The 144179-nt window shown below is 38.9% G+C and overlaps 1 protein-coding gene across 2 annotated transcripts; it reads left to right on the forward strand.

The window, feature by feature from the left end:
• Positions 1-12167: 12167 nt before the first annotated feature.
• VEGFC (vascular endothelial growth factor C) lies at positions 12168-71767 on the forward strand. 2 transcript variants are annotated; one of them, XM_089527001.1, is made up of 7 exons: positions 12168-12326; positions 47050-47272; positions 52223-52413; positions 58140-58291; positions 60589-60695; positions 61010-61343; positions 71305-71767. In XM_089527001.1, exons 1-7 carry the CDS (start codon positions 12207-12209, stop codon positions 71417-71419), a joined length of 1242 nt encoding a protein of 413 aa, XP_089383127.1. In that variant the 5' UTR covers positions 12168-12206; the 3' UTR covers positions 71420-71767. The 2 variants fall into 2 exon arrangements, with proteins under 2 accessions (XP_089383127.1, XP_089383128.1); XM_089527002.1 differs by having other exon boundaries at positions 47053-47272.
• The last annotated feature ends 72412 nt before the right edge of the window (positions 71768-144179 follow it).

Below are 144179 nucleotides of genomic sequence, written 5' to 3' on the forward strand. Positions count from 1 at the left end.
TGCATTTGCTGGCGTTTCTGAACCATTTTCAGTTTACATATAGCAATGAAGTAGTCTAGATATTTATAACCATTGATAAGCCAAGTTGATGGGTGGCACTCTACTCTACAGAGGTCTCTATAAAAAGGCAAGTCTGTTCCCTCTGGGAAAGTGCAACTCCACTGAAAACTGTCTTTCCACAAAACCGCCACATTGTAAGCCTGAGGGCAGGGAACCGTCTAACTAAAAAGATTGCATCTACAGCGCTGTGTAAATTTACAGCGCTTCATAAATCAAGGTTTATAATAATAATAATGTCAGGAATACGATATTGTTATTTGGCCCTCATCTTTCTCATTATCAAACCCTGCATTAAATGCATATTCAGGGATAGCTGTACTGACTATACAGCAAAATAAAACAAAATCCACAGGAATGATACCTTTGTTGGTAGCCAAAAGGCAGAAAACACCCAATGCAAGCTTTTGAAGCTCCACTCAGTTCTTCATCAGGCAAAAGATGTTTTTAAAAATGACACAAGAGGAAGAGTAATGGTACTGGAGTTACAGGCCTACATTTTGTATAGGCGTTGTCTCTGTTGTAGTTATTGGTTTGGAAGGATCTTAATGCAGGCCAAGGCCACATCTCTCTTGGCCGTGTAGGGATAGAGACATAAAACAGTAAAAGTTTCATAGAAAAAACAAAACCATGTTAGGGGTAGAGTCTGTGTAGAAAGGGCTCCCTACCGTTGCACTGCCAGTGCCAGACCTCTAGGAGAGGGAGGGACTGGAGTGTAATATCCTGCGGGATATGGTTAGCCTTGGTGGCTGAGTTAAGAGAACGAACTGTCTAAAGAGAGACAGGAAAGTCTCTAGGCGATAGAGGGATATCTAGGGAAAAGTAAAGTGACAGTAGCCGAGTCAAATAATACAAGTGTAACTAAGTAACCTGTGCCTAAACTAGCAGTTACATAATATCATTCAGTTCAAGAAAGAGATGTTCAACCATTCTGTTTAATAAAGTTTATATTTTGGTTTACATACAAAAAAAAAAAGAAAGAAAAAACAAAACCATGCACTTCAAGAACTTTTTCAAGAACAGAATAAATGCTGTAGCTGCAATTCCCTCACAAAGTGTGATAACTTTACCTTACTATAATAACTAACCTAATTATCCTGCATTTTCTCCCATCTCCTATTTTTCCCTTTCTGTCCTGGCCACTCCAGAAGTTCCTATTGGACATGTTTCTGGAGGGACTTTATGAGTGCCACTAGGACAAAATGGACTTAAAATTGATTTTTAAAAAAATTAAAATAGAAGAGGCACCCATATACTCTTAGTGGGGCACAGCACATACTAGGTCTTCCCTCTGTCCTAACAGAAGAAACCACTTCCTAAAAATTTCACAGTGGAGTAACTAAAGGATAAAATCTAATCCAAGCAAACACTGGGGGAGGAAGAGTTACCAAACCTGTCAAACTCTATAGCAATGATTCCCAAAGTGGGTGGTATGTCTCCCCAGGTGATGGAAAGATCCAAGGGGCCAGTGGGGAAAAGGGGGCAGCAGGGCTGTTTAGGTTTTGTGAGCTTTGCTAGGACTTGGCTGGTGGGTTGAAGCTGCTCTTCTGCTCCTGTTTTCTTTCATCAGATGGGCTGAGAGAAGAGGTAGCAGAAAAAGCAATCTTTGTGTATGTGTCAGGGGGTACACTTGGAACTGTGTGGGGAAGACATGTCTCTGGTGAAGGAGAGGGGGAACTATCTGGGGTCGATTCTTGGAAAGAGTCCTTCAGCTTGGAGCAGCTTCTGTAATTAAAATCCCTCTTTTTCCTCTTCCACACCAGTCTCCAGTCCAGAGCACATGGCCTCCATAAACCCCCAAAACACTGACCAGCTGTACCCATCTCCACCCTAACAAAGATGAATTGAGAGTCCTTCCTTGCCAGGGAGAAACCTCTTTCTTTGCACCCAGTCACACTGAAACCAACTGATCAGCTGGCTGAGCAGAGACCAAGAGGTCTCTTGTCCATACTGGCCTTTGCTGGAGGGGTGGCATGGGTGAGAGGCTTTGCTGCTCCCAGGGAGACCAGATGGAAAGAGGGCAGTGACTGAGACTGGTTTTTTTCTGAATTTCAGTAGAACAGTATATCTAAAATCAGGAAATATGTCTGGGGGACACTAGGGTCATCACCTAAGAAAGGAGTCGGAAGATAGGAAAAGTTTGGGAACCACGATTCTATAGGGAGAAAATAGATTTGTAAAGCAGATAGAAGTTGCTTGTTAAAATTTAGACTCTTATAAATAAGCCATTTCTTCCCCTTTCTGCCTCAGAGGCATAACTGAGTGCCTTCACTTCTCTTACACTGTCAAGTTCCTGATCAATCTGTTGAGTTATTTGTTGAATATAAGCCATGCAACCTTCTACCTGGGGAGGCGTACAGTTTCAACTCATAATGGCATAATGCAATTCTTTCTACTCCATCCACACTAAGTGAACAACAAGCTTAAGAATGGAAAAAGGATTTAGGGAACCTTAAATGGGGTTAAATTTTTGCTCTGAGAACAAATAAATCTAACACCTGTATTAACCCATATGTTAAACAGAGAATAGCCACGCAGGTTATGACATAATCTGCTCAGTGTTCAAACTTTGGTGTAGAGTGTATTGTATTTCAAGTTTTGGTTTACAGAAGGGTTAGCCTGTTTCCTGCCATTCCTTTTGTATTTCTTTCCTGATCCTCAGCACAGAAGTGAAAGCATTACTTCATTACATCTTTATTGAAGCATAAGGTGTGGCATCATTAGTGATGTGTACAGACTTGCTTCTTTAAAAAATAATAATCTAAAACCCTGATATGAATTCTTTATATAATAGTGAGTTCTTATTTGCTTCTAGAACTGGCCTGTCTATGAATAAACAGTGCTGTAAACTGTTAGGGCAACAATATTAAAAATAAAAGTCAACACATATTATACAGAAGTGTGCTGCCACAGCACAGCACTGGACAAAAGTGGAGGCATTACTGTGTGAGATAAAACTGTAATTACTCTAAAGGCACCAGACCTTGGAAGCTAAGCAGAGTCAGCTTTGCTTAGTACTTGAATGGGAGACCGCCAACGAATACCGAGTACTGCAGGCTATGTTTCAGAAGAAAGAACTGGCAAAGCCACCTCTGAGTATTCCCTGCCTAAGAAAACCCTATGATATTAATGGGGTTGCCATAAATTGACTGGCACCCTGAAGGTACATACACACACATACATACAGTCAACCCTTTTTATCTGCTGCCTTGCCATTCGTGGACTGGAAATCTGCAGATGGCCTCACCCTGTTTTTCTCAATGGCAGTGTATGCATATGGCCACACCAACACAGCTGCACACAGATCTCAGCATCATTGATAAGAACTGGACTAAAGGCCCCACAATATTTGGCATCTATGGGGGTCCAGAACAGAACCCCACAGATAGAAAGGGGTGAGTGTACATACATACATTCTTTGTTGTTTTCACCTGAGAAGGACCCACTATTGAAGAGACAAAGCACTATTTAGTTTTAAATGTAGATTTTCTTTTTGGAAGATGAAGCAACAAGCAGAAACCAGAGCTACCACTTATCCGTTGGGGTTTGGTTCAAGGACCCCCCATGGATAACAAAATCTGTGGATGATCAGGTTCTGTTAAATACAATAACATAGTAAAATGGTGTCTCTTATATAAAATGGCAAAATCAAGCTTTGCTATTTGGAATTTATACTTTTTAAAATATTTTCAAGCCGTGGATGCTTGAATCTGTGCATAAAGGATCCATGGATACAGAGGGGTGACTGTATCCACAGATTTGATTAACATGTTTTCTCTAGGAATCTCTAGATCCTCCACTGTGATTTTATGGCCAACTTTTACCAGAGGTTGCAGTGGAGAACCAAGAGGTTGCTCAGGGAAACACTTCTCTAGACATTTGTAGGTCCTTAGACACATTTCTATGGTCAACATCCAGTGACCATAGAGTTGCACTGGAGGACTTAGGGGCTTGACAGATCTCCCCTTTTAGTGCTGGATTGGGGCATTGTGATCCCGATCTGGCCTTTCACCAGTGCAAAAAGGAGCCACAAAAAGCAGCATCCCTAACCCCAGCATCCCTAACTCCAGAAAATATGGAGGGCCTACTGTACACACTTAACTTCTCTGCATGCCACATACTTACTCCCTTTGTGGAGGAGACAACACAATGCTATTTTTTAAATTACCAGCCTATTTGGAGACTCCCCTAAAGCATGAGGGTGACCAACCAATATTTTTTCTCAATGTGCCAAGGACCAGCACTAAACTAGTGCCCAAATATTTGTTTCCTGAAAAATTGCTGGAGACCAGCAGTTAATGGGTCAGGAAATTGCATCAGTCCAGACTGAGACTACTAATTTAGAAAGCACAGCCTTAAAGAATGCTACACTCAAAGCTCCAGTTTTGCCCATAGTTCTTTTCCAGGCACACATATTCAGGCTTTGAACTCTAAGCTGAATAATTTTTTGATGGTCTTTATCTAATAAATAAACTCATTTTAAACAAAGCTTAGGAAAGATAAATTGAAATGACACTAGATTGATATAATGCTTATGACTGTCAAGCTACATAACAGAGGAAGTTTGTATAATGGAAAGTGACTGGGGAAAACAAAGAACTGACAACATCTCCTGGTATGAGGTTCGGATTTAGCTGTTAGTTTTATAATTTGATGGGTATTTGTTTTCAGTATCCCCTCTTCCTACAGTTCAAATATGAGCAGGGAGAAAAACACAGTCTTTTGAGTCAGTAACTTGCATGCTTGAAGAACAGGATGGTAAGAGTTATACAATATTATGAGAGAATGTGTGTTGTTATATTGACTTCAAATATTTTCTCTGAGGAATCTGGAGCTATTTATATCACTGCATGGTTCTGATTATACACAACAGAAATTCTACATGTCTTTTTGGTAAAATGAAATACACCTTAAGCTTAAGTTTTATTACAGACATTCAGGAATTCTGATTCTTCTGAACTGCATCACTATGTAAAAATTTTAACTGCCTTGCAGGAAATTAAACTAGCTTTTAATATGTATGTATGTATGTATGAATACTGAGAATTGCCCTGGGATTGGTGTCATCCTAAGGAAAAACAGTTTCCTTTGTAAAATATATTTTCATATGTCAGAAAATCAAACTCATATTGGTCAATTAGAGCTTTAAGAATTATTTTGTACTGTTAACCCTTAGCAAGCTCCAAATATTAGTATGCTGCTGTTGGTCTGCTCACCAGAGCTCCTGTCAGATGCAAAAAATGCTAGTCTCCCACATCAGCAGTCTGGTTAAAAATTAATTTAGCATTTAGTGATCAGGCAAAGCCAGAGAGAAAAGATATAATATATGCCAAAATAGGCCTGTTAGAGTCTATTATAACTTTTGGGGGGAAGCGTTCCAAAACTTTATTATCATAGAGATGACAATCACCAGCTCATTACAAGGCCTTCTCTAAGGGTTTTAATAATTTTATGAATCACACAGGGGGAAGATGGTCTTTCATATAACTTGGTCCCAAGTTGTCTAAGAAAGTGCCTCAGAAGGTAATAAGCACCCCGTACTGATGTAATACATGTGGTGCCAAGTATCCCATTCTATGCCTTGCTTGCAGTAATCTGAACTAGATGGTTTTAAGCCAGTATGAATGGAAGCAATAGAGATATTGCTTAGAGATAATAGAGAGGCTGTACAGACTGGCAGTAAGCGCCGGCATCAGGGCAGTGTGGGGGCATGGCATTTGGATGGCGCATACCCCGAATGACCCCAATGCTGGGGTCATGCCAACCACCTGACTGCACGGTGGGCGGCACTGCAGCACTCTTTTGGCGGGGTGTTCACACACCACACATCAACAGGAGTGCTGAAAAGTGCCACTGTGGCAACAAGGGCACCCTTTTTCCGGGCCAAAAAAAAGAAAAAAGCAGTTCAGAAATGTGGATTCCACATAGTGCTTGTGTTTCAACTTATGGTTTATATAAAATTATCTCTGATGTTATAATTGTGTCCTTTGCTGCTTTATCTTTTACAAGCAAATACCTTAAACACCTTTACTTACCCAAATGGTTGGAAAAAAGTGGAACATCCATACAAAGGACAACTTTGAAGTAGTAATAATGGGATGTCCACACATGAATCCACTAGATCTTTACTTGAATGACCTAGGCCATATTGGAAGTCTCATTTAGAGTACATTGATTGAATTGTTGGGTTTACATAAGATTTGACTCACAACTGTTTCAAGCAGTCTATTCTGGCTGGAACTACTAACAGGATTCAGGTTACATATATTTCCATCTAGAAGCATCCAACAACATTTCACATTTTCCAGACACTGCCAATGGCTTGATAAAGTACCCAAGTAAGTAACACACACATCCTAGACATTGTTTTGCTGGATAAATAAACTGTTGCCTCTTCATGTGTAATCTTCACAATATTCTAGTAAAATAGGTTGCTTCCAGACAAGAGTTTCATGTTGAAATTGCCTTGTTTCATACACAATGTCATGGCTGTACATGTGTCCAGATAGTTTTTATCTTGTCATTGTGCTATTCCCATGTTTCTCCATCATTTCACACACACACCCAAAAAAATTTCATTACAAAATCAATTAAGCAGGGAAAGATGGAAGAGCTGCACAATTACCATTGGTGATACTAGAAGCTATCAGTCTGAGCTTTCTTTAACCTGTGAAAAAAGATTTAAAAAGTAAAAAGTAACTCCTCTATATATATCAGTGTTAGGTCTCACAGGTTTTGAAATGGGAAGTCCTAAAGCACAGTAATAATTGTGCCACAACTAGGGCTTGATATATTTCCTCACATCTCACCCCTGATCTTTCAGCTCTTATTTCCTTATTTCTTTGCTCATCTGACATTTCCTATCATTCATATATATCCTGCTTTAGAAATGGTGCTGTGTTTCAGCAACTGTTCTCTGTTGTTATGCATTTGTACAAAATGTAGCCATATCAGGTATGTCTAGACACCATGAGGAATGTGCTTGACAGATGTATATTGTACAAGACACAGTAAAACAATGAAAAGGATTTTAGTTGTAGTACTTGAAATATTCCTTTGAGAGAACTCATGAAATTGTTCAGCTTCAGACTCACTTATGTTAAGTGTAATTATCATAGCCTATCCAATGCTTTATGGAAATGTGCTTATCTGATTTTAGCAACCACTGAGCAAATGTACAGTATATAGATCTGGCAATGGCATTGCAGTGCCATGGAACTGCAGAGAGATATGTTCAGCTGAATTAGGATTCTTTTGCCCTTAGTTCATCTATAATTCCTTTCATATCATGCTTATGCATTATTTGAAGAAAACAGTAAAGAATATGATATGTGTTTGTAGACACATACTGTACTTATATTATGTTGTTCAGATTCATGGAACTCCCCACTATACATAATGGGAATTTAATAGCTTTCTTCTGTAAATATTTATTTTCTTCTTTGCAGGAATCATGTAAGCCTTAGTAGTGTGCATGCTTGACTGAAACAGCTATTCTAGCATCTATTGGGATACAATAATACATAGCATATATCTAATTATTTAGAGCACCTAAGTGAACAAATAGGGTGATAGGATGCATCCTTGCCTGATCCCTTTTCCAGTCGAGAACCATTCAGTAGCCTCATTACACCAAATGGTGGGAAAAGATGCAGCCCTTGAACTTAACCTATGTACCCCTGAAGTGATATGGCAGTCCCCCAAAATAGGCTTCAAAAATAGCACAATATTTGCAGTTTTGTGTCCCCCAAACTATGTGAAACAACCCCAAAATTCCTGCAAATGTGATGGTTTGCCTTCCTGCTGACTCCAGAACCCCCCCCCCCCCCGAACCCTTCACTTCAGCTGTAAATTTACCAAACATGGAGGCTGGATGTGATGTGAGGTCACTTCTAGTAGACCTGGATACACTACTGTGAAATGTGGGAGGGGAAAGAGGTCACAGGGAAAAAAACTGGCCTTCATGCCCCTTGCAATTGGCTGCCCATTTTACACTAAGGCAAGGGCTCATAATAACAAGGAGCAAGTCTCATTACAGCAAAGATAGTTCCTTTACTAGTATTCTTCCACTAGCAGACAAAAACATTACTTGCTCAAACAACAAATTATGACTAATGGAGTTACTTTTAAATTATTACCCTGAAGCTCTGGCCTAGACGATTTAGAGCAGGGGTGGGCAACTGTTGAGAAGGGGACACCAACTTCCGTCCCTAAAAGCCCCCAGCTTTTTGAGCTGGCCTATTTCCATCAAAGCAGAAGTAACATGATGCCATTTTTGTTTTGTTTTCCCCCCTCACTTACATGTTTTGCTTTGTTAGGGTCACTAAGGAAGAATCAAGCAATGGTTTTGCACTCTTTGAGGGCAAAAAACCCTGCTCCTGGACATTTGGGGGTGTTATGAGGGGTCTGGAGCTGCAAATGGGCCATATGCTTCACATTAGGGCTTGATTTAGAGCTTCCAGTACAGAACCAATCCCCTGAACTGAGCACAAAAATAAATTGAACAAAGATTCTCTGCATGGTCCACCTTCAACTGAGACAGGCAGGAAGGTTTTGTGCTAACTGCACTGCAGTACACAATTGAGAAATAAACACATGTGGGTGGTCAAACCTTGCCATCAAATTTAGCTTGTATATTAGACGGTCTGCTTCCTTAGCCCTTTGATTCATCAGAGAGGTGAGTGAGAAACCTTATATTACAGCAGCCATTCTTGGGACTCAGTGCCTTGGCAGTGTGTTCCAAAAGTGCATAGAAACCTTTTCTTTTTAAAAGGGTTTTATTGTTACAATAAATCAACATTTTAATGCAACTAGAATTTGTTGATGTCCCAACAACGATGTGCTGCTGGTCATGGTAGTGGCGGTGGTGAATAAAGAAAATCCTCTTTTTTCTGTCTGGGAAAGGCAGATTATATCATAAAAATTTTTAAAATATAATTAAACTACCGATAAAATTAAAGACAGTTTAAGAAAAACACTGAAAGGGAGCAATGAATACAGTCAGCCCTCCTCATCCATGGATCCTTTTATCCACAGGTTCAAGCATCTGTGGTTTGAAAACATTCCCAAAAGATATAAATTCCAAAAAGCAAACCTTGATGTGGCTATTTTTATATAAGGGATACGACTGAGTTTATCACACTGGGGCTAATTTCGGCATTAAGGAGAGATTAAAGCGTATTTAAAGCATCCCACACATAAAGAGAAAATGGCAAGTAATTGCACGAATGATTATCACACGCAATTGCACAAATAAAGTGATATCAGAAATCCATCGTTGCTGAAATCCCAAAAGTAAAAAGATGCGCATGAATGCTTCTTTGTGACCACTTTAATGATGGGTTGACGTCGTGTGAAATCATTGCATGTAATTACGCAATTTTTCCAGGATATTTACAGGATAAACTCCCAATCTCCTTCATGTGATAAACTCCCATGTTACTATCCCATTGCATTTAATGGGGCTTGAGCATCCATGGATTTTGGTATCCATGGGGAAGGGCGATCTGGAAGCAAACCCCAACGGATACCAAGGGCTCAAAAAGAACACAGCACACAAAAGGCCCTCAAAGGCCTGCAGAAAGTCTTTACCTGCCTATGAAAGGACAAGATCTCTGGGAAGGGCATTCCAGAGCTTGAAAGCAGCCACCAAGAAGGCTTTCTCCTATGTTCCCCCCAGATGTACCTGTGAGGGTGGTGGGACAGAGAGAAGGGCCTCCCTAGAAGATCTCAAAACAAGGACAGCTTCCATTTAAAGACAGCTTGGCCTCCAGCCTATTTGAAGAACAATTTCTTCCCATCTTCCCAGTATCAATTGGCCCAAGATCTTCAGGAGAGTACTTCTCGCCACCTGCACAGTCACATGCGGTGGGAACATGAGAGCAGGCCTTCTCCATGGATGCTCTGAGTAGCTGGGGTTCCTTTTCAAGGAAAGCTAGTCTGGTTCCCTTCTTGCTGTGATTCCTTGGTCAAGTGAAGCTCTTTTTATTCCAATAGGCATTTTGGAACTGATTCTATTCTATTCTATTTAGATTGTATGCCGCTTGGCAGGTTTTTATTCCTTTTTTCTCCTTATTTTATTTGACTCTTGCTATGTAAAGGGCTGTGCAAACTTTCCAGTGCTCTATAAATAAATGTTAATAATAATAATAATAATGCTTTTAATCTATGTTTTTAATTAATGTTTTATGCTGTCCTAATTGCAAAGGAGGACAAGGCACTCTCCAAATGGAGGGCATCCCAATTTTAAAAAATGGAGCACATGACAAAACAAAACAAACAAAACAAAACCGCACAGGTTGAGACCTGCTGGTTTAGAGAAAGACATGCATCTGAGGAAGTAGACTCAAGTCTAGGAAAGCTGATGCTATCAACCTCTTTCTTTCTTTCAGTTAAGCCTCAAAGGTGCTACAGGATTCCTTTTCGTACTGGTGTTCCAGACTAACACGGCTATGTCTTTTAGTTCAAGCTATCCAGGAATAACTCCAAAACGTCCTCCGCTTTGAGCATGACGGAGAAGCATAAGTTTAAAGTTATATTACTGTTGTGAGCTTTTCTTTGCTCATCCTCCATTTTTTCTGACATGTCCTCCATTTGACAGTGCAAGTTGTCCTCTTTTGCAGTTAGGAGGACCTCTGGTCACCCTGAGGGTCAAACTATGTCCTGGAAAAGATGGACCAAGACTGGTCATTTTGGGCAGGTGGCCAAGAAAGGTTGGGTGTCCTCACTGCCAAGGAGAACAAATGTAGGACATTTAAAAAATATAGGGCATGACCAAATAAAACACTCCTATAGATATATATTCATGTTTCTTAGTCATGCTCAAAATAGAGGACCTTTTGGAATTCTTCCTGGACAGAAGGTGGAAACCAAAGACATGGTATATATTACATTAATAAGTGAGAGAATATGTAGGGATATAACTAAATAGTTTCATTATACTATTATATATAGGAATTTATGTTTGAAGATGTAGATTTCACTGAAATATTGTAGTCATTATTATTATAATGATGATTATAATAATAATAAAGAAGACGAAACCAAAGACATAGCTGTGTTAGGTCCAAAACAGACTGCCCAAAATAATCCAGTTTAAGACTGCTTTAACTGCTCTGGCTCAATGCTAGGGAATCATGGGAAATATAGTTTATCATGGTACCTGGGCTATCTCTGACAGAGGAAGCTAAATGTCTCTCAAAACAACAGTTCCCAGAATTCCCTAGCAGTGTGTTTCGGGCCTATTACATTACAAAAAATAAATGACTAAGGGTTCTGTATGGTGTAATGGGAGAGGAGGAGAGTCCAACAATCCAGAAACAGTCTAGTGTGAGACTGCTGTAACTGCCCCAAGGCTCAGTGCTGGGAATTCTGGGAACTGTAGTTTTGCCCTCTGTTTCAGAGAGCTCTGAAGCCACAATAACCTACAATTCCCAGGATTCCCTAGCATTGAGCCAGGGCAGTTAAAGTGGCCTGAGACTGGATTATTTCTGCATCTGTCTCTATATATTTTATGTCGTTTTATATTATATTTTATTGTATATCTTTTATGAAATTTTATATTATATTTTTGTGTCTATTTTATGTGAGATATATATATATATATATATATAGAGAGAGAGAGAGAGAGAGAGAGAGAGAGAGAGAGATTGATTTTAATTGTTTGAATTGTAAAGGGTCCCTTATAAATGAAGTCAATGAAATGCCCGGCTGAATGACTGATAGGCTGGAGAGGGTGGTGGAGAGGGGCCAGCCCTAGTGAGGCCCCTGCCTGTGTCCTGGGCAGAAGGTGGCCCTGTAGGGCCGTGTCCTGGGAGAGGAGGGCCAACAGGGGGCTCCCTCCCTCCCTCTCCTTCCCTCCCTGTCTCCCTCCGAGGCGCGCAGGCAGAGGGCGCTTTAGCCATGCCCGGCTCCGGCTGCTCTGCTCCACGCTCTGCTCCAGAGGCTCCCTTGCCCGGGCTGCTGCTGCTGGTGCTGCTGGTGCTGGTGACAGAAGAAGACCCCGGGAGGAGAAGGAGGAGGAGGAGGAGGAGGAGGAGGAGTAGGCGAGGCCAAGGCGCCTGGAGCCCGGGGGGGTGGCGGCGGGGCTGGTGGCGGGTGCGTGTGCGGAGGAGCCCGGGGCTGGGGGCTTCTCTCCGCCGCCCCGCGCCATGCACTTGCTGGGACTGCTCCCTCTGGGCTGCTGCTATCTGCTGGTGGCCACGGCCCAGGCCTACGAGTCCGGGCAGGGCTTCGAGCAGGAAGAGACAGACCTGGCAACGGGCACCAAGGTAAGACACACAGACAAGCTGCAGCCACACTGGATGGAGGGAGAACCCGGTTTCATACCGCTTTCACTCTTTGACGCTCTGCTATGGAATTCTGGGAGGTGGAGTTTGTTGTGGGGCTCAGAGCGAACCAGACAAAGAGTTAAAGCGGTATGAAACCGGGTTATCCCTCCAGTGTGGATGCAGCCAAACCAAGGTTGGAATCCCACTAGTCACACTCTCTCAGCCTCTGGAGGAACTTGTGCCAAGGAACTCTGAAGGAGCACAAGAGCAGCGAAAGGGATGTGGTAAATCACTGCTCAGAGACATAGATCTGAAGCCTTGAGAGAGAGGAGTGTTATTGAAGACCTTGTTGGGTAGGACTTTGGAGGCATGTGGGGAAAACAGCCATTGCTCAAAGGCAGGGAGATTAAAAAGAATGGGGCAAAAGCCAATAAGGGCAGCTTCAGTTTTGCACCATTAGTGTCACCCTGAAAATATATTTGAATATTGACAGAGTATTAGTTAAGACCTATTTGAAAAAGCCCATCTTCACCCAATTTGTGTCCATGGAGTTTCAGTACAAGTGAACCAAAGCATCATTCATGTCATAATTCATGGGAAGGGGGGCCTCCTTCTCTGGCTCTCATTTTCCAGGGCTTGAGGCGGGTTAAGGTGGTAGTTGCTGTCATTTCTGATGTCTTACGGCAACCCTAAGCAAGTGGGGTTTTCCTGGGCAGGTTTTCTTCAGAGGGTGGCTTGTCCTTGCCAGCCTCCGAGGCTGAGAGAGTGTGACTCACCCAAAGTCAGCCAGTGCGTTTCCTTGTTGAGCTAGGATTTGCCATTGCCAGGGGTTTGAATTTGCAGGACCTAAGCAGAAAAGGGGAGGATAGGGAATTGTGGAGATGTCTGAACCATCTTGTCAAAATTGGTGTGGTTGTTGTGTGCCTTCAAGTCGTTTATGGTAACCCTAAGGCCATAACCCCACCATGGGGTTTTCTGGGCAGGTTTTCTTGCCCTTGCCATCCTCTGAGGCTTAGAAAGGTCACCCAGTGGGTTTCCATGGCTGGATGGGGAACTGAACCCAGGTCTCCAGAGTCCTAGTGCAACACTCAAGCCACTACGCCATGTTGACACTCGTTGTTGCTGTTGTGTGCCTTCAAGTCCTTTCTGATTAATGGCGACCCTATCATGGGGCTCTCTTGGCATGTTGCATCATAGGAGTTTTACTTTCTTCTGAGGCTGAGAAAGTGTGACTTGCCCAAGGTCACCCAGTGGGTTTCCATGGCTGAGCAGGGATTCAGAATCTGATCTCTAGACTCAAATGCCATGCTGGCTCTATAGGATCCAAACATCCCAACACAGGACAGTTCACTGAATATGTTTCACAACATGCCTACAGTGTGTTGTTGTTTTGTGCTGCAAATTGGGCATGAGGAGAGGCAGGGGTGAGGCTCTAACATTTCAGCAGTTTTGTTGTGGTGTGCCTCCAAGCCATTTTTGACTTGTGGTGACCCTAAGGCAATCCTTTCGTAGGGTTTTTTTTGGGGGGGCATGTTTCTTCAAAGGGGGGTTGCCATTGTCATCCTCTGAGGCTCAGAGAATGTGATTTGCCCAACATCACCCAGTGGATCTCCATGGCTGAGCAGGGACTCGAACCCTGGTCTCCAGAGTCATAGTCCAGTACTCAAACCTCTACACTGTGCAATAAGTGGGGAGAGACTTATTGGAGTGAACGCTTTATTTCAGTTCAGCCTCTGAAATCTAAGGTCATCTTGCACTGCTCATTTTTGGTTGATGTTATTTGTCCAGTCCTTGACGCAGCTACTTTTTGATGGCCTTCTGGTCACTACATCCCTGGTTTGGGAGTGAGATTATAAAGGTGATTCCCAGGTTGCTCCTTTAAGGCCAGCAATCCAGCCCCAGAGGATGTGGGGATCAGTAACCCCTAGTTATTTCTCCTGTTATCTATTGTTTGCATGGGACACTTAAGTATTTAGAGACCGATAAGGGTTGAGATTTCGATTGCTTCCTAGAGAATGCATAGGTTAGTTTACACTAGTAAAAGAACAGACTTGGTCTGGGGAATGCAGTATTAGTGCCTCCCTACAAGAAGCGGCTCATTGATGTTGTGCTTTCCCAGCTTCTTTATCAAGGGCAAAACTGTCAGATTGCATGCAAGTCTGTGTCCTTGGAATGGAAAGTTTATGTTTCCGAAACTTTCCGGTTGGATCTAAGCAAGCTGCTGGCTGAAGGAGGGCTTTTGGGGATGTTCTTGTGTAAAAATCCACCAAGAGGAAAATAATAACGGCATTAGAATATGTTCCATGTTGTGAAGATCTGCTGTAGATGTTTCTAAAAACAGCCATAGCTTCTAAACAGCAAAATGGTATTCAGGAAATTAACTTGACCTTTTATGTTTGACAGTGATGTCCAGGCTAATTCTCAGTTGTCAGCTTCAATTCTTGAAGTTAGATAAAGATCTCTGCTTAATTCACAATGCATGTGTGCTAAGATAAGAACAAATTATTGATGGCAAACTGTTTTTCTGTTTATTTTTAAAAATGCCATTAGGTTTGTGTTTGAAAGCTTTAACTTCAACTATATGGCATGCAGAGTGTTTTCATATTTGTGTAAAAAGTCATTATGCTATAAAATAAAAGCCTGAATGGCAGAAATATCTAATCCAAATGTACCAGGTTTTGTTAGATAATAGTTACACACATCTTGCCTGCCCTTGTCGCAAACACATATATTGGAGGCATACTGTGTTTTGAAAAGGTGTGCTGAAATTGTTTATAGAAGGAGCATCTGTAGACACTACACCTCCCTGTTTAATGGGCTACTTCTGCAGCAGTTTGGATATTTCAAACCACTGCTGTCAGTTTTAAAGTGAAACAGCTGATCACCAGAGGCAGCAGGATAAAAGTTTTTTTCCTTCCCAGCTGCCATTTGCGAACCCAGAACTTAGCCCAGTTGGTTGGTGGTCAGTTAAATTTTCTTAACAAAACTACTTCTCTCTGTTTACCAAGATGTGAATAGCAAAGGAAGTCAGAAAATCTTTTTACTCAATCATACCTAATGTTTATAAGCTGGCAGAGACTGAACGTCCGTACTTTAATTCAGAAAAGGAGAGAGAGATTGTTTAACAGCTAATATAGCAAAGGAAGTAAAGTATATGTGAAATTGGAAAGTCCATGGATAGTGGACACCAGGTACATTGTTTTCTCTGTTGGAGGATAGAAAGCAGTGCCCTGGATGTCTATTGTGGCATTGGAAGTTGAACACACATCCTTCAAGTTTTGACAGGGAAACCTTCATAGCTTCCCATATTCATAAATAATGTTACTGACATCAGTAGAGCAATTCAAGTGAAAACAATTAGAAGGATTTGGCTCAGTATCACAGAGAATGCTAAAGAAAAATTCTAAAAGAATTAAAATGATTAGATAAGTAAATTTTAAGTGATCATATCAAAGAAAATGTGATTATGTTGTCAACATAAAAGTCACTTTTCTCAGCCTAGATAAAAATGAGTGTTTTGGGTATTAGTCTGTTCAAATCAAGCTTTCTTTAATTCCTCATATTCAGCTGAAATAGGAGTGAATACATGTAGCCGCATTATAGCCTCTATTTATTTTATAGAGAATATGTTCATCTGTATGCCTCTATAGTACCTGTTAGAATTTAACCACTGGTGGTGTGGAAGAAACTACTGGCAGATTATACCTTTGCAGCAACTTCTATAGTAGAGATGGATAAGCAGGGTGGGTCCATTTTCCTAAATGACATAGTGTTGAGAAGAGTATAAGTTCAGTATAATTGTGGTTTTCTTTTCAAATATTTGTATTCCAAAGGGCCATGAAGGAAGTGGCTCTTGATAATCAGAAGAGACATGTTACACTATTCAACCCCTAACCTTTTTTGAAAAGTGAAGGTATTGCTTGTAGGGAAGGTGGTTTGAATGGCAGGGGTGGGGGAGGAGGACAAGCTGTATATCAGATCCTGAAGTTCAGCGTCTAAACAGGTGACAAGTGTCCCAAGTCTTGCTTTTATATATATATATATACTTCCAACTCACTCATCCTTAAGAAAGTCAGAACGAGTCTCCCAATAATCTCCTACCCAAGTACTAATCCAGTCAGTCCTTCCTTGGTTTCATCAGTATTTACACTTTCAGAAACTCTCAGGCCAATCACTGGGTTTCTTCTTTCTTATCTTTACCTGCTGCTCCATTGCTTTCCTAGTTGCTATCTAGTTCACGTCTGTAAGCAGCATTCATAGTTTTCATCTAGTTTTGCATCATATTAGGGATAAGACAAAACTCAAGGTTTTCAGTTGCTCTTCCTTTAGCCCTCCCTTTATGGATAACTGTGCAGAGAATGGTATCCATCACTTGAATGATATGTCCACATGGGAAGAGGGGTATTGGTGAAAGCAAATATTGAGCTTTATGGCACTTAGTACTAAAAAAAAATCTCATAAAAGTTATTATCTCACATTTTGGAAAATGAAACTGAAGAGACTTCAGTAATACAGTCGTCACTCCTGATTCGCAGGGGATCTGTTCCAGACCCACTCATGAATCAGAAAAACCGCATCCAAGCCCCATTGGATATACTAACCTTGTGCTCCCATGTGCAGCCCCACAGGTGCAAACAAGCCTTTTGTCCCTCTTCCCATCTGCAGAAATTCAAGACCACAAACAGGAAGTCTGCGAACTAGGAGTGACGACTTTATTTAATATTATAAGTCACACAGCAATGTCTTACTTTAGAATAATTATGTCCAAATTAAATATGAATATCACTGAACCAGCTTTTAAAAACATGGTTCTGTCTCCAGTCATCTATAAAGTAGCAGGTCACGTCATCTGTTTAAATGACAGATGATGGAATAGAAAGCGTGCTTAGCAAATTATCAGATGACACCAAATTAGGAGGGGTAACTAATACCCCAGAGGACAGGATCAGAATTCAAAATGACCTTAGTAGGGAGAAATCCACTACACTCAGGCAGAAAAAATGAAATGCACAAACATAGGATGAGTGACACCTGACAACACCTGTACATGTGGAAGGGATCTAGGAGTTAGTAGACCACAGGCTGAACACGAGCCAGCAGTGTGACATGGCCGCTAAGAAGCCAATGTGAGTCTAGTCTGCATCAATAGATGTATAGTGTATAGATCAAAGGAAGTAATTGTAGCAGTGGCATTACTAGGAATATGTGGGGTGACACCCAGTAGGGCCCTCCTCCTCATATATCCCTCCTGGTTTTGCCACAGTGGTGGAGGCCTCCTCACCAGGAAACCTCTGTTGTGACCGTGGAGGTAAGGACCTAGTATGTCCTTTTGGAGCAACTCCAACACCCCCCCCCCCACATCAGTTGGCACCAGGGATGGGGACATCATTGATATTAACACTCTGTTCTGGTTTGGTCAGACCTCATTTGGAATACTGTGTTCAGTTCTGAACACCACAATTCAAGACAATTGTGGTGCTCAATTGAGAAGCTGGAATATGTCCAGGGGAGATTGCCAAAATGATTGAAGATCTCCAAACCATGCCCTATGAGGAGTGGTTAGGGATCTGGGTATGTTTAGACTGGAGAAAAGAAGATTAAGAGGGACTTGATAGCCATGTTTAAATATTTGAAAGGATATCATATCGACAATGGAGAAAGCTTGTTTTATGCTGTTCCAGAGACGACACAGAGCAACAGATTCAAACTACAGGAAAAGAGATTCCACAGGAACAACTTCCTGATGGTAAGAGTTGTTCAACAGTGGAATACGCTGCTTCAGAGTGTGGTGGAGTCTCCTTTGGAGGTTTTTAAATCGAAGGTGGATGACCATCTGTCCGGAGTGCTTTGATTGTGTATTCCTGCCGGGCAGAGGTTTGGACTGAATGGCCCTTAGGGTCTCTTCCCACTCTATGATTCTAGGTGGGAGAGCTTGAACGTAAGACTAAAGATGGCACATAGCATGGAGTATAGAGCCTTTCCCCTGACGTTGCCTTACCTCCTCATGGTCTGTTGTTACAGACGCTTGTCACTCAGCTAGGCAGACACTACACAGTTGATCAGTTTGGAGGAAAGTGCCTGTGCTTTAGAGAAGTAACTGCATATTAGGTTCAGTACCCCTCAGTCACATGTCCCTTTTTGTTTTTACATCATGCAGCCTCCCCTCTTTGCTTCAGATATGATAGGGGCTGAGCAGTGGGACAGGTTTGTTTCATCAAAGAGAGAAGTTTACTTTATTACTTTTATGCATATTACACCTTCTTGATTCTTCTTGTTTTTACTGTTAATAGATTGTGTCTTCCATGCCAGACTTTTTCTGGGAAAAGGGGGCTCTCTGAATTCTTGTGGGTTTTACGTTTGAGTAAACATGCTATGCATCTGCAATAGGTTGCCAGAATCTGAAACTAAACTCATTGGGGCCAGCAGAGATTGTCAGATGCCTCTTTTTCAAAGAAATACAAAAGCTCCTTTCCTCTTAATGGTATAAGACATCTGTCCTATTTTTTTTTCTTTTGAATATGTAAATCATATCTGAACCCAGTAAACTAGGGGAGGGAATGATTGAGCCTTCCAGATGTTGCTGGAGAACAATTCCTAGTATGCCTCATTACTAGGGGGCCAAGTGATACACATCCCTGGTATAAATGGTTTTAGTGAGTCATAGAAGATGAATTGATAAATAAATTACTTCACAGCTATGTGTGACATTGGCATGTGAATGCAGAGGCTTGGGCTCACTTAAGGATATTTGCACTGACATTTGAACTGATGCCAGCACATTTGTCCTGTAACCAGCATTAGAGCACATTGGCCCTTGTTCCACTTGCAGTGCAGTGTCTGTCGACAGAGCTGGATGTAAATGCCACTAATACAGATAGGCAAGACTAGTCATGTTCTTGTAGCATGGTAACCAAGGTTTATTCTAGTGGCCTTGAAGTATATCAAGAGCTACATATGATTCCTAAACATTTCAAAAATTATTTTTATTTGATCAGTTGGGTTTTTTATCATACACTCTTTCAGCTTTTGGTAATGGAGTCACATATACACAGGCCAAGACCTTTATGCACTTTCCCCCTTCAATTTATTGTTACCGTATATACTCGACTATAAGTCGACCTCATGTATAAGTCAAGGGCAGGTTTGGGGGCCAAAATTAGGGATTTTGATATGGCCTGTGGATGTCGAAGGTAAAACTTAGGGGCACGTAACAACGGATCTAAACTAGTGATTCCCAAACGTTGGTCTTCCAGATGTTTTGGACTTCAGCTTCCAGAATTCCTGACTGTTGGCCAAGCTGCTTGGGGTTCTGGGAACTGAAGTCCAAAACACCTGGAGGACCAAAGTTTGAGAATCCATGATATAAAGGATGAAGCAAAGGAAAGTAATGCCAAAAAACCTTAAAAGATTCCAGAAGGCCTAACTGTTTGTGCTCATCATAAAGGGGGGATGGATGAGAGAATAGAGGGGGTGGGGAAGTCAGGATTTCCAGGACAGATTACGCTCTTGCTTTTCACCAGGGAATGGTTTCTTTTATCTGTTTCTTTTCATTTCTTATAAGAGTTAAATACAGAGTACTTATTTTGACCCATCGATAAGTTGACTCATGGTTTTGGGGTCATTTTTTTTTTTACTAAAATTGCTAGACTTATACAGTATGTACATTTGAAAGTGTTTTTGTTTGGTTTTGGTTTTGGCTTTTTGATGATTCAGAACTAAAATTATTAGTAGACAACTCTGTCATAATAGAGTTTTTGTTTATATTTGCGGTATCAGATATTGTAGTGTAAATACTTGTTTGAAGACAACCAGTTTGAATGTTCTCAGATTGAAAGTGTCAATCTAAAGAAGTCAAGGCTGTATGGATTATTTTAATTGGACTAATTGCTTCTGTTTGTAAGCTTTTGCAAGAATGTGTGGTTCTTGCACACAGATGTCAGGGACTGACCTTGCGGAGGAAGACATAAGAAAGGTGTTGATAGTCATCCATTGAATCTGAATCTTATTTAAAAGTAGTAAATCCATACAAATCCATAACCAAGTGCTGATGGTTATATTTTGTTTAATTTTCCTTTTGAATTTATTTAGGAAGTCTGCAAGCATTTGAAAGGCCCATGTTCATGTGCCCACAGCTGTATGCCTTCTTAGTCTCACGCGTGTGAATGCCTCTAACAGACTCCAAAAGCAGGGCAGGTTCTTGCCCAGGACAAGAACAAGGAGGATTTCAAATTCTGGAATCTCTGATTGGGAAATGTTTGTATCAATTTTCAGTGAATGTGTGTGTTTGTGTGAATGCTCACATGGAGTATTTGCAAAAGAAAGAAACTCCTTCTGGGTGAGTCTTCTTCATCCCTGTTTTGTTTTTTACTTAGTTTGCAGTTCTGATCTGGAAGTGACTCTCATTAGGTTTAGTGGAGTTTCCTTTTTGAATAGATATGTATAGCACTGTGGTGTTAATCTCAGGAGCTATTAATGGAATGTAGAGGTCATCTACACTGAGCAGGATTAAGTAAATTTAAAACTACTGCCATGCCTTAAAACTTGAAGCTATACCATCTTTTCAGGCTTAACAACTTCTAAAGGCCAATTTCATACTTCACAGACTCTTTAACTAAAGATTAAGTTTTGTTGGATTGCAATTTAGAGTTGTCATTTAAATAATGAGTGTCTTGCCAGTCTTTCTACCTCATGCAAAGAGGATGAAAGTACCTTATTATAGGACTACACATACGCATACACACACATACATATATATGTCTGTGTGTATGGGGCTGCCTTTATCAAAAGTATCACATACTACTGCAACCATTGGTCTGTGAGCTGTCCATTTGAGACTATAATCTTCCTAAAAAAAATAAATTAAAAATTCTTCCCTCCTGCATATGCCCCCAAATATTCCTTGTTAATTTTTCTCATTAGCATCTCTTCATAATACTTCCTTATTCATTGAACCAAACTTTGATGTCAGCTGCATTCTTCCTTTCTGCCATTCATGAATTGTTTCTGACAGTCAGTGTTTAGTTCCTATTATTTTTTTTGTCCCATCTTCATCTTGCTTTGTTGTTATTGCTTATTTGCATAGCACCATTAGTGGACATAACACAAATTCCATCAGCAAAATGCAGAAAAGTCTCTGTCCCCATGACATTTACAATGTACAAGAAATAGTAGAAAAAACAAACAATAGAAGTAGAGGAAAACAAATGATTGTTTTTCTATTCCCCCCTCCCAAGATGATTGTTTCCTAAATCTGCTATATCCTTGTTGCCATAACTTTTAGAGCTCTTCACGGTCTGAAAAAGTCTTTCCTGTCCATATTTACTACTAACCTGATTTTTTTAAAAAAACCCAAAACTTTCTGTACTCTTTTTGCCATGAAAGCACCCCCTTGTGGCCAGTGAAACCATAAAAATACATTGGAGATTCATATCGGAGCAGCTGATTATTTCAGAGAACACTGTTGTTACATGCATGTTTGTTCCAGTAAACATGTGAAAAGTAGATGTCATATATTATATATACATTATGTAATTCCTGGTTACAGGTATCTGAGGCTCATGCAATAGATAATTGCCTCTAAAACTATCTGATCTGATAGACCAGCAATTTTAACCTCCAGTGTGCAGGAAACAGGTACTGCATTTGGGTTGTATTATCTTCATATTCCCTTTTTTCTTTTCTGGAAACCTATTTCAGATTGGTAACCAGTGATTTGCAGGCTGAGAGCAGTCCACAGACCCCACTTTGAGTAGCACTGGACCAGGTGATCCCTTGATATGATCCAGCAAGGTCCTTCTTGTATTAGTAAAGCTAGCTCTTGGGAGATACATTTCGTCTTACGGTCTTATTTATTATGTACTGTATAAGTGACCGCATGAAAAAAAGATAAGCACGCCAAAAAAATAAAAATAGAATTCTGCTTCATAACTCCAAACACTTCTGAACACATTTTAGAAGGAAATTCCTTGCTCATCTTTGGCTAAAGTTTTCTAATGATATTTTGGCTTTATCCTTGATTTATGTCATACTGTGGTTTGGGGTTTTTTGTTTCACTTTAAAAAAAAATCCTCATTTTATCATTGTGGAATGTAACAATTGCAAGAAAAGATACTGTTCTGGTTCCAGAGAGACATTGTCCAAAACAGTTCAGATAATTACTTTTATTGGACCAACTATGTTTCAAGATTAATGTTAGGAATTTCTACTGCATTGCATTACACTTCTGTGTCCAGGTTGATGTAGCACAGCACAGCAGAGTGCAGTCATTGCTGCCAGTCTCTTTAACTGCTGGCCAAAATGTGTGCAGAGGGGATGGAAGGAAGGAAGGAGGCATATAGACAGACAGATGCAAGAAAGGCCAGCAGTGTTATGTTGTTTACCCTAGCATGAAGGTACAACACAGTACTAAGGTGATTTCTGGCCTGGCTTAGAAATAGTAAGACTGCAGTGGAAACTGAAAGGTAATCATATTTGCAATGAGATATGCATTAGATATAGATCAGGATATTGTGTGAGATTTTGGTGTGTCTCAATTTTGTTGTGGTATGTCAAAGAACATCAGTGAATTTTGTATGAGACTGGAATAAATATTAAACAGTGCTACATAAAGATTTGGTCTTCCTCAGCAAAACTCACATTGTCATTCTTTGCAGCCGTTCAGTGTGTGCACCCTTGTGGCCAGTACACAGCTACAAGGCTTATATATCATTGAAGAACAAAATGGATCAGGATAAGACACAAATCTGGAACATGTCAGAAAGCACATGTTGGTCCCAATGTGACAGTATATACATTATGGTCTGAATCCTCTTTGCCCTGTTATTCTTACTGTGTGCCTTCAAGTCATTTCCAACTTATTGTGTCCTAATGTGGACAGGGATTTCTTAGCAAAACCTATTCAGAGAATGCTTACCCTTGCGTTTTTCTCATGCTGAGAGTATGTAAGTTGCCTAAAGTCACCCAGTGGGTCCATAACTGAGCAGAGATTTGAACTCTAGTTTCCCCAAGACCTGGTTCAACACACAAACCCCAAGATTATGTTGGCTCACATTTGTGCCCATCAGTGACTCAGTTATACTGGTATAGGTAACTGCAGCAGGAAAAAATGTTAATCACTGGACTAGTGCACCAACATAATTGCAGTGCTTTTTAACAAGTGGGTGTGAGAACCACTGGGGCGTTTTAGTTTTGCACTGGTTTATTTGAGTATTTATACTCCACTCTTCAACCACAAAGGCTTCAAGAGCATCTTACAAATTGTTAATTTGACAGTTCCCTGCTCTAAACTAAATAGTGGTTTGATTGTTGGAGGAGGGCTCCAAGAGTCCTCAAATTCAGCCTTAGCATAAATCTTGCCTAGTTTTTGAGTTTATAGAGTTGCCATAGGTCGAAACTGACTTTGAAGGCACAGAACAATAGCAGTTTTGATCAGTGAGAAATTTTCTATTTTCCCTTCAGAGAAGTTCTATATTCTCTTCAGAGAAGTTTCTCTCATGCTTGCAAAAATATATCATTTGAAAATATTGATACAGGAAGCTACACATACATAATGAGATTACAGTGGGACCTTGTTATCTTCTGGGTTTTGGTTCCAGGATCCCCTGTGGATGTCAGTATTTGTTGATGCTCATGTCCCATTAAATATAATGGCAGAGCAAAATGGTGCCCCTTATATAAAACGTAAAATCCAGGTTTGCTATTTGGAATTTATACTTTTTTGGAAAATTTTCAAGCCATGGATGCTTGAATCCATGAATTAAAAAAAACCATGGATAAAGTCAATTTAACTTCCAGTACTGCTTTTTCCTTTATTTTATTTTATTTATTAGTGTTATTTGTGAGAAGGGATTCTTATTCTCAAACCAGCTAGGAATCTAAAGTGAAAAACAAACCCTAGCTTCAGATTCCAGCTTGTCTGGAGATCATTAAGCTGCAAATTGTAGTTCAGATGAGACACCTAGCCACCTCTGCTGGCAGTCAAAACCAAATATGAGAGCTGGGGCATTGCAGTTTTGTGCCAGTATACTCCTCATTATTGGTATGCTGGAATTCCCAGCAGTTCCACTTTCTTGATATGTGCAAAGTGGCCTATTTGCATATATTCATATAAGATACTGTAGTTGTCATTGCTTCACTGAGTTCTCAATTAATTGGTAGATATGATTTACAGAGGCTTTCTTCTTTGTCCCAAACCTTTACATGGTTGGAATGCGGGAGAGAAATTCTTATGGTTTAATATTTCGGCTCTGGAATGTCTTGTCCAGGAGACCTACCTTGTCACCTCCTTGAAGACCTGTTTTTAAGAGAGTTGTTGGACTGGAGGGTTGATTGAATCACCTAGTGGTGTTTATTTGTTTAACATTTTACTCTTAAGTCTGTGTCTTGTAGTCTAATTGGTTTTCGTTTCTAAAATCTCCTTGTTATTTTTTAATTATATTCCATTTGCTTTAATTTTAATGCCTCTTTAACATTGGCTTTTAAATAATTCGTTTACTGTTAATGTTAAGCTGGGTTGGACTTTTTGAAAAGAGAAAGGAGACCTAAAAGGTGTTCATAATTCAGTTTTGCATGGCTAACAAAAAAGTGAAAGTCAGTTAACCAGAAAGTGAAATATGTCCATGTTCTGGTAACCTGTCCCCTAGATTAATGAAAATTCCTATTCATATTTTTTTAGATACAGTGTGTATGTTAATTGCATCTGCTCAGTTTAGGATTTTTCCCACTTGCTTTACCTTATTTTAAACAGGTTGCTTATTCTGTCCAGATGTTTAATATAAATATAAGTTTCTGCAGAATGTTATGATTCTAAGTTCCTTAATATCACATTGTATATGTTTTTATCAGCTGACTGTTTATACTTGGTAGTACTTTGGACCATCTAAAACAAGTGAAATAAAGTCCTGACAAGTATTTTCTTGCATCTTTGACGGACATCTTGCCGAGAGAATGTTTCCAAAAGGACGTTAATGTATACCCGGTTTTCTCAAAAGCACTTTTTTCAAGACAGAAACATTTGTAATCAGAGCTCTCCTGTTATTGGATCAGAGTGTATAAAATAGACTTATTTGTTAGTCTTTAAGGTGCCACAAGATTCTTTATTATTTTTGCTACAACAGCCTGACTACTTGCTATTTTTTTGCCTATAAATGTTTATTCCAATATAAGCAAACTATCCCTTTTGTCTCAAGAGATAATTTGAAACTGTTTTGTGCCTTCAAGTTGACTTCAACTTATGATAGCCCTGTCATAGTGTTTTCTTAGCAAGTTTATTCAAAGAAGGTGTGCCATTGCCTCTGGTTAGGCTAATAGACTATGATTTGCCTGAGGTCACCCTGTGGGTTTCCATGGCTGAATGGGGATTCAAACCAAAGTTTCCCAGAGTCCTAATCCAATACTCAAAACACTACACTATGTTGTCTCTTTCAATTTAACTTTGAATTTCCAGAATTCGTTTTTAACCAATTTGTCATCTATAACGGCTATCTTAAAACCAGTGTGTTCAAAGACCAATATAAACCAATGATTTCTTAGGCACAGTACAGACCAGCAGGGAAACTCCGGCCCTTTTGGTTATGCAGCATTGCCGGGACAAATAAACCGTGTGGCGCAGCTGCGCAGTCAAAAAGAAGCCACCTAGAGCGGCTTCTTTGGGGCATCATAAGGGTTGTGACATAGCCCCTACAACGCTGTTTCCACTAAAAGATGTGTGGGCGCTCAGACGGCCACACGTCATCTCTATGTCCCCCATGTGGGCGATGCCACACAATAATAGTTCCGCCCGCACGTAGTAGGGCTCAAGAGTGTGCGTGCTCCAGAGCCCTACTATCGCTGCCAGGACACCGCTTCCTGGCAGTGTGTATCGGGCCACAGTTCACTGAGTTATTTATTTCTAACCTTTCCACTTGATATAAAAATATGGCTGGACCTCTTCTTCAAAAATGTTATTGGTATTTTGGGTCCATGAAGTCTAAATTCAAATTAAAGCAAAGGGGGGAGGGGTTGTAGAACCTTTTTTTCAAAAGCAGTCCACTGTGTAGTTTTGAGCTGGCCAATGTACTTCATCAAAGGATACAGATCTATTCTCATACAGTTGATACAGTTCTCTGTTTACCATCATTGCTATATGAGAGTCTCCAAGGAGTAAGAGGAAGGTACTTTATAGAGTCAAGACAACCTTGCTTTAAAGAACGAATTGCATCTTTCTGGAAGGCCTTTGAATCTTGACACTACCTTTGTCCCATTGAAACCATATCCCCTTTACTTTCTTTCATCATACAGTTTTTCTTCTTTTTAAATTTTGGGTAGGATGGTATATGCAATTCAAGGAATTGGATGAGCATCTCTCAGCAGATTAAAATTTCATATTGTACACATGGGTAAAGTCAAACAGGCACTCAAATTTTTAAGTGTACATGAACATGAAACCTAAAACTATCTATATAGCTTTTCTTGTTTCCTTTCAGCTCCTATAAATAACTGGGAATACAGCAAGCCAGTGTAACAGCCTGAAAATAGAGTGAACTAATTGTTTCCAGATACGGGATGAAATGTCTGGAATTTTAATGTTAGTTTCTGTCATACTGAGGAACTCAGCTTTGTCACAGGAAAGATAAGTTAAGAAACTGACACAGATAGCTTTAGTTATTGCTACTCATTTATTCTAGTAATGACTGTTTTATTTATTTATGAAATTACTAGGAAAATGTGGAGGCTACAGATCCTTAGCTTTCCTCTCTCTTAAATCAAAGGCAGCTGACCAAGTTATTTTTGTGTGTGTTCAAATTAATATTCTTGTATGAAATGTTACTTCATGGTCTGTTTGACTATGATTACAAAGGAAGATATAAGTAGCATTGAAAATAAATTGCCTCATTTTTCCAGTTATATTTAGGCTTGTTTTTATGACAACTTTGTTCATTGCCAGTATTAGACAAGACATTCCCACCCCCATCCTCTACATGTTTACAAAGGCTGGTCAATAGAAATTTCAGCTATATGTAAAATCTGTAGCGGGCAACTAAAGACACATGTGCAGAATTTGATTCCTAAAACAATCTCATTTTGACTCCTGGGTACCCTTAACAAATTTCAGCCTAGATGTGGTGTAAATAATGACCACATTCACTGAGATGGAAAAGTTCATTCTTTCTCAAAGATGTAGGAGTGGCACATAGTTTGAGTAACACAGATACAGTTTGCCCTCGCCTTACGCAGGGGATCTGTTCCAGACACACACACCCGCATAAGACAAACCCCACGTGTAATCAAGGCCCATTCACCATTTTAGGGCTCACCATCCGCTGTCAATGTTACCTGTCTCTTTTGAGATCTGTATGTAATTCCTCAGTTTATGCCTAAATACCTACAAGTGCTACATTTGTGAAATCTTTCCTATTTGATGGTGAATGTATTTTATATACTTGTATATAAGTCAACCTGACATATAAGTTGAGGGCAGATTTGGGGGACAAAATTATGGATTTTGATATGATCCATGGATAAGTTGGGGATAGAACTTAGGGGAATGCAAAAAAGGATATAAGGATGAAAAAGGACAAAGTTCCAGAAGGCATTGCTGGTTTTGTTAATCTGTCCAGGAAAGCAGTAAGCAGCCAATAGCAGCAAGACGAATAAAGATAATGGCAAAGCAAAAGAATAACAAAATACAATGTCTGACACAATTCAAGTCTGGAGTATCAGGTGGCCAGAAGCCAAATCATACCAATGGCTCCGAAAGCAAGATTGTTTAGCCAGTCTGAGAGTCAGGGTTTGAGTAATCAGAATAGTCAACCAGTCCAAGAGTCCAGGGTTTCAGTACATAGAGTCATCAGTCCAAAATCCAGGGGTCCAGTCAGGGGAATCAAATAACAAGAGAGTCTCCAACAAGGATACTTTCACCAGGGAAGTCAGCTAATCTTTGATAAAGGTTCTGGCATTCTTCCCAAACTTTTATCTTCAACACTTCCTAGTGCAGCTGCTTTCTAATTGCCTGGCATTTCTCATAAAGCCTTCTAGAACGACGCAGCCCCACATCTTCTGATCTTTGTTGGCTATAAGAAGGCACAGGTAAGTTGGCCTCCTCCTCTTCCTGACTGCCCAAATTAGCAGGAGCCCCTTTTGCCTGGGTGCCGAGCTCCTGACTCCTCTTTGGCAGCAATCTTTGCTAGCACTGTCAGGGCAGAACTGGGACGAGACTGAGAGTCAGATTCCTCCACCTCTCTCTCTTCTGAGTCCTCAGCCGGGCTTGCCTCCAGGTTGGGCACGGCACCACCCTAAATGATGGATGAGGAGTGAGCTATGATAAATGATGTGCAGTGTGTGGGAGAGGTGACCTGGTGCCAATGGGACTAAGAAAATTTGTACATATCAAAAAGGATGTAAAGGAAAGAATTAAGATACTGTACAGCATTAAATCTTATCAAAAAGGAACAATCATCTGCTTTGAGTAGAGAAAAAGGTGAGAGCTTAATCCATCCCAGAAGAGCTTTAAAAAAACACTGACGCCTCTATTCCCTCTAGATTCCTTTGAAGGGAAGCATCAAAGCTGCCATTGCCACTGTTTCCCCACCCAGTCATTCAAAAAGGCCAGAAGCAGCACTGCAGCAGAGAGCATGGTGTGGGAGGCGGTCCCTGCTTCTTTTTGGTTCTCCCAGGGCCAACTAAGTTCTCACCTTCCACCACTCTACTCAGTAATGGAGATGGTCCTTATTTGATAAGAGTTAAGATACAGTACTTACATTGACTCATAGATAAGTCAACCCAGGGTTTTTTTAATCTTCTTTTTGACTAAAATTTCTAGATTTATACATGATTACCTACAGTAATTACTGGAGTAGAAGACTCCAGAAATGAAATGGTGGTGGCAGTGGTAATGGTGATTTGTAAATAAACTTATCCAGCCCATAATTGTCAAGCCACTTTTGAATTTAGTCTCCTTTTGTAATGGAATGGTGCCACAGTGTTACAGTCAGCCGTTTGTGTTCAGATTCTGAATCCATGGATTTAACCATCCATGGCTTAACAATATTTTTTAAAAGTTCCAAAAAGTGAACCTTGATTTCACCATTTCATGTAAGGGACACCATTTTACTTTCTCCACTTCTCTCTCCTTTCTTGTACAGTATTGTTTAGGAATCTTTTCTTTGTCCTTCAGGATATTTAACGTTATTTAATGAACTGTCTATGTTAGCTGTCTATATGAAACATTCCATTCTCATCTAGTTATAGTGAAAATAATAGTTTGGCACTGTATTTGATCTCTTAAATTCTGCAATGTGAATTTTATATTGGTTTATAACTTTACCAAATTTGGAAAGATATCCACAACCGCAGCAGGAAGCGTCATCATAGATACAAACATGGCCATTCAGAGAAGCATCATTATTTGTGATAATATTTATGTTACATTTTTTGTTTGAAAAATTAATTGATTTTCCTGTGTTTTGGTTTTTCTCATGAGACGCTTATTTGCAGAAGTAGCTAAATAACATTCATTAATGTTTTCTCCAGCAGTGATAGTACTAAAATCCTAGTCAGTTCTATTGGGCACAATACCTGTGTGAGGATTTCTACAAGGCTCCATTTTTTTCTTTCCCTGCATATATAACCCACACATTTGCAGAGAATATTGTGTTAAGGAAAATGCAACATGGGATATACAGTGAAAGAAATAAAACATGTATGTGAGAGTCAGGGAGACTCAGCAGAAGCAATTAGAAGCCACACAGGTGTAAAAGGTAATGGAATTAGCAAGTCCTAAATGCCAAGGACAGAAATGTAAAGTGGATAATTGAACACACCTGAGAATTGTTAAGTGGACAAGGTGAGATGATGAAATCATTAATTGTGGGTTGAACCAAGAGAACCAATGAGAGTGGATGTACACGCCCACTGGGTGGAAACAGACAACAGTGGGTGGTATTTTGCAATGACTATAATAATGGCTATGAATCCCAATGTATTTTGTGGGTAGTAGTAGTTGGGTAGTAGTGAGGAGTATTGGAGTTGTGTTGGATAGTTTTGGAGCTATATATAGTAGAATAAAGTAGATCTTTTATATAAGACTACTGAGTTGTCTGGTGTCTTGAGTCAAGATACAAGAGCCAGCTGGATCCTGAAGAAGTGTGAAGACTTCTGTGGAAGCAAGAGTGAGAAGGCTTGGAGAGTTTGTCAGGGTCTTCAGCCTATTCTCTGTAACTCTGCTGCTTTAGAGCAAAGCTTTAACCACTGGCCAAAACTGGTCAGCGCCGGTGCGTAACAAGGTGGTGAGTTCGAGCCAGAGGTGAAGAGCTACAACTCCCATCATCCCTGACATATTGTGCATACATCCTTCCCTTACTCTGCACTCTTTAATATACTAATGGAATGGAAATACACTTGGTCCTCTGCATCCATGGATTCAACCATACATGGATTTAAAATATTTTAAAAAAATATTTCCCCAAAAAGCAAAGCTTGATTTTGCCATTTTGTATAAAGGGCAACATTTTACTACACCATTGTGTATAGTGGGACTTGAACATCCATGGATTTTATGTCCATGATGGGTCCTGGACACCACACTGTAACTTGCATGCCAGAGATGTGGAGAGGTTGATGCGGAGCTATTAGATGAGCCATCAGTGGACTAGTGTTCTATTCCTTTTTATGGCTTTTTGCATGTTTTTGGTGATTGGCCAACCAAGAAACAGGGCTTTGTTGAGCCTAGGAATCTTTTGCCATTGGGCACTATAGCTGTTCAAAGTGTGATGTATTTTCTTACTAATTCTTTCTCATGAGGAAGGTTAATTTCATCCTTCCATATTACAGTGGACCCTTGTTATACGCTGGGATTTGGTTCCAAGAACCCCCATGGATAACAAAATCCCTGGGTGCGCAAGTCCCATTAAATATAATAACATAGCAAAATGGTGTCCTTTATAAAAAAAATGGAAAATCAAGGTTTGATATTTGAAATGTATACTTTTTTTTAACATTTTCAAACCATGGATGCTTGAATCCGTGTATAAAAAATCCATGTGTAAGAAGGGCCGACTGTATAAGTTACAGTTTAAGATGGACACCCATCAAGTTTGTGGCTGGTCTGAAATGTGAACTGTTGATTTCTGTCTCACAGACCAGCCACTTAATCACCACATTATATCAGTGATCTTTCAACACAAGGCAGTAAGTTTTAACTATGATTCCAAAACAAACTATTCAGTGCAACAAAAACAGTGTACACTATGTACCATTTACTAAACAGGCAATATTTTATGTCAATCATTATCATTTATTCTGGCATTACATAGCACCATAGCTGCTAGATATTCTGAACTCATTTATATGGGCCAAACAAAGACAAGTGACATAAATGTAACAGGTGAATTAAACGGTATTGTAGGCAGTGGACATTTGTTTTCGTCACTGTCAAAGTATTTTCAGTGATGGCTATATTTGTGCGCTCTGGGAAAAAAATTGTCCTGATGTTATGCAAAGGGATCTTGTAGCACCTTTGAGACTAAGGAGGGATACAGCCAGGCGACTCCATGCCACCCGTTTTTTCCCCTCATTGGTGCCATGTCAGGCGCATGGCGTGGCACCAATGCGCTCCCTAAAAAGGAGCCACTCTAGGCGGCTTCTTTTTAAGGGAGTTAAGGGCACTCGGACAGCCACGCCTCATCGGCACACGCCCCATATGAACGAGGGCGCAGCAAGGTGACTCATGGGTTCCGAAAGTAGGGCTGGGTGCGTTTGGACGCCCAGCCCTATGGAGCCCTAAAATCGATCCCAGGCCAGTGCAAAGTGCCAGTCTGCACTGGGCCTAACTGTGCAAAATAAGTTATAGCATACTCTTGGTATGCTTTCTCAAATACATGGAGTGAGGTGGTGCCCAGAAAGGACTTTCTGTATGAATAGCTATAGAAATGCAAAACTTGTAGGTATGGTGATGAGATGACAAGTTCAGCTTTAATAATTGAAGGACAGCGCTGTGCATAATTACAGCGCTCTAGAAATAAAGTTTAATAATAATAATAATAATAATAATAATAATAAGGACAAAGGCAGGCGGAAAGATGTTGCCTGAGGCCAGGCAACATCTTTCTTCTTGCCTGTGTCCTTGAGTCTTAACTATGGTTAAAGGAAATAAGCTGACTTCAAACCTTGGTTTACAATTTTGGCTTGTTTCACTAACTACCATTATTGAATCATATGAAATGAATAATAGCACTGACTTTAAAGTGTAAATGAAAGCTTCATGTCTGGCCCAATGGCTGTGCCAAGAAGAGGTGATTTAGCAATATAAGAGTGAGTAGACTAACCCTAGAAAGGAGCACTTAGATAAAAAAAAAAAAGACAGCAGAAATACAAAGAGGCCTCCAAAACCTTGAAGGAAGATTTAAAAGCTAATGAGACAGTGGTTTAGATTAGCACTGAAGTTCGGCATGACCACTAGGGATTCCTTTCCTTCATGCAGATATCTTAATGCATTATTTTGGGATAACTGAACCATCGCTTGCTATTACAATCTGACCGGAAAGTGAATGTTCTAGTGAAGCAAGTACAAACTGTTTAAACTCAGTTAGGAGAATAAGTGAAGTGCTGGAAACAAGCAATACCAAATGCAATGCATTGCTTTTTGGCAGCACACCTATATCAGTTGCCTACTGATGACCCTGGAATTTTTACTCAAAATATACATAAGGGATACACAATCAAAGCACTTCTGGCACATGACCATCCAGTCTCTGTTTAAAAACATCCAAAGAAGGAGTCTCATCTACTTTCTGAGGCAGTTATCCTACTTGTTCAACAGCTCTTAGTGTCATGAAGTTCCTCTTAATGTTTAGGTGGAATCCCTTTTCCTGTAGCTTGAATCCATTGCTCTGAGTCCTAGTCTCTGCAGCAGCAGAAAATAAACTTGTTCCAGCCTCAATATGACATGCCTTCAAATATTTAAACGTCCCTATTACAGTGCGTCCGCGCCATACGCGGGCGCACCATACGCGACCTTGAGCATACGTGCTCAAGCCGCGGGGCGGAAGGGGCGGCGCGTCCCATTCGATTGAATGGGCGTGCGCGCCCCGTGCGCACCCGTGCTGCCGCGCACGAGCCCCATTGTTTCCAATGGGGCTCGAGCATAGGCGGAATTCGCCTTACGCGGAGGGATCCAGAACGGATCCCCCGCGTAAGGCGAGGACGCACTGTATGTCATCCCTTAACCGTCTCTTCTCCAGGCTAAACATACCCAGCCCCCTAAGCCACTTCTCACAGGGCACGGTTCCTAGACCTTTCACCATTTTGGTTGCCATCTTATGTCAACTAGGCAGCAAAGGATTGGACTAAGTGGCCTTGACAGTCTCTTCCAACTCTATGACGTTTAAATCTAATCTTCATAATAGTCCAATAGTCTCTTGACATTCCTAGCTGGAAATGCCAGGAACCTGGACTTTACTCATGCAAGCCATGTACTCTACAACTGAACTTCAATGTCTACCCTGAAGAGTTTTGATTGTTTGAGAGCTGATTCCTGCTTAATTATTCAAAAGAATTACATCCCTCCAAGTAGTCTCAGAGGTATAGGGGCTGGATATGAAAAACTTCCCTAACTGGAATAGTTCAGGCATCTGCTTGGCAACAGAAAAGAAGTGCCAAAGTTCACACCTGCCCTTCAGATCCCTAAGGCTTAGAGTCAGACTGTTAGTTATTAAGTAATTAAACATAAATATGTTTCTCAAAAGCCTGTCTGTTCTTCACCTGTTGTATCATTTTCCTGAATGTGAGCTGGCAGATGTGTAAAAAAAAGATGCTTATTTTGCAGGAATAGTCAATTATCAGTTGACCTGTCAGATGATTGGATATATTCTATTTCCTTTCTTAAAGACTTAAACAATCATTTCCTCTTCCCTGCATCTTGAAAAATCATAATTGGTAAAGTAAAGTGAGACTTTGTGGCCCAACTTGACCTCTCAGCATTCCATTTGTAAGTCTGTTTCATAATGTAGTAATTCCACCAAATACCAAAATGTAAGAAGGATAATTGACATATATGTTAAAGAGCAATTCTGTGTTTCAAGTTCAAATGCCAGCCCAACTCATGCACCTACTTTCAGATGAGGAGGAGAGAGAAAATTCATATTGTATTGCAATATTGTAAAAATTTTCCTTGAAGACTGATATATCCGGATGAAGATTGATGTGCATTGTGTGTGTGTGTCTTCATTGTCTGTTGATTTGGTGACCTCATGAATTTCATATTGTTTTCTTAGGCAAGGAATACGTAGAGGTGGTTTTGCCAGTTCCTTTCTCTGAAATATAGCCTACAGTACTTGGGCCTGTTACAGACTGCCAAAATAAAGCTGCTTCAGGTCTCTTTGGAGGTATGCTATTTAAATGATGCCTGGGTCCTAAGAGTCCAGAGGTCGTGCCAAAGCCACACTCCATTCCTAAGCACCGGAGTGCAGCTTTGGTGCAGCTTCCGGATTCTTAGGGTGCATGCATCATTTAAACAGCATACCTCCAAAGAGACCCGAAGCAGCTTTATTTTGGCAGTCTGTTACAGGCCTTGGTTTCCCATCCAAGTACTTAACAGAGCTGACCCTGTTTAGCTTCCAAAATCAGATGGGATCTGGTGCCTTTGGGGTATTTAAGCCTGATGTGCATTACAGAGACAAAATTTGTCTCAATTTTGCACCTGTTTCAAAGGGGACTAGAAAAGATGTAAAATATAATGTAGCAACCTATCCTTATTCTCTCCCTGTTACTTCTACTCCTAATATGAAATTTTCTGGTGACTAAGCAATGCCCAGAAATATATTTTGTTAACTGAGGTATATCTTTATGAAGATATTTGAGCTACTCAGTTATTATATATGCTACTTACCTACTTAGAATAACCATTATGAATAACCATTACATTTTGCATTTCTTTTTGTGCAATAGCCTTACTTATCTTCTCTATCATGTCAGGTAAAGAACATAATTTTGACTCTTTAGCTATTGCCATTTGGGTCATTTTAAGTAAACCTGATAAATTCACAGTGCTGTTGAAATTTAAAATTATAATTAATATTTGTCATCTATCATACTGTTGTACTAAGTTTACCTTAGATTTCAGCTTTCAAGCAGAAAAAATGAGTGTGCAGTCTGCCTATACATAGCCAGACCTATCTATCTATCTATCTATCTATCTATCTATCTATCTATCTATCTACAGTATTTATACCCCGCCCTTCAGCCCTAAAGGCTTTCAGAGCAGCTTACAATTATTATTTTAATTAGACGGTTCCCTGCCCTCAGGCTTACAATCTAAAAAAGACATGACACAAAAGGAGAAGGGGATGGTGGTGAGGAAGGGGATCAGCTCCAGCAGTTCTTCTTATGGCCTGACAGTGTTGGTTAAAAAAAATAACAAGCTACATTTCTATAAATGATTTTATATCTGTTTGCTTTTACTACAAACGTGTCTCATTTCCCTCTTGTTTTGTATATATTGTGTAAAATTCTGTGCATGGCATAACAAGGTCTGTTTTTATGTTTATGTGGTGGGCTTGCACCGAAATCCATTGTTGGGTCTATTTTTATGTTTATGTGGTGAGCTGTAATTCTTTGAATTACGGAAAATTCAGTTTTCATGGTCATTACATGTAGAAAACATGCCAAGACCCAACATTGGATTTCTGCTTGTAGAATAGCAGGCTCCAGAGAAAACAGAAGAAAGGGGTGATGTCTCCCAGATCCCTGTGGATACCAAAATCCTGCTTCACGGGTTTGAGGAACCACCCACAGCCAATTTTTAAGCCAGCTCTGGACTGTTTCATTAAGTGTATGAAGTAAAGGACAGTTTCATTAAGTGTCATCATGACGCTGGATTTTTACTATAGCATTAGTTCAACAAATTAAATGCCAGTACTTGAAACCTATGGTATCAGGCTGTTTAGTATGTGAAACTCAGTTGATTCATAATGACCTTTCATAGAACTTCTAGATTCTGGTTGGAGTTTTCTCTCTCCCTCTCTTGTACAAAGACAGTCTCACAGAAATATTTCCATCTTAATTTACTTCTGAAATGTATTTTTCTATACATATTGCACCAGAATCATTGTCACTATTCCAAACTAAAGAAAAGCCTATTCTGTTTACATATTGGATTTAATAAATTATACAGCTTACATCATATTTAAGTGGAACACTTAAATAGAATTAGTTCTGGACTGAAACAAATGTTACGACTCGAATACATAGGGTTTATTTGAAGGGTCAAAGTAAAAAAAGACAGCAGTGTATGATACAGAAATATCTGAAGTATTAAAAATGTTTTCATTTTCTTCCTAAGCATTGTCACAGTCAAACTATTGAAAGTCATGGCTTGAAAATATTTAATACTGAATTGATCTGTTTTTTGGATCCACATTTTGAAAAGGTTAAAGGTAATAAGCTCTGAAAAATACCTCGGCAAATGAACTGAAGCTTTATTTGTATTTTATTTTTTAAAGCAATATTAAATAACAGCTTTTTAATTTTCTGAGTGCAAACTTATGAGCCCAGGGATGACCATATTCCAAGGATCATAAGAAAGATGGGATCTCTCACTCTGAGGGTAGAGGAAAAAACTACATCTTTGGAGTGAAAGAGCCAACCATAGGTGGCTTCTCCTAGGCCCCTGGACCTCTCAGGCCTTTAGGTCTCCACCTTTGTTGTTCCAGTGTCAGTAGCACTATGTCATGATATAGTAGGAGAGGTTTTGGTCTGTCCAGGACTGGGCTGCCATCTCTAGGTCCACAAGGGGCCTGATCAAGATTGGAGGTTGAGTTGAATGTTGTCCATGTGGACCATGCAAATGTATGAAGATTAATTAAGTTCAGGAGACTTCTTCTGCCAACTTGGCCGGCTCATGCCTGCTTCCTCTAGTTCATCAGGACATAGTGGAGAATGGTTTCAGTGGGACTGTACTTCTCAGTGGAATGCATTGGATTGCACCATTGGTAAAGTAATCCTGTGACCAACCTCCTAAAATAGAATATCATCCAGGTAATACAAAAAGCTTATGTGCTACAGTTTGCAGCACATTGTGTAGTTTAAAGTAACCCAAAAGTGTCCTTGAGAGCCAGTGTTGCATAGTGGTTGTGCATTGGACTATGGAGATCAGGGTTCACATACAAAATCAGCTGTGGAAACTCACTGGATAAGTCACACTGCCTCAGCCTCAGAGGATGGCACAAGCACATCTCTGAACAAAAAAAATACTGTGATAGGATTGCCATAAGACAGAGTCCACATGAAGGCATATCACAACATCTGATATCAGTAAAATTTGTTTAAGATTGCCGTTGTAGAATCCTAGTTGTTTGTGTATATAATTGCATAGTAGTTTTATTGCACAGTTCATAAAAATTCTGTAGGGCTGCACTGCCTAGTGCATTATTCACTGAATTATTTTGTACATTGACTCACTAGGGTAATGTTAAAAGCTAATTAGGGTAACATAACATAATTAATTACATTATTGTTGACTCATCATTTCTCTCTATTTGAACCCATTTGTCAGCCAGATAATCCTTTATGTGGGCTCTTTCATCATGGGCTTGTATGTTTAAAAAATGAAATATTTGTTAGACTAGACAATATGACAAAGTAGGTGGTCTTCCAACCAATATTACTTCTCAGATCTGTAAACTGTATAAAGATTGTTTAATTTCTGGATTCATGTCCTGTGACATTAGACCATTTGTTTTGGAATAAAGTTCAGCATTTTACTTCCATCACTACTGGATCTTACTTCATGGACAATTGAAATGATGTTTTCTGAAGAGTTGCTCAGTATATATCTGACTAGCTCACATAGTTTCTGTTGTTTCTTGTTAAATATTTGTGCTGGAGTTTACTTCTGTTTAGTCAGAGTTCTAATTAATAACCTTTAAACACTTGTCAGAAAAAGAATGTTGCTTATTAATCTCCAGCATATTATAAACAAGGGTAAGAAGTCAGATGAGTTTGCCTACATAATTGATTCCATCATAAAACATCCAACATTGTCAAAAGTCCGTTACAATAAAATACTGGGTAATTTAAGTATTGTTAAACAACACTAATTTGAGATGTAGGCTTCTAACCAATAAGTGCAAATTAATTGCAGAGTTTTATATGTTACATAGTAAATAGGGCTATCATCATAAATGACATTCAACACCAGCATATGCTCGCTAATATTTTAATTGATGTACAAAGGGTGCTATTTCATTTTTACACTAAACCACTATGTGAAGATTTAATTAGTGTACAAATATCCTAGTCTGTGAAACAATTGAAAGCCTTTTATCTCAGCCCTACAGTGCATTGTGCCAAAGCAGCGACTTTAGGGATTCGACCTGTAGGGAAGACCACCAGCATATATAGCTGAGATTTTATTTGCAGTGGGGCTTGGATAACCATGCAGGGTGGAAAATTTTCCTGCTGCCATATTTACTCACAGGAAACTTTCTGTTTCTAATATTGCATGTTTCATAATGTTGATTACTAACATAAGAAATAGAAGCAATACTTTTCAGATTGGACAGTTTCAAAGTTGTATATTGTTTAATTAATTCTATGCTCCATGGGATGTATCAGAGTGAGAGAAAGAAAGACCTAACAAATGGGATTGCTTGTCTGCTACCCTGAGGTATCCTTGGCATGGCCATAGGAAGCACTACCACTATTCCTGTCGTGTCAGTAGGTTTCCAGGGCACATCAGAGTTGGATTACAGCCTTGCTTTCCAAACATATCTTCACACCCGCCTTCCCAAACAAACAGTTCATCTCCTCCCTGATTGTAATAAATATTTGGGTTGTAATTTTCCAATGCTGTAATCTCCCAACCATCAAAGGACTGCTGTCACTTGGGTTGCTGGTTTCCTGTTGATTAGGGATGTAGTGTTAAGATTCAAAGCTGATGTTGTGTTGTTAAAGGTTACTATTACTTTAATGACTTGTAAAGGAAGTAACCTTTTATTTGTTCTATGTTAATTAGAACTAAGTACACTTGATAAGATTATTGCATTTCATTACTATGAGTTTCCAAATGTTTTTCAGTGATGAGAGATGGAGAAAGTTATAATTCCCAAAGGGCAGGATAATAAGGTGCACATGTGAGGCACCATCTGCATGTCTGAGTCTGCTTCTGAAATTGCAGGATTTACTGTTCCCCATTAAGTTCAACTGTTATTGCCAATCTCCTACATCAAAGTGCACACTTAGGGTCATTTTACAAAAGCTAACTTAAGTTCTTGCCATCATTTTTAATTTTCTTCTGTTACTATGGTTGACTGTCCAACTATGAATATATATACTTGGAAGCTGAAAATACTGGAAGCTTAAATGGACAGAAAATACTAACTTGCTTTATACTGCCCTTTATTGAAGTAATCATTGGGGGGAGGGGCACTTGACTCCTATATCATATATATCACAAGTTTTATTTCTGTCTAAATTTATCCCTATACACAATACCTTCTTAACCTTGCAATTGATTAACAAATGGGATAAAAATGGGGAGAAATGTCAGACTGAACGCTTCTCAGAGGCCAGTATTATACAGGTATTTGGAAAAATGAACTGACCTTAGCAAGAAGCATGACTTGGAACAACAAAGTGGTGTTGGTAAGAGGCTTGACTTGGATGAATGAACTTTTATTAGCCAAGAGCCTTGGCTTCCTCCTGGCTCAAGTGTGGCTTGCTACTCTGAACTACTTACTGTCATGGTTTATATCTGCAGACACAATGACTGAAGCTTGTAGATTGATTCTGAACTTGCAACAAAGTGTTTCTGGGATATCAACTGAAGTCCAAACATCTTGTTTGGACAAGAATCTATCTGTGTGCATTCTGGAGTGAAAAATAAAAAAATGAAGGAATGCAAAGTGTATTTGAGAGAGAGAGTCAGTCTAAAGTAGTTCAGAGATCAGGTTCAAAACTGTTTATAAAGTCTTCATTTTGGTCTCAAGAGATAGCATACCAAATTTGGTGATCAAGTATATGGACTGGTATAGCATTAATCAGCAGACAGACATTTTAAATGATGTTACAGGTTGAGTCTCCATTATCCAAAATGCTGTTTAGGATTTGGGGTTGTTGGGGTTTTTTTCTTCAGATTTTGGAATATTTGCATATATAGGAGATATCTTGGAGATGGGACCTAAATGTAAACATGAAATTCATTTATGTTTTTATATACGCCTTATACACACAGATTGAAGGTAATTGTGTACATAATATGTTTAAAATAATTTTGTGCATGAAACAGAGTTTGTGTACATTGTACCATCAGAAAGCAAAGGAGTTACTCATCTCAGCAACCCATGCAAACAGTTTTGGATTTTGAGGTATTTTAGAATTCTGGATAAGGGAGACTCAGCTTGTGTGAATAATTGGTAAAGTAGAAGGTAGTAGGAATACAAGAAGACTGTATTGCAGATGGATGGACTCACTCAAGGATGCCACAGCCATGAGTCTATAAGACCTCAGCAGGGTTCTTGATGACAGGATGGCTTGGAGGTCTCACATTCATAGAGTCACCATAAGTCAAAGTTGACTTGACAGCAATTAACTATAGATGTCCCAAAGGACCATTCAGTCCCCAGTTACAGTCTTGCTTTTCTTTCTGCACACTCTATACCACCTTACCATAAATTGTACCCATCTCCTTCAATTAGCAAATTGTCTGGCATAGAAATAAATCAACATAAAAGTTTATAGACTTCATTTTTATTTTTAAAGCTTTGTCAACAAATCTTCAAAAATGAAATGTGCTGACAACTGTAATCACTATAAATGCATTACATGTTATTATTACATGTCACATCATCAGGCGTGAGTTGTGAAGTCAGCCAAGTATTAAGTATTTTGACCTTTAAATTAATAAGGAAAGCTACCAAGGATGGCATAAAGGGAAGAAAGTCAGTACAGTATGTGAAAATGCAGAATGTGTATGCAGAAAATATAATAGAAGGAGCAGGAGACCAATGACGGGGAGCAAAATATTGATTCCTACATCTTTTCTGTGGGAAATTTACCACTTATAGATATGCATTGATTTCACAAAATTAATGCTACTATGAATATGCCCAAAAGAAATAAATTTTGCCATCTAAATGGATACAAGTTAAATCTAAAATCAAAGCTGTAACTATCTTTATTTCAGTTGAACATGTCTAGAAAACACAATAAATAGATTATATGTACAGACTTTTAAGTCCATGAAAATTAGTAAATTATCATGCTGTGGTTCTTTCAAGTCATTTCCCACTTATGGCAACCTTATCACAGGGTTTTCTTGGCAAGTTTCTTCGGGGGCGGAGGAGTTACCATTGCCATCATCTAAGTTTGAGAGTGTATGACTTGCCCAAGGTCACCCAGTGAGTTTCCATGGCTAAGCCAGGATTTGAACTCTGGTCTCCCAGTGTCCTATTCTAACACTCAAACCACTATGCCACTAAGCAATAGGATGTAGATTTACATTGCTATACCACGTATCAGAGAACCTAGCACTAAGTGGTTTACAATCTGTAAGCTAATTGGCCCCATCAAGCTGGATACTCATTTTACTGACCTACGAAAGGATCAAAGGTTGAGTGAACCTTGAAGCTTCAGGAATCAAACTCACAAGCTTGTAGCTGCAGCACTGGCATTTAACCACTGTGTCACCAGGGCCCCCAGTACTAAACCTGAAGTATGTGGCATACCTTTTTTATAAATTGGACAAAATCTTCCACAAACTGGTAATTCCAACAATACAAACACTATCCAAATCTGTTCAGAAATAAGTCCCATTCAACTTACATATGTGTGTATAGGCTTGTTTCTTGAATCAGACTGTCACTAATTTAAGGCAGGAGAATATATTTAAAAAACAAAACAAAACCATATCACTCATTGATGATAACTACATTGAGGTTAATCACATTTGAATTTTATTTAAAAGGTTTTAAAATATAATAATTATCACCACATATTTTATTCAGGGTTTTATATAGACTCCCAAACTCCTTCAATTGAGGTTTTGTTTTCCATATTTGTTGACATGTATTAGTCAACACTAGAGTTGATTCTCCTTGTGTGGATTATAGACGTTTATTGGAATACCATCTGTTCCTGGTGGTTTATTTTTCTTAGTTTCTGTTATTGCAGTGTATACCTCGCTTTTTAGAATCTGGTGTTCATCTTCATATGGTTTTTCATTACATGTGTCATTCATTTTTTTTTCATCTCTTTTATACAGTCAGCCCTCCTTATCCATGGATTTTTTATCCACAGATTCAAGCATCCACAGTTTGAAAATATTCAAAAGAAGTATAAATTCCAAATAGCAAGACTTGATTTTCCATTTTATAGGGACACCATTTTGCTCTGTCATTATATATAATGGGACGCATCCACGGATTTTGCTATCCACGGGGGATTCTGGAACCAAATATCATTGGATAACAAGAGCCCACTGTATAATTTTTCTGTGTGATGTATTAAATGCCTTTTTATTCTTTCTTCTTGATCTTGTAGTGTGTTCTTGTAATTGTCATAGAGCATCGCACTCTTGGTTTGAACTTCCCTTTGAATTCCTGGATTTTGAGGAAGAGGTCTCTCATTCTTCTTTTGTTGTTATCTTTTTTTCTGCCTTGATCATTATAGTAGTTCTCTTTCTCCTTGTGCACTAGTCATTGTACAATTATATTCATAGTTCTGGTCTTGATCCTGTCTCTCTTTTCTTTTACTTCTCATCTTTCCTTTATTGCTTAAAGTGTTTAATCTTTTGTCCATTGTTTCTTTTGTTTCTTTTTGGCCACTGATAGTGTCTTTCTGCATTCTTCCTTAATTATGCCCTTGACTTTATAGACACAGCAAAAAGCAAACAGATAGGCCATGCTCTGTAATAATCACACTGATAAAAGCAGTTCTTTCAGCAGAACTGGGAGGAGACAATTCACAGTGTGTCTCTGCATATCTTCATGATCTTCTCTGGAGGGTTGGGAAACCTCTGGAACATAGTTTTGGTGATACAATGTACTGGAAGGAGAGAAGGAGAAAATAAGTGAGTTTACGTGGGGAATGTAGGAGAAAGAGAACTATCTGTCTCCCCATATCAGTGGAGGTTCACTTTTGGCTCTTTACTATAGACTGAAATTATTTTTTATTTATTTATTTATTTATTTAGGTATTTATATCCCGCCCTTCAGCCCTAATGGCTCTCAGAGCGGCTTATAATATTATTTTTAATCAGACAATTCCCTGCCCTCAGGCTTACAATCTAAAAGACATGAAACAAAAGGAGAAGGGAACGATGGAAGGAAAGGGGATGAGGTCCAGTGGTTCTTCTCTCCCTCTGAGGCCTGGACCAAGGCAGATGGATTGGAGGGAGGGCTCTTCCTTCTTCCAGGCTAGTCCTGATGGAGCTGGACTTGCCTGGCGAACTCCCTCTCAGGCCGGCAGATGGCAGTTGTGGAGGGCGGAGTCTCCTTCCTTCAGGCTTAGTCCTGATGGAGCTGGACCTGCCTGGCCAACTCCCTCTCAGGCCGGCAGATGGCAGTTATATTAAATTATAGAACCTTTTACTTGGAAGTACAGCATACTGAACTCTGTGACACATATTTCTGACTATGTGCGTGTTTGTGTGCATATACATGAGTAGACAAACTTGTTTAAAAAAAATACAGATCTATTAATTTGGCCACCAAAATGGAAATCATGAGAAAAGTGGAGGCTGATGAGAAAGAGAGAAAAAAGGCATCCTTAGATGCATTTTAAGAGAAACTTTGGAGTAGTCTCTAGACGATTCAGAATGTTTTTATTTACTTCTTTGAGGCTTACCTAACCTGGTTGTTTCATTACCAGTTGTCAGATTGGGATAAAAAGTTGGCTGAAACATGTTGCACTACTCTTCCTTTTTTGTAGTGCAGGAATCTGTCCTGATTTTTTCCATGTTATTTCTGCCTCTGGGACCACATTTTCTGTTCAAGAGTTAATAGCCAGGAAAATGTCTCTTTCATTAATTGAGATACAGCTGAGTTACGAAATATTCATGTTGCAAAACAAATTTTTACTTCTTCCTTTCCTTTGCATTTAATAAAAGATACAGAGATAAACCCTCATATGTGCAAATTCATGTTTTTTGAAATACTGTGTAGCTATTTCTTGCAGTGCTGGCTCAGCAGTTAAGATGTTGACTCTGACAAACGCAAGATCGGTGGTTCAAGACCCAAGCACCACATAGTGGAGTGAGCTCCTATCACTAGTCCCAGCTTCTGCCAACCTAGCAGTTACAAAGCATGTAAAAGTGCAACTGGATAAATAGATACCACTTTGGTGGGAAGGTACAGTGTTCTGTGCAGTCATGATGGTTATATGACCACAGAGTTGTCTTGGGTAACGCTGGCTCTTCAGCTTAGTAACGGATATGAGCACTGCCCTCTATAGTCAGACACAATTTGACAACCATGTAAACACGGAAATCTTTACCTTCACCTTTACCTTTATTTCTTCTATGCAAATCTGCTATCTTAAGACTTGTGAAAGTAAGAAAAGGCTTGAGACAGACGGACCACAAGCACCGTGCTGCCGCCAATATAAGGGTTCCGGAGTGCACAGCATCAGCATGCTCCGGAACTCCAGGATGGGCGGCCAGCGGCCTAATGGTGGCCTCCTGTCCACATGGGGCCACCATCTTGACATAAGCGATGCACAGCGTATAGACGTTGCTGCGTGTCGCTTATGTCACGAGTGTGCCAATGGTGCACTTGTGACGTGCATGAAGCGACCTAAAAAGAAGCCTGTTTTTCTGGGTTCTTTTTGGGGTGGAGGGACACTGTGCAGTCTGGCTGCTGCGGTGTCCCTCCGCAGGAAAACAGGCCGCATCCAGTCCAGCCTTTCTTGGAGGTATGTACCGGGCCAAATGGAAACAGTAAAGTTCAACCTCTGGAAAATCTTCCATTTTCTGTGCTGCTAAGATTCATAAAATTATTATTCAGACATATGTAATATTTTCATTTCCCCATCTTTTCAATTATACTACATTGTTATGTTTTAAGATTTTAAATAACGTTACTTGTTCTAGTTGTTTTATATATTTATTTTTTGTGTTATGTTTTGAATGATAGATATTGATTTTAATGGTTTGTTACTGCATAATTCAGAAAGACAGCCAGCCAAATATGACATAAGACTTCTGAAGCCCATTGATTTTACTGGTCAAGGTATTTAAATCGTATGGCACCAAAACATGGTGTCATGGCTGGCCTGAAAAATTACTGGGTGTTTGATGTAAACTGGCCATTATAAAGTACAATGACCAGTCTTAGCTCACATATTTCCTTGCCATGCAATCACAAAATTGGATGATGCACAAATATGGCTATGTAGTGTAATCTCTTGCTCAAACAGCGAAAAGTGCTTCTCATCATAGACTGTCAAACACAATCCAGACAACAGGTATTAAGAGTAAAAAAGAGACACCTTAGGATATATAGAGCAAGATTGCTTCAATGGCATAAATAAGCCAAGCCTTTCTCTTTAGTTCTTGGATCTCTATCTACATCTTCTTGGATGTCTTTAGTTCTTGGACCTACATTATCGCACATTAAAACACTGGATTTTTTTTAATGATGACTTTGTACAGTGTTGATAATTGCGAAGCTCTACATATTAATTTCAAAATCTTGCTATTTTAGCTATGCTACTATAGATGTCCAAATTCCTTGTCAAACATGTAATTTATCTTTTTTCTATATTCTGTTACATAGCTCAGGCTCTAAAATGTGTTGTTACTGCTAGGCTGAAATGAGATTACTGCTTGCATTTTTTATTTGCTTTCTTAAGAACTTCTTCCATACAATTAGGCCATTCTCATTATTAAATTTCACTTTATGTTTTTGGGCTAATCATTATCTTCTTCTGCTGCTGCTGTTCCTCCTTCTGTTCCCCATTCTTCTTCTTCTTATCATTATTATTAGTAGTAGTAATAGTAAATATATTTATTTGTATCCTCCTTTCTCCAAAAACTAGGACTCAAATTTAAAAGAACAATACAATTAAAAACTTACAAAAAGTGAACATTAAAAAAGAATTTAAATATTCACAGTATTAAAACAATTCAAACCGTATCTTGCAATGTAACCTATCCCATTGGGTTGTTGTGAGGAAAATGGTAAAACCTCATGACTCCCATAACTGAGCTACTTGAAAGCCAGATTTTCCTGACTGTTTTCTATTTTACATTGTCTGTGATCTCATGGATTCATGATCACATTCATTTCCTAAGGAAAAATCACAGGCAATTTAAATCCTAAGTCCTGATCCTTTAAAATGTTACTGGAAACTTAATATCTTTTAATTGAATGGAACTCATTCGCTATTAACTATGTGTAGAATTGTAGTATAAAAGGCAGTGGGAGAAAACATTGCATTTCCAGTTTATTAATGCATGGTAAAACTAATTCTAATGTGAGTGTGTCTGTGCCCATAATGCAGCTGGCCATTTCTTTGAAGTAATGAGATGAAGTGGCCAATATCAATATATTACTTCTTCCTTGGTCATTTATATCCAGACAGTGTATGATAAAGATCTGAGAAAGTAAAAGTGGAGATCACTTCAACCTGAAGACATATTTTTGTAATGAAGTCTTTATATCAGAAGGATTCATCTTGCTAAAAATTAATCATTTGATTAATATGCCTAAATATTTGTATAATGTGAAAAGTAATTATCCTTATATTTTTAAAGCAGACTTATGCAAGCAAAGAGTTGGAGGAGCAGTTGCGATCCGTATCCAGTGTGGATGAACTCATGACAGTACTTTATCCAGAATACTGGAAAATGTTCAAATGTCAGTTGAGAAGAGGGAGCTGGCAACACAATAGGGAGCAGTCCAACTTTGATGCAAAATCAGAGGATTCAAATCCAATAAAATTTGCCGCAGCACATTACAATGCAGAGATCTTGAAAAGTAAGTATGAGGAATTTAATATCTAACCAATATTGTAAATCACAGTGTAAGGATATTTCAGTTCTATCATGTGTGTTTTAGAATTTAAGCTCTGTAAAGAAAAATAAATCAGACATATTACAATACATTATTAGTATAATCAGCATCTCAAACCTTCCTAATAACAAGAGATGGCATAACAGTTTACTGTTTTTTGAGTTGTGTTCAAACATTACAGTGATAAATGTACAACTTACTTGGATGCATTCAGTTCAGGTTAAACAAAGCCTTTTGCAGATCCAGATTACGCAACCTAGTCAGAAGAGAGAGAGAGAGAGAGGTGAGACAAAGTTAGGAGAAAGCAGAGAGATTTAAAGAAAAGATGGATTTCTGGTTTACATTTTGGCATTTTGTCTGACAAAGTTTTAGACCAGATAACTTAAGAGGAATGGGAACTGATGTCAATAAGGAGTTGTCCCTCTGTAATAACTATGTGTGTTCTCATCTATGTGATTTTCCAGCTCTAGATCCTGTTGCTGGTCCAAGTCCCAGTTGTTTTAATTAAATTAGTTGTGAGGCCTTCATCTTGATATTAATGAGAGATATTAGCATCTCATTTTGCTTTGAGGAGAGGATAGCTAGGTTTAGGTCTGTGGGAAATGACGAATGGTAAATGTTTGACCGGAAATAGACCAGGACAAATTATTTTCATTCTGGTCTTGTTCTTTTTATTTTGTAATCTCTGTGCAGGCACATAGATGGGTTCTGCAGACTTGCACCATTTGGGAAACTTTCTAGAGCTCAAGCTCAGAAGCTGGGGTTCAGTGCCCACTCCCACCCTTTTTATCAAGAGGAATTTTCTTCTTCAAAATTGCAATTTGTAATGGGATAAGACAGTACAGTACAGTATATTGCTTTCCCCATGCAGTTTTCTTTTGACAGCATATAGGCAACAATAGTTTTTTGTGGGTTTTTCAGGCCTGTGACCATGTTCTAGAAGAGTTTATTCTTCTGTGGCTGGCATAGGCAACTTAGAAAATGTTCTCTAGCAAAATTCCTCTTCAATGAGTGTTATGACTCTTTATATTTTCTTTTACTCAAGGAATTTCCACTTGCTTTTACTTTCGAGCTTTTACTAAATGCACTTTGCATTTTTCATTTTGCGTTTGTGTGTGTGATTACCCTTATGTTTTACTAATGCAACTGGTCTCTCCTAAGAAGTACTCAGACTAAGAGTAAATTTCAAGCTCTGTTGACAAAGGTCTAATGTATGTCTAATCTGTTCTGGGAATTGTGATTATTGCTGTATAATCTCCTTCAGTAAAAATTCAAGGCTGATGTCTATCTTCATTTTCAAATTTTTAGTAAGTAAACTCACAGGGACCATTCTTTTCAATTATTGACTTTGCTTTCTTTTTTATTTTCTGGCAGCAAGTCTTGCCAGCCCCAGAAATTATAGCCACCATGACTTCTTACATGAAGCTGGTAGAATTGTCCTTGATTTTAGTTTCTTCATTAGTCATAGTAAAAGGTGCTACAGACTCTTCCCAGAGTTTATTAGTCCATTTCTCTCTTCCAAAACCTGCAAGGACCAAGACTTAAAAGATCATGTTTGAGAAAAGACACATCTGCTCAGTTTTACTCAGGATCATATCGCACCCCCCCCCCCCCACTGAGCCAAAAGGAAAGGGGGAATTATGTTGATATTGTCCCATAATCTAAGCAGCTTGTCTCAACATGAGCAGCAAGCCTGTGTCATTTCCAAGTTCAATATTGCTGAAACACATACAGATATGCCAGATACTCCTATCTGAACCATCTCTTCCTATGCCCTATCTTGGTCCTCACGAACACTGCTTCAGCATTGATTATAATTTCTGGAACAATGTTGTCTTTGATTCTTTCAATTCTGACAATACCAGCAGTGCCATGGACTCTTTAACTGCATCAGTTCTCTATTCTGCAACAGTTCATCATTGAATATTTGTAAGTTCTTTCCCTTCCACAAAAGTCTCTGTATTTTGAAACTGTGTGGTAGGTAGCTCATATTTTCATGTCTTAATGGCTGACTCTATATCAGCAGCCACATTCTCACATAGGTAATCAGTTTGGGAGTGTCTGTCAGTTGTGGGAGGGCTTGAAGCTGGCATGGGGGGCAGGATCCCCTGTTCTCTTCTACTATCAATTTTCTGGCTTTTCCTGTCCCTTCTCATTTTTTCTCCTTCTTTACATCTAGGAGGCTGCCAGAAAGAAGTGGGACATTCATGCTAGAGGTCTGAATCCCTTGTTTCCAAAAGGCATTTATTTATTTCCTGAGTCAGTTGTTTACTGTTTCTGTCCCTAATAAGAGCCACCAAATTAAAATAAATTAAGGATATATGCCATGTTATTTCTGCTTCCAAAGTTTTTGTTAAAGAAGTAATGCCTAGGAATACATCTACTTTGTTAACTGAGGTATACATATACTATTGTACTTTGGTGATCAGGACACTAATGGTTCACCAGATATGCATCTGCTACACAGAAATTTCCTGTTTCATTGATCATAAGACCTATTCTCCCAAAATAACAATCACATTCTTCATCATGATATGCAAACACTGAGACTAATATCCTGAATGATTAATCTTTCTTAAGAACTTCATGGATATCCATCCATGAAGCAGTTCTAGCTAATCAAGTAAACTAAGGGTTGAAACAGTCCGCCTATTTGCACCAGCTTCCAGGTGGCTTCAGAGCACAGGGTTTTGACACAGCATGCTCGGAAGCCACTCAGAAGCCAGTGTCATGCCGCCTGCCCACCTTCCCACACACGGCCCAGCTTCAAGGTACTCTGTCAGCTTGGTGTTTACAAGCTGCATGCTGCAGGAGCGTTGTAAACCTGCAGTGGGGAGGGAAAAGCCTTTTTTTTTTTTTTTTGCCGACTCCAAAAGGAGCGGCAATTTGCCCCTTCTTTTGGGGCCGGCAAAAAAACAGATTGGGGCATGCAGTGGCTGTGGCCCCAACCCAGCTCTCTCGGGCAGCTTCAAAACGTCCTTTGGGGCACTCTGTTTTGCCTCTTAGTTCTCATTAAATTCATCCATTGTATGTTAGAATGTATTCTTAGTTTGTATGCTCAAGTTGTACCTGTTTCTTCTGTCTGAGTTTATGACAGCAGCTTCTGCATGTTACCATACTAAATGATATTTAATAATCCATACCTTAAATGTTTCTTGAGAGGACTCAGCACTTATGGTACATTTCTCAGCAACTTCTGCAGTTTTTCTCTGGGGATTAGTGAACTAATGTGAAAGTCATTGAACACACCACTACTTGTGATCTCTGTCTTCTATCCTTAAAGAGAACCTTTTTGGTGGATGTTAGATTGACAGTGATACCCAGTACGCTGTGTACTACATACTGTATCTACCTTACTTCTGTGTTTTTAGATATGATGTTGCCATGTCCCAGTGTGCAATTCCTTCCTAAAGTTATTTTATATTTTCAACAACAAATTCAATTCAACAAAGAAATGGTTTTTCCAGTCTTCTTTGAAATACCAAATGTGATGTTGAGTCTGGATATGGACGTTTGGGAGTTATGTGGTTTTATATCTGGATAGGACTGCTGCCTTTTCAACATTTCCTTTACTATGAGGAATTGAACAGGGCCTTTTATCTTTGCTTCAGTACCTCTCATCCCAGATTGTTTTCATTATTAGGTTATGTTTCAACATATCTTTTGCTTGTGTGCCATTTGAATGTTCTTACTAGAAACATGGCTATCACTTATGTCTTTCTAGGAGATCTCATTACCAGACACCAACAAAGTAACAATGTTGTCTTGTGCACGTACTTTAGTGAAGGGGGGGGGGGGGGTTTGGTTTTTTGTTTGTTTGTTTGAAGTGAAAGTGAAGACTGACAGCGTTTGGGAGAACTCTCCTCAACAGGCTTTTTAAAAAAATTTAATACCACATTCACGCTCAGTATGTCAACAGCCAGGGTACCCTATGTGTGCCTGCACAGAGACTATGAAGAAAAAGAACAGGTTGCTTACCTGTAACTTATGTTCTTCGAGTGATCATCTGTGAAGTCACACAATCCATCCTCCTTCCCCACTACAGGTGACTCCTTTGCTTTGGTGGGATATTCTCACAACAGTCATGAAGGAACTGAGTAGGAAGTGTGCACCATGCCCCTTGAGGATTATGTAAAAGAGAAATATCTTCCTTTTGAGGGTAGGGGCATGAGCATCAGCTTTCAGACTTGAGCTCTAGAAATTTCCAGGATGGAGCACGGGCACAGACCCCATTTTTGTGACTGCATATATGACCACTCAAAGAACACCTGTCTGAGGTAAGCAATTTGTGATTTCTCTGAAGCTGTGACCTTTATCAGTTGAGTTTTCTCCACAGCTACTGCAAACTTGTTGCAGAACAATTTGGTAATCTACAAGAGAGCAAGCTGGCTATTACAAATCAATATGTAATCCTTCACCTTTGAAGCCCCAGGGTATTTGGTCCCCTCCTTGCCATCCCTCCTTTTTTCCCCTTGACTCCTTTGTTAGTTTCTGTGAATTGTCCTCTGCTAACTGATCACAAGTTTTCTTGGAGCTCTTAGCCAGTTGTTTTCTTAGAATTTGCCTTCCTCCTCTCCTCCCACTTCTCAAGCATTTGCTTCTTCTACCATTTCCCATAGCCTTTGTGCATGCCCTACTCTCTTTTAGAGCAGTCACTGCACTGAGTTAATTTCTGCCCTATTTTACAAAGGATTTCCCTTCATGGATCGAATCGTTAACTTTTTGACAAAAATCTGTTCATAAATTGCATAAGTAGTAGTTTGTATCTTCAACAGTATGCACTTAAACAAATTATGTGTTTTAACATGGTCTATCTCATAATCAGATTTTAACTAATTTTAGGGGAGCCTGAATTTGAACTTAAAAAAAAAAAAACTACTTTATAACCTATGAGCTTTCCCTGTAACTTGGCAGGTATTGATAATGAGTGGAGAAAAACTCAATGCATGCCACGTGAAGTATGTGTAGATGTGGGGAAAGAATCTGGAGCAACAACAAACATCTTCTTTAAACCTCCATGTGTGTCCGTCTACAGATGTGGAGGTTGCTGCAATAGTGAAGGGCTGCAGTGCATGAATATCAGCACAAGCTACATCAGCAAAACGGTAGGTTGTTATCTCACTTACATTCTGCATTTGCTTTTCTTGTTTAAGTAGCTGCATATCATTTAAATGCTCACTGCTACTTTGATATATTTTAAAGAAAATGTTATGTTGTACAGTGTGCCTGCATTATACGCGGGCGCACTATATGTGGCTTTGAGCGTACGTGCTCAAGCCGTGTGGGGCGCACGGGGTGGCACATCCCATTCAGATGAATGGGGCGCGTGAGCACCACCTCACCACCGCATGCACAAGCCCCATTCAAGTAAATGGGGTTCAAGCATAGTCGGAATTCGCCTTACACGGGGGGGTGGGGGGGGGGTGGGGTCCGGAACGGATCCCTCACGTAAGGCACCTGGGCACTGTATTGTGGAATTGTAAAGTATAATATGAGTAAATTTGCCCTTAGAATTGTTAAGCAACCCTGCTAACCCTGCACTGTATTTTTGGAGATATTTTTATATCTCATCGGCAGATAGCATATTTTTGAGAGATCGGTGACCTTCCAAGAACGCTAGGTCAGGTTCCCAGGAAAAAGAATCATGCCCCAGCATCACCGATCTGCGATGGGAGCCTCCTTTTGGGATTGCGGATGGCACTTTTAAAGGGGAACACTTCCATTTTCGTCATGGAAGCGTTCTCGTAATTGTTTTAAAAAGGCTCCTTTTTAATAACGGATCAAATCGTCTAATTCCATTCTGCATTTTTAAAATAAAACCTTGATTCACCCAAAACCTAGAGTCCTCTCCAATTAGTAGTGGTATACATTGGTGCAAATGGTCCAAAGATAATAACAAATCTAATTTCCTCAACTTGTTCATTGGGAAACGGTTTGTGACATTTTTGTCTTAGCTGATAGTATGTAATACAGAGCTGTGGACTTTATTATTTATTTATTTCTATGCTGCCTTTCTCCTAGAAAGGGAGTCAAGGTGCCTCACAAATAATTGAAACAAGAAAGGAAAATACGAGTAGGTATAAAATTGAAAATTTTAAGACACTTGAAGACACTTTAGAAACTCTATCTTCCCAAATAATTCACTGACAACACTAGCAAGCAAAATACCCAGTTTCTTTAAGTGGGTTTTCCCTAGATTCTTAATGGGGAGTCCATACTAGAAACTAGCATATATTAATAGGAATTTGGTTGGCTGCTGTGGGATACAAGATGCTGAACTAGACAGGCCTTCGGTTGCTTAAAAAGACAGCTCTTCTTGTGATCTTTTGTTTTCTATGGAAAATTACATAAGTCGCTTATAAAAAGCCAAAGGATCACAGTTATTTTAGCTATATTTAACAACTTACAAATATACTTTGCTTTATTTTCCATAAACACAGTGGATGCCAGGATGTGGTTGGGGATTGTCTTTCCACTTGGGCTGTTGTTAAGATATTTCATTAGACTCTATCAGTGAACATTTTGCTCACATAAGAACATGCTATTTATTTTAGTATGTTGAATGTTCACAAGCATAATAACATCAGAACAGTCAGCAGTAAAAATTGCCACACCTTAAGCCTCCTCAAGTATTGTCACAGATCACCCCATTAAAACAGTATTTTATATAGCTGAGTGAATACGGAATCTCAAAAATGTTAAGTAAACATTTCTTTGCTGACCTTCTGTTTTATTAAAGTCTGGTCCATATGCATTACATTTTCAAGCTTATCTCTGCAACTATGGTTACTAGGGACAAATTAATCTGGGCTAGGAATTTTCAGATTGATATAGAAGCTTCCAGACGGTGCAATGATCCCTGAAGTCACTGTGGAGCAACTGAGATTTTCATACTCTTGCATTGTTCAGATCACTATAAAGACAAAAATATTTTTGCCCATGGCTTCCATCAAGGACTCTCAGTAGGGAACACATCTCTCAGAATAGTTGGAGAGTATTTTCTCACAGACGTAAGCAGACAGTTTTAAGTGGCTTGCAGCATTTGACTTATACATAATTTTCACACACACTTTGGAGAAACATGTTTTAGTGGAATGCTTGAGTCATTTGTGAAATATGGGACTGTTTTTCCCAAGCATTTTTGTCATACATTGCAAACACATTGGTGATTTAGTAAGTGTTATCAACACTGGTGTATATATTAAATATAGATCCTAATTCTCTTTTAAAAGATGTTGGGTTTTTTTGGTTTTGCAATACATCTTGGTTTTATTGACAAAATATACAGGACATAAGTAAGAGAGTTTAACTCAACTTATCATTATTTTTTTCATTTAAAGACTGGTTTTGAGTTTATATGTTAGAACATTCTTTTGAAAGGAACAATCCAATTATGCTGAGCACTTTTTAGTCCCACTGATTTCAGTGGAATCATTGACCACAGACTTAAACCTCTTCCATAGATAGCTACAGTCAAGCTAGATAGATCAAACAGAATGATCAGTTGTGTTAATTAGATATTTTTCTCATCTCTGTGATTTGCTTAGAGCTGCAAAGTTCTAAATTCTGATTCCACACTAACTTTATGCTGGAGCAATTGAAAATAAAAGACAGATAATTAGCTTTATGTGACACTTTAAGAAGAGTGAAACATGAAGGCTGCCCTGAAAATATGAATTAAAATACAGAAATTTTGCATAGGATTTCTGGGAGAGAATTGATGATAAGTAGAGCTGCCCAAGTGATATTCAATGTACTGTTGTTTGTCCACAAATCACAAGCTTCAGGTTCCTGGCAAGTTTTCAGTCAAGGAAGAATTGTAGCCAGTGAGCATAAATAAAGTACCAGTCCCTGGCACATTAAGGATGGGTGGGTTGCTGGTCCCCTACGTCAAATACTGTAGCTTGAGATGCACTGATGTTAAAACATCTTGCACTGTGTTTATGTGCATTCTTATGTACCTGTGCAGCCCCAGATCCTCTCCAGTACTAAATGTCCTCAGAGCCAAAATGTTTGAGCACCCTGATATAGAATGATCAAATAATGTATTGAACGTGTAAACTAACCCTATGTGTTTCAATATTGGATTGAAAAGATAGATATAATCATTAATATACATAAAATCCAACTATGAAGTTTCTGTCATATTCTTGGGTTGACATTCAGAAGCCAGAGTGTGAACATGCTAAAAGGTGATAATTCTAGCTTCAGCTTTAGAAGCCAAAATGTGAAATAAAGCTCTTTTAATAACAATCTCAGCCAGAGAATAACTTTAAAAAAATACATTGCTGATACTAATGCCATTGAAGGCAAGCTACATATACAGAACAGTCAAATATTGGTAAGGGTATGAATGTGTGGGCACAGAGCTACATAGGTTGTACCCATTTTGTTCAGAGGTTTTCCAGGCAGCAAATGAAATTACAAAAGTACAAATGTTATCCCTGTAGATGGGAGAAAGTTGTAAAATGACTTCATAAAACTTTATTTACTGTAACTTTGGGTTGACAACAGCTGGACTAGAAATGACAGCAGGCTGGAAATCAGCTTGAAAAGTTTTAATTGACATATAATGCTGTCATTCATGGACAAGTTAAATAAGATTAACAAGTTAAATATGAACCAATAAGTTAAAAAATAAGAGATGATTTATGTGATCAATGCTACCCATTAGTTAACTATGCCATTTTGGTCCTGTGATAGGAGAAGCGTGGGATATAAAATAAATAAATAAATATTCCAAGTGTAAAGAAAATTATATACACTCTGCAGGTGCACACAGTAACTTACGGTAGTTCTGCTAGCATAATTACTGGCAAAATTATATGACATTCTAACCTGTGAATACTATGGCTTAGATTCTGAATCACAAGGTTGGAGAATAAAGCTTCACCAGGAGTGGCAAGAAACCTTTTCTACCTCCCTTAGCCCTTATTTCATCTCTCCTGATGTCATAGTGTTATTCCCATGGCTATTCAGTGGCAAGGGAATAATAGAGGACGACCAGGCAGCAGCTGGCTGTGGGTTAGCAGCCAGCCACAGAAAAACAATATTATCCCCCTGGATTCTTGAGAACTCTCTGTATGCTTGGAAGTATGCCTTGATTGTCCTGTGGCTAGTTGCTGAAGCACAGCCAGCAATTCCCTGCCACCAAATGACTGTGGAAGGGCATTCCAGCATCAGAAGAGGTCAGGTAAAGACATGGGGTCAACACAGATGGCAGAGCTGAATGTTCCATCTGTCCTGAACATTCGAAAACATATACAAGCTAAGTTAGACTTATACATTTGCATGATGCTGGTCTTCATCTTAATAAAGCCTATTCTGTTATATTAATTGTTAGCTACAGATTTATAATGCTTATAAATCTTAAAATTCTTTTGTTTTTAGTGGATACTAAAGTTTATTTTTTTAAAAATGAAAGGGCTGGGGCCATGGAAGAAAGGCATAGTTCAGTTCTCAGTGTCTTCCATTGATATGATAGGACAAAGTATATTTCCTTCAATGTGACCCACATTTGAGAAGGGTTAGGAATCAGCACATCCTCTGGCATCATTATACAGGCAGGCTACCTGTTGTGATGAGATAGGCCTCTGCTACCAGTCACATATATTTTGGAGTCCTTATTGGCATCACGACCAAATGTTAACAGCTGTGCACTACAGAGAAACGTGGTGTTAGTGACCTTGTTTTGTACTTTTTGCATTAGCTTGGCAGTTTGAGGTTGGAAAAATATATGGAGTCCGAGGAAGTAAATTTACCTGTTATTAACCTGCTTACACAGTTCTTATTGCTAATGGGCAGTGGTGAATGTGTCATGGTGGCACACTTTGCTTTTATTCACTTGCTTCTGCACTTATATGACCCTTGAAAGACGTTCTTTCATTGGCCTTGGCTGAGGGAGCGCACAGCAGCCCAACCCAGGTACCTAATATACCAGCATGGTGGATGAATTTGGTTGTTTACTGGGGATAATCTGGGTAGAATTAATTTGGTACCTAATTCTTCCATTTGCTGTAAGGGGATAGTAGACTGCAGCAGCAAAAGAAGCAGGATGCTTTTCACTGTGTACCATCTGCTGCATCGTTTGCCACCAATAAAGCTTATGCTATAGCTGTACTGTGTGTCAGTGTTCAGTATTGACAGAATTTTTGGAAGACCTAGAAGTACACACAGTGCTAGAGCAGTACACCTCTATAAATGAATGTCACTTGTAGACAGTGGATGAATTGAGTTTTAAGTGTTCACTATCCATGGCAGTATTTATACAACCTTATGACTCCAGATTCTTCACACTGTGTATCAGTCGCAGGAACCAAGGTTACAAAATTCACCACCACCACCACTAAAAAGGTTTGTTACTAAACTTGTCTGAAGCACACACTCCCACTGTAATTTACCTGGCTGGGTTCCAGCACAAGCCTCTGGGTGCAATTTTTACTTCCTTCCATATAAGAACATGTTTGCCATTAATTCTCATTAGGTGAAGGAGTTTTTTCATTGAACATATATTATTATAGTTAAAGTCAGTCATGTCAGATTAGTGTATTCTTGCTCATTTTTACAACCAAGCTCTACCCACAAAGTATTGTGTTCCCTTGACTAAGGGGGCTTGACCTTCCCACCAACACTCCCTTGAGCTGCTTAAGCATCTTGGAGCAGGGAGAGAAAAGCCTTTTTCACTTAAAAAATAATTCAGATTAAAAACATTTCCGCCTCTGAGAAATCATTTTGAAGAATAATTTGTTTGACAAAGCATTATCTTCACCTTGGGATTTCATAAAGTCTTGATTTGTAATGCTTTCTTGTTGTTCTCTTCCTTTCTGTACAGTTGTTTGAAATAACCGTGCCACTGTCTCATGGTCCCAAACCTGTAACAATCAGTTTTGCCAATCACACATCCTGTCGGTGCATGTCCAAACTGGATGTCTACAGACAAGTTCATTCAATCATTAGGCGCTCCTTACCCATGACACAGCCACAGTAAGTATTGGACTTCCACAGTTCTTGCTACATTGTTAGGAAAATCTCTAAAATAGAGTTAAACTTTTTGTATGGGTTTCTGAATATAAAGCGAATTAGGTTATTAGCAAATGGAATGTGATTTAAATTTAAATATATAGTTAATTTATAGGAGAAATTGGCTTGGGGTTGTTTTTTTGTAAATTCAGCCATAAAGGTTATAATGTGATACACTTTATGTAAAAAGTTAATTTACAGATGGACATAGTCATTTATTGTCATTAATGCACAGACGGACATTGTTATTTTTGTCATGGAACATGGAAGGAGTGCAGAACTATGGTTACAGTGAAATTATTCAGTGAAACTAGAATAAAACAAGACAGTTATTCCATTTTGCTTTATTTGAAGAATGACTGTGTTTCAGTCGAGATTGTGAATATTTTTCAGTTCAACAGTTATTCAATTCAGTAGCCATTACACAAGTATACCTAAGCAGATAAGTTCAAGCCTCTGGGAAAAATGCTGATTAATCTAGCCCTCAGTATTTGGAGACTATGTCCTACTGTTAATCCCAGCTAGTGCAGAGCCATGAAATCAACTGGATTGATATTCTTGTTGGCTCACCATTGAGCCAATGGTTCTGCCCTAATTGAAGCTAACCCACGGGATTCCAGCCATGATTTATGTGGAATTCCCAGTTTTCTAGTTGGATCTTAATTCACAAATTAGTATAACTCTGGGAATGTAGATTTGCAAATTTTCCGTGATCCAGGAGAGACCTTCAACCTCAGTAAGAGTTGGTGGGAAACAATGCTAACAAACCTCTACAAGTACAATCTTCTTGAGAAATTATTGGTGGAACATTAGAATGTAGCCTAAATTCCAGGTCTCATATTTTGAACTGTGTCATCCACTTAACTGGAATACTAGACAGTATACTTTCCCTTTTCTTTCTTTGTTCTAGTTGAGTGTACAGTCTTTAGATTTTGTTAATTCATTGTCAGAGATTTGAAATGCTGAACTTGTATTAGTTATCCTGGGTTTAACTAGAATCAGATTATTTTTCATTTAGCAAACATTTCATGTTTGTCTTTTTATTCCTGTCAACTACCTTTTACAATAAACTCCTTTAACTGTTATTTTTCCCCCATACTTTTATATTAAATATGAAAACTGCTGCAATTACTTTCTTCTTTTTGTTCCTTGGTTTGGACATTTTTGAGTGCATATCTATTCAGAAATAAGCCCCACTGACTTCAGTGGGACATATTCATTTGTAAGTGTGTATAAGTGTGCCACTTTAGTTGTTTAAATCAGTTCCCTTTTTTATAAGTGGAATTTAAGATACACATGATAAAAGTATAACATACCTCTGTATCTTTTAGTTAAATATTTTGTTCTTAATACATTTTTCTATTCTGATCATGCCTCGTCGCACTAACTGCAGGAGTAGCTTTTAAAAAATACATGAGTGAATTGTGTTCAGAATCTTTAGCATCTGCATTTAAAGGGAAAAGTATTAGACACTTGATCAAACGACATTCTGCTGTACTGTGAATACATTTCCCATTGCTTTAAGCATTCCACTTGGGAGGTCCATTCAGTAATACTGATCCCCACTTCAAGAGAGGGATACAGAACAGAGAACTGGAGTCAGCCTTTTCTTCTTCCCCCAAGCAGCAGACCACTAGGGTTGTTAATTCTGTAGTACTATATGAATACAGCTATGGCAATGATGCGTAGCCCCGCAACACAGGGATGTGTGCCCAAAGCACCCATTTGTGCTTGCTCTGCATATATCTAGAAAATAGGTAACATGGAAAACAGCTTTGTGAACTTACTGCTTTTACTTGACTGGGACAAATGTTTTTAACATTCTTTAATAGTCTATTTCCATTTGGAAGCATGTTGAATGAATAATGCCAGTGTTGACTATTCTAAGTCTTGTCCTTTCTGGGTTCTTCCTTGTGATGGCTTTATGCCTTACTGAGTGTATGTCAGAACAGATCTGTTTTTCTATTGGAAACTTTTTAGTAAGGCAAAGCATGGCATTTTCATTATGTAATGCACTAAATCACCACCTGTGTCATGTTATGTATTCTGGCATAGATTAAATTGGATCCTTATAACCTAGCAAGCTTTTTACCAGCTTTGTCCAGACTAAGAAAATGCAGATTGCAACAGAATGCATAGAATGTGTATAAAACCAAAGCTTCCTAGGGTTGTATTTGTGTATTGAAATATCTGTGATCCATGTATAGAAGCACTTGTCTTGCATTTTCATTGTAATAAATCAGTAGTGTTTTTTACCCCAGGTGTCATGTGGCAAACAAAACTTGTCCAAAAAATCATATCTGGAATAATCACATTTGCAGATGTCTGGCACAACATGACTTCAGTTTCACAAACTTTGGGGATACTGGTAAGCAAATATGCTTTAGAAGACTAAATGCACTTACTTGGATTTTTCCTTTTGCTTTAATAAAACTAAATCCAGACAAACCTCCTTAGATTAAGAGTGATTTAATTTCGTAGAACTACTAGTTTATACAGTAGAATATGGCTTGTTTGTTTGTTTGCATCCTCCACTCTGTGGTATTATAAACTGACTTAGACATGAGTAGGAAAGATGCAATTTACTAGCTCAACAATATGAAATTAGCAAATGTGCTTTCCAGTTTTTTGCAAAGCTTGGAACAGAATTTATTTTTTCCAATCTTTGCTGTATGTTCTTAGATGCTGCTGATGGATACCATGATATCTGTGGACCTAATAAGGAACTTGATGAAGAAACCTGTCAGTGTGTCTGTAAAGGGGGAGTGAGGCCTTCCAGCTGTGGACCCCACAAAGAATTAGACCGAACATCATGCCAGTGCACGTGTAAAAATAAACTGCTGCCAAGCTCATGTGGATCCAACAAAGAATTTGATGAAGAAAAGTGCCAATGTGTATGTAAAAGAACATGTCCTAGAAATCAGCCATTAAATCCTGCAAAGTGTATTTGTGAATGTGTAGAATCTCCAAATAAGTGTTTCTTAAAAGGAAAAAGATTTCATCATCAAACATGCAGGTAAGCAGAACAACTGAAATGTTTTTGTAGTCATGCTTTTTTTAAAAAGTCAGTTACTCTTTTCACTAAGGAATTGGACACATTTTCTTAGGCTGCATCTGCACAGCAGAAGTAGTGCAGTTTGGCACAGCTTTAACTATCGTGGCTCAATCCTATAGAATTCTGGGATTTGTAGTTTTCTGAGATATTTAGCCTTCTCAGAGAACTCTGGTGCCACAATAAACTACAAACCCCAGGATTCCATAGCATTGAGCTATGACAATTAAAGTGGTGCTAAACTGCATTATTTCTGCAGTGCAGATGCAGCCTTAGATTTCTCAGTTTTGTCAATCACAATGTGTACTTGATCTCTGGCAGATGAGTCTGATGTTTACCAAGGCAAAGCAGCATACAAAATGTTTCACTTGTCTGAAGTTTAAGCATGCCCTTTGTTCTACATTTGTTATGTGGCCTGGATAGAAAATGGTGCTTAGATGTAATCATACATCATCTCAGTATGGGAGTATTATATTTGTTCCTAAAGATCAGTGATAATTCAGATTTATACTAAAAGAGATCCTTTGGAACTACTACTTCTTTGCCCACCAAATCATCTCATTTCTCATTACAGTATACTAAATATCATTCTATCTTCCTAAAAATTTAATAAAAGTTATATTTTAAGGTGTCCTTAGTCAAACCTTCTAGTATGTCATGTAGGCTTCAATATTTGAATCAATTCAAATAGCCCAGAAATCTGCAGGGCACTGATCACTATATGAAAAAGCAGTACATCTTTCTTCACATTAAATAACCTTGTTGTTTTCTGAGCCTTTCCTTTAGTCTCTTCTTATGAAATAAAATACAAACAGAACATTTATTCCTGTTCATGTTATGATAGTATTATATGCACATTGTAAGGGGTTGTGCTAAATGGTCATGGGTTATATTAGTATTCAGATTCAATCATTTGAATTTCTGTGCTTTGCCTTCAAAGTAACAAACTGAAGACTGGTCTGGAAAGACTTTGTGGGTGATGAATCAAATTTTATGCATAGATTTTCAGTATGTACCTTGTGACTTTGTGATCTACTAGAGTAGAGGGTTTAGATAAGATGGCATTAGGTGCATAGGAGTGTGCAAAATCGAGAATGCCTGCCTAAATCAGGGTTTATAAGGGACAAGGGAAAACTTTGTTTTCTTAAACACATACAAATGACATGCTGCAGTAAATTAAAGGACTTTTAATAAGCATGCCAGAAGGAAGTTTTGCTTAGTTGGAACACTTGTGTTTTCAACCTGCATTTTAAGCACTTTAGGGTCATGATACACTTGCATTGCAGGCTGTTTGGAATCATGTCCGTTTGTCTGTAGCAAAGATTTGCCAGCTATTTTACAGAGATACACTGTACATCAGGGGAGGGGGCAAGATAATGATCTGAGTCATTTAGGACTAGAAAGGAGAAAAGGCAAATTTTGTTTGCACTAAGTGCAAATTTCCCCATTCCACACAGGCCAAAACGATGGCTAGTGTAGATAGCCATAGCACTACAGCACTTAAATTTCTACACTGCTTCATAATGCATAGCACTCTCTAAGTGGTTTACAGTGTGGTAGCCATTTGCTCCCAACAAGCTGAGTACTCATTCTAACAACCACAAAAGGATAGAAGGCTGAATGAACCTGGAGCCCTCTAGGATCAAACTTACAACGTTTTGGCTGCAGTACCAGCATTTAACCAATGCACCACCATGGCTCCTTGATTGGTGGAGCAAGCTTATTTTTGCATCTCCAGGCTGTAGAAAAATGAACTAATGGATTCAAGTTAAACCTAAATATTAGGAAGAACATCTTTACTCTGTTTTAAAACAGAGCTTGTGTGGCTACCTCTTGGGAGGGTTTTAGTTGTATACTCCTGCATAGCAGGGGGTTGGATTAGATCAGTGGTTCCCAACCTTCCTAATGTCGCGACCCATTAATACACTTCCTTATGTTGTGATGACCCCCAACCATGAAATTATTTTCGTTGCTACTTCATAACTGTAATTAAATAGGTGTTTTCCAATGGTCTTAGGTGACCCCCATGAAAGGGTCCTTCGACCCCCAAAGGGGCCCCGACCCACGAGTTGGGAACCACTGGATTAGATGGTCCTTGTGGTTCCTTCCAACTCTTATGGTTCTAGCAAATGGTGTGTAAACCTATTCTCCCTTATAACTTAAAGAGCTACTGTTTATTAGGCTAAATGTCAAAGCCACATGACTATTTTCCATAATGCTGCTGTATGCTTAATGGAGCAAAATTACAAAGGCTGTATGCATTCTATAATCAACAGTTGCTTTTAGCCAGGATAAGCACCAATGACAGCTTCATGGTAGTAGAAGCTAAGTCCATATTGGCAGGGATGAGAATAGTGGCTAGTGCAATCAGGAACACTGGTGACAGCAACAAGATGCTGATTTTTCCATTCTTGATTTATTCAGTATCTGATTACTCAGAGCAAGTGGTCCATCATCAGCCAGGGATCTGCAGATATTGGCTGGTCTTGATACCATTGGGTGAGGTAGCAGACTCTATCCTAAATCCTGTTGCTAGTTCTAACTAGGGTAGACTCATTGAATCATCTGAATTTGCCTATGTGTTGACTCACCATTTAATAATTGATTCAGTGTTTCTACTCTAGTTAGGATTGACCCAAAGGATTTCAATTTATCACTGCAGCCACAAGATGCCTACTTGATCCTCACCACTGAGCTGAGAAGCATGGGAACTCCTTCGCTGCTGTTACCTCAGCACAAAGCCAGAGATACCATAAACCAGTGCTCTCCAAACTGTGCCCTTTAAGAGATTTTGGACTTCAGCTCCCAGCAACCTCAGCCATGTTGGCCAATAATCTGGGATTCTGCAAGCTGAAGTCCAAAATCCCTGAAAGAGCTCAATTTGGGGACCACTGCCATAAACTTCACCAGGTTTTAGAAAGCAGAAATCATTATCTTGATTCATTCAGACATTCAAGTATAATCAGGTGACAGGCTTGCATGGGTGATCCTGACCAGTAAAAAGAATAGTACATACTTGATACTACTCTAAAATTATTTTTAACAACAATCATTATTAATTTTCCACTCAGAAAGAAAATATATATGAGGTTATGGTGGTGGTACTTGACCACATACACCTATGACCCAATGTCAGTCTTATGGATACATTCAATAGAGGGGAAATTGCACAATGAAAACCTGTAGCTGGATAAGTAATCCATGATGGATTATTTTTCCTTTTAGCCAAGGTTTTAATACATACTTCAGGATTATGTCTTTGCCAAATAATTCTGTTTTAAATTTTTAACAGGCATGATGTAACTTGAGATACAGGAGTGTATATATTATACAAATGAGTTAAGCTAGTGTGACAGGTTATACAGAAGGCTTTGCACAAGATGTGGCAAGCCAGTCCATGATGATCGCAGCTCCTGTGTACTATATTCCCCATTCTTTGCTGATTTCCTCATAGCTTTGTTAATTTGTTGAAAGAATTGGCTGTAATGCAACTATAATGTTACAAACATGGAATACCACCAAGATCTCTCCTGATCCAAACCTTGGGAGGAAGGGCAAGGGGCAATAATGTCCATATGCATACCTGTATCTGCCATTATTGGCTACCTTTGGAAACCTATTATAAAATTGCATGCTAGAATATTTCAAATCTAATTTCACTTGTTATATTGGTGTTAAAGATGCTGCTACAGTTTCATAGAAACAATTGTTTATAGTGTTGTAAACAGTGGTAGCATATCTTTAAGGGCAAATTTGATAAGTGAATTTGTATCCAAATTTATTGGTATCTTTACTAGGATTTTCAAAGGCAGATTCACCCTGGCTGTTCATATAAACTGTTGTTTCTGTTTAATAAAATCCTGAAGTCTTTGAAGCTGTTTACTGCTGTATAGTTTATAGAATCATAGAGTTGGAAGAGACCACAAGGGCCATCCAGTCCAACCCCCTGCCATGCAGGAAATCTAAATCAAAGCATCCCCAACAGATGACCATCCAGCCTCTGTTTAAAGACCTCTAAGGAAGGAGACTCCACTACACTCCGAGGGAGTTTGTTCCACTGTCAAACAGCCCTTGCTGTCAGGAAGTTCCTCCTAATGTTGAGGTAGAATCTTTTTTCCTGCAGTTTGCATCCATTGTTCTGCGTTCTAGTCTCTGGAGCAGCAGAAAACAAGTTTGCTCCCTCCTCAATATGGCATCCCTTCAAATATTTAAACAGGGCTATCATATCACCTCTTAACCTTCTCTTCTCCAGGCTAAACATCCCCAGCTCCCTAAGTTGTTCCTCATAGGGCATGGTTTCCAGACCCTTCACCATTTTAGTTGCCCTCCTTTGGACACGCTCCAGTTTCTCAATGTCTTTTTGAATTGTGGTGCCCAGAACTAGACAGAATATTCCAGGTGAGGCCTGACCAAAGCAGAATACAGTGGCACTATTACTTCCCTTGATCTAGACACTATACTTCTATTGATGCAGCCTAAAATCGCATTGGCCTTGTTAGCTGCCGCACTGTTGACTCATGTTCAACTTGTGGTCTACTTGGATACTCCCAGATCCCTTTCACGCGTAGTTTCATTCAGCCAGGTGTCCCCCATCCTATATCTGTGCATTTCATTTTTCTGCCCTAAGTGCAGTACCTTACATTTCTCCGTGTTGAATTTCATTTTGTTAGCTTTGGCCCAGTTTTATCACACCAAGGAAGAAATAGTACAGTCTCTTGAAAGAGAAACAAGAAACAGTCCTTATTCATATGAACTTTACAGGTGTGTAATGTTATCATTGCTTTTTGCATTATGTCACTATCTACCTTCTGGCAACCTTCAAAGTCCATATGGACCTTGGAGGCACATGGTGTGATATGGCACAACAGCCCATTGCTACTGCTATGTCCCATAATTTCACATTACCATCTCTTGTGTACCTGCTGCAGTCAGTTTTTCCAAAGTTGAGGACACCCTGGACTAACTCTCCACAGGGGCCCTCTTCCCCAGCATAGATGCATTCCCAATAGCTTGCACAAACAAACACTTGTGCACCCACAAGCTGTCAATATTTCAGTTTAAATGAAGAAGACAGCATAAGACAGCATAGGTCAACTGATTGACTGAGGGAGTGCAATGTGTTGCTTTAAACTCCCTACTCTTGCACACTCTGGAAGGAGATGGGGAGCGTGCATGCACGAGTGTGTCTGTATATGTGATGTGGTCCATAATCTATGAAATATAATGGGAGCAAAAAAGTTGCCAGTCCTTGATATAGACTATGGCTATCTCTGTTGTAGAAAGGGCAGATCCAAGAATGGTCCTGCAGTAATCCAAACAGACAAATATGGCACAATCTACCTGAACATCCCTACAGAAGTAGCTAATACTGCTTACCTTTGTGTCATAAGTTTGTAATTGGTGTTCCTGAAATGTGATTGAACACTGGCTTTTTTAAACTTGGTAGATCAGTCCCTTCCCAAGGGAAATGTGTCCATGTGAGCATTTCTTAACAGCCCTCTTAATAATTATCCTACAAGATGTCTTACCAAATAGTTTTATCCAGAGGATTGCTGTTGGTGCTAGCATTGCTTCTACTATTGCTTTGGCCTTGAGGTTAGAACAGGATACAATAGATTTTCCCAAAGTTTCCCCTTTATCTAGAAGAAAACATCCTGAATTCAGCCAACATAATTTTAGTTTGTTGTTACAGGCAGCAAAAGGTTTAGGTCTTAGGTGCAACCTTGTCCCATTCTTGGCTGTAGTTAATTTTCATGGCTTTGGGTATCTAGGTGTTTAAAGTTCTGTTACACATAATTGTGGAATTGTAGATGATTACAAATAGTAATGCATTGACAAATATTCCATCATTGCTACAAAACTATAAAAATAATCAGGCTGAGAGTTATTTTATGTGTTACAATAGTCCTATATTAAATGTTCTTTAATGTGAGAATTAATATATTAACCTATGGTGATTGTCATGTGTAACAAATAGCATGCCTAGACGTTTCCTCATACACACATGGTATAACCCTAGAACATGATACAATTCTTTAAATGCAGATGGTATCATAATATGTGATGATCTACATAGAGAACATTTCATATATGAGGAGTTTTATAGCGTGTGGGGTGGCTTCTGTGCATCCTTTGAGCTTGATTCCATCTACCCAAATTGATATCTTTACTTATAGAAACATTTCAAAGGTGAAGGATTGTAGATAACATATGCACTTAAGGAATATTCATCTTCTCCAAGCCACATGAAACCTGATACAGCTAAAGCCTTCAGCTCAAGACACAGGTTACAGCCAGGGGCATCACAAGGGAGGTGCAGATCACACCAGGAGATATCCTAACAGGGGCTAACACAACTGCTCCCAAAACATCTGCCTTTTGGCAGAAATGAGCTGTGGTGTTCAGCTACATTCCTTTAAAATATTGGAGCTCAACAGAAGAGATGGTGTGGAGCAGTGGATGGAGAAAGGAGAGGCCATGTTTAAAAAAAATTCAACATTTTAATTCTCTTTCAATTTTCTTTTTAAAAAAATCACATCTTACTAAATTTTTAACTATATGAAACAATGTATATGTAAATGGCCGTGCGTAAGATATTATAATTTAAAGGTATCATTTTAATGTAGAGAGGTCTTGTAGCACCTTTGATACTAACAGACAGAAAGAAGTTGGTAGCATGAGCTTTCATAGTCTAAAGTCTACTTACTCAGATACATAGTAGACTTTATCCTACATAAGCTCATGCTGCCAATTTCTTTCTTTCAGTTAGGGGCTAAACAGACCAGCACTAAACGCCGACATCGAGGTGAGTGGGGGCATAGCGACTGCATGCTGGCCACCCCAACTCCTTCCTGATGCCGGCGTCACGCCACACCCCTACCACATGACGAGTGGCATCACACTGTTTCTTTGGCACAACATTTAAACACACTGCACCAAAGAATTGGCAAAAAGCTGCCGCCACAGCGGCAAGGACATCTTTTTACCACTCTAAAAAGGAGCAGCATTTTGCTGGTTCTTTTTAGAGCAGCAAACTGCCAGATTGGGCCTGCAGCAACCTCATGCTAGGGGCCCGATCCGGCAGTTTGCTGCTCTAAAAAGAACTGGCAAAATGTGGTTGCTGTGGGCCCAGTCCAGAGCTGAAAGGGACGGCATCAAGCCGCCCCTTTAGGGCCGTCTGTTTTGCCCCATAGTCTCAAAGGTGCTACAAGGTCTCTATACATAATGATTCTATAGACTAACACGGCTATATCTTTGAATTCTAGGTATAATTTTAATTTTGGTAGTTGTTTACATTCATTGATATACGTAAACTACAATGTACTATTGCCATATACGTAAACTACAATATACTATTGCCATTACATTCATTGATATACGTAAACTACAATTTATAAGTAACATTAATACCAAAAACATGGCTAAGGATTCTGTATGGTGTGGTATGGGAGAAGATCAAGGGAGTGGGTGGCACCATCCTTAGTGATGCCACTAGTTACAGCACAAATCTGGTTTGGGCAGCCTTCTGGGTATAAATTGCATTGATCAGAAAGGATAGGAGCTAACCCTTGTCTCTATCCTTCCATTTCCCTCCCATTTTTGATGACGGCGGGAGAGACCCATGCTTCTACTATATTGGTGAACTGACAAATATTAATCAGGAGGAATGTCAGTATAACATTATTATGCTATGTTGCATGAAAACAGAAGAGACATTTTAAAAACAAATTTAAAATATATCTTTGTTGAAACCTGAAAGATATACTTTCACTTTTGATTCATTGCCAGTGTTTGAAAAAGAGCAATGACTAGTACTTTGTCTGCGTTATACACCAGAGGCTATTTGGCTTTGTCAGCAGGAGGTTATGTTAGGTCAACATGTTTTGACAACAAACTTAAGAAATTATTCTGCTATGACATACTTGTTTATAGATTTTCTTCTTCAGTTCTTGTAGAAACAAATTATCCAGTGATGCAAAATATTTATCTTGTAAGCCTGAAGTGTTAGCTGGTAAAATATTTGATTATTTCCCTGACTAAAATGATATAAATTACTGCCCTGTTTTCATCTCTTTTAAAAGTTGTTGTACATAATACGTGGTGAAACTGCATATTGCTTCCACTGGTATAACAGAATGAGTAAAAAAAAGTTATGTTTTGTAGAGGACATATTTCAAAATAGAGGCCATATTTCAAAAGTATACTATTTCCAAGAGAAATTATTGGCAAACTTAAAAAATAGCTCCAATCCATAGGAGAGCTCATTGTGGATGAATTATTTAGGTTCCCAAATCCTGTAAATAATATACTCAAGCCAACTTTAGTTGCAACTAGAGTAGTGCTGTTAAAATGAATTGTTGGAAAAGAATAACCTAATCTAACTGATTTCATCTGATTTACCCTAGTTAGGATTAAAGACGCAATTAGCCAAGAAACATAGTACTATTAAAAATATAGATAGTGTTAGCCTAGATAACTAGACAAGCTTTCATTATTATTATTTTTTATATTCATGGATGTTGGTTCATTGTATAGTTTGTTATACACACTTTGGGCAAGATCCTTCATCAGAGGCTACAAGGTATATGGTAATTTTAGGATAATGGAACTATGCAACTGACATGATACACAACCATGCTAGAGGGACACCATGCAGAATGTCTTGTTGTGAAACTGGAAGTTCCCATTGTGCATCAGGACATATTGCCTATCAGGACACGAGCATTGGGACCATTGTGTTGTGGCCACCCTGCTGGCTCGGCATGTATAATGGCCCCAATGGCATAGCTGTGTCTCCCCTCCTGAAAATGCTAACGTTGCACAAGGTTGCCTTTTAACCTTATGCATTCATAAGTCAGTTTACAGTGGCATAATTTCCCAACAGGATGTCAGCCCACATTAATAATGTGTGCTTATTATTAAAGGTCCACATTTATTTAAACTGTGAAAGAAACTGTCTGGTGTAATGGTTATTTTGCTGGACTAGAACTGTGGAGTTCCAGTTTAAAATCTCCTCTTAAAATACACATTACCTTAGCTGTCTAATGGAGGACTTTTAACTCCACCCACCCTCCCACATACAAATTGCAATTGTAAGTATTGATGTGAATTGTGACCATGATGTAAGGATAGGTGGGCTTTAATTCCTTTTTCCTCCCACACCAGTTAACACCAATTAAGACTTGATTAACTCTGTACATGAAGTTTGCATTGCCAGAATAGCTCAGTGGAACTCATAGGTCTGGATTGGAACCATAGCAGAGGGCAGAGGATTAATGCCCCTGTTGCACTTGCTATACTATACTAAGGTCCTGATCCAAATCACAGTATCCATGCTGATGGCTGGGGAGGGCTCTATATTCAGTACCAGAATTTAATGTGTAGAGGAGGTGTCAGCCTTACTGGTGTAGTCTCACAGCCTAACCTCCTCTGTAGACTTAGTGATAGTGAGTGGGTGGAAGATGAAAATGTATATATGTTGCTTTGAGCTTGTTGGAGGGAAGGCTGGATATAAATCCATTGACAATTTGTTGGATTGGGCTTATTTCATTCAGAGGAGTGAGTGGTGTGGTGAGCCACAAGCAACGCTTAAGCAGACAAGAGGCCCATTTGAGCCAAAATCCTGTTTCCCAGATGGCTAACAGAGTGGCTCAGAATAGCCCACAGTTGCCTTCTCCTCCCATCCCCACTCACTGCCAGAATTCAGTGCCATATTGCTTGTGAACATAAGCTTGCCATCATGCAGGGTGAATATCTTTTCCTAAAAATCCATATCAAAACCTAAGATGGACAAGTTAACTTGATGGCCTCATGCTCACAGTTAAAAAGTAATCTTAATTGCTCATCAAAGCAAAGTTAGCCGAACATCCTAGGTCCTTTTATATATTTTTAAATTCCAAAACCTGTTTTTCCCATCTTCTTTCAGTTGCTACAGACCACCATGTACAGTTCGAACGAAACGCTGTGAGCCTGGATTTTATTACAGTGAAGAAGTGTGCCGCTGTGTACCCACATATTGGAAAAGACCACTTATCAATTAGAGAAGCCAATAACCTGTGGCAATTTGGTGTACATTTTTTCTCTTTTTGTTTTAAGACTGCTAATATTTTGGATTTACTGTGCAGAAGAAACTTTATAGGATTATCAAAGACAGACTCATTTGTTCTCTGAGACACATGGGACACAAATGCTTTTTTTAAAAAAAAAACTGGGATTTTCTTCATTATAAAGAACTCACTATGGACTTAAATTTTGCTACTGGCCAAACATCCTAGGTTTTCTTCCTTGTGATTTTTTTTTATTAAAGATAATGACTATATAATTTATTTCCATTTAAAAAATATTGTACTGCATTCTTGTTTATAGCAGTAACAGTTGTTAAATCTCACTGTGATCAATATTTTTATATTGTACAAAGTATGTTTTAAATAAAATGAAATTGTATTATATGTTATTGAGCAAGTTTGGTGTTCTGTCTTGTTACCTAATCTCTATAGCAGCAATTCAGAACAATGTAATGTTAATTTTACTTGAGAAGACAACACATACTTATATCAATGAGCAAGCAAAAGATTATAGGAATGCTCTCAGGTTATGTGTTCAAACTGTGTATTCATTCAGATGTCTGTAAAATCTGACCTTAAATTCATACCTCATATGTACTCAGTCCCAGGAATCTTGCTTCATCCAAGTGTGTTGCTGTACCTGGGTAGAATGAACATACATTACTTATGTGGATTCACTCTGAAGTCCTTTGCTGTCAATTGCTGTCAAATCGGCTTCACCGTATGGCGACCCTGTGAATGAGAGATCTCTAAAACACCCTGTCATCAACAGCCCTGCTTTGGTCTTGCAGATTCAGGGCTATGGCTTTCTTAGTTTAGTCTGTCCACTTGTGAAGTTGTCTTTTTCTTTTTCTACTGCCTTCCAAGCATTGTCAGCTGGCATTCTGTATGTAGTCATGATGGTGGTGTTATTGTCATGATCTTAAATGCTCACCCCAGGTCCATCTGAACTATCAGCAGTCTCATTGAGTAAATGAGGTCTGTTCAGCTGCTGATCAAGGTGCAAGGAGAAGGATGTTTGCAGCCCTTCCTGCCAACAAGTAAGGCTTCAACAGTCAGAAGCAGGACCTCATTACAATCCCTCATCACAGCCTTTCTTGCTAGCAGGATAGGCTTGGAAATGTCATCTTTCTTGTATCCTCATCAGAGGGTGAACTGACCTCCTTTGCTCAGTGTAGATGGTAGGCTTGAGGGTCAGGCCAGGAGACATTACTTAGTTGTGCACTTGTAACTGAGGCGCGGTACATACCACCATAAAATGGCATACCAGCGCCGATTCTAGGGTTAGGGACCATGCGGCAACCACACAGTCCCTTACCCTAGAATATATGGGTGACATAACAATGGCGATGTCCTGTGTACACAAGCGCCACCATTGTTACGTAAGGACTGTGCAGCATCCGCATATTGCCGTACAGCGTATACGTAACAAATGTGCCAGTGGTGCACTTGTTACACTGCCCCTGCGGCTTAAAAAGAAGCTGCTTTTCTTGGGTTCTTTTTCCTCTGCAGGGAAGCCGTACGATTTGGCAGCTGCAGCTTCCCTCCAGAGGAAAAAAGACCGCCGGCAGGCTGCCCTTTTCAGACAGTCTGTCCCAGGCCTGAGTAGCTGATGTACACAGAGCAGGGGGAGAGGAATAAGTAGTGAAGATAGGAGAAGCATTAACAATCTAAGATGCACAGACGACACAATACTAATAGCAAAAACAAACACCTGGAGCATTACTAAAGAAGATCAAGGAGAAAAGTGCCAAAGTTGGATTAATGCTGAACATTTAAAATACCCAAAATAATGACAAGAATTCATCCTAGACAATGAGAAATTTGAAATTGTCAAAGAATCCCCATACCTTGATTCAAATATTAATCAGAACTGAGTCTGCAGCCAAGAAATCAAGATTCAGATTGGGAAGGGCAGCTATGAAAGAACTGGACAGGATTATAAAGTGAAAAGACATAACTCTGAAAACTAAAGTGAGGATTGTCCAATCCATTGTATATCCCATCATGTATGGATATGACAGCTGAACAGTGAAGAAAGCCAATAGGAAGAAAATTGACTCATTTGAGATGTGGTGCTGGAGAATAATACTGAGAATACTGTATATAGCCAAGAAGTGAAAACATGGGTTCTAGAACAGGTCTAGCCTGAACTCTCTCTGGAAGCTAAGATAACTAAACTGAAGCTATTGTACGTTGGTCACATCATGAGGCAAAATAAATAATTAGAAACAACAGTGGTGCTAGCAAAGGTGGAACGCTCAATCAAAGAGACCACAGACCTGAGCCTGAAAGACCTAAGCAGAGAGGTAGAGGATGGGAGCCTTGGAGATGTCTCATTGACAGGGTTGCCACCATTAATCAAAGTCGACTCAAGGGCAGTTAATAACTACAAGAAGCTGATGTGGGATATTGGTGATCAACTTTTCTAATGAGTCATGCCATCTCATGGTCTAAGTATGATTGTCACAGTTTGGTCATTTTGACTTCTAGGGAGAGTTCATGCTTGATTTGCTTTAAGACCAATTTTTTGGTCATTTTGGCAGTGATTATCTAAGTGTATTGTGTCAAAACATAAAGAAGAGAATAGTCTAGTCTTGCCTTTTCCATGCCTTGTTTTGTCATTTTCCACATATGCAGAGCTACAAGTTTGAATAGGAGAGCTTCTCTAGACATTAATGCTTACTATGCAACTGGGGGCTCCATGGAAGGGTGTGGGGGGGGGGTTGGTTCTTGATCACATGGAGAGTGTCCATGCATAGGGGAAATTCTACTATTCAAATTTGTCACTCTCAGGGTGAAGAGAGTGACAGACCTGAGGTGGGGTTAGTCTGTTCCCCTGTTGGCATGTTGCTTACACAAAGATAAAATGACTGCATAGGGCTTATATAGCCATGAAAAGCATAGTCCCATATGGAACACATAACCCTTTTTGGCCCAGAGATGGTATTATGTGATATCTTAAGGAACACTGTAATAGAAAGGGAGGTAATGCTGAGTATGGAAAATCTGAGCAAGGTCGGAATCTGAGAGTACAGAGAATGTTTGCGTATAACAGAGAATGTGGGCAGATGTTGACTTGCGATTCTCAGCATCCCTCACCACTGATATGCTGGCTAAGCTCATGGGCACTGTAGTCCAGCATTTGGGGGACCACACATGCCCACCCCTGCAGTATTGGAGGAGGAAATTTGGCCAATCACTTTTCCACGTTTTAACCAGCCAGCTCTAGAACCTTTTTTTTCTCCTACCATACCTCTACAGAGGTGCAGGGTTTCTTGTGCAGCTCACCACCCACCACTGAATTTATGCAGCATGGGAAGGAAAGTTATCCTCTCTCCTTTTTCTCAACAGTTCACCTTTGAGTTTTAGTTTGGGTTCATCTTTCACCAGTCTTGACCCCCTCTCCCTTCCCCCCACCCTCATACATGTAAATTCAGACCTGGTGAAAGAGCATGGAGAAGATTGTGAAATCTGCTCCCTCAAATTGCATCAATTATAATGGGTGCTATCCCCACAGTCCTCCTGTCTCCATTACTACCCTTCCGAAAACCAAAATCTTTGCAATCTCCAAGTTAGTAATGCCATCATTATTGCAGAAAACTTATGCTTGTTTTTATATCAAATAATGGCAACCCAGTGGTCAGTTGCACATGAAAAATGTTTTCCAGAGAAAGTGTCCATAATCTGTAAATTAACATATTTGCCCCAATCTGCAATAGCCCAATCTTTGTAGACAAAGGTTTTCCCATTAACTTCAATGAGGAGTGTGACTTCACATGTATGATGTGATATATGTAAGAAGATGTTTAACTCCTAGCCCTAGTAAGAATTGGTTTGCAGTGGATTTCTTTAAATGTATTTATTTAACAAAACTCAGGAGAAACCAAAGGTCATGTATATGTATGTGTTTCTGTGTTATACAGTTCAGGCCATTGACCACCAGTACCAGTGCCACAGTTCGGCTGAAGCAGAACTTTTAAGGCCACCTCATGAATTAGGATTGTTGTTAACAGCCCTTGAGTCAATCCCAACTCATAGTAACCCTGTGAATGAGACATCTCCAAGACTCCCTATCTTCCACTGCTCTGCTCAGGTCCTATAAATTCATACCCGTGACCTTCTTAATAGAGTCTATCCATCTAGCATTCAGTCTTCTTCTCTTTTTACATCCTTCCACTTTTCCTAGCATTATTGTCTTTTCCAGTGAGTCATTCCTTCTCATCACAACTTTATCATCTTGGCTTCCAGGGAGAGTTCAGGCTTGATCTGTTCTAGGACCCATTTGTGTGTCTTTTTGACTATCTGTGGTATTCTTAGCATTCTTCTCTAGCATCACATCTCAAATGAATTTTCCTCCTATCCACTTCCCTCACTATCAAGCTCTCACAATCATATATGATAATAAGGAAAACAATGGCTTGTACAATTATAACTTTCGTGTTCAGTTTTACATTTTTACAGTTTAGAATCTTTTCTAATTCTTTCATAGCTGCCCTCCCCATTCCCAGTCTTCTTCTTATTTCTTGGCTGCAGTCCCCATTGTGATCAATGTTTGACTCAAGATATGAGAACTCTTTTACTATTTCTATTTTCTCATTATGTAGGTTGAATCTGTATAGTTCCTCCGTGGTCATAATTTTTGTTTTCTTTATGTTGAGCCTGCCTTTGCACTTTTTTCTTTGATATTTATTAGTAGTTGTTCCTCGTCTGTGATATTTTCTGCTAGTAGTGTGATGTTGTCTGGTTATCTCATATTATTGATATTGCTTCCTCCTATCTTTACTCCTTATTAAGATGAAAATTAGGATGAATTAGGATGGAAATGTTAAGAATCTTATAGGGATGTTTAGAACAATCTCTTCTCATAGTTTTTGTGGGTTTTTCGGGCTATGTGGCCATGTTCCAGAAAAGTTTCTTCCTGACGTTTCGCCAGCATCTGTGGCTGGCATCTTCAGAGAATGTTTGCCTGGAAAGGACTTGGGTATATTGAAATCTCTTCTCATTTTTCATCCAGTTTTCACTTCTGAAATAACCTGATTCTGGTTGCAGAGCTTCATTACTGCATTAGTTATACAGCATTATTTTGAATATGATGTGACTTTTAAAGATCATTGCTGCATATTTCTGTCCTCACTTACTTACCAGTCAATCTTACATATTAATATCTGAAATACTGGAGATAACCTTTCTTTGATCAAACGTTTGTATGTATGAATACAGTAATTTGTATTTATGCTTTATTTCTTCATAGTGTTCTTCAACGATGTTTGAAATATGGCACGGAAATAAGTAAGTATTGTTGTTTTCTTTAAAAAAAATAATCCATGGAAGTATCTTAAAATCTGCCTGTATTGGTACCAAGTGATATTATAAAAACGTTGACTGTCCAAGTGCTTCAGGTGTAAAGAATGCAGGTAACCCTTAAAGCCCCCATTGTAGATGGTCAGCATAGCTTCTGTGACTCTCATTTCCTTGCATCTGCCTCCTGAATCATTCTAGCTGCTGGTGTGTGTGTGTGTGTGTGTGTGTGTGTGTGTGTGTGTGTGTGTATGTATTTACCAAGGATGTAATTGGGGATGTCACCACAGTTAGGACTGTCATAGGCAAGTCTACCACAGTCAGGATCCTTGTTGTTGTTACTGATGCAAATATGCCCTGTTGCAGACCCATCAAATTCTAAAAGAAATTATATTTAAACAGTTTTTGTTCAAATTGTACAACTTCTAAGATGGATGGCCATCTGTCGGGGATGATTTGATTGTGATTTCCTGCATGGCAGGGGGTTAGACTGGATGGTCCTTGTGGTCTCTTCCAACTCTATGATTCTAATGCATGGATTACTTTAACACAAAAATCAGCAGTTAATGTGATACAATTAACCCATGAATGATCAATTTTTAAAAAATCTCCACATAAAATCAGAATAAAAATGAAGAGACAGATGGAGCATGGACCAGTCTGCTGAAGACTATAGACCTGGGAAAATCAACTACTCTCTAGTTTGTTGTGAAACATTTGCCAAATAGGAACTTCCTTTTTTGATTTTGTGAATTCTCTTGTAGGAATTCAGAACAAAGTTATGTGAAACAAGTTTATCTATTTTACAACTGAAATTATATATGTCTGAAATTTATAAGACATTGCAATCACCCTGGGAGGAGGAAAGGCTGCCCAGCATTCCAGCTTCGATTGTTCTTCTATATAGCATTCACTCTTCTGAAAAAGGTAAGTCTATAATTCCAATTATGTCTGATTTATTTTCTTCTCATATCTGTAGAATAATATATCTAGTCAATGTTTGAGCTGAAAGCCCACAAAGCTGTGCAGCATTGTGTGATGAGCAAGCAAAGTTCACCAATGAAGTACCCCCTTATGGCTTTCAGGTTAGAACTATTAAATCGGTTTTGAATTGTGAATTCAAACTTACAGTAGATACATCCAGTTGATTCATTGGGTTTATTCTTGTTGAAAACAAGCAGCAGGATTTAAATATGTAACCATCCAGAAAAGCTGGATTATATATATAGTCAAGAACTAGCCAGGCCATTAAGGCTTACCTGACAGCTCAACGTCATTACGAAGTAGGTCCAAGTCCACTCTCACTCACGCCTACTAGGTTTCTCTAATTTGGATACTGGTAATACAAGATTCTCAGAAAAGGCCTTGGTGGATGCAAGTGTTGTCCATTCCGAAATGTGCAGATTTAATTTAAAACAAGTTAGATTTGTTGCCCTCTAGAGCAGGCAAAATGAAATTCTACTACAAATGTGATAAATGATTCAGTATTACATTATAATTAATCTCATTCTGAAATATTGAAGGTAAGGATAACAGATAGAAACATAATAATGGGAAGACATAATTTACAAGAAGAACTTGTAATATTTAGGAATTTATAGACATGGGAAATTACATGTGCATATAACATATAGCAGGGCTGGGCCATAAATTTCCAAGTTATAAAATGTATTATGTTACATTCCATAATTCATTTTACAGGCTCAATATACAATAATAGACCAATCTGGTTAGTCAAGGTACTATGGAAAATAATCTTTTTTCTGTAATGATAACCTACCAATCCCCCCCCCCCCCCCCGCATCATTTCTTTTTAAATTTAGTAACTGTGAATAAGAGAGTTCTGCTACTGAAATTTACTATATGAACAAAGGATGGCTCATGACTTGTATATGTACAAGTACTTAAAGCTGATTCAGGTACAGATATAGTTTGGTCTTAAAAGACTGTTTGTTTCTGTAGTTGTTTTGCTGAAGCTTGTCATGACTACATATAGAATGCTGGTTAGCAGTTCCATATTTAATCCAGACAGAGCTGAAATAAAGATGGTTGATAAATCTTATACTCTCAGCAGATGCAGCAACAGAAAGTAGATACACATTCACTTGATGCTGAGTCAAGAAGCTCCCTAATTCTAGGGAGTTCACTTTGGCCAAGTCCCTATGGCAGAATTGTGACTTGCTTCCCCTCTCCTTCCTTCTGCATTCCTCTTTGATGCCAAAAGTTCTGATCCAGATGGTTTTCCAGGCCTCTGGAACAGTTTTTTAGGGCACAAAGGTAGTAGAGGATGAAGGGAATCATGAATTAACAGACAGATGCAGTGGTATCCAGAAGTACTGTGCCATTGCTGTAGTAATGCCTAGTAGGTCCTCAACAAGTCTTTTTAAGGGAAAACTACAACTTTCTTTTTGTCATAAGTGTACAACCTTGCACTGAGCGATAGGCTTCTTGTAAGTTTCAGCTGATGCAAAATACTGTATTCAACCTCTCACAGGGATAGGTTGCCACAAGCACATTATACCTGTTTTGCAGCATTTTCTCTGGCTTCTTATGGTCTTCTTTGGCCAGTTCAAAGGAACAATTCTGGCCTCTGAGAAAATATAAGTTCTAATGCAGACTCACAAAGGATAAGCAACATCAGCCCTTTAATCCTCCCCAACATTGTACAAATTTAAAACTAGTCAGAACTATCCGAAGGGCAGCTAGAATTAAAGCAGGATGGTGATTTATTTGGATGTACAGTCTACCCTCCGTTTTTGCAGGGGATTCATTCCGGAACATGCACACATCCCACAAAAATGGAGACTTGCATGTATTCAAGCCCGTTGGGTTTGACGGAGGTCGCCCCTCTGTGGATAAGCAAGAACACGGATCTCAAGTCTGCGAGAAAGGAGGAGCAACTGTATACTGTTGAATGAGATTTAGAAAACAAAATGTAAATCCCTGCTGAACCATAATACTCACTAAGCCAGTAGTCTCCACATAGTGGATGAGTATGTGTGTGCCTGCTTCTTGTCATGCACATAGCATATGAGATGTGTGCTCTGGGCAAACTGAGATACATGCACACTAAACTGACATGCAATCTCTTTCCCCACTCACTTTTCTGATGGCCTCCTTGAGCTGTGGAATTTCTTCCTCAGAGACTAACAGAAGCCCAGATCTCAAAATGCTTTGGCCATAAAGAGGAAATTGTGAGTATCTAAATGACATACATGTTCCCTTCAAATATCTGGCATAATGTTCCAAGAGGAAATTCATGCATTTCCCTTGGAAAGAAAAGGGTGAGTGCACAGTACAGCAGGGAAATTTCTTCAGATGTTGTACCAAAAAAATGACAAGAGGTGTGAATGATTTTCAGAAATAGCCTACTGTAAAGTTGTAACATCAAAAACCAGGTCATAGCATCCATCCCTATTCAGCTAAGAGCCTTAATTCAAAAATTTGGCATTTTGTTAACTCTGTACTGGTTTTAACTATTAACCACAAGATTCTTAGATTCTTTTTGGTCTCATGTGAATTGAGAAACCTTTGGCCAATGAGTACACAATGAGAACTGGTGTAAAATTGTCCAGTAGAAAATAAGGAAAAAAAACACGAGAGCACAGGGCTAACGGACCAAGAAACCATTATCTCTGTTCATTCCTACTTTCACTTTTTCTCTTTCCAAATCTCCACTTGAAATTTGTTATGGGAGCTGAATCTACTTTATCTGAAATGCTTGGGACCAGAAGTGTTTGAGATTTTTATTTATTTTTATTTTTATTTAATTTATTTTTCATGTTACTATCTCAGCCACACATGTGGACAAAATTTTGGATTTTGGAGTATTTCCAAAACTCAGTCTGTATGTACCAGCATGGTGTAGTGGTTTTGTCATTGGACTACAACTCTAGAAGGCAGGGTTCGATTCCCTGCTCGGCCATGGAAACACATTGGGCGACTTTGGGCAAGTAGCACTCCCAGCCTCAAAGGGAAATAAAGACAAACCTCCTCTGAACAAGTCTTGGCAAGAAAAAAAACCCAATAAGTTTACCTTAAGGCCACCAAAAGTCAGAAACAACTTGCAGAAAACAACAATAACAGAGTAAACTATGGGGTGTCATAAGAGGTTCTTAGTTAAATGTTAAAACGAAAGAACTAAACTTGTAAAGGTTTCTTCAAATCAAAGATGCAGGTCCTTGATAGCTCCTTTTTCCCCACTTTCAGTATAAAATATGTATTTATTTTACGTATCAAGGATGCTTTCATTGAGAATTCCTGCACGGCAGGGGTTTAGACTGGATGGCCCTTGTGGTCTCTTCCAACTCTATAATTCTATTTTTCCTTTTTGAACAGGATGAGTAGCATTCAGTGCATAGTGTTTTGTAATGACTTGAAAACCTTGAAACATGTTCAGCACAATTTGTGGTTAAGGTTCGCTAGAGGATAAGCTTAACATTGTTCTCAGTGATTTACACTGACATGGGAAGAAGATTAGATTTTGCCCTTAGTTACATAACATTTGGCACTTTTTAAAAAATTGTGGAGAATAAAGAAAATGGGTTAGAGAGAAGAATAATCATTGGAATGGTTAAACATCTGCATTCATAATTCCATAAAGTATTAATAGTTTCAGTTAAAAATTTAAATGAATTCCCCCCCCAAAAGCTGATGTACCAATGAGTACACACAGGGTAAAAGTTCAGAATGGATTTTTGGTGATTCTTTATTCAAAGATCCAATTCTCACAAACTACAAAGCAACTGTTTATTCTATGTTTAAATACACAACTGTATGTAGAAATTTTCATGAACTGGTATCTCACATGGGAATGCTATTGCCCCTTTGAAGCCATTGCTGCTATAGAAATGGCTAGGTTACAACTATTGTTGCTGGATATTAACAGTTGGATGCATCTTCACTTGGTTGTGTATTTATCACATGAAGAAAATAAGACTACCAATGAATTGGCCCTACCAATGTGTTGCATACTCATAAATCTGCTACCTGCGACGAAGGAACCTAAAGGCCACACACTCATGCTATCTTCACAGGACATTTTTGTTTCCAGAAGCTGTGCATTCCACCAATTTCTATATACCAGAAACAACAACTGTGCTAATGTTTATATGATGACTTACATAGAAAATGAGATGAGCCAAGAGCCCCTGATTTTATCAGGGAATTTTCCTTCTATCTTCAGCCTCTTATTTTTTTGTTGAATGCATAAACAAAAGGAAATGGATGGCTGCTATCCTAGGACAACTAATCATGTAAACAAATTGGAGATCTCAACATTTTTGCCCTTTAAAGGCCACTATGAGCATTACACAGTTCCTACAATGAAGGCATTAGTCTAGAAAACTGTGAGTCTTGTATGTAAAACATCACCTTTTATGGTAATTCATGGGTGTATTTTACTTCAGATACATGCACTGGGAAGCTATAATTGGACATTATGATGTAAACAATGTACATATACATCTAAATTTACATGTGTACTATCATCATATTGTAACACTGTAGAAATTAATTACCAGGCTAGAACTCTGGGAAAGCAAGTTGGAAGGTGCAGGGAGATTCTAGAGACACAAGTCATATAAAACACATTCTAACCCTGTTCCCTTCATTTTTGCCTTTCATTTGTTTTTGCTTTTTAAAGTTTGAGAAATAACTATGTGCAAGAATGATTCCACTCCAGGTAATGTCTCAGCTTTCTCTCCAATGAAAGAAAATACATATTTGTTTTCATGTTACAACCATTTCACATTGAATTTAAATGACTTTAAAGTACCTTATCTGTATTTAGACAAGGAATGGTGGATGTGTTGTCCTCCTAATATTACTGGACTGCAGAATTCACCATTCCTCAATATTTAAGATTTTAGCAGCATATTTTAGACTAACTGCTTTATTTTAGCATGAGTTTTCATGATTTTCTACCTAATTGCTCAGACACACTGATATAGTTAATATTAAAGCTCCAGTTGTATAGCAGTCACATGGTTGTGAGACTGGGATCTGTAAAAGGATACAGAGTGTAATAAGATACAGAAATATGCAAATTGCAGTTCTAACTATAAACCTTTGAAGGGCTGGGTGAGATGATGCAGGTGCATGAAAATGATAATAATTTTGAAGGGTGAAAGCAATGATTTTGCTTATCAAAGTCAGGACCCTTGAAGTCAGTAACTTCTGTGGGGAGAATTCCATTATCACATGTGTAGTTATATCAGTGACCATACAATCAGTGAACTACAAGTAATGATTCTACAGTTTGAATCTCATGTTTAGACTTGGGTCATATCTCTAGAATGTCTCATTATGTATGTGCAAATATTTCAAAATCCGAAGCCCAAAACACTTCTGGTCCTAATAATTTCAGATAAGGGAGACTCAACCTGTACTATGTACTACTGCTATGTCCTGTTTTCAAACCAATTATCCTTGTTTAATCCCAGCCTGCAAGGTAGAATCTCTTAAGGTTTTATAATATATTCCCTTTCTTCTACTTTGTGTGTACCCTATTCCACCACCATTTCTTTTCCTACCTTGTTTTCTCCATTCAAAATATAGATGTTGTCATATCCTAAGACACTATTTTAGTTGAGGTCAGGCTGGAAGGTGAAAGAAATTGGAGTGTGTTTTGAAAAGGGAGGCTGGAGAGGGTGTGAGAAAAGAGAGATTTAAGGGAAGAGTTTAAAGAAAGAAGGTGAAAAAGAACTGAGAAGAACCAGATACAGACCTAGCTGTGCAGGGAACGCATCCTACTCTAGGAAGAAACGATTAAAGAAAAGGTACAGTACCAGTAGTACAATTTAAAACAGAAGAGAGAGAAGAAGAAATGAAACCCCTCATTGTTTCTGCAAGAGTCCAAGTGTGTCTAAAAGAAAATATGAATGAATTAAATTTGTCAGTATGACTGTAAAAAAAGCATCCAAGGGCTTTATTACTGTTAATTTAACTTAAAGTCTCTGCTACTTAAACCATAAAATCATAGAGCTGAAAGAAATCTTGAAGGTCATTTACTCCTAGCTCCTTGTTCAGTTCATGATCCGCAATGAAGGATGCAATTACAGCATCTCTGAAAAAATGACCATCCAGCCTCAGCATGCAAAATAATCCAGTAAAAGAGCACAATTCCCCAGGGCAGGCTGTTCCACCATTAGGAAATGTATCCTTATATTTAGTTTAAATCTACTTTTTTGCAATTGCCACCCATTAGTTCTTCTAGATTAACAGAGAACAATACAGTCAACCCTCAGTATCCACCAATTCTTTACCTTGGATTCAAACATCCACAGTTTGAAAATATTCAAAAAATATATAAATACCCTAAAGCAAATCTTGATTGTGCTATTTTATATAATTGACATTATTTTACTATACCATTGTATATAATGGGCACTTGAGCATCCATGGATTTTAATATCCATGGGCCGAGCAGATACCCAGGGCCCACTGTAATTGAAGATAGCTATCATGAGTTTCCTTAGTTCCACGCTGCCCCCCACACACAAGCAAAGCTTATCCAGCTTGTTCAAGTATTTCTTATAAACCTTGGCTTGCAGACCCTTCTCCAACTTGTTCCCACTCCATTGGACCACTCTAGGTTGTCAGTGTTCTCCCAATGTTGTCTCCTGAACTGGAAATGGTCCAAATGAATTCTGAGCAGTGCAGGGTAGAATGGCAGGTCAACAGGACAGCCCGGTTGTCCTGGGTAATTGCAAAAAGCCCAAGGTAACTGCAAAACAGTGAAATAGTCTAGACCAGATGTCATACACTGGAATGATCTCTCCAAAATCTCACCAAAATATGGTGAGCAATTAATAGCCAATCATTATACTATTTATGATGTTAATTCACTGTTATGTGGGTGGGCTCAGAAGACAGCTCAGGGTCAACATTCTGTTTTTTGTTTTTGTTTTTTCATTTGTGGTTCTGTGCAATATTCCCTAATTTTTTTTACTAATGAGAAAAACAAAGCTGGAGTTATGCCACACAGAATGATTAAATCACCACTGTCCTAGGAAAAACTATTCTGTCATTCACTAATTCTGTTAAAATCACAACAGCTTTCATTACCAACCAACAGATTACATCCTTGCAGCTTGTTAAACTCCCTAGGAAGACAGTTTGAAAGTTTAGCAGTAGCTATCAAGAAGATCCTCTGCCTTGTTTCCACCAAAGTTTTTAGAGCTTTAATGGGCTCATAAGGGAGATATGGTCCTTCAGGTAGCCTGGATATAAATTGTATAGGGCTTTATAGGTCATCATGAACATTTCATATTGTGCCCAGAAATTGGCTGACTGGATCTAGATAATCTGCCTCATCCAGGAACTCCTGGAGCTGAGAAGCTACAGCACACTCAGGTATCTGGCCCAAAAATAGTATGAAGATTGATTTATAGTTATCTAGTAAAATAGGATCCAGGGAAGGTTTTTTTCAGAAGAGGACTTACAACAGCCTCCTTCAGGCATGTTGAGACCCTACCTTGTGGTAAAGAGGTACTCATCACCCCACTAGTGAACCAGCCTCACTGTTTAATAAGGGCAAGGGTCTAGTACACATGGGGTGGCTGTTCCCAATGCAAGTATCCTGTCCACATCCTCTGTCAGCACAAATTGAAAAGTATCCATCAAGACTGGACAGGCAAGGGTGAAGGTTACACCCACTGGACCTGTATCAAGTCTGGTGTCCAAATCAGAACAAAAGGAATCAAGTGGTAAGCAAATTTGTTGCAGTGAGCTGTTGAGTGGTAGCTGTAACCAAGAGTAGCCTGGCTCAGATTTGGCTGGAGTGCTGCTGTCCACTTTCCTGGACTCTACCAACATCCACCCACAGTCCAGCTTCCACCCACTGAAAACTTTGCCTGAGTTTCATGGGAACTTCCTGAATGGGATTGGCTGTGGTGCAGGGGGCTAATGGATGGAAGGGAGGTTTACAGAAAACTGAATGGAAGCATCTATTGCAACCTGTCAGTATGGTTAAGCACATGAAACAGAAAACAAATGCTTATTATCTTTCTATCTACCTTCCCTCTACCCGCTTGGTTCTTTCTCCTTTGCCAAAGTTTAGAATGTAAGTCTTCAGAGAAGAAATCTGTTCTCTTGTGAGATGCCATGCGCACCAGTGTGCATGGACGTTTCTCTGTGGCTGCAAGATTGGATATGCTGTCCCAACATAATTCATATAGCTGCGGATGTATTACAAAAAGATGCCTTTCTTTTACTGACAAGGAAGAAATAGCACAGCATGTTTCTGGCCTCAATCCATCTTCTGTATCCATTAAATATAGTTAGTGGTCAACACAGCAAAGGCACATTCTGGCAGGCTTTGCTGTGCATTCATATAAAAGATACCACAGTCTCACCCATACTCAAGGATAGGAAATGACTGTGGTATCTCAGATATTACTTTGTAGGAACTACTGGCAAAAACTGATATCTCAAAATTACAAAGTTATATTGATGCTTTGATCAGTTGCTAAGGATTCACTTTCATTATTCTATCCTGAGCAGACCTTCTCACTTAATATGGCAGAGCAAAATGAACTTTATAAATTAAGATTTACATCCAGTTCTTATAATGTATTCTCATTCTCTCATGTCCAAATCCATTCACACACATTTCTTGGTATTACCAGAGGACACAAAAATGCAGCCACTCATAGAAACTTGAAAGGATCCAGATGTTTTCATTTTTATCCCGTCAACTGAATATATATATTTCTAAAGAGTCTAGTTTGTCAAATTCTGCTTGTTATTCCCCTCACCCTGCATCTCAGATCCTAAGAAAGATACATGCATTCTCGCATAGTTAATGGAAATTTTACATTCTTAAATAATGCAGACATCATTATGTAGACCTTAGAATTGCATTCCAAAAGCACTGCCATATAAAAGGCTAAGTGTCAAACAGTACTAAACATGTTTCCCAGATTTCTTTTACTCTTCTTCTGCACAGTCCTCTTGTAGAGGAATTCAGCTATCTCTACACTTCAGAAACTGGAAGGTTTGAATTGGTTATGTCATATACAAATTAAAAGGAAAAATTCAAAATATAGTTGGAATAAAGTCAAAATGCTATTTAAAATTGTTTTACAGTACAGTATGTATTCATTGTTTCACAGTGCAGGATGTATTCTCTTTGAAATACATTTATAGCTTTCAATATTTCTGTATGTACTAACATGTACAACTATTTGTCATATGTTTATTTATTATAAATGTTATTAATTCCAAAGTAGAAAACATCTTATCTCCACTGCACATTAACTGACTCCTTTTCAGCACCCTGGCTTGCATATCTGATTATCTTTGCAGCTACACCTGAGCATTAAAATCCTAGTTCCTTTTCCCTAGAATTATTAATACAATTCAACTCAAGTGAACAAAGTTTGGCTACCAAACCTGATAAACAGCAAAATCAGGACTCAGCAAATGAAAATGAGAAACCACTCAGGGTCAGGGGCTTTCTCAGCAGACAATGATCACTAATTAAGCAGATACTAATCCTCCTTGCATATCCTCCCACCCTGAGGCCTTGCCATCAAAAACAGAACAATTCACAGATTAACATGGAAATCACTCCTCCCAACCCAGGGTCACACAGTGTGTGTGTGTGTGTATACACACACCCCACTCTCTTCCATGTCAGCATTCTCTGAAGATGCCAGCCACAGATGCTGGTGAAACGTCAGGAATAAACTCTTCTAGAATATGGCTACATTGCCTGAAAAACCCACAAAAAACTATCAACTCATTTTGTTCTCAAAGCATTTTATGTAGGTATACCTTGATTACTCTTTACTGCCATGGATCCCTCTGTTGTACCTCTATCCAGCTTTTATAAAAGTAAGGTCATAGTCATCAGTATCTTCTAAAATTTTGGATGTGCTCCCTGTACCAAACAACAGACAAAAGCCAATACTGATACCTTCCTAATACAATGATAACCCAGCATTCTCCAAAGTAGCCCTGCCTATTATCAGTTTGTCAAAATCTGTGCAGAGCTCTAGGAATCTTGGCAGTTGAAACCTTTCCTTCCTTTTCCCCTTCACTTTGGTGTTCTTCCCTATTTGTAACCTTGGCTTTTAGTCAGGGACTTGCAGTGGCTTAGTGGTTAAGATGCTGACTCTGAAAATTGCAAGATCAGCAGGTTGGCAGTTCGAGGCCCAGGCACTGCATACTGGAGTAAGCTCCTGTCACTAGTCCCAGCTTCTGCCAACCTAGCAGTTCAAAAGCATGTTAAAAAGTACAAGAAAATAAATAGGTACCACTTTGGTGAGAAGGTAATAGTATTCTGTGTAGTCATGCAGGCCACAGAGTCATCTTTGCCAATGCTGGCTCTTTGACTTAGTAATGAAGATGCCCCCTACAGTCAGTTACAACTAGACAGTCTTGTCAAGGGAAAACTTTTATCTTTATCTTTACCTTGGTTTGCCACCAAATAAAGATTCACCCATCCCTGCATCCTTACTGAATTTCTTGTGGGGAAACAAGTGAACTTTCCCCTAATATTATCTGTCACATGAATTCTCTGGGACTAGGGAGCGTACCAGCACAGTAGGAGAAAAGCCATTAGAGCCAATTAGGTTTAGGTGGGGGCTCTTAAGAGGAAGCTCAAAATTGTCAGTCACACTAACCTCTTCATCTATGTGGGCTTCTGCAATGAAGCAGCCCACCAAGTTAGTTCTGTGGATCCTCCAAAATATGCAGAGAGCACATAGGTTGTGGTACTGACCTAACCAGATCAGATACAACTTTCTGGGCTGCTCAGGTGTCTGAGGACCTTGGCCATTCCAATTCAAGCCTCTATTTTAGGCATAAAAAGCCCCGTCCTAGGATTTTACTGCACAAGCCCCATTCTTGCAGCCATCATGCTTGGAAAAATAAAATGGCAACATATCTCTTTGCATCCATCCATCATCACAACTCAGTCAGTTGCTGCTCTCATTGCAGCCTCTTCCTGAATTCTTTCTTAACCTCACCTTCTTGACTTTCTCTAACCCGTGTGCCTTTAGGATTCCCCCCCTCCCCTTCTTCTCTGCGATTTCGGAGCTCTGCTGCCCCATGAAAGAAAGAAAATTAATAGGGAAAAAAGGTAACCCAGGGCACTTCAGAATAGCAAGGGACAGGGGGACGTAGGAGACACTGTGATGCCATATGACTGGCAATCCTACAACTGCCCCAGGAACGACATTTTGCACCTGGGGACTTGTGTAATTGGCAAGTCATTCATCGATTTCCATTAATGAAACAGGACATGTCGGGGACGAGGCAGGTCTAGGTTGAAGGTGTTGCCATGGGATGAGTATCACCAAATCAGTTTCCTTCCCAGTGTTCTCGCAGCTTAAAGGCCACCTGCCGAAATGACCTTATTGATCTCTATTTATTTTCTCATAGTGGATAGAGACGGGTTTTCCCCTTCATGTTGCTAGCTGTTCTGTTTGCTTGTCTTGTACAAGTAGGCGCTTTATCTTGTGCCCTTTTCATAATGACTGTGGCACAAGGCATTGAGGCAGCTCCTTTGATAATACAATCCAGCATATTTTGGAGGCTTTGTCCATCCTAGTGGCAAGACAATCTGTTCACCCACAAAAAATGTATTCAACTGATTTGGGGGCTTCCCTTCTCCATTCCAGCCTCCTAGCTCTCTGTAGCATCACAGGGGCTCTCACACTGAGCCAGAAACAGAGAAGTCTGCTTCTGCCAGACCTATTAAACATACCTTAATCTAAATCTTACTTTATGTTTACATTCTCCTAAGAGCACAAAGGAACACTGACTTTCAAGAAAAGTTAGACTGAGAGGCATTTTGCCCACTGGCCCACAAATATGTCTTTAGTGTGGCTTAAGCATATTTGAATCTGATTTTCCTATATTCAAGCACAGTATTCTAAGCATTGCAACATACAGAGTCTAGATGCTGTGAAAACACACTCATACCAGAAGTGTAGGCTGCTCATAGGTTTTGGAAGAACTGGTTCACATCAATAAGCAGATGTATTTTCTACCACTCTTTCAACGGTGCATATGTTTGTACAATCAATTACATTTTGAAGACAGCGCACAAGAATTCTTCTGCCACTAGCCTCTCTCAAGCAAGGACACTTTCTGGCAAGTCTTCTAATTGTTTTGGCCTAATGGAGCTATAAATTTCAATCTAGCAGTTTTGTTGTTTACTTTACTAAACATTATGTACTGGAAGCTAAATATCACAATATTAATTTCAGAGCAAGTTTTTTAGCAAGTAAATAATGGGCTTTTATTTATTTTTTAACCCTTCCATATTTCTACATCATAGACACTGACAGAAGAAGACTTTTTCTGGAACAGTCTGTAAACACTGTCACAAAATTGACCCAGAGGCACAAGCTCATGCTGTCCCGGGAATAATTTTTAAATGCCAAGGAGTCTATAAAAGCATTGTAAATCTGGAGCGTTCAAAAGTGCTATAAGCTACTGCATTATGGCTAATGTCATTGTTCAACGGTTCTTTATGTGATTAGTGTGAAAAGAATCAATTTAATTAATTAATTCCTCCTTCCTTAGCTCAGTGAGGAGCAAGGAATGGCCCAGGCCTCCCCTAGGATGATGCTGTGTGGGGTGTGCTGTCCCCAGCTGGCAACTCCAGGGAAACACACACTTGTGCTCTCCTTTTCCCCACCCTTCCATTGAAGCATATTGAAGTCCGTGTCCTCTTCAAGAATAGAGGTACAGAGTTTGTCTACCTTCTAGAGAGAACATCTAGGGGTAGTTGTGTTGGCCATTTAGGAAATCCAATCAAAAATCCATCAAACAGTGGATTGGGCCAACCAAAATGCACAAACAGGAGAAATAAATTGAAGATGTTGGTCATAGGCCTGCATTTTGTGTTTTGTGGTTTCTGATGGCCAGAAGGAGGATGTGCTAGTCTGCAAGATAAGCCCCTCCATACCATCTTAACTAAGAAGGGAAACCACAAAATGCAGGCCTATGACCAACATTTTCAATTATTTTCTCCTGTTTGGTTTGTAACACCTTGCCTGATGAAGAAGCCAGGGAAGTTTTGAAAGCTTGCAACATGTATATTGTGCAGTTTGGTTGGCCCAATAAAGGTATCACTGTTTGGTGGATTTTTGATTGGTCTTCCAGAGAGATTTAGCTTTGACTGGGGGGAAAAACTAACATGCTAATTAGACTCAGTAGAAGTTACATTCAACTTCTCCCACATTATTTAATTGAAAAGCAACATTGAATTACAGGTTACAAGCAACAAACTGATTAGACAATAAGAAGGTATACAGCGCGCCCTTCCCTTATGTGGGGATCCGTTTCAGACACACACACACACGTAAGGGGAAAAATGTGTATGCTCAAGCCCCATTCTTCCGGGGCATGAGAGGAGCTTTTCCAGGATGGCTTCCAGCATATTCAGCACAAAATACACTGATTGCTGTGCGAATATATTGCTTTTTAAACAGGAAATAAATCTGAAATGTCCAAAGCACACCTTCTATGCAGAAATAGCACATATATTTTTGCACTTATGTTTTCTTTTTCCTTAACATGGTGTATCAAGTGTCGAGACGCTTTTGAAATCAAGGATACAAATATTAATAATTATTCTTCACATTCCCATTTTGGACTATCTAGAAGTATTACAGAAATATACAGACAACCTATATGGTGAATAGTTTAGATGTTACAGTCACACACTAGAGCATGTGGTGGCCATAATATATAGACCAACAATATAAGAAACAGCTGCCCAGCAGGGTTAGTCGAAACATGAAGCTAACTATTGTATAGAGCAGGGCAACAACTAGAAAAATCTGTACTGTCATTCAGTTTGTGGCATCACCCTGTATATTCTTCAGTAATCAAACAACAGCTTTGCATGAGTTGGAATAGTCCTTTGTTTCAAACATAAAAGTCTTCAAAGTTATATTGCTGTCAAGACCTGGACACATTAAGCACACCTTGTTTGAATTAAGCCACATTCACTGAGGTAATGTGTGCTGGCTGCCATGGTAAACCACCAACAGCCTTCTAAAGGAGAAGTCTTCCATGATTGTGAGGAGGGCTGCCCTACAACAAGGAGAAGAAGGTGACCCTATAAATCTGTCCCTCAAATGACTCCGCACTGATTTCAGCTTCAATCCTGTGCATTGGTTATGGAAGTCTGCTACCAAGTGACTCTTGATAGTCTATAGGATTCAAACACATGGACACCTTTAAATAATTAATGCATTTTAAAAACCATATAGCCATGGGTACACACCCCTAGGGTCTCTTCAGGTATCTAGGTTTCATTTCAAGTATCTAAGTTTCATTGTGATGAAACCATGCTTCATCCTAACAGATAGATTTTTTCTTTCTGTTAAAATAGATTATAATTCTGGATGGATCAAAACAGTACAGGAGAGTAATCCCATTCAGCATATTCTTAGCTGTTAAGAATCTTGTAGCAATAGCAGACTGAAGAGTATGAATAATAGAATCACACAGACACTACTACTGGTTCAATTTTACAAGGCAAAATGGAGAGGTTTTGCCTGAGTCAGGTGCACAAAGTTTTGTCTTTTTTGTTTATCACTGAGGTTTAAAGAGTTCCAAAATATGATAAAAGCATAAGTCAGCTTAACTAGTTCCTGTTTTCCCCATCTCTGCAACTGAGTTTTTTCCCCATAATTCTTTCATAAGAAGCAACAACAGCAGTTGTTAGTACTCTTCATTCATTCACAAATGACTCTTAGGGAGATCAAGTCCCAAAAGGAGAATGTCTCAATCGACATTTAAATTTTATTTAACCCCTGACTTTTTACACCTGAGAATGCATTTGATCTCAAAGCTCTGCCGTAATGCCATTGTTTTTCAAAAACTACATTGCTGGATTTTCTGTGTGAAAATTGCATGAGAAGTCTAACGACTGAATCTTCCGACCATTTTAGTCATTCTGAGAAACCCAACAGATTCCCCAGAGAGCTCCAAAGAACAATCAAGTCTTGCAGCAAGGAAGTGAAAAAGGAAGTGCCAACCCAGTGGAAATTCATTTATTACACATTTGAAGACTGCTGAAACAACAAAACATCTGGCATTGTAGAGTAACCTGGCATGCACCAAGCAGATGAATTAGTCTAACTTTAAAATAGTAAACTTTACTCAAGTAAGTGGGATTTTTCCTCAATCTACATTAAAACAAAGGAGTAGAAAACACAACATAGTACTACAAATCAATTTGTCATCAAATAGACTTTGCAGGAAATTGACTCAATGGCACTTTTCAATCATTCTGCAGACATTCTGTGTAATTAATTTCTTCTCATCCTGAGTTGTTAGGAAATCCCAAGGTCCTCACCCAAAGCATGAAAATAAGATTCTTTACTGTTTGGAACATATCTGAAATTGCCTACACTACACATGTTAGCCCATCAGCTTTGATACTGAATAATGCTGGGTATAGGAAGGTAACTGTAGGAGACAAGAAGAGATCACACATATATTGTTAGCTCTGAGTGCCTACAGATATAACTGCCCAGTCAACACACACACAGAGAGACAGACAAGTCAAATAAAAAGCTATGCTAATAAAAAAATTAAAAGCAGAAAATAGCAAAGACTTGGACTGACTATTGAAGAAAGTCAAGGAAGAAGTGCCAAGCAGGATTGCAGCTGGACATTAAGAAAACAAAAAAGAATGATTACAGAAAATTTACATAACTTTAAATTAAATGATGAAGACATTGGAATAGTTATAAAGATTTTCTATGTCTTTGCTCAGTCACTAATCAGAATGAAGACTGCACTCAAGAAATCTGAGGAAAGCTGGGACTTGGAAGGGCAACTATGAAGGAACTAGACAAGCATAAAGATATATCATTGAATACCATAGTCAGAATCATCCAGACAATATTATTTCCAGTCTCTGTGTATGAGTGTGAAAGCTGGTTAATGGAGAATGCAAATAATTTAAAATGAAGTACTGGAGGAAAGCTCTGTAGATAATCAGGAACTGCTAAAAAGAAAACAAATAGGTTCTAGAGCAAAGCAACTTGAACTCTTTCTAGAAGCCAAAATTACTAAACTGTAGCTACCATACTTTGGACATAACATGAGTTGTCATGACTCTTTAGAAAAGATGATAATGTTCAGTAAAGTGAAAAGCAGTGGGAAAGAAGAAGATTGCATAGAAATGGAAAGAAGCCACAACCCTAGGTTTGCAAGACATCAGGACTGTTCATGGCAGGGTGTCTTGAAGGCCTTTCATTTATAAGGCTGCCATAAGTTGAAACCAACTTGATGTAAATTAACAACCATCAAAATCTAGTCCAAAGTTCTTCGTTTTCAAGATCGATATTCCTTATTATGACACTGATGCCTGAAAAGTAGAGAAAAACTAACTGCATATTTAATGTCTGACTGCAAAGCTATTACAAAAATATGTTGTAATATAAGACGGTGTCTCCTTTGATCCACGAGGATTTCATGAACTTTAAACCTCAAAAACTATGGTCCTTATGCTTAAGTTTTCAGTTGACAACAGACATTCCAAGGAAATATTAGAGGAACTGTTGGTGATGTGCGTCCTTTTTTATACAAATTTATATTTATTAAATTGTTGTGCATTGCAGAGGAAGAACTAGACCTTTTTCCAATGGAGACAAATTTTGCCTACAAATTTTGAGTACAGCTTGCATATATTCATACAGCATTTCACTTTCATATTTTACCTCAGAATGGGTGGGGTGTGAAGGAACCATGCCTGGGTTCTTTCTGTAGTTTTACATAGTAGAACATATCATCTGGAGGTATGGGAGTAGTACTCTAATGTATCTGAAAAGCATTGTTTGGGGGAAATCTGGAATATATGTTTAACATATATTTAATATATATGTTTGACATCTTAGAAATATGGGGTAATACAAATAATCCCTGTTCCTGATTAATGTTGTTCTGGTTTTTATTTTGTTTTTATTTATTTATTTTGCACAGCTTGGGAGTCTCAATCACATGTCTGCCTCTGAGCTCATTTGACTATTTCTATTATTCAAATGCCAGAACCATTCCATTCTGTTCCAGAAGACCGCATACCACAACGCTTCCACATACCACAACACGCACACATACACACACACAAACTGAGTAGAAACCAAGAGAAAGAACCCGGTACACATTAGGACCATGATCATGTGCTTGTTTATAAACACAACTATTGAGGCTCAATACATGACAAAGAAATCTGTAATGAGGAGCCTGCTGAAAGATACAGAAAATCATAAAAAGGTGGGTTTATATACATAAATGCTCATGCTAAAATGAAAAGCAATTAGTCTTGTGGGTGCTGCCACATTAGTTTATTTTCACCTCCCTTTCTTCTTTTTTATGCTGCACAAGACTACCATGGCTATGCCTTTGAAGATAACAAAATGTTTTCTCTCTTTAGGAATCCCTGCTTTACATGCCAAAGAGATCAGATGAGATGAGGAGGAAGATCTCCCCAAGGCCAAGTGTAAAAATGTAAATCTCCAACCTCCTTAAACCTTGACCGAGTTCTTTGCACAGAAATACTAGTCCTTGACAAATAACTGTTGGCATTCTGTTGTCTCCAAAGGGCAAAACTTAAAAAATTTCCAACTTTTCAGAATGTACAGGCAAAAACAAGATTGCAGCAGATTATCACTTTTCAAAAAACAATGTACAGATGGTTTGACCAATAACTTAAACAAATGACTGCAAGGATATTCACACAGAATATTCCTGTCTGTCAAAACCAGAACAATGTTTGTATGTTCTTCCAAATTCTTGCAGCTTTTCCTCATTTCCTCCAGACAGTTACCATTACAGGCTTCTGTTGAACTAGAAAACAGACCCAATTAAACCAACATTCTGAACAGGAGGTCTGCATCTTGTATGTGTTTAGGCTTTCCTAATAATAATAATAATAATAATAATAATAATAATAATAATAATTTTAGCAATGGTTCTTCTTCATTTTCATGGGTCACTAAGAAATATATGTTTTGGGTCTTTAAAAATTTGTGACAATTATAAGGTTCATCTGATTGTATTTCTGAGAAGATGATGATAAGGATAATTATGTGATTCAATGAACACTATCACATGGAGGAGGGAAGCATAATGAAAATGTGATTAAAACATGGTAATAGCACTATCGGGAAGATTATCACACCCCTGTGCGTTTCTCCTGTTCGTGCCCCTTGCATACAATTTGTACTCAATGTCTTTGGATAATAACTGGAGTTATTGCCCCGTTATTAGTGATAATCATCCCCCGATCATGCTGTTACCATGTTTTAATCATGTTTTCATGACACTTGCCTCCTGTGTGATAGAGTCTAATGTCAAATGCAACATTCCTAATGAGAGACTGCTCTTTCTTTTTCCTCCTTGTAATTTTAATACATCTCTTTTTTTATGTCTTGTACTTGAAAATCTAATGTTTTATTTAAGCCTGCACTCCTAAACATTATCCAGATCCCTGTTGTCAAACTTTATGCATGGTCAAAAGGTTACTGTACACACCTACCAGAAATTGAGTTAAAGGGGCACTAACCCTTTGTGTCAATATAGTATCCAATAGTGAGCAGGTGTCTTTCCAAATTCTGTGTTACAAAATTCCATTTTCATTTAAAAGTTTCCAATCAGGATTACAGCACCACCTAGTGTGATATCATATTGTCCTATACTCTCCCTCACTTTTAAAGACTTTCTCATTTTCCATTAGTTACCTGCTTTGAACAGATTATTGGGAATAAAGTCCCTTAAAACAGGAAGGTTCAATCCCAACTTACTTCAAAAGTTTACTATAACTTTGTATATGTTCTGTAGTACTGTATAATTGCTTTATTCAAGAAAACATATAAGATGCATTGCCTTTGATGTGGCCTGAGAGGGCAGGCCTTTGACTGACAAGAGTACAAACTATGCAGGACTTTATTTTGGGCAGTCTCTGCTACCTTTGTTTAGTGCATCAGAGTTAAGATTGAGAAGAACCACATTCAAATTCATCTTGAGCCACGTTCAAGTCCCTCCTCAGCCACAAAGCTGGCAACCTACCTCATTGAGTTACTAGCATAATAAACATGTCTGCAAGAACTACATACATTTACTGTATTTTCTGGTGTATAAGACTACTTTTTAACCCAGGAAAATCTTCTCAAAAGTCAGGGGTCGTCTTATACACTGGGTGTTGTCTTATAGGGCAGGTGCTGAAACTTCCCAGCCAGACTGGGAGAATCTGCGGTCGCTGCATATGGTGGGGGGAGTTTAAAAAAACGGCCATGGCTGCATCCCCACCATATGCAGTGACCATATGAAAGCAGCAAGGGCGGCACTGTACAAGTCCAGTAAAAGAAAATCCACTCACCAGGATTCGTGGAAAGAAGTGACTTAACACGGTCTCAATGACGAGGTGAGGGGGCGCCTCACTGGAAAGGTGTAAGTGAAGGGTGGAGCAAGCTGCAGGCATCCAGGACGCCGGAGGTATGGAAAAAGCTGTGTTTGCACTACCGCTCTGATAGTCTTGGAGACAGGGAGGGCTGGGCAGGCAGGGAGAGCTGACCAATCCAAGCAGGGTTTGTATACAACAAGCTTTCCTGCTAAGTACTTGCATGTCATAAGCATTTGAATTAAAATTACCATATTGAAATCAAATCTTACATTTTAAAAAATTTTATTTGGTGTGCGTTGGAAGAGGGGTAGTCTTATACGCCGAGTGTATCCCAAACTCTGTATTTTAACTGGAAAAGTTGAGGGTCGTCTTATACGCCCAGTCGTCTTATACGCCAGAAAATACGGTAGTTCATCCATCCATCCAGCCATCACTTTTATTTATAACCTGCCTGTTTCCTAAGAATGGTATTCAGGGTGGATTACTGAATAAAAGAAATACAAATAAAACCATATATAGCTAAAACACAAGAACTTATGATTAAAATAACATTAAAGTGCCTACAGAAATAAAGCCATAAAAAACATTACTTTAGGAGCATAGCTTAAAAACCACTAAAACAAAAGAGCTATTATGTAAAACATTCAGTTCCTAGACAACTGCTGGAAATGAAACGTGTTCACCGATGATGAAAGGATAGCAAGGAGGGTAGTGGGATTGAGAGAAGTAGTCATAGTGAAGAATTTGGGCAGGCTCACATAGAAATACAATTGGCCCTTGGTTTCCAAGGAGGATCCATTCCAGATCCCCATCCCCCCTGTGGATACCAAAATCTGTGGATGTTCAAGCCCATGCTGGTGCATGCCCATGGCCATGTCACCATTAGGGACAGCCTCCATTGTCCTGTGGTGGCATGTACACAGGGCTGCACTGCCATTGGGGACAATGGAACTTAATGGTGGCACGGCCACGTACATGCACCATCACGTGATAACAGGGGATGTCTCTAGTTGCAGTGTGACTGTGTGCATACACCGCCAAGCAACATGGGCTTGCCATTCATGAATGCTCAGATCTGTGGATGGCAAGTCCGCGAATATGGAGGGCCAACTGTATATGATCTTTCAAATAGCCTGGATCCAAGCTATATTGGACTTTATAGGTTATAACCAGCACTTGAGATTGTGCCTGGAAATGGACTGGTAGCCAGTGATGCTATTGTAGAAAGTTGTATTGCTCTGAATTCACATTAGGAAGGTTGGACGATAAATAAAAGTACTGTAGCCTTTGCTTCTGTCCTTTTTTGTGCTGCGCTGCATAAATAGTTGGAATGTTTTATAGCTTCTGCACTGGATATGTGCCTTTCTTTTTAAAAAACTGGCTCCAATATTTAAAAGGCTACTGTATGTATCCTGTTCTCTCTCATACGTGCACATTTTGGTCCATTCCTCCTGTTTCACTATGATCAAGTTCACTGTGACCTCCAATACAAGAGGGCCATATTATCAGATAGTATAAAGCAAGCTTTCGTAATTACTTTTCTGGTTAATCAGATGAATCATACAACTCCTTTTAGAAATATGGTGTGATTAAGTATCACATTGTGTAAACAGAATAGTTCTATGATTTCAACAAATGGCAGAAAAGATAAAGATGACTTGGAAAAGACAGATTGCTCCATGAAGAAAAATCTAGAAATACGGGCAAAATAAAGATAAGAAAGGAATGCTACTCCTATACTTTCTGAACTCTGTGAGCTAAATCCCACACTTAGTCCCAACAAGACAATGTTGTTGTTGCTGCTGTTGTTGTTGTTGTTGTATGCCTTCATGTCATTTCTGACCCTAAGGTAAACCTATCAGGGGGTTTTCTTGACAGGATTTGTTCACAGAGAATTTGCCCTTGCCTCCCTCTGAAACTAAGAGAGTGTGAATTACCCAACGCCACCCAGTAGGTTTCCATGGTCAAGCAGGGATTTGAACATTGGTCTCCCAGTGTTCTAGTCCAGCACTCAAACCACTACACCACACTGGCTCTCTTATATAATATATATGGTTTTAATTATTTAGGAACTTATTTGTGTGAGAAATCTAGACAGTTTGAGAATAGTTAAAATAGTAACAGATCAAACAGGTTCATTTTTCCCCTCAGCATCCCACCATAATAGTTTACATTTGCAGTTGTACTTTTATAAATGTTTAGTGGAATCACAATCACAGACGTATTTTACTCAATAGTACTGTATTGAGAACATAGAGTGGCAACTTGTTGGGAATTTATGATGTCATAAGCAATCTTACAGTTGCATGGTTTAGAATTGCGTGGAGCAATGGATTCAAGCTACAGGAAAAGAGATTCCACCTAAACATTAGGAAGAACCTCTTGACAATAAGAGTTGTTCAACAGTGAAGGATGCTCCCTTGGAGAGTGGTGGACTCTCCTTCTTTGGAGGTTTTAAAACAGAGGCTGTATGGCCACTTGTTAGGAGTACTTTCAATCTGTATTCCTGCAAAACAAGGGGCTGGACTGGATAGCCTATGTGGTTTCTTCCAACTCTATTATTCTATGAATTGCAACATTGCCCAACAGAGAGTGTTGCCATAATTGTGTCACTGGGACCATTGTACAAGTGGAGCAATCAGAAAATGCCCTTCATGCAAAGGTTGTAATATGCAATACTGTGACATGTGGGACAACACAAGGTAATGGTGATGATGATGATATTTATTTATATCCTGCCCTTCTCTCAAAATTAGGACTCAGTACAAAATAATACAGCAAAACACATACAAAAAATGAACTTTAAAATGGAATTAAACTATTCACACCTATACATAGAAAGTTAAAAGCAATTGAAAAAATAAAAAGCAAGGAAAGGGGGCCAACAGCACCCAGCAGAGCCATGTGGCACTGCTAACACAGAACAGTGGGTACTGGAAATTAATGGGTGCCCTGACCTTGGCTGAAAAAATGTACTGCAGCTTGTACTGCAGCCACAAAGTTGTGAGTTCGATCCCAGAGTTTCCAAGGTCCACTCAGCCTTGCATCCTTCCGTAAGTTGCTAAAATGTGTACCCAGCTTGTTAGGGGCATTTAGCTTACACATTGTAAACCACTTAGGCAGTGCTTAAGTGTACTGCTAAGCAGTATAGAAATATAAGCCACCAAGAGAGAGGGAGAAATAGAGGGACAGAAGGAGCCAGCATGGAATTATGCACCATGAAGAAATCATTTTCCTTTTTGTATGACTTTGGCAACAATGGGAATTATCAGGTTGCTGGCTTTTCCAAGCACATGCCATAACAATTGTATCATCTGCTAGAATGTAGACTTAGAACTGACTGCCTATATCAAGTCAACAGACCATGTTTGCCCCCAGATAACGCTTCTTAATGTTAACATGTGTGCATAAACATATTACATTTGGTGCTCTTCATTCTCTGGGGTTAGGGGCACAGAATGCTTGTGAAAGTGGAAAAACCACAATTTAAAAAAAAACCGCTATTTTTTTTTATCTGAGAAAACCCCTCTCTAGGCATCTCTAGGTCCTCCAGCACAATTCTATGATCAACATCTGCTGGAAGTTAACCACAGAATTGCATTGGAGTACCTTCAGATGCCTAGAAAATTTTCTCTCTAGCAATCCCTGGGTCCTCCAGTGCATCTTCTGGTGGACATTGATCATAGAGTCATGCTGGAAGACTTAGAGGTTCCTCTAGGAAACATATTAATCAAAACTATGAATAATCAAATCTGCAAAAGTTAAGCTACAAATGTGACTGACCAACTGTATTACAAAAGAAACTTGCCCAGATAAGAATTCCTCTGAATTTTATGGGTACATGAAACAATATTGGCACATTACACAACCTATTATGTATTGCTAACACAAATTGGCTTGTGTTATGACACCAAACTGAATAAGTATTGAATCAATCAATGAGAGTGGAAAGGAAAGCTAAAAGCAATTTTGTAATGAAAATTATTTTATCGCTGCAATCCTATATATGTCTACTTACTTGGAATATAATCCTATACATATTTGGGATTGGCACTTACAGAAGTCACCCAAATATACTTCTGAATAGATCAGTATAAGATTGTACTGTAGGTATATTTGTACCATGTATAAATACAATGCAAGGATACAACAAATCCTGAAAAGCAGATGAATCAAAAAGAACAGAAGAGGCATCAAATGAAGAGGCACTGAAGATGTTAAATTACCTTGAAATTTCAGTGATAATGATATATCCTTTGAATGCTGAAGGATTGAAACTCTTCTAGAAAACTAGTATTATAATTTGTATGCTATCATGTGGCATTTCTTCAAAAGTTGTCCCCAGAGACAAATGAAAAAAGACTTTGGCGATTCTCAGGCATGAGCATTTCCAACTGCATTGCATTATAATGGCATGTTTCACTGAAACTGATTTTTAAAAAATAATGAAAAAATGACACAACTCTTATAGACTTAATTTAGTTTTATGTGTACTGATTACTGTTCTTGGAAAATTTATCTTTTGAACAATTTATTTGTGGCTCTGTTTTGAGTGGATGAATGTGTGTATGTGTGTGTTCTGACCCTTTAACCTCTCAAAAATAAAACTTGAATGGCTTTAAGAACTGCATATAAAAGATCTAAAATATAGCTAGATTCTACAGAGCAGAAGTATTTTTACAAGGACTGGGTTTTTTCACATAAATTTTATTTCAGTTAGTCACAAGAATAACAGTTTTGACTGTCAGAATTTGATTACTCTATTGGAGCTGCTCAAAGCCTATTACACCTCCTCCATGAAATCATGAAGATCAGTCAATTTCACATAAAAGAGGGCTTGTTTAGATAACAATATTTCAGACTAATCCTTATTGTGATCTTCTCATCTTTTTTCTGTCTTTAGAGCAGTGGTACTGAAACCTGGGTCCCTAGCTGTGGTTGGATGTCAATTCCAGAAGTCCCACTCAGCATGGCGAATGTACAGGAGTTTTTGGGAGTAGCAAGCCAATTTCTGGGGACTTAGGTCTTGGTAAGTTCACTTAGAGTGTCATTTTTATGACTACCTTCCATACTAATAAGGCATTCCACTATCTCTGGCACTGTAGCATACTCATCCAGATGGGAGTATATTAGGATTATACTTGTTGGCTCCCCTCCCAGCCTCCATGCGTTCAGCTAAAGAGCAACCAGTGACCCACCCTTTTGCACACAGAAAGCTCACAACTTCATACAGTTAAGCCCTGTTCAGACCACCAGCTGAACATGCAGGTGGCAAGAGCCAACAAGGAAGTATGATTCAACACCTACCTTCCAGACTAACCTGTCTCATTGATTTGCTCCATCTACTCCAAGAAACATGAATTAAGTGGAAAAGAAACCCACTGGGGGACCTTGAGCAAGCCCCATCCTCTCAGCCTCAAGGGAAGGCAATGGCAAACCTCCTCTGAACAAATCTTGCCAAGAAGACCCCATGATAGGTTTTCCTTAGGGTGTCATAAGTCAGAAATGACTTGAAGGACACAAGACACACATAAATGTTTATATAATACAATCAGAAGGAAGCCCTTTATCCTTCACAGGCAGAATTAGCTTGCAGTGTCATGGTCTGTATTTTGAGTTCAGGCATTTCTGTGTCTTTTCTTTTTGGTTTGAAATATATATATATTTGAAGACTGTGTGCTTACCCTCAGCACTGCCTTGTCCTTCATTTTTTATGTACAAAGGAGCCTCCAGTCTGAAATCTGAGCTTTTAGGCTTTAGCCAGTGATGGAATGCCTACCATTACCAAGGGCCCTTTCACACTCCATAATTATAGCATTATGATTCCACTTTAACTGCCATGGCTGCATCCTAGTGCTTTCTGGCTGAGAAATCTAAATAGTCCTTTTTTATCTGCAAATCCCAGGGTTTGATAGGATGTTGCCATAATGCTATAATTATGGAGTGTGAAAGGGACCCAAGAAAAGTGTACCTGAAAGCATGTTGCATGAGTAGGTGTAACCCTTTGAACACTTAGGACAGTTTTAGAGCCTCTTGGAAGTTGTCAAGTTGTCAACCTTGTTCTTTACAAACTTTGTGTTTAAGAGCCTGTTTTAATAAAAAGGTTTGAGCCTGCCACTAGAATGACAACAAGGAGGATGCCATTTTGCCTCACTAGGAAGGGAGTTCCACAGTCTAGCAGCAGCCATTGAGAAGGCTCTCTCTTGCCTCCCCACCAAAGGTGCTTGTGGTGGTAGTGGGACTTTTACCAACTCTATGATTTTCATATTGTCTTCTTATAGATCCCAGCAATTTGGACCTGTTAGCCTCCAAGCCTGAGCATACACTGAAATAGATTCTCCATTCTATCCATGAAGGCAGCTAAGTAAACGGGAGCCATATTCCTTTTGCTCTAAACATTTCTTCCTGACCCTAAAAGACAGTGGCAGATGGTACCTTTCTCATGCTACTTTATGGTATTCAAAGTTATTATGCTGTTCAAAGTTCTTTAAACCAATGACACTGAGCAAGAATAATGGGCAACAAAAATATTATTTCTTTGTGCTTGACATACAATATTTTATCCTGTGTCAACACATTGTTAATGCAAATTGCTGTGGGCTATATTAAGATGAAAGCAATAGAAAACCACCTCTGAGTGCTAAGAAAGCAGTATGAAATTAATGAGGTTACCGTAAGTTGAAAGGTGACATTTATGTGTTGGAAATCACACTTCCCAAGTTACCAGGAGGAAAATTTACTGGCTTGAAGTCAGAGTGGAGCTGCCACTGCAGCATCCATGGTGTTGTTGGGGTTTCTCTGGGAAATGATGGGAACCACCAACCAATGAATTCAAAGGTTTGGCTGATGGATGGGATTGGAATAAGACTAATCACTAGTTCTTCTTTCTCAGTTCATGTGGTATTTAAGTAGATCCCACAACATCTCAGGCTCAGTCTGTGTCATTTTATACCCTCCTTACTGTATTTAGAGAATTCACTGTGTGTTGTGTGTTTTGTCAGAACTCTGTAAGGAATAAGCATGAGATCTGGGTCCAGGAAGCTTGGAGGCAGGACCAGCCAATTGATGTCACAGCTGGGATCTCTCCAATTCTGGGAAGTGCAGATGGGTCATACCCCTAAGTGACAGAAGGATCCATGCAATGACTTCCACCCATTTCACCATTTCAACTCTGGTGCTATTAAGCAAGTGGCTCAGGTTTTGGTTCATCAATCAACAGGCGTGTTGGTCAATGACTGGATCCAAATCCATGATGATGCCAACCCATTTTCCCCCCAATATTTTTATTGATTAATTACATATTATGCCTAACACAAAGTAAAACAGTACATATTCCACACACAACCTATACATATGAGCACAAATAAACATACACAAAAACACAACAACCTGTAACTAAAAGCTTCCCAAATGATGAAATGTCAGCTTAAATTATCATATTTTAGCAAGCCTCTTAGAAAGAAACATAAAAAGAGATTTTATAGGTAAGTTGTACCATTTTTTCCTTCTCAGTCTTTTTAGAGAAACGTATCTACTACACACTCTTTCCACCCATGGATAGCAAATATTCAAATCATTAGTCTACAAATCCAGAAGCATCTAATTTATCAAATATTTGCTATAAGTAAACTTGAATTTTTTCCCAAACTCTGATAAATTTACTGTTGGCTTTCCCTTCAAGTATATAAACCAGTTTATCCATTTCTGCTACATTTGCTAATTTTTCTATCCATTTCTTCTCCATAGGAATGGTAGATGTTTTTTCAATATTCAGCCAAAAGAATTCTTGCTGCTGTTACCATGTGCCAACAAACTCTGCCAATTTCCTTTTCGACGCTCCTTTCAAAATTAAATAAGCCAAGTATAAAGAATTCTGGGATTGGAGTAATTTCCTTCTGTAAAATAACCTGTAACCTTGATCTTATCATAAACCAGAATTTTTCCACTCTGCTGCATCTCCACCACATATTGTAGAAGATTCCAATCTCTTTGCCACACTTCCAACACAAATCGTTAGTACCTTTATAGATCTTAACAAGTATACTTAGGAATAAACACTGTTTGTGCCTCATTTTCCATAATATCTCTTTTAAAGTATAACAGAAGGGTAATTTCGATGGATGCTCTTTAAGTCTGGATTCACAAAACAGTGATCAGACAATCTCCTCAAGATAGATGGATAGGGAAGTTGGCTGGTAACATGACAGAGGGTAGGTAGGAGATATGTTCTTAATCACCTTAGTGCAATGGGACAGTCTTTGTCTCCCATACAAGAGGAGATGCGGAAAGTCTGGAGGGGAGGATGGAGCGATTATGCTATTATCCAGATCCTCTACATGTCTTTGAGTTAATGTGCCTTTCCCATGAGAAACTTCCTAGTGTTTCAAGAGGTCATCATGACCTCTTGAAAACATGCCTGAGTCTAGATATGAAAATATGACACACGCACCCCATATAACATGCAAGGTGTGTAGAGTATGCTCACAATGAGCAGACTTCAGAATAATATACATGGCCCCAAAGGCAATTAAGAGGGCAATATTTTCTTCCCTCTAAGAAATCATGGTGTTTTGTTGTTTTTTTAAATTCAAACTTCCTAGTCTTCCCAAAATCCCTAAAATGTCCCTATCCAAAATTGCACCCTGAAGATGGGTTTGTAAAACTGAAGGGCTGGGATTTCATTTCATTATAATATCTGAGTTACATGGTTCAAAGTGTCCTGTTCTTAACTGACAAATGCCTGGCTGGATCGGACAGTATATACCTAGGCCAGCATTCTTTGCAATAATTCCATCAACGAGAAAGGGCAACGTGGTTAGTGGCAGACCACAGCCTTATCTTTCTTCCATTTCTGTATCAGCAGACTCTACGCAGCATTTCTTACTATAGAAAAACTTACTTGATTCTAATGGGAGTTTTAAAAGTGAGAAATGTGGGCCCATAATCACAGGGAAAGTGTATGATGAACAGGATATCCTGCCTCCTCCCTATCATGGTAACAACCTACCTAAACAAATACTGCAGTGTGATTTACACTTCTTAAGGTTAATTGGAATCCTTTTCATATTTCCTTTCAAATGAGAAACAGCATTATAAACATTTCAGATTAACAGTTAAGGTGTTTGCATGCTAAGGTTTTATGACTAATCTCTCCATATTAATAAAAAGTTATCATTTATATAGATTTCTGCCAGAAGTCCTGACAGTTTAGAATACAAAAATGATTTCAAGCTTTTCAGATGAATTCAACAATGTCATAATGTTTCAAATGTGCACAAACTTATACACATTTGACAAATTATTCTGGTATCTCTTCACTACAGCAACCATATGTGAAAAGGGAGCATGTGCTGAGCATACATGTGTGGAGCAATGAGATAGGGAGCTTGCAGTATAAACATACAGTTCCTGAAAAAGGACAATTAGACTTTAATAGATGTGTGCTTGGCGGTACTTAGCATACTTCTGTCAATATGAGAAAAATATTAGTTGGCTCTTTTCTGATCAGCAGTTCCCACATTGGCTGTGTTGTAAGAAGTCCATTTAGAAAAGCCAAACAATGAGTTGTGAGATGTAGCTTTGGAGATGGGTGTTGATGAGAAGATTTCCTTGTATTATTTTCTTGGTGCTTCCTGCTTGCCTCATCGCTAATAATTGAACTCAGAGCCAAAAAGTACAAAACTGTATTTTTAAAACTCTCTTAAGACATTTATTTCATTTATAACCTGCAGTTGCTGCATTGTAATGTGAAAGAAAAACAGGACATCAGGTTGTGAAGGGCTAAAAGCCTTAAATTTCACTATGCATGTGTCCACACTGCAGAATTAAAGCAGTTTGACACCACTTTAATTGACATGACTCTACCCTACAGAATCCTGGGATCTGTAGTCTGGTATGGCACCAGAGCTCTCTGACAAACCAGGCTAAATACTTCACCAAGCCACAGATTCAAAGATTCTTTAGGATGGAGTCATGACAGTTAAAGTGATGTCAAACTGCTTTAATTCTGGATTATTCCTCCCCCCAGTCATCTAGATTAGAAAATAAAGAATTTCACTGAGTATTAGTAATAAGAAGAAGACAGAGAGGGAGAGAAAAGAAAATCATAATGGAACATGCCAGTAATGTTTACTGAATATCAACTAAAATATAAGTTCAAATAATATTTTGCAGCCTGAGATAAACAACAAGATGGTGTCTCCCTCGCCCTTTCCATTTCTATGGGCAGAAGTCTACCAGACAGAGGGTACAACACATGATGCACACAGTTCTGGCATCCAAAACTGTACTGTTACTTATTCATGCAAAGTTCAGTCTGGCATTTGCTCACTGACCACTCAGAAAAACACGGCAAGTCAACAGAGCCACCAGCATGAATAAACAGATGTATATGTGAGATGTTTGCTGAAAAGTATGGCCCTGGATGGTTGTCCCTCTGGTTGCTCACATTTTCTGCAGTGGCACCAATGACATATTGGGAAAAGGCAAAAAAATGAGGCTGCCATCCAATCCGGGCCAAAGGAAAGCAAGCATCACCACCTAGGCACTTGCTTAAGACGTGGTGTCATTCCATCAATGGTGTCATTCAACCAGTTCACATTGCTTCTAGTTATTACAATTTGTCAAGTTTGCTGAACTACCTCTTGTGGGCATTGAAAATGAATCTTCTTATACACAGATTTTTTATACACGGATTCAAGCATACATAGTTTGAAAATGTTCAAAAAAAGTATAAATTTCAAATATCAAATCTTGATTTTCCATTTTTTATAAGGGATACCATTTTGCTATGTCATTATATTGAATGGGACTTGAGTATACACAGATTTTGTTATAGACGGCGGATCTAGGAACCAAACCCCAGCGTATAACAACGGTCCACTGTATTTCTCTTCACTGTAAGGATGATGTACAGTAATTTATTTGGGCTGAAAAGACCATGGTTCTATGGAAAACACAGAAGTTTGGAATGAGTTAGATGAGCTGATTGATAATCTTCTCCCAAGTTATCCCAGTTATTTAACTATAAAATATGTTATATTTAATCTAACCAAGTTACTTTCAATTAATTTTAATAGTAGGATGGATTTGCATTATCACAGTTTGTACAGGGTTCTCAGGTTTTATTTAGGACAAAATGGATATACCAAGAATATCTAAGGCAGTAATATTAGTAAGAATAGCTAGAAATATTCTATAGTAGCTCGTACTCAAGAGCGAGAACAATGTTTCAGTGTTATTTGCTATATTTAATATTAGACCAGGACTGTGGAAGACCATAGTAAAGCTCCTTGCTGAACCATGGAAACCCACTGGATGACTCTGAGCAAGTCACACTCTCTCTCACTCTTAGAGAAATGGAGTGGCAAACATCCTCCAAATGAACATGTCTAGAAAACTCTTTGATAAGGTCACCATAAATGGAATTGACTCCAAAGCACATTATAACAATAACAACAAGCTCACATTAAAAAGGGTTCTGTAAATGCTAATGGCTGGGTATAATCCTCAAGTACAAGCATGTTTGTTTCAATGGAATTTATATGGGTCTTTCCGCTAAATATTTCATTAGTCTAATGATAACAGCACTAGTGTGGTAAATTATATTCCTGAAGGACCATCTTTTATAGTTTCTGATGCTGAATGGTAGATCTGAGAAGGAGCACTTTCTTCTTAGGCTTTTGTTTAGATTCTAAGACATTAAGTTTAGGATACTAAAATGGAGGACAATCTACAGAGTGGACAACATCTTAAAATGATATTTCCATCACAGGCAGATACTGGATAATGATAAACATCACAAAATATTCAGCATACCACAATATAAGTGATACATCTAGATCTCACTTAGTACACACTTAGTACCCATCATCCTGTCCCTGATGAGAACAGTAAGAACACCCAGGGCATCCAAACTCATTAGGTTACTTTCATCTTGATACAACACTGAAGAGAATGGAATAATATTCCAGCATTGTTCTTACTGTGTCATTTGCAATGTATCCAACATCTGTGACTTGGGACTCAAAACGCCATCAAGATGTCTTCTCAAAAAAGGATATGGCCCCAGCTCTTTTGACACACCTAATAACAGGAGTGGCTCTTTGCATTTTATCAAGGGGCACATAAGTCGGGGGGAAATGCTTCATGCTCTGTGACCTTTCCTGACATTGGGTGTGGGACAGTAGAAATGGAAATCCTCCCTCTTAAAGGATCCATTATTCTTCAAAATGGACTTTACTCTGGGGGACATCTCTATTTGGCACATCTCCATGTATTGTCTCAGACGCATAAGGAGGTGAAACTTTGAAATGAGAGTGAGAGAAGGTGGAACCTCTCTGGAAGTCTAAATCCAACTTGAGGAATTCTTGAGAATGAAGAACTCTGTTGTCCTAGTAACAAATATTAGCAGAGTTTACTCATATAACTTCAGAGCAAAAGTGAGAATGAAACATTGGTAAAATTTCAAACCAAGCTTCAAAACAACCTGTGAATTAATTGCAAGCAAAAGGTCTCTGTGAGGCTTTCAATGTATTCCTAATGTGCTTTTTAATTTTAGTTTGATGCTTTTTCATCCTGTTTAATGCAAGCATTTTGAAGCCATGACAAACAGACAATGGGAATTAAACAGTACAGATGAACCACCAGATGCAGAGAGCTATCTGTCTTGCATAAAGGATACAAGCAATAGACTCTCACGTCATTAGAGAAAGACTTCTATGTTTCTGCACCATTATAAATGTCATCCAAATCACCTTACAGTTTTGAATACGTTCCATTTACTTTCAGGTCTGTTTTTAGAAAACAATATATGGGAAACTCCATAAGGCAATAATAATTACTTATATTGGTATCCCAGTTCTCAATTAACAAGTTACTTAAACAGGCTGAGTATCACTTATCTGAAATGCTTATGACAAGAAATGTTGTGTAATTTGGATTTTTTCAGATTTTGAAATACTTATATTTGCATATGTATAATACAATAAACCATACACAACATTAGTAGCTTAGTACATAATGTATTTGAGAGGCTAGAGAGAGATATGGCTGGAGAGGGACTTAGGATCTGAAATCCAAGCATAGCGCTCTGTACAAATTCACATCTCCTGCCATTTCACAAATCCTTATGTCTCTCTCCAGTCTCATGTCTCATTTGTTTGCTTCTCGTGAATGAAATGTGAGGCTGGAGAGAGACTGACAATTTGAGAGAAGAATAAGCAGAAGCCCTACATCTGCCACCTCAAAGCAGAAGTGGGCAACTGCCAGCAAAAGATTTGGGGGTCTGGAGGTTTTCAGATTTCTGGGTTAAGGGTTCCCAACCTATATTAAGGACCATTTATTAGCATCATAAAGTCATAATCAAAAGCATAATGTGAGAAAAAGATGGCAAAACTCATCAGCCAAACACAAACCTTTATAAAGTAGAAATGTGCTGGACCAGCGTTGTGATTAACTTAATTATCTTTCTAGCTTCAGTTCAATTATTTAAATTTTAGATTAACTAAACCTGGTGGAAATAAACTTTCACTTCAATTAGAATTTCTTTTTCACACAGAGTTCCACAAACAGTATGTCTGTGTCCCTACATTAAGCCGGGGGGGGGGGATTATACCTACTAATATTGTGTCAATTTAACAGGAATAATTTCCCCAATATATTTATATCTTTATTGGATTAGAAGATGTAAGTGTACTCTATACAAAAAAATTGTATAAGAAATAATAAAAATTGAGAAACTTATTTTGATAACTTTAAAAAACTAGTAATAAGGAGTGCTGCTTTCAGTGTAGAATTTATTATTCATTATCAAATAGTTATTGTGCTCTCTAATGAATTCAAGAAAGCATGTATTGCTCTCTCTCTCTCTATTCTCCCTAAACTAGTCTCACTTCATGCAAAACAAGCTTCCTGAGGTGTTCTCCACCACCGTTAGAGGACTAGCCCTGTTTCAAGGAACTGGACTGGAGTCACAACCAACTCCTTTGTCCATTCTTCCATAGAACTCAAGTGGCCAGAGGAAATGATTACAAAATAATAAAGAAGGTAGGAAGACAATTTACAGTTCTTGGGCACATGAAAAGATTAGTACTGTTGTCACTGTCATTCCCAAAGGCAGGCCAGAGTTGCAGTTCTAGTTACGCTTCTTTCAAAATGCACTTCACTGAAACACAGTTGAATTTGGGAGTAAATATTCATAGGCTGAACTGCTGGTCAAATAAATTCAAATTATTTTTGACCCTCGTAGCCATGCTGAGATTATTCATGGAGAGTCACTGCAGTTGTCTCCTTTTCTGACACGGTATTTTTAACAACTGCAAGCAGAAATCTACTCAACAGCCACAGCTTTTCCCTCTCAAGAAATGCAGAAATGCAGCATCAAGGAAATGTGAACGGATTAAATATCTGGCTGTCACAAAAGGTCTACTGAGTCTCACCTGGCACATTAAAAACTAACCAATTTATTATGTCATAAACTCTTGCTGTGAAGACACTGATCCATCAGAAGTCTCCAGAATCCGCTACAAAGTTACTCACAGTGAGTTCCAGCTATGATTGTCCAAGTGTGTTGAATTCAACTCAATGTGACTTACTTCTAGGTGTATGTGTTCAAGACTGGGCTGCTGCTATTATTATTATTATTATTATTATTATTATTATTATTAATTAACCTTTATTTATGAAGCGCTGTAAATTTACACAGCGCTGTACATACAATTTTTTTAATTAGACGGTTCCCTGCCTTTGGCCTTACAATCTAAAAAGACAAGACACAAAAGGAGAAGGGAGTGGTGGAGGGAAAGGGGATGAGGTCCAGCAGTTCCTCTCTACGTCCGAGGCCTGGACCAAGGCAGATGGACTGGAGGGAGGGCTTGGCTTCATAATGGATGGCTAATCTTATTTTATTAAGTTGAATTTCCTTGTTAAATATGAGAGTTCCTCTGCCCATTAAGTCAGTGTTCAGTATTGATAACACCAAATATTTCCTCTTATTGTAAAAGAGAAACACTCCCCCTTAATCCTAGCTGTGGCACAAAGGTGAAAGAGGCCAGCAGTGGCGTATACAATAGCTAGCTGGTCTTTGGCTTGCATGGGAAATATGATAAGCACTATGTAGACCAGGTGTCTCCATAACAGCAATCCAGTCATGGTGCCTTTTAATCAGCACTATGTGCAGTTGTCATGTCCCAGGTCTTTTAAAATGGAACAGAAAGAAGTTATGAACTAAGGCATGAAGTAACAATTCAGATAAACCTACCATAACAACATTTGCATAATTTGTTGTTGTTGTTTTGGATAAGAATGTCAAACAGACAGTGCTGCTGTAAGTCAAAAGTCTGTGGAATCTCCTAGGTAATGTTACATTTTCACATCCTGTCCAAGGAGGCAGCACGAATAAGACAGGAACTGTGGAAAGGAAGATCAATGGCATAGGAAACCCTGCAAAGTTTGTTGACACAGCATATTTCTTATCCATATCATTCACTCTTCCATGGTTCATGTGTAGGGTTGCCGTGTGTCCCGGAAAACCTGGAAAATACCAAATGGAAGGATCTTAAAAATGTTCCAGATTTCTCCTTTATCTCAGGCCAATGGGTAGATTAAAATGTGACATTGGCAAGGAAGCAGGAAACCGTGCAAGAAGACTGGGACTGGTTGGAACCTCATCCCACCCTGCAGGCTCCAGTTGCTACTGCACAGGCATAACACTGACACTTCATTCTTCCACTCCCTCCTTCTTTTCCCCAACAGGCCCAGAAAATGAGAAAGGAAAGGAGGCAAGCAGAGATGGCCTTGTGTTGTGTGATGATTGTGTTGCGGGCCTTAAGCCTAGGGCTAGGCAGCACACTGGAACATCACTTCCAAACAGCCTTGAGAGACTAAAGGCAGTCCCTTAATTCTCAGGGACTGCTTGGGAGCCTCTGTCTCATCACATCAGCTAGGGAGAAAAGGAAGGAAAAAAGAGCACTTAGCTTGGTACTGGTATTGAGGTTGAAACATAATGGTATAAAAAGTGCAATGATTAATGTGTTGAATTTGCACAATCTGAATGATAAAGCCAAAAGGTTCTAGTGTGGAACCCAAAAGATGTCACATGTTCTGTTACTACATGTTCTGTAAAGTCATACCTTCTGCTGTCATTTTTTGTGCCCCTGCAAAAGGAGACAAGAGTGTGTGACATATGATTAGCAAATCAGGAAGCAGGGACCTACATTATGAGCCAGGGACACTAACATCTCAGGCAGAGCAAGAAACTGTGTATTTGCTAAGATTTATAGGCATCAGAATATATGTGAAGAATTAGGATGAATCCAAATACAGAACTGAATTGGGCTTTTTCAAACTAGTTTGAGAGACACGTGAATCGAAGAAAGACTCCTCCAAAGAAGGCTGAATCCAAATATTTGCATTCCTGAAAATTCATTAGCAATTTGGGTAAGAAGGGACACAAAGCAAATTCACATGACATGACAAACCACTTGTCATATACATGCAACATGCTGGTGCGTTCTCTTCAATTATTCCCATTTGATGCAGTAGATGTTGCATTAGAAGGTGAGAACAACACAGAATGGCTCCACAGTGGTTTGGTTCTACCACTAACCCCTTGCAGATGGGAGGGAAATGCCCATTTTAGTCAATGGGCAGTGACATTGGAATGCACTAACATGGGTCAATATTGGGCAGGGTGATCCATGGGAGCTCCAATCTGTGGAATGTAACCCCCCCCCATGCCATTTTTCAGCATTAAACAAAGTTAACATCAAATAAATTCCCTTCATGCTTTCAGAATTATGGGTCCCACACACACACTTTCTGGGATGTTTGTTGAGATCTACATGGGTGTCAGTAAATTAAAAGGGGAGATTATATGGTTGGTGGAATGGAAAAACCAGAACAGATGAAAAATTAGGGATTTGTCATATAAGGGAGATGATGGGGGGGAGATGGAAAAGAGAGGGGGGAAGTAGTATAGGTTTGTGACTGACAGCTGCATCTTCTAATAGCAGGGAAGGGTTTTATGAGGTCTTTCCAATTGCAGTGGTTTTCTTGGGGTTGGGGTGGGGGGTGCACTATTCCAGTGTCCTGTACTTTTTGGTGGTTCTCTCTCAGGGGTGGGAATGTTAGAAAGAATTTTTATGGAATTTGTAAAGTCTTGGATGGTATAGCATTTGATACTTGCAAACTATTTAACAAGTGAATTGCTGCTGCTGGAACATAATGAGGGGGCAATTCTCCCTCTTCAGCCTGAAAAGGGGTAGTATTGAGAGTGTAAAGGGAGTTTGAAGGAATAAAAATGGGAGAGGGGGACACACACAACCAATTGTTATTCCCTACACAAGTAGAACCACTGAATAAATGAGAATTTCATAAATTGATAATGCAGCACTAAAGTGTGCTCTTTCCTTCAGTGGCTCCATTCATTTATTACTAGTTGGGATAAATAATTAAACTGGCCTATGTTACAAGTTTGCAGAGGGCCCAGAGAAATTATGCTTGGTCACTTATAAAGACTATTTGATTAAGGCATTAATGAATTAGAAAAACCCACAAAATAATATGACTGTCGCTGCATGAAATAGCACATTAAAAATGGGGCACTGAAGGGCAACAGGTTAATACCTTCTCAACAGTAGCTGCCTCATTCACACAACTGCAAGAAATACAATTTACTAATGTATATTAAAAATGACAACTAAAACATTGTAAGTAGTTTTGAATATTCATAAGGTAGGTACAAAGAAAATGCTTCTTTATAAAACAGATTATATGTTGGTTAATGTGACTGAGCTGCTCAGTAATGCATGTTTGTCCACTGCCTGAAACTCCCATTTAAGCTGTATTTCTTACACTGAATTTCTACAATATGGCAGATGTTTTTCACAGATAAGCCAGTGCACCCTTAAAAATATGTTGCACAAAGGCTTAAGTGCATTAGGTGTCTGAAAGACAAACAATTTTATAGTTGGGGAAATGAAACCATAAATTATGCATGGGTATCTAAATCATGGGGAGGTGATAAAACAGCATGTGGCTACTGAATCAATTAATGCCTAACTGCTGTTCAAAAAGCCCAAAGAAGTTGTTAAGCAGCTGCAAATGCTTCTGACTATTATTGCAAGGTTGCAGTTTGATGGTCCCAGAGGGCATGTTTCAGGAGGCATTTAAATGATCAGATCTCTGATTCTGTACAGAGCAAATTAGAAGAGGAAATCCAAACTTCCCCACCCTCCATTCCTTGAAAACTTCAAGATCCCATATCTGATATTGGTTGAAACAAAAATGAGATAGATTGGGTAGAATGTAATAAACAAATCAGGCCCAAAGCCCTTCCAGTTCCCAAATATGCTCCTGACAGGGAAACAGGATGCACAGCAACCAAAAAGCTTACATACATTATTTCCTTCAATGAGAAGGAAGTAGAACAGGAAGGGAGAAAAATGCAGAGCCACCCCTCCTTCTACCTTGACAGCATAAGCCTGCTAAGGCTTTTAGATAAAGGAAGAGGACATGTGTCCCAGCAGATGTACACAAACCCTAAAGCATACCTAAATAAATTCTACAGACAGCAGTTGTTGTACTCTTCCAAGCAGAGTCCTCAAACCAATTCAGGTTTTTGAATAAAGGCACAAGCAGATGCCATTCAAAGCTCTTTTTTAAAAAAAAATCCAGTCTTTATAAGCATTCACCTTACAAAGTACATACTCTGTTGAAATGCTAATTTTTTTGAAGTTTAAAATCAAGCAAAGAAGTCAGCAGAGGTGAAAGACCCTGAATGGACTTGTTGCACTGTAGAAAAGAACAGTAAACACTTTTGTCTTCTGGCATTTTTCTGATTCATCACATTGTCTATTTGTAGAAGTGGTGATGTTTGCAATAAGGAAAGCAACATATGAAGTAGTGGTTAAAACATACTCCTTCCCCAGTAGAATTCAAAGACATAGCTGTGTTATTCTGGGAAATCAGTATGCAAAGGGATCTCGTAGCACCTTTGAGACTAATTGAAATAAAGAAGTCGGTAGAATGAGATTTTGTAGCACTGAGTCCAGACTTCTTTCAGTCAGGAGTATATCGCATGGCTTAAAAACCTAACTTATCCCTGCCGCGTTAAAGTCTCTTTCAGGATAAAGTCAGGTATTATCATATGCAAAATGCCGGTAATGCTGCTGCCTGGCTCAATCCCAGTAACATCCGGCTAGAAGCTGCTCTCAGCCAGCCTCTTTTCAAAAGTGGGAAGCTCCCGGCTTTGCAAATTATCCAGCTGAGCACATGTGATAATACCTGACTTTATTCTGAAAGATATTTCAACATAGCAGGGGTAAGTCAAGTTTTTAAGCCATGCGATAAACTCCTTAGTCTCAAAAGCGCTACAAAATCCTTTTGCATACTCTTTCTCCAGTAGTACTCTACTAGTCCAGTTAAGTTCCTCAACATGCCCAACTGTATGAAGGATGTTGGAAAAGAAGATGAAAATATGAATCCATCCAGTCATCAGATATAACGTATTTGTTAGTTTTTACATTTAATACAGTACTCTGACACTTACAGAAGTTCTGAGGTACAACCTGCTTATTCAGGTTTAGGTTTCTGTGTCACCATATTTTTCTCTGACTTCATCTGCACTGCAGAAAAATGCAGTTTGACGCCGCTTCAACTGCCATGGCTCAATGCTATGAAATTCTAGGATTTGTAGTTTTGCGACATATTTAGCCTTCTCTATCAGAGAGCTTTGTGCCTCAACAAACTACAAAACCCAGGATTCCATAACATGGAGTCAGGACAGTTAAACCTGTGTCAAACTGCATTATTTCTGCATTGCAGATGAAGCCCCTCTCTTGGATCCAAATTGTAGCCTGCCTTTTCCTCCCATCACAGACACCAGGTGGCAGTGGGAGGGAAGGGAATGATAGCCATATATTTGGCCCAAAAAATGGCTCCAGCATTCCAGGGGAGTTACCAGTTGTTTTATAGTCATTATGGGCCAATTTTCTGTAATTTCCCTAAAAGAAAGGCGATACTTGCCAGCTTTGACAGACACTTTAAGGAAATCCCTAACAGTACTTCTGGCTCTGTTAGTTTCACTTCAAAGGCAAATATTTAGGGTCTGACATATAGACAAGATCTGAGATATGCCAGATGGAAATGGGCAAGTTGTGATGCCCAGAATTTACAATGATCTCCAGAGAGAGCCATCATTGTCTGTTTTTATATAGACAGTAAGAACATTTTATGTGTGAAAACTGTTCCAGAGGTCTGATCTTGTTGCAAATTTGTTGTTTCATAACTAATGTATGTACTGGTTGCTTCAAATTCTTTTTTTGAGCTGACCTTGAACTTCATATTTTGAATTACAGTGTTTTAGTTATCGTGTCACTAAAAGGCAGAAAAAAGAAGGGGAAGAAGGAGGAGAGGAAAGGAGGCTTGGATTATAGACAGCCAAATCAAGGACAAAGAGAGTGAAAAGATTATAAAGTATCAAGACATACAACTGGAGATCTAGCACCTCTGGGAAAAGAAAATAACTGTGCTTCCAGTTGTGATAGATACTCTGGGAACAATTTGTAATGTACTAACAAAACATCTGGATGAAATCACCATAGATAAGGCAGCACAAGTACAAATTATTATTCTTCCAATGATAGATCACTAATTCCTAGATTCTTCAATAGAATCTGAATCATTGATAGTACAAAACTCCACTGGTAACACTTGGTAGACTGTGAAACCACAGTATTATAGCACCTACATCACTTCAAAATCAAAAACTTGGAAAACATTGTACTCTAAGATATTGAAACTAACTGGTAGAGGAAATTTAAAAGAAGCCAAGCCTTAAAAAGAAAAGTAGGAGAAGAATCACCATATAGTCCAGACAACAGGAAAGGACAGTTCATGTTTTTACATAGAGAAAGACCACAGTGTTTTCAACATCTGTGCCAACCTTTTAAATGGGTGTTTATTTCTCTTGTGAGAGACTGGCATGCACTATATGCCTTATATACATAGCCCATGTGGTTATCAAATAGGTCCACAATGGTAAAAATAAGGCAAAATACACTGAAATTCATGATGTAATGGTTTGAATATTAGACTAGAAGTCTTGGATACAAGGGTTTGAATACCCTGCTTGGCCATGGAAACACACTGTGTAATCTTGGGCAAGTCACACACTCTGAGCCTCAGTGGAAGCCAATGCCAAACTGCCCTCTGTACAAACCTTCCCAATTATGATGATTTTTATTACTATAAATATTTCACTTTTCCCCAAAATTGGGACACAAAGTGACTTACATTTTTTTTTAAAAAACTGTACAATTAAAAACATATTAAAGTTAACATTAAAATAGCACAGTATGAAGACACCATGTATTAAAAGAATAAAATGAAATCAAACAGATAAAAGTGCTTAAAATTAGTACATATTAAAACAGTTAATACTAAATTCTAAAACGCATCAAAACAATGAAAATAAAACTATATACATACCCTTGAAGCGCCAAAAGCCAGCACCACACAGTATTAAGAGCGCAACCACAACCATTTGTGAAGGCCTCGTAGCACAAAAATGTTTTAACTTGCCACCAACAAAAACTTTGTGAGAAGCTTGCTTTAGGGTAGCCATGTATCAGAAATGACTTGAAGGTATACATCAACATACTGAAATTGTGTTTGACCAGTAGTAGGGCTGGCTCTGCTATTAGGTAGAGTGGGCTGTATTAGCAGCTTGTTCTGAATGTCAAGAAAGGACAACAAATTTTGTTTTTTATTTATTTTATGGCTGTTATGGTCTTATATTTTTCTGTTTTTATTGCTGGGAAGTGAAAATAGGACATCCTTTATCAGCCACCAAAACAACTTGCTTAGCCCTGGGTATGACATACCTTGACACTGCTGTTCTGTATCAGACAACAAAATATCTTGGGCAGTCCTCTATCCCCATATTTATGTTGTACATATTACAATCTTCATCAAATTCATTGAAATGCAAGGCATTCCAAAAACCACTGCTGAGTGTACATTTGTATCATGTCATACGCAGTGAAGCGTGTGGTGAAAGGACAACCAATTCTGCTTGAAAATAAGACTTGGAAAAAACTACAGTGCTATTCACTTAAGTTTTTAGGCATAGACAAGGATGGTTATAGATTAGCAGAAAGATGGTGGATGTTGTCACTGATTAGTATCCAAGGACCTTTTGCAAAGCTCAGTTGCTGACCTAAACTTGACTTATTGTACCAAATTCTTTCTCAAATACTTAACCCCCCCCCCCCAAAAAAAAAGCTATCCTAGTTTTATGAATCTTTATAGACAAGATTAATTTCATACGTAACCTCCACAGGCTAAGATTATCACTCTTGTATCCCAAGACAAATGAGTCTGCCAGAGGTAATGCAAATATTACATATCCATAAAATACGATATTCAACAATATTCCCAGTTTAATATCTCTGCCATAATCACAGTCAAAACAAAGAAAGACAAAAGACTCAAAGGAGCCAGTATGATAGGGATGAGGAAACAATGGATTCTAAGCATAGCAATAAGTTAATGAAGAATATTCCATCTTCTTTCTTTGGAATAATATTAGTGCATCAGTATAGCAACTGGTGTTGTGAAAAGATTTAGAATCCATGTTTGCTAGTTCCCTGCTGTTCAATATCATGTGAGCCCAAAGATTTTTGAGACTGGGACTCACTTGTGTCTACAGGAACTCAAAATATTTACATAATGAATACACTTGCTTTCTGTACAGTATTACTGATGCTGAATATTTAGTTTGTGTTGTGTAGTTCAGAGTGGACAGAAGTTTTAAAATATCATGGTTTCTGCCCAAAAGATTCAAAATCTACTCCAGATGGACAGACACAATACTTTGATGTCAATAGAAGATGTCAATAATGCAAGGTATGATAAGTCACAAAAGATTACTAGCTTCCAGTTTGCTCATTTTTGCTCTAATACAGATTGCTCTAATCATTTATACATCAATATAGCTATAGGAATATAAATCTCTCATTTCATGATGACTTTCAATCAGTGGTATAAATTGTCTCCATTGAACAATATTATATCTGAACTGACATGGGGAAATAGAGTGCTTTGTTTGTGGTAACTCATCTGTGATACCTTCACACATATAAGTGAGTGATGAATCTAATTTTTTCAGAGAGGCCCAAAATATTATATTTTGATATTTTTCACATATATTTAGGAAGGTGACGGATGTTTGAGGTCCCCACCTGCAATGCCAGCATCTCCTTGAAATTTGGGGAAGTTATAGCTCAAAGGAGGTCTGCAAGAAGAGGGTAAATGCAGGGATCCTTTCACCTATGTATACTGGTAATAACTCCTGAGCATGCTCCAGTTTCAGCAAAGGAAGTGTTTTATTTAGAAATGTGTAAGGGTGACACAGACATACAAACACCGAGATGACCTTAAGAATCATACAAGGCTACAAAAAAGAAAGGTGTGGAAGGTTGGACAGAGAAAAGTTAGCGGTTAAAGGGGGCAATAATTACTAGTCCTGAAGGTTCACGGAAAACACAGAGTAACTCAGATCACATCTCAGGGTTACATAAAAGGAGCCCTGGGATATGAACAAAGTAACTACGGTTGGGACAAATTTATACCTCATTTCACACCCTCAAGGGGTGAACTGTATTATATTTGGTACGATAAAGGCCTTTATGGCTTTTCCAGGGGACTGACAAAGGAGTCTAAACAGCTGATGTGGGCATAAAGTAGAACAGCAGCAGCAAAACCAAGAGTTTCAAGGCTGGGTAATAGGTGTATATTTGTGGTGGGTTATTTATCTCTGCTTGCTCTCTATTTCAGTTGCTTTACTCATACCAACATTTCTCTTTCAAAAGGAAAGATATCATCCATTTCCATTTCATAGAAACAGTTTTTAACTTATATGTATTATATTTTTTCAAAGAAATATATATTTGTTACATGAATACCGCACAGGTTACTTGTTACACTATCAATATACACAGGTCAGCTCTCTCAGCTTAGCTCTTTTACATCCGTTCCTCAAGTGGTTTCTAATATTTTCCCTAACCTTCCTGGCTATATATCCTGCAGGATACTAGCACACTCTCTATTACTGGACTTCTCCTAGCCCTTCTAAAGTTATTTTCTTGATCTGGGAGTCTGAATCCCATCCAATCTGAACCCATTAATCTTAACTACATATTTTGGCAGTTCTAAAACAACCTCCTGCCTTGGCAGGCTTTGACACACTTTCCCCCAAATCAATGGGTCCTCCTCTTTTTATTCTCGCTCCTGAGAGCAGCCCCACCTTTTCTAGCCTAATTCCTATTGACTGCCCCAAATATTTTATTCTCCCTGTGTTTCTCCACCACATGTGATAAGGAAAGCTCTCAAACCGGCATGTATCCGGTTCCTCTGTCTAATGCGATTGCAGTGAGATTGGGGTTCATGTGACAAAGTCCTAACAATTACAGTCAAAATATATTGTAATTTTAAAGGAAACTATATTCATTAGTAAGCCAAGAGATATGCCTGATATGTTCTGTGTTTGTCTAAACTGTTAAGTCCCAAAGGGCTGTATCAACAATTACCACAAGCTCATTTGTATCACCAGAAGGTTTAAATGCAGTGGTTTTAATCTCCCTTTCTTTGTGCTGTAAATTACCACACATATTGCTCACTTTTTGTTGTTCACAGCAGTCTTTAAATGGGCTGGACTATGGTCTATGCTGAAGAGATGTCAAGTACAACGAATCTCACAAGTTTTTAGAGATGTCATACACTTCCTCCATCTCACTTCATCTAATGGGCCAACTGCTTTGAATGGAATGGCGTGCATATTTTGATATTCTTCAGTTTTGCAGTCACCCATTACTTGTATTAAATAGCCACCATTAGCCACTCCTTTAGGGCTTTCATCGGCTGGGATTCCTGCTGTTTTCCTTGGAATCAAATTCAAAAGATGTCATTTCACATGCAACCCATGAATAATATTTGCTAATCCATCAATATGACAACACAAATGAAACTGAGACCCTACTGTCCTCTCGATTGCACTGTGGAGCAACAGTGTTTACAGATTAAAACCAATTTATACTTCATGAGCTCTCAGGGGTTTATGCACTGTCCTATTTGACAGCCCTGATCATTTGAGAAAAATCTAAAGCATAAAGCATAATGAGGACATTGACCATGCAATTCAAGCTACACAGTTGGATAAATTTACAGATGTGCACTGGGATTTCAACTGTTATAAAATTGTTTTGAGCATACCATGCTGAAAAGTAATAAAAGTTATATTCAGTCCACTGAAACAAAAGCAGTGGAAAATAAAGTTATTCTAGAAGTGTTTATACCAACAATTTATATTTTAGTAATCTTTGAAGGGCTATAAGGTATACACTCTGTTTTCATGGCTAGGGAAAATTGGGGTGGGGGTGGGGGATAGGAATTGAAAAAGACCAGATAGACAATTGGGAAGGCCAAGATATCACACCACTCTACTTTTCTGCAATCCTATCAAAATTCACAATCAAAATTAATCTACTAGCAACAGGACATCTTGGTTACATTTCATTCTGAGCAAGTTTGCCAGTAGCCTACTGTTTCTAGCAAGTGTCTAACACATGGTCATATTTAAGCACTACCTTAGTAGCCATGGATGAACAGGGAGGTAAGGATTGCCACATTTCTCTGCATGCTCCACTACATGAGCAGCTAAAATCTTTATCTTCCTTAATCAACATAAACATGCCATGCTATCTACTTCCTTTGCCATTCACTAGCAAGCTAGTAAAACAGAATTACAGGCTAGACATTTCTATGCACTTAATTACAATATGTGGCTAACAACAAGATTTTCTTGTCCCCACAAAGTGGAACAGCAGAAATAACTGAGCATCCATTGGCAGGACGTTACCCAATTTACCTATCAATCTTATTCAATTGTTTGGTGAAAATAATTTTTGATCAGAATAACAAGCTTATCATCCAAACACCCTTAGTACTTCCTACATCTTACATCTGATGCCTCCAGGAAATTTGACTGATCTCAATTAAAACTCACAAATAGACACAATCTTTACCCATTCCAACATTCCACAGAGAAAACCCTGTGTGAATTTGTAAGGCCTGTGGCAATATGTGGATTCAAGTGAGAGCCAAATCAGTAACTAACTTTAAAGCAGTCAAGAAATGAAAAGACAACTGGGATTTGGAAGGGCGGTTATCAAGGTACTAGACAAGATCCTGAAATGTAAAGATATATCACTGAACACTAAAGTTAAGATGGTCAGTGACATCACATTTGCAATTTCTATGTTGGATTGTGAAAGTTAAAGAGTGAAGAAAGCTGATAGGAAGAAAAACCACTCATTTGAAATGTGGTGCTGGAGAAGAATTTTATGGATACCATGGGGCTGTTTTTTTAAAAAAAATCCCAAACCCACAAACAAATGGGTCCTAGAGCCGCCCCCCCAATTGACCTCAAAGGGCGGGATATAAATAAATGTTTATTATTATTATATTATTAGAGCAAATCAAGTCTGAATTCTCCCTAGAAGCCAAGTTAGCTAAACTGAGACTGTCATACTTTGAACACATCATGAGAAGACATAACCCACTTCTTGGTAAGGTAGAAGGCAGTAGGAAAAGAGGAAGACCACATTCCAGAAGAAAAGACTCAAGCAAGGAAGCCACATCCCTGAGTCTCGATTCCAGACCTAAGCAGGGCTCTTGAGGATAGAATGACTTGCAGGTCTCTCACTCATAGGGTCACCATAAGTTAATGTCAACTTGATGGCAGTTAGCAACAAAAACCTCTCAATGAATGCCAGATAGTGTTGCAACTTTCTCTAAGATGTTTGGGCAGTCATAGGTGGCACTATAAGGTGAAGGTGACAGACTGGTGATTTATTGTCCTGTGTTTTGCTTGGTCCGTGTCAGAGCATATCAGCTGAGTTAAAGAAGATATGCCGAGAACTCATACACACTGAGCTGAACTGCACAATGCTACAGCAATGAACAGTGGAGAGACCAAATTAAATCAACAAAAACATACAGTAAAGCAGTCTTGAGCTGCAGTTACATAAGCATAGTTGATGTGCTGTTTAGAACTTGAAAGGAAAAGTACTTTTTCCAGCTGTGACACACTGTCAAATCCCTATATGAAACACCTTGATTATTATCAAAATCCAAACATTAAGAAGCCACAGGGACATCATGTAAATCATTCAGTTCTAGAGCACTGGAATTCCTTTTGGTCATTCTCAAACTGCTAAGCCTACATAATTCTTCATAAACCAACATCATGTATCCCTGAAGCATTGTTTAATGAAGTTGTTTCTTCAGCAGCCTTCTGTATCTGATATACTGAGTGACAATTCTAAATCTTTCTTTTCTAAACAGATTTTACATGGGCAAAAAGGTAGCAAAATATACACATGTTACTGTGACTAAAGCACCATCCCTACATATTGCCTACATGTGGGATTTTCATAACTGCAGAACTTTCTATATGGGATAAATAATTCTGATATGAATTGGTCAGACTGTGCAAGTCCTTTTCTAGCTCTGAAATTTGTCTCCAAAATTTCAGAAAGTGAGGATAACAAGGTAAAGGCCTAGAGATAAGTGTCTCAAGGGTATGGTAACAGATAATGGATGCCAAAAACATTATGTTGGTATGCTTATTATAGTGAATGCAATGAGGTTTTTTTTAATTCATGTAATTACTGACTTTGATTTTTATTTCTCTTTATCTTGAGAGCTCAGGAATAACATTTAAAACCAGTCCTTCAAATAAATTCTCCAAATGAAAACTTAAAGCTGTACATGACTGAAACTATTGTACAGTTCTAAATACACTTACTAGGGAGTTGTGAATCTTACAGTGAAACTGTCTTTGGGGCTATACAGACCGCCCCTTTACTGGCTGGATTGGTGGTGCAGCAACCGCATGCCACAACACCGATCTGGCCTTCGTAGAGCACAAAAAGGAGCCAGTTTTTCTGGCTCCTTTTTGCGCCCTTGGAGGGGCTCCATAGTCACTGTGTGGTATGATGATGCCCCTTTGGCACTGTGTCATTTTGGCGCTGTGCCTGAGGTGCGTCATCGTGGCACGCACCGTGTAGATCGGCCTGTGCCACAGTGGTGCCCTGCAGGTGGCAGTAGGACTTGGAGCATGTGGATGCTCAGCCCTCAGCCTGCCCACAGGCCAATGCTTTTCACAGATCTGTACAGGGCCTTAATTATAGATACTAACAGCTACCTCAACAGCTATGAGGTTGACCTTTGGGGTTCTGTTCAGAATTGGTGGTCAAGAATATAATCAAAGACACAACTTTATTCCGCATCTGGAATCTGCAACACAGCAGCACTCTGGCAATGGATTATGGTAGGCATGCCTACTTTTATACAGCACTTTGACTGTATTTTCCCCACAATTTTTTTAAAAGGGAAAGTCTAGAAAATGTTATGCCTGTGCAGCCATGCATAACAGATAAATATCTCCCCACATTTAAATTTCATATGCTTCTAGCCATCTGTAAAGCTCTTAAATCTCTGAAAGATAGGCTGACTTCAACAATGGGCATGAAGGAGCTAATCAGTTGTATACAATACAAACATCACTAAAAAAAATCCACCTTATTTGGCATGAAAATGGCTGGAGGGGATATCTTGGATTGCATTCTGACCCAAGGAAAAATGAATAAAAATATATCCTGTGCTGCCATCAGGTGCAAGGCCATCATCTGTTCATTCAGATCATAACCCTTTTCCAGCCTCCTCTCCTGCAGAGGAAAACTATAAGGCAATGTATCATTCCACCACATCTAGCAGTGAGAGAGCTTTTGAAGATGGGGTTCTTGGCAGTATAATGTCAGGCCTCACAGCTAGTCACTGAAAAAAAGTTTTATTCTGTAAACTAGACAACATTTATCTTAAAGAACAAAGCACACCCATTGTGAGCCAAAGGGAAAAAAGAACTAAGTTTTTCGTGAAAAGAAAACACAGCTGTACCTGCTCACTAGGCAAACATATTGGCCTTCCTATAACTGAAGGTGCAACTCACATTTAAGTATTGTTTTTTAAAAATTTGAATAAGCCAATATTTACTATTGAGGTCTCCTTTCTCATGGTAGCACTTACTTCTCAGATAATGGTCAGGAAGTCAGACTTCTTGTGAACCAAAAGTGCCCATGTATGACTGCCACCTATAGTGTTCTGATGATTGTGGGTTTTTTGTGTATGAGAGAGATAATGTAAAAATCATTTTTGTGTGTAAAAAAATATCACCAGAATATATATATATACTACACATACTTACTAGTTGTAGGTATAAATATGAAATAAACTGCCTGAATCCCAATATTATCCCAAATCAAAGATAATCTGGCCCACAAAGACTCAGTACACAGGATTTCCCCTCCCTCAAATCCCCTCACTTTCTCAAAGCCCATTCCCAGGATCCCTCTCCCTAATCTTTTCACATGCCATTGGGGACAGTGGCAGGATGTATTATTACAGTAGACCATTGATATCATCTGGGGTTTGGTTCCAGGACCTCCCGCAGATACCAAAATCCGTGGATACTCAAGTCCCACTAAATACAATGGTATACTAAAATGGTATCCCTTATATAAAACAGCAAAATCAAGGTTAGCTTTTGGGAATTTTTAAAAAATATTTTCAAACTATGGATGGTTGATTCAATGGATGTAGAATCTGTGGATATGGAGGGCCAACTGTATCTCCAGTTCTTTCCCTTCCTTGTTTGCATTTCCAAAGAAGACGATAAGAAGAAAGAATCAATTCTGCTGTTATTGCCTTTCTCATTGGACAAGCAAGTGGATAAGTGTTGGGTGGAAAAACTTGTTACTGATGATAACTGTGGGATTCCAATACACCCAATAGGACTGCATCTACACTGTAGAAACAATGCAGTAGTAGCTTTGCTACTGAGTTCTGGAGAGATGCTGCATGTCAGATCAGTGTATAAACTGAAGGCAATGTTAACTACACTTGTCTTCTTCATGGGTGGCCCTCTTCATCGTCAACACAGTGAGCAAAGTGAACATTAAATTAGATTGTGTGACATTTGTGTCTTTTTCAATCAGCTGTTTCCTTCTGTAAATAAGGAATGTCACAGTGTACATTGTGTTTCGATCTTTGTGTGCTTTAAGGACATACTTTTCAATGAGCTAAACAAACAGTTGAATGTAAGAATGAAAACATCTGCACTTCTGTACTAGGGGGAAAAATCCTAAAGCAAGATATAATTCAATGGCCAAATGTTGATCCTTGTTATACCAGAGCATGTACTGTCATTACAGTATGTATTGAATTGATTTTAAGAAAATACTAGTGTTTTAATTTGAAATTATTATGAGGAAAAAAAGTTAAAAGCTTGTGGAATACTAATAATCTCTCCTCCATGAACATCAGAAGTGTATATTTTGTATAAATAACACAATTTCTGTGAATTACAATATTTTATTGTTTCTTGCTTCTGGAGCCTTCATCTTTAATAGATGGGAAATTTCATGAATATCTCCCCACACTAGCCTTTTCAAAGCATGAGAATAGAATTTACAATTCAAAAGAATAGCAGGAAATGTCTAATAGACTTAGCACTTGGTCTCTAGGAAACCACAAAATACCATGCTAATCTAAGGGCTACTGCACTGCTCTTTAAGTAAAACAGCTTAGCCTGGCCATAGACAGTATGCATGGATTAAATGCAGACATTTTCAAAAACAAGACATCAAGACTAACAACTAACTTTATAGTGTGTGTTTCAGCCATATCATGGTGTTGGTTCAACACTACACACACACACACACACACACATCCTCACAAAACAAGAAAACCTGAGCTTTGTGGGTTTATACTTTATTTGTTGTTATTGTTGTTGTGTGCCTTCAAATCATTTCTGACTTATGGTGGCCTTAAGTCTGTGAACCTATCCTAGGGTTTTCCTGGCAAATTTCTTCAGAGTGGTTTAACCATTGCCATCCTATGAGGCTGAGAGAGTGTGACTTGCCCAAGGTCACCCAGTGGCTTTCCATGGCCAGGCTGGGATTTGAACTGTGGCCTCTAAAGTCATAGTCCAGTGCTCAAATCACTACACAACATTGGTCTTCCTTATACTTTATTCCCCCCCCCCCCCACAATGATGAAGCTTGCTGAGCATCACTTTACTGTTTCCATGCCTAATGTGCTTGTCCAGTCTAGTTCTAAAAACCTTCTGCAAAGATTTTATTACAATTTACTCTGAAAACCATGGAAATTCTCAAGAGCATTGCAGTAACTAATATGCAAGTAAGTTACAACATAAGCTATAGGACCACTAAGTAATAAATAGTCCCTTTCCATACAAAACCCTATAGTGTATAATCACAATTTCTTCTTAAACTCACTGTTATTTTCTTTACTTCCAAAATATTAAAAACATTTTTCATCTTTTCTATTGCAAATTAAACATTTTCCAGTATTTCACTAAAATGGCTTTAGCATTTCTAACATGACTAAGAAAAATATTCTTCTCCGAATCAAAACAAATCAGTGAAAGCATTCAACAAAACTGTTAGAGGATCCAAAATTGTCCTATAAACAGTGTGCCTTATCCTTTTTATGTCACCTTTGTATTCTAAATATTGGCTGAAGGACATGTACCTTTTCTTTAACCAACAAAACCCAAAGTGACCGATAGTTACTTCTTGTTTGTGGAGCGAACTCCTATCTTAATGCTCCCATGATGCTGTGTCAAGGAAAATGTTTTGCACACAATCGTCTCCTAAATGTTTCCTGGTGGTATTTAAACAGGTTCCCACACCTCTGTGCTGAAAGGCTAAGGTCATCTTAGAAACAAAACAGATGCTAGTGTTTCCATCTTTTCAATCAGTGAAAGTGTAAAAAGTCAAACATATGTTTTAGTAAGTATATCCAACACTTGTGTGGCATCCAGCACCTCAGTACTGCCCTCCCACCAACAGTACCTCAAACTTTATATTTTTTTATTCTGTTCAAAGCACTTTGCTTTGCTTTCAACATTTTTTATTACATTGTTGTTAATTATTTTTATTTCTATGAGCTTCAAAACATCCTACAGAATCCTGGGATTTACAGTTTAGGGAGGCATATTTATCATTATCAGCCAGAGATCTCTAATGCCTCATCATATTATGAGCCCCAGGATTCCATAAAATGTGACCATGGCAGTTAACATGGAATCACAGCGCTCAGCTGCGGAGTGTGGGAGACACCTGATCTTTTGTTCAATAATTAAAGTGGGAAACAGTGGTCTTTCAGATACTTGGGGCACTTTCACACCACACAGTGAAAGGGCTATGCCTTCACTTTAAATGCCCTGGTTCTGTCTTGCAGAATCTTGGGACTTCTAGTTTAAGGAAGAATATTTAGAATTCTCTGTGAGAGTGTTTCGTTCCTCAGCCAACTACAAGACCCAGGAATCCATACAATGATACCATGCCAATTAAAGTAGAATCGTAATGTTATAACTGTGTCGTGTAAGAAAGTCACAAACCATACAGCAAGTATGGGCAATGTGAACTCTTTTGCCTAGTTTAAAGACCCTTCTGGAAGCAACCAGGTCAGATCTGCTCACTTTAAATAGAGTGATCTACCTGCCTCTGGCAGCCAGATAGGCAAAAGAAAAAGAGGCTGTTTTAGAGGCTGAAAGGTAACTGGTTTATCTACTTCTATTATAATCAATGTATGTCCTGGAAGTCTACACCTGCTACACATCTGCTTGACAAAAAACTTTTAAAATTACACAGAGTGTATATTTAGAAAGGGAAATGAAAACTCAGCGTTTTGTTTTTAAGGAACTCTTCAGTAGCATCCTGTTAGAAACTTACAACAACATCAGATCAGTTTATGGTATCATTGGTTACTTGGAACAAATTTCCATTTTAAAAAGAACCTTCTTTGTCTATCATTTAATGACCAGTGGAGGAGAGATGAAATAGAACTACAGTGGTACCCCGGGATACGAATTGATCGCGTTACGAAATTTCCGGGGTACGAAAAAGTTAGATTGGAAAAAACTGTTCCGGGTAACGAAAGATTTTTCGGGTTACAAAATTCATTTCGGCGCGTTTCGGCGCAAAATTCAAATGCGAAGCGCAGCTAGCGGCTTTCCAGCGCTAACAGAAAGCCTTTTCGGGTTGCGAAATGTATCGGGTTACGAACGGCGCCGCGGAAGGAATTAATTTCGTAACCCGAGGTAGCACTGTAGTCTACCACAGATTTTCCACAACCTTGGTGCCATTTTTGCTCCCTAAACCTGTCTTACATATCTGAGTAGCATATAATCCACAGCAGAGCCTCTGAGGAAAACTTCTGCATATGAGCAGGTTCATTTTTACCTGTGATGCTTCCTGTAAAAGTGTGGCAGGCATGTTTTCCCATCCTTTTGAAAGACAAACAGGTCAAGCAGATCAAACTCTTTAGATATGGCATCACAGCGGTGACTTTAAACACCTCAAGGTGACAAAGTTGTTTTTAATGCCTTGTTCTTCTGCTTAAATTAGGAACAAGAAAATTCCAATCAATACATTGTACCAAAAAAAGGCAGTGGGGAGACACTTTAGTTCTTCAGATATGTTGTCTAGACTGACCGGGTTAAAGATTATGGAAGAATAACAGAACGTTTGTTTTAGGAGTATGCATGAAGAGATGAAGTGGTCTCTGCTGGCAAGATCTGAGGAACTAAGTGACAGCTGATTTCAGTCTTAAGGACGCTCAAGACGACTTGGGTTCACAAACTGCTTTCAACAGCACGTAATCAGATAATTAGACACATTTAGTACAAATATTTTAAAAGTTTTGCACATGCTTCTAACAGTTGGACAGCAATGCCATAACAGAATAGTTTCAGAAATCACCCATTACTTCGATTAATAGTATTTGACTTAACAAACAAAAAGCCCCTACTTTGTTCAGTTAAATTGGCTTCTGCATTGACATCACAGTCAAATATGCAGCAAGACAGACGTTTTGTTTTACAAAGTTGACCTTATATTCCATATGAAAAGCCTCCAAAAATGCTGAAGATTTTCCAAAGTTTAGTAAAATGGATTAATAACTGTAATTCTAAATCAGGTTTTAAATAAGTATTATCAGATGTTCTGGCATTGCTGACACGTTCCCGGGGAGACAAATCTCTAGATTAAGAGTACAAACATTTTTGTTCCTTTTATAGCCAGAAAACTTTTCTCTCAAAATAAGAGAGAGAAATGCCATACAAACACACAAGTCTCACATACTCCCTTGCCCTTTAAAATTTATATTCCCAGAGCCTCCTAAAATATTATCATATTTACTGCATGTTGGCTGTTATCAGCCTATCAGCTTTGGAAAAAGAAATTAGTGTTACTAAATCAGATGCATTAATACCAATAAATCAGTTAAAACAAGATGCTTGTATCCAGGTTTCACTCAAAAAGCTTAGATAAGCAGGATCAGAAAACCATTGCTTAAGACACTTAAGCAAAGACACTTAAGAAGACTTAAGACACTAAGAAATCATTCATGTGCCACAAAGCATGCAAATTGTATGTTAAGGTGCTCAAGAAGAACAGCAAACATGTTCTATAATACCACATACAATCCTCACATATAATTTAGCTTTTATGCATGTACATATTCACTTGGCCTTCTATTGCCAATCATTTCCTTCCACAAGTTGTGAGATCATTGAAGTAAGGCAGAAATAAAGCATTTTGACTCCACTTTAACTGTCATGAATCCGTCCTGTGGAATCCTGGGACTTGTAGTTTGGTGAGGTATTCTGTCAGAGAGCTCTGGTGCCTCACCAAACTGCAAATCCCAGGACACGATGGCACCCTGACTGTTAAAGTGGTGTCAAACTGTTTTATTCGTGCAGTGTGGATATACCCAGTGTCACACCAACCTTTAATAAGAGACACACGATCAAGTTATGAATATTTGATTTTGATGGTCACTTGCAAAGCTGTTCTCAAACTACAATTCACTATTTTGTCTGCTATGAACCAAAACAAAACAAAACAAAACAAAAAAACCCTGAAGCTTGCAACACTGTGAATCAAGATGAAACTAATTCATTTTGAATAGCCAGTCCTATATTATAGATGATCATAAGTGCAAGACTCATCTCCTCCCTTTCTTGTTGATCTGCATGTCACCTCTTGATGAAACAAATACATGCAGAAATTTCACCTATCCCTCCCCTCTGCCCCCCAGTTTCAGGTGCCTCTTTCTATCCTCTGTTGATCATACTTGACCTAGTGCCCTTTCGCCCTACACAATTATAGTGCTATGTTCCCACATGGACTGTCATGTCAACAGCCTATAGAATCCTGGGATTTACACTTTAGGGATGGGGAATTTGAATTTAAAGCCAAAGCACCATAGTGTCTCACCAAAGTACAAACCCAAGGATTCCATAAGTACCTGATCCAGACTTCTCCCAGATTTCGCCAAGAACTGGAAAGTCCAGCTCTTTGCGAGGTCCAGATTAGGTATACAATGCCTCTGAGCTGGGCATGGAGGAGTGCAAAAACAACCATTTTAAGCAGTTTATGCCCATATCTAGCTACTGCCCAGCACGGGAGAAAAACATGTGCAACCTGTTTAACATGCTTTCATTGTATTTCATTGTACTGTTTTTATTCAGATTTTTTAAAAATGTGTATATGGTTTTAGTTGCATGCTGTCCTGAGATCTCATGATGGAGTGCAGGGCAGAAATATTTAAATGGATGGATAGATAGATAGATAGATAGATAGATAGATAGATAGATAGATAGATAGATAGCAAGGCACATGTTCCCTTACACAGCTAGGCTGCAAGACATTTCGGACTCTTGAGATATTAACTGAAAATCATTAAGTTTTTCTGTATCGAATTTCAGTACTGTACACATCTTAGTAGACGGCTGCTATGTTTTCCACAAGCAAAAACTTCAGGACACTAACATTCATCCCAACCATGATATATTAAAATTTTCTTAATTCTTTATGTAATACTTTCAAAGCAGTGTCATTTTTGTATAGAGCAAGTGAAGTACTCAAGTAAATGAAAAATGGAAAGCCAATAGGTCATACAAGGGAAAAGAATTAAACTGCAAATATTGGGAAGAAAGTGTCTAAACCAAATGAAGTCAACGGTCCACCTCTGAGCGAAGACTTTCTGTGGACAGGAACTTCTTGGTTGTGCCAAAGCTCTTCACCTTATAAGTGATGACATTAAAGATTTATGATACCTACACACACAAGCAAACCCTCATAACTGCTATATGATTTTTTTGCTTAACTCTTTTCCGTGTGAAACCCATCACAAGAATGATGATGATGAAAACTAGCCCTTTGGAGACCCAGGAACACATAACTCATAGTAACTAAGATCCCTGAACTGAACAACTATTTTAAGAATCTAAATGTGGTTTGTGAGAACAAGCAGTTATTACTTCATCAGGCTAAAGGGTCATTTATGGAGATATTACCCACAGGAATCATTGAACCAACTTCACATAGTTCCATTAATCCATAGCATTTGCATGTCACTCCTTGATCTTAAAAATAGAGCAATATACAAAGAGCATATATAGCTGAGAAACTGAGATGGTTGTAGCAGGACATCTGCTGTAGCTAGGGGTTTAAAGCAAATGAAGAGAGAACAAAAATGATCCAACATAAATAGAACACTAAATTGTGCATGTTTTTGTCTTGAAATTCAAGGAAAGGTAAAACATCACTTGTAACATTTTCTGTTTCAGCACTTGTGATTATGTATGCCACCAAATTTGCCCCCATGTACATCTGGTACGCTCTAAACAAACAGGTTGGATTTAACACAATTCTGTTTTTAACAGAATTCTTACAGATATAATGTTGAAGGTCAACCAATTTAGGAGTGTATTATTGGCTTGTGTAAACAAAAAGCAAGAGTGTGTCTACTGGAAGCAAAATGAGGGCATTTCTAGCATTGGAGTGTTTTAAAACATCACCTAAGCATTTGGAAATACGGCTTAGGCATCCAGAGAAAAGACAAAGTTACCAAGGAAATGCAAATACAGGGAATGTAAGAATTCCATGTATGAACCATGTTCCGTATCTTGCTAGAAATTTGGACAATGCAGAAAAATTTCAGGGGGAATTTTTATTTGGAGGGGCAATGACTTCATTTATAATTATACCTCTGGCTAAAAGAGGGATTTAAAGGGCCACTTGAATTCAGCAAAACAAACCTCCAAGATTCCTGACTATAAAGAAGGAGTTGTTTGCAGTAAATTGTATTTGCAAAAGTACAGGACTTTAATATGCAAACTGTCCCTAAAGTATCCATAAAGTGTTACTGTATCATTGTGCTGAACAAAAGTGAGACAGTTACTGTCAGTCACTCATTTCACTTGCATTTATATGTACAACATTTCAAAAGTACTGTAACATTTTGCAAAAGTATTTGGATATGTTTCTCCTTATGTTTTGATGACTGAAGAGTTTATTCACCTACCCTTAGATTCTATTTAAGTTTGTCAGAAGACTGAAATTCTAGAGACAAAGGGATTCTGTTTGGATTTCTTTGATATTCCTAAAAGTATGCTTTCTCCTAGAGAAAACCAAACAGAATCCTTTCATCAGTGGATTTTGATGTTCTGAGAAACAGAAAGTTAAATAGGGCAATCTGGAATCTATGGGCAGGTGGACAGAAACATCGGTCATAAAAATATATGTAGAAACATATGTAAGTAGTATCAGGAAATTTCCTGATTTGGATTTTCTGGTTTGGATTTAGCATAGCTTCAGCTGGCCTCTGTTACCTTTGTTAATGGTGAAATAGCTTTTGAGTGTGAGTGGCTGACTGAAATGCATCTAAACACTGTAATAATGCAGTTCGACACCACTTTAACTGCCATGGAATCATCATACAGAATACTGGGATTTGTAGTTTTGTGAGGAACCAGCACTCTTTAGCAGAGAAGGCTAAAGACTTCATAAAACTACAGTTCTCAGGATTCCATAGGCTAGAGCTATGGCACTTAAAAGTGGTGTCAAACTGCATTATTTCTATAGTATAGATGTAATGTCAACACAGCTTTCACCTTGCAACATGTTGTGAAAGTAATTTAAAACTGAACTTGCAAATGCTGGTTTTAAACTACACCTTTCATAATTCCCCAGAAGTTTGTAGTATAAAAAATTAATGTTTCCAAGGTATAGTTAAATTCATGATTCATGTGAAGTGACAGATGTGATTCAGGTCATGATAATGTTGGCTAGGAAATTCCTACTTTGCATCAGTTTTACACATTTTCTGTCCTGTTTCTGCATTAAGAGGCAGCAGAGGCAGCATGGAAAATTATATATAAATATCTATATTCAGAAACCGCTACATGCACATTTCTCAATGTTTCATCTCTGCAAACACAAAGTTTTAAACTCATTTTGAAACTTTTTTTGAGCAGAGAAAGACATGGGAATGTTTGGGAAGTGTGAAATCCCATATAAAATCATTCCTCACATCATTTTCATTTGGAATGTAAGGATCTAGTTAGATTTGTCTATCAAAATGGAATCCAATAAGTCTCCCCAGATATTATTTTCCTGGTGGCATGTAACATAACATCATGGGGCCACTCAAGCGCAGTTAACAACAACAAAAACTGAGTGAATGACTTATGGATCTGGCTTAATGTTTTGTCAGATCCTGAAAAGGCTGGTCCTCAGGGGAATGGGTGAGCTTGGGACTGTGACAACTCCAACTTTTTGCTGAAAATGGAGAAAAACTGAAACCCCTCGAAAAGTACAACTGCAAGGCTGTATACCATGAGTTATGGCTTTACAGAGATAAGGAACTCTGACTCCTGTCTACAGGGAAATAAGTTTTATCACTATAATAATTCAAGTGTACAGCATAAAGGCAGGAACTCTGCTTTGCCATTTCTAAAGAAAGGATTTATTCTGGGCAATATAGTACTAATTAAAAATAATTCTGGCTTGCCTTCAGTATACTTACTTGCAGTTTTTACTTCACATTAAGAGGCCTGGTATAATGGCAATCTCACTCCCAAATATGACTCATGACTATTGTTTTCTCAAGTTTGTTCCTCAGCTTCTTATCCTGCTCCATTTCCCTTTCTCCCATGAATGAAAAACACCGGTTTGGGGGGGGGGGGGGGGAACACCAATGTTTAAAAATATATTAGCCACATATTCTTAGTAATAGATTGAAATGATCTCAGATTGCAGCTATTAATTAGAATAGGTTAAGAGCTGGTATAATTTGGTTGGTTTTCATTTGACAGTAAACAATATGTGTATATGAATGTATTAATTCTGCTTGTACCGTGTCAGAGCAATAATCCTTCTAGCACTGTACCATTTATTCCAATAGCAGTCACCTCCCAAGGGTTTGGGCATGCATTCCTTCCCACTGCATTTTATATACAGATGCTAGTCCAGTGACTATCCGCAACAAAATATACCAGTGTTTCCCAACAATTGGTCCTCCAGATGTTTTGGACTTCAGCTCCCAGAATTCTTCATAGTTGGCCCAATAGCTGGCTATGGCTTCTGGAGTTGAAGTCCAAAACACCTGGAGAACCAATGTTTGGGAACAACTGACATATATTAATCAGGCAAATGGAGGTATGTAAAAATACTGGGAAATGGAGCACAACTAAGCAGAGAGAAGATAGGACTCAGCTCAGTGGTAGAGTACATGAGGGTATCTGCATGAGAATAATGTAGTCAGTCATGCCTGCATTCTATGGAATTCTGGGATTTATGGTTTGGTGAGGTGAGGCACACTTCTTTGACTTTTCTGTTAGGTGCAGAGATGTAGCAATGGTGTAGCACATGATTCCCACTCGGCCTTCCAGGTGTTTTGGACTTTAGCTCCCAGAATCCCAGACTATTGGCCAAGATGGCTGAGGCACCTGGAAGATTAAGTCCAAAACATCTGGAAGACCAGAGTCTGGGAATCATTGGTGTAGCATTAGAAAATTCTTAGCACATCACCAAATGTCATATTCCAGGATCATGTAGTACTGCTGAGCCATGGCAGTGAAGATAGTAGCATCAAACTATGATAGTTGTACAGTGTGAATACTTGACCCCACCTGCCATGTCTTAAACAGAGAAGATCCCATACTCTGTCCATAATATTTTCCTGGTAGGCCTGGAAAGTCTGGAGAGCACTGCCAGTTGGTATTGACAATGATAGGTGAAATAGGCCAATGGATGGATACTGATGGGTTTTAGGCAGCTTCTTTATAGTCTCATGGTGCTGGTAGGGGGAGATGCAGGCATCCTATTCCTAGCGTATGAATCACAAGAGATGGTGTGGAAAATGTAAAGTGCTGACATAAAACAGTTAGGATTTGTTAGGATCAACACAAGCATGCAATTTCAGGAGGGACCTGGTGTGAGTGGGTGGGTAGGAAGTGCCTGAAGAATTTTTCTGGGACATAAATAGGCAGCAGTAAAATGAAATGAACTGTGACAACACTGCTGTGAGCAAAGCCTGAATTTTTGGGCTATGGTTGAAGAAACCATACAGAGCAGTCTTCTGACTGAACACCTTGTCTTCAGAGTGGTGTTCTCTCTCATACATTGTGTCCATTATCCAAAATACCAAAATTCATGAAAAGAAGACAGAGACTTGTATAGTCAAAGTTAGTATATGGGGCAAGGGAGGCAAAAAACCTTGCACATGGCAGGAAGGTTGTATCTGGTTGGTGCAGCATTGCTTCATATGAAATAATATTGGTTTTCTCAAGAGAATGAAAAGACAGACAGTTGGACAGATGAAATCTGTTTGTCTTGCACACAATAACCAATGTGGAAGTAACATGTTGCAAATAAATGTTGTTATCGTGTGCTTTCAAGTTGTTTCCAATGTAGGTTCTACCCTATCAGAGGGCTTTCTGGGGCTGAGAGTATGTGACTTGCCCAAGATCACCAACTTGGTTTCCATGGCTAAGTAGGGAATCAAATACTCATTTCCAGAGTCATAGTCCAGAGCTTTAGCCACTACACCACATTGTTTCTCCATTAAGTTGCCTGTAATGTATTACTCTTTGGGTAATGAAGGGCCTATGCAACAGAATGATTTACTGTATACATACATGTGCATGTTATTGTACTGAGTAATGTTTACTTGGTACTTTAAAATGTTATTTTGGAGGGGGGGCATTTTCAAGTTGAGGCCTTGTTATTTATTAAATTCTATTTTAAAAAACCCTAAAAAATAAACCTTGATACCAAGACACATATGAAGAGGAAATATGTAATATCAATAAGAGCAATATTTTCATTTTTATTTATTTGTTTTTAGGGGGGGGGGATTCTGGTGATAACCTCTTTTAAATAAAAAATAATAAAAAATAAAACTTTTATTTGTATCCCGCTTTTTGTAAAAACAGTCAAAGCGGCGAACAACATATAAAATCATACAATGAAATACACAATATCCTCCCCTTGAAAAAGTATTAAACATAAATGGATTTATATCTTCATAGTTATTTCAAGAACATTTCTTCCTCACCATTTAGAGGCTTCTTGTGAACAAGCAGAATAGAATATATCCTGTCAAGATGGCTGGGGAAGATTCTGGGCCGTTCGGAATTGCCTGTTTAAAACCATCTTGCCTATTAGGATCCGCTATAGAGCTCTACTCCAGCTTGCTGAATTCACTGTTTCTTAAGAAGGTTTATAATGAGCTTCATTGAAAAGAATTATTCTTGAGGTGAAAAAACATACAGCCCCAAATCATCGCTAAAAATAATAACTGGAATAATTTACGCAGCAGCCAGTAAAACCAAATAAAATGGAAATAGCATGTTAACTTTGAAAGAACAGTTTGAAAAGGCTAACTGTTTAAAATCTGGCATTGGCTGATTCCATAATTTAGGGTCCATTAAGGAGAAATGATGCTTCATCTGACAGGTTGACCAATCTGATGGATGAGTGAATGATCTATCTCAAATATCAAGGGAGGACAAATGGGGAAAAGACTCATTCAAGCATTCCAGTCCCAAACTACGAGGAACTTCAAATGAGAACATTAACACCTTGAATTTTAGCCCACAAGCAATCATGGTGAAGAATCAACAATGCTCATATAAAATTGGCTCTGTAGTTTGGCGAGTCCCTAGAGCTCTCTGACATAGGATTTACTGGCTCGGTACAGATGGGCATATTGCGGCGATAAGGGCTCGATAGGGCTGGGCATACAGATGCCTCTTCGCAGAAGCAGCATCATAGGGCTGTGTGGCAACCCTTATGACACTGCAAAAAAAGGAGCCACCTAGAGCGGCTCCTTTTTTAGCGTGCATCTGTGCAGCGCAGCAAAGAGGAGTGGCATTTTGCTGTCCATGTGTACTAGGCCATTATTCTCTTTCCTTAAACTGCAGATCATAGGATTCCATTGGGTGGAACCATGGGTTAAAAGAAAAATCATAGCGCTCTAACTATGTAGTGTGAATAGGTGCTAGGACATCTTATCATAGTAGCCTGATCCCCCTTGTAGGAAATCATTCAAACCTACTACACTATGGTTTGTTTTTTTTATTTATATACCGCTATTCCAAAGATCATAGCGGTGAACAGCAAGTAAGCTAATTAGCAAGTAAGCTAATTTGCCCCCAACAGTCTGGGTACTCATTTTAGCTCCCTCCTCGGAAGGATGCAAGCCTGAGTCGAGCTTGGGCCCTTTTGCTGGTCTTGAACTCGCAACCTTGTGGTTTTGAGTGAATGGCTGCAGTACAGGCATTTAACCACTGCGCCACCAGGGCTCCATGGTACGCAAATATAATCCTTGAATAGGGTTCTGAAATGTACAATCCACAGGCCATATACAATTCCTTAAAGCTGTTTTTATGGCCTCTAAGTGTCCTCACTTCCTATTATTTTTGCCTCGTTACTCCGTAAGGAATCTCCTAGCAAAGTAAGAGTGGTTCCATCAGAATACAGTGCACCCAAATCCTACCTGTCAGTTCAGAATGGCACCAGCATTAATAGCATCAATAACAACTGACCACGCCTCCCAGTTTATTCAACAGGATTACATACCCAAGCCCCCACCACCATTTTTGCTAAGAAAGGTAAACATTATTAGACTCAATCAGGGAGACCATGGATCAGTGCCTACAGGACCGGAGCAGGGAGGTAGAGGGGGGGGGGAGTTTGGAGACATCTCATTCACAGGGTCGCCATGAGTTGAGATTGACTCGAAAGCAGCTAACATCAACAAAATTACTAAATTGTCTGAGTCCTAAACCTTGGTTTGCCGGTATGAGCCTAGTTTATCTGTTTTATATAGGAATATTTATAGCAACTTGCAGATGTTACCTAGAACAACTTCTTATACAAGCTGCAGCAACTTCCAATGTATATGCACATTAAGAAAATCTGTTTGTACCTATGGCACAGTACAGACTGCTAAAAAACAGCCGCCTGCCGGCACCTGTTTTTCCTCCACATGAAAGCTGCAGCTGCCAAACCGTGCGGCTTCCCTCTGGCAGAAAAAGAACCCACAAAAAATGGGTTCTTTTAAAGCCACAGGGGCAGCATAACAAGTGTGCCAGTGGCAAACTTGTTACGTAAGCACCATGCAGCAACGTGCGGATGCCACATGGTGCTTATGCAATAATGGCGGTGCCTGTGTATACAGGGCACCACCATTGTTATGCCACCATTACATTCTAGGGCAGGGGTCGGCAATGTACGGCCTGCAGGCCGGATCCGGTCCAGCGAGGTCTTGGGACCGGCCCCAGCCCGGTCCTGCTGATTGCCACTGACACCAGCCCGGTCCTGCTGATTGCCGCTGACACCAGGCGGTACCGCGGCAGTGGTGGGGAGGGCGCCAAGGAGGGCGGGCCACAGATGGCCTCCATGGCCGAGGAGGCGGAGGAGGAAGGCGCAGAGGCAGGCGTGGCGATGGCGATGGCAGCAGTGGTGGAGGCTCCCTTCGCCGGGATGCTTTTGCGCTGCGCTGTGTTGTATGCAGAGCGCACAGCGTGCTGCTGCCGCTGCCACTGCCACCACCAAGGCCTTTGCACCAGCCAGCAGCCTCCTCTTGCCCTGCGTGTGCCTGCAGGGCTGCGCGCAGGGCTAAATAGGAGGAGTTTCTCCTCCTGGAGCTGGCTGGCCAATGGCTGCTGGCAGGGGGTGGGCGGTTGGAGCTCTAGTCTGCCCCCATTGGCCATCCAGCCTCAAGAGGAGGAGCTACTCCTCTAGTTCCCATGTGGGCCAGCCCAGACCTGGCGAGGGTGCAGGGGCCAGTGGAGGAGGAGGAGGAGGAAGGACGAGGAGGGAAGGAGGGAGGAGGAGGAAGAGGAAGAGTAGCAGGAGGAGGAAGAGGAAGAGGGAGGAAGAGTAGCAGGAGGAGGAGGAGGAAGGGGAGGAAGAGTAGCAGAAGGAGGAAGACAAGGAGGCGGAGGAAGAAGAAGAAGAAGAGTAGCAGGAAGAGGAGGAGGAGGATTTCCATTCCATTTGTACAGGTCTGCTTTGTTTTAACAATAATAGTAGTGGTGGTGGTGGTGGTGATGATGATGATGATGATGATGATGATATCAGTCAGTTTCTGAGGCATGCACTCACTCTTTCTGAAGACGAGACAGTGTGACTTTCCAAAGTGCATTTCTGTGTATTTTCGATGCTTTTAATGCTAAAAGGTCTGCTTTAACAATGATGATGATGATGATGATGATGATATCAGCTAGCTTCTGAGACATGGCCAAACTCATGCGCAGTGAAGAAAAACCAAAGTACCTTGACCAAGTACACACTTCTGAGAAGTATAGTTGGTGCAAGACACCTGAAACCGATTTTGTTTTTTACTTCAAAATATGATGTGTGCAATGTATGTAGGAATTATTTTTTATTTTTTATTTTTTTATTTAAATTTTTTAAAAATTATTTAATTATTTATTTTTTTGGCTTTGGCCCCCAGTTGTCTGAGGGACAGCAACCCGGCCCCTGGCTCAAAAAGATTGCCTACCCCTGTTCTAGGATTAGGGACCATGTGGGTTGCCGCACAGTCCCTAACCCTAGAATCAGCTCTGGTACACCACATATTGGCAGTATGTACCGGGCCCAAATTTCAGTGTAGGGATTGCTCCCAAACAGATATAAAACCTCCTGGTGAGATCTTGTCTCTTGCCTGAATAAACAGAAGTTTTGTACTCTTGCTCTTTGGTTGTATGCCTGCAATGTTCTATCTCTCACCTGCCTTACCTTCTCTTCTAGATGTATCTTTCTTCTCCATTCCTAATGTTTTATGCTTACAGATTCTCTGATGCTGCCCTTGACCTGTTTGATCTTATGGATGTATTGACCTTTCAACAGACCCTTTGCTTGTACTCTTTCTTTGACTATACTTGGTACTTCAAAGGTATTGCTATTGCATGCTCTGAAACAGCAGTCTGGTTTAGACGTGTTACATTCTGGCTATTATTGTTGGCATTCACTAAAATCTTCAGACACTAACAACAAGTACTATGAATAGCATTTACAGATGTTTAACGACTCAAGACAACTTGAAGGGCACAAGTAATTGTGACACCTGTTTTTAACCAAGCATGTTTAACTTAATATCCACTTGCACTGATAATTCTATATGTTTAGATAAACATGCTTGGTTAAAAACAGGTGCCACAATTACTTGTGTCCTAACCAAGTTAAATACAACTTTACTCCACATTTTCTAGGATATGGGATGGAGCCTGGAACACTAAATTCTTCTAAAGTAATTTGGTATTATTTGTCTTCCCTCCTGCTCAAAATGGCCTTATGAATATTGCTAAAATACTGGTTATTTAAAGAGTAGCATGTTAGTAGTGTGTTGCCTTTCTGTTATCTGTATTTGTAAAAATATACTTAACATGCAAAAATGATTTTTTAAAAAATCTTACACAACCCCCCCAAAGGAAATCCTTTAAGTTTAACAAGTGTATCTTATTAAACTGAAAAAAAAGGAATACAACTCAGTGTATATATGAATTGTGTGTGTGCATGCACAGGAATACACAGAAAGGCATAGAGAATAATATTGCATACTTGTTACTTCAAAAATAGCATGACACAGATATTATTGTACTGGTGAGATATTATCTCAACGTTCTGACAGTGGAGACTGTAAACACTAAAATGACAGAATATTAGATGCCACACATTAAATAGATTGGGTTATAATGTGTTTCTAGGTAACAGTGAATTCTTTTGCTTTGGTCTTAAAATGAAGTCCTGTACCAAGTGCAAAAATGGACACCTAACAGAATGCAGCAAGTAGCTTTTAAGAGGAATGGACTGACATCTAGTGGAAGCAGCTATGAAAACTCCAGATCAGCTGGTTTCATGTTTTTGCAGATCTGTACATTTGCGTGGTCTTCTAAATGAATATTCTTTGTTTTATAAAGAAAACAAACAACAAAACCTGTTGTCATATTGTAGGGCTACCATTTTGAAAATGGAAATATATTAGATCCATATGCTCTTATTTGCCAAGGATGGATACCGAAGCAGTACTGAGTGGAATAAGTGATCATCTCTCTTTTTACAAGTGCTAACTCAAACTGTTCTTGTTGTTAAATGCCTTCAGGTCAACTCCAACTTAAGGCAACGTCATCAAAGGGTTTTCTTGACAAGATTTATTCTGAAAAGGTTTGCTGTGACTTTGCTCTAAAGCTGAGAGAATGTGATTGCCCAAGGTTACCCACTGGGTTTCCATGGCTAAGCAGTGATTCAAACCCTGGCCTCTCGAAGTCCTAGTCCAAAACCCAAACCACCGCACCACACTAGCTCTAAATATCCCATTAGTTGGAACAAAACAATGCTCCAAATTTTACTAGCCCAACATAAATGCAAAAGTGGTAAATATTCAGCAGAGTTTTAAAAATAGCTTAACAGCATATTTTGCATTTTGTCAGTAGCCTGGCTTAGATATGTGCAGCATCTTGTGCTGTTATGCAGGTAACTAGGGAAGCAATGGGTGAGCTGTGCATGTGTGAATTATGAGACTTGCATATCTAATGCAGCGAGCTTGTAC

Source organism: Sceloporus occidentalis, unplaced genomic scaffold (genome assembly GCF_023333645.1).
Source record: "Sceloporus occidentalis isolate IW3139 unplaced genomic scaffold, rSceOcc1.0.p SCAF_5, whole genome shotgun sequence".
Taxonomy (NCBI): domain Eukaryota; kingdom Metazoa; phylum Chordata; class Lepidosauria; order Squamata; family Phrynosomatidae; genus Sceloporus; species Sceloporus occidentalis.

Coding starts and splice junctions, on each gene's coding strand:
- VEGFC (XM_089527001.1), top strand. CDS start 12,207: ATGCACTTGCTGGGACTGCTCCCTCTGGGCTGCTGCTATCTGCTGGTG. Junction 52,414..58,139: donor CAAGCTACATCAGCAAAACG/GTAGGTTGTTAT, acceptor CTTTCTGTACAG/TTGTTTGAAATAACCGTGCC. Junction 58,292..60,588: donor TTACCCATGACACAGCCACA/GTAAGTATTGGA, acceptor TTTTTACCCCAG/GTGTCATGTGGCAAACAAAA.